The following is a 144,179-nucleotide window of genomic DNA, read 5'->3' as shown; positions in this document are numbered from 1 at the left end:
GGTGGTGTGGGGGTAAGTGTAGCACTTCCTGCGGTTGCAGGGGAAGGTGCCGGGTGTGGTGGGGTTGGAGGGGAGTATGGAGCGAACAAGGGAGTCGCGGAGACAGTGGTATCTCTGGAAGGCAGACAAGGGTGGGGAATGGAAAAATGTCTTGGGTGGTGGGGTCGGATTGTAGATGGCGGAAGTGTCGGAGGATGATGCGTTGTATCCGGAGGTCAGTGGGGTGGTATGTGAGAACGAGTAGGATCCTCTTGGGCGGTTGCGGCGGGGGCGGGGTGTGAGGGATGTGTTGCGGAAAATGGGGGAGACGCAGTCAAGGGCGTTCTCGACCACTGCGGGGGGAAAGTTGCGGTCCTTGAACAACGTGGACATCTGGGATGTGCGGGAGTGGGATGCCTCATCCTGGGAGCAGATGCGGTGGAGGCAGAGGAATTGGGAATAGGGGATGGAATTTTTGCAGGAGGGTGGGTGGGAGGTGGCGTATTCTAGGTAGCTGTGGGCATCAGTGGGCTTCAAATGGACATCAGTTTCTAGCTGGTTAGCTGAGATGGTGACTGAGGGGTCCAGGAAGGTGAGGGATGTGTTGGAGATGGCCCAGGTGAACTTGAGGTTGGGGTGGAAGGTGTGGGTGAAGTGGATGAGCTGTTGCATTTCAGTTGGCTTTGTGAGGGTTGTAGAACATGTTACAGTTAATCAGATGATATTAGATATTTCAGTAGGTATAAACATGCATAAATTCTGAGGGTCTGACAAGGGAGGAGACTGCCAGGCCCCTGGCAGAAATCCTTAATACTTCACTGCCACAGGTGAAATGCCAGATGCCTGGAGGAAAGCTATTGTGGTTCCTTTGTTCAAGGCAGCAGGGATAGGCCAGGTAAATATAAACCAGTTAGTCTGATGTCAGCGATAGGGAAATTACTAGGAAAAAAAATTATGAAAAGGACAGGATTAATCGACACTTGGAAAGGCAAGGATTTATCAGGAATAGCATGGATTTGTAAAAGGGAAACCCATCCAACAAATTTGAGTCTTTTCAAAGGGTGACAGCATATATTGATAAAGGTAGTGCAGTTAATGTGGTTTATCTGGTCTTCTGTAAGGCCATCAACAAGGTCCCACGTATGAGCTTGGTCCAAAAACTAAGAGTCCATGGGAACCAAGACAAGTTCGCAAATTGGGTTCAAAATTGGCTTGCAAACAGGAAGCAAAGGGTGATTTGGCTAACTAGATCCAGAACTGGCTCAGTGGCAGAAAAATGGTCAATAAATATTTTTGTGACTACAAACCGGTATCTAGCGGGGTCCCAGAAAGAACATGTTGGAGTCCTTGTTGCCTGTGATGAACTTTTATGATTTACACTTGAATATAGGAGGGTTGATCAGTAAGTTTGCAGATGATACCAAAATTGGTGGAATAGTAAATACTAAGGAGGATTGCCTTAAATTACAGGGAGATATAGATGTTGCTGACTGGTGGCAAATAGAATTCAACCTGGATAAATCTGTGGTGGTGCACTTCAGCAAGACAAACAAGGCAAGGTTATGCACGAGCGGTAGGACCTTAGAAAGCAAAGTTCAGACAGGCCTTAGTGTGCATGTCAACCAGTCCCTGAAGACAGAATAGTTTTGATAACTTAGTTAAGGAGGTTTACAGGATACTTGTCTTTATTAGCCAAGGCATAGAGTTTAAAAACAAGAAGGCTATGATGGAACTAAATAAAAAGTAGATTAAGCCACAAATAGAGTACCGTGTGCATACCAGAACCTACACTAGGCGAGCCATGTAATTGCTATGACTACAATAGCAGGTCAGGGTCTAGGAATCCTACAGTGAACAATTCCATTTCATATCCTCCCAAAAGCCTATCCTACAAGGCATAGTCAGGGGTCGAATGGAATATAACGGATGAGTGCAGTTCCAGCAACATTTCAGAAGCTCGACACCATCCACGACAAAGCAACTTCATCAACAGACACCTCACCCACAATCCTTTATTCACTCTATTGGCATTCAGTGACATCTATAAGATGCACTGCAGAAATTCACCATGGGTCCTTAGAGAATGCCTTTCAAAGTCACGACCACTACAGTCTAGAAGAGGAGCAGCAGATTCACGTAAACACCACCACTTGCAGGTTCCACTACAAACCACTCACCATCCTGACTTGAAAATACGCTACCATTCCTTCTGGGCTGCTGGGTTAACTTTCTAACGGCATTGTGCAACTACCGACATCAAATGAACTGCAGTAGTTCAAGAGGTAGCTCACCTTCACAAGAGCAACTAGGGATGGACAATAAACGCTGGGTGTATTGAGATGCAGGTAACCTTGCATTATATTATCCAACGCACAAATTGGATCACTAGTATAATCTGACCCATTCTGACCATCACCCCTTAAAAGAATATATGAGGTTCAGCTGGAGTACAGTGTAGAATTTCCAGAATGAACTGAATTCTGAGGAATACATTAAAAGAAGAGATTCCAGAAACTCAGAATATATTTCTTGTAATTGAAATGTCAAAGGAAGGTCTTGATCAAAGCTTTAGGGGAATAGATAGGTAGATAGAGACAGATTTCTTTGGTTAGATGTTCGGAACTAGCATCTACAAGTTTGAACTATCGTTTCCAGGAGCAAAATTATAAAGGGTGGTCAAGGTTTGGAACACTTCCTAGAAATGCAGTTGTTTAGGAGGTCAGTGCTAACTTGAAATGTGCGATGGATATTTTCGATTTTAAAAAAAAAATCAAGGGACAAAAGGTAGAGTTAGGTCAGAGAATAGTCAAGACGGCTTGGTAGAGCAGAATAGATATTTCCTAATCAACCTGTTCAAAGATTTTATTGCACACCTTTGCAGCAAGTTGGACTTGAATCTTCCTGGTCCAGAGGAAGGGAAACTACTACCGCACAAGATCCTGCAAGAAAGGAGAATAGGCTAAAGGGGCTATAATTGATTAATATCTGCTCCCACGTTAATTTTGGGGTAATGGGGAATATAATCTCTAACCAGGTACTATATAAAAATCACTTTTGGAATCAGCCAGTTTGAAAAGTCAATTTAAATCAGTTCTGGAAGTTGTCGGTAATGCGGACACCAGGAAAGTAAAGCTTATATTCAAAAGCCACAATCAACTTAAGATAACAGCAGCAGTTTTCAATATTTATGTGAAGGATATCACAAAGCCACTCCAGCTTTAAGTGCATTAATGGTTATTAAACAAATTCTGATCAGAGGGGGAGGTACTTAAACAAAAACTCAACCTAAGCAAAAAGGAGTTGTACGTCACAAGTACTGTGACTAATTGCTTTCAGATGGCTGCAATGAAGTGCTCAAACAAGATTTAAAGCAGTTTTCTCAATCTGCAAACTTTGCAAATTTCCCCCTGTACAAATCAATCTTCTGTCCTATTAAAAAGTAAGGACTCAATGTTAATACATTAGCACCATCGCCTAGGTTTTATTTTCTTTGTATTTATATAGTCCTTAGGGCACTTTTGCTTGGAAAAAAAACAGGATTGGAAAGTGCAACTGCTGCAGTTATAATTTCAGAAACATATAAATATCGGCTCACTAGAATATAAATCTTGTTGGCACAATGAAGTATTTGATACTTTCATCAGGCTGCCTCGAAATGCAACATTTAGTTGTAGTCACTGCTGTGTAAGGAAATTAGGACACTGGAGCAACCTTATGATGAAGTCACAGAGCTGAAGATCATTGGGTATAAATGTCAAAGCGTGGGCAGTTAGAACCTACTAGAAAGGTTGCAGGAAGATTCAGACCAGAATGAACTCTCGAGAAGAACACTAGACCAGACTACATCAGAACATTCAGCTCTCTGGAAGAAACGGAGAATAAATACATATGAACACACGAATAGATTACTCACTAATTATCATAACTAATTATCGTAATATGTCAGAGCCTGGCTTATCTAAGATTACCAGGTATTGCAGTATTTAGTATCAGTGTATAATAATGGAGTTATTTTTAAGTTATAGGCTGAAGAAAGTCCTTGACTTCGCCTTCTCCTCTGCCAGTAGTGAGATCACCCAAACCGGTTAAAGCACAACACAGACTCAGAAGCAGTGTAGAGAAGGGTTACGGGGTAGGTCCATTATGTCACAGGACTGATTTATGAGAAAGCATTTGAAAATTTTGATTCCTGTAGACTTGAAAGGCAATGAAAACAGTTTTTCCTGTAGCCACAGTATGTTGATGGTGGAGTAAGTGAATGTTGTAGGTTGCAAATGAGGCAACCTATTTTAGGTGACTACTTTATTCTGGATTATGTCAAGCTTCCAGAGTGTTAATGTCTTAAGTGTTAAAAGCTGCACCTTTTCAAGCAAGTAGAAAGTGTTCCATCCCGATGATCGTTGTAAATGCTGAAGAGACACTAGGTAGTCAGGTGGTGAGTTTCTTACCATACAATTTATGTACTTTGTCCTGTTCGTGTTCTGCTCGGTAATGATCCTGAAGATGTTGATGTCAGAGGATTAGGAACTGTAATACCACAAAGTCATGGGTGGGTGTTTAAATTCATTTGTTGGAAATTATCATAGAATCCCAACAGTGTGAAAACAGGCCATTTGGCCCAACAAGTCCACACCGTCACTCTGAACAGCATTCCACCCAGACCCATTCTCCTATCCCTACATTTCCCATGTCTGACCCACATAACCTAAACAGCCCTTGGCACTATGAAAAATTCAGCATGACCAATGCAGCTATTCTGCATATTTTCAGTCTGTGGGAGGAAACTGGACAACCAGAATGAAACCCACGCAAACACAGGGAGAACGTGCAAACTCCACACAGACAGTCATCTGAGGCTGGAATCGAACCCAGGTCCCTGGCATTGTGAGGCAGCAGCACTAACCACTGAGCAACCGTGCTGCCCCTAGATACAGTGACGAGTGGGATTCAAAACCACACATGCAAAGCACAATGGATTAGCAGTCCATCGCGTTAACCTCTCGGCCACCCCGTCCCACGCATTTATGGTCAAAGCCAGGCACTTGTGCAGTCAGTACGTTACTTATCACTTGTCTTGCTATTGTTGATCAAGGAGTGGCATTATTTTAGGAGTTGAAAATAGAACTTAACAGTGCAACTAACTGCAAATGACTCCACTTCTGCCCAGATGATGTAGAGTATTGCATTGATGAAGCAGCCAAAGATGGTTTGAGGGTCTCCGGCATTGGTGTGGAGACTGCAGCAATTTCCTGGGGCAGGCATGATTAAACAGCCACTCTTCTTTGTGCTAAGTATAACTTCAGTGGAAAAGCTTTTCACCAGGTTCCAACTGTGTTCCATTTTTATCAGTCTCCTTGATGCCATACTCTAGCAAATGTTACTTTGATGTAAGGAGCAGTTGACTTTAGCTCACTTCTCCAATTCAATATTTTTGTCCACATTTGGACTAACAATCGAATGAGGTCTGGACCAGAGTGATCCTTGTGTAACATAATGTGACAGGTAGGTATGGCTTGACAGCATTGTTGATAATATGTACAACCTCATCATTGATGATGGAGACAAGATAAATGGGCAGTTACATTGCACGTCTTTTCTCACACTTGGCATTTCTTCCAAATGTTCAAAAGGAGGACAGTTCTGTTTCTTTAACATAATAGGTCACAATCAGCAATAGATTTCCTTGTCGATTCTTGATCTGACACTATGAGATTGTATAATGTTTGGAATCAACATTCAGAAGTTCCAGTCATCTTTCTGGACAACATTTCATCCTTTCATCCAAGTTATTTATATAAATTATGCAGTGTCCACTCCACTCACTAAATACTGTCAACTAGAAAATGACCCATTAATACCTCCTGTTTCCTGTTAGCCAGCTAATTTTCTGTTCATTCAGTGCATCGCCATCCATGTCATGAGCTTCCATTTTCCACAATAAACTTTGATGGCACCTTCGAGAGTCTGTCATACCAATGAAAAGGGTCATAACCAGAGGTAGTGATATGGAAACGGGGATGTTACCTGAAAGTAATCATGAAGTACCTTTGTGTGGCTGCTCTACCCATGTTTGACACAAGTACCTAAATGTCAGAGAGGATGACTTCGCTGAATCAACTTGACTTGGTCTGCATTTTTCACGTTTGGTGCCTCAATCAATGCGAGATAACAGTTCTAGTTTTGCTTTCAGCACACTTTTGTTGTCACAAATCACTCAACTATAGCAAACTGTCAATTCATTTCAAAACACAATTTAGAACCAAACACTTTGGTATAGTTCTGAAGTCACAAATCTGAAATGGGCATGGGCAGAGGATTTCTGTACTTCAAGGAGACCAGTGAACTAGATGGATCCATACAACAAGTTGAAAGTTTTGTGGTCGTCATTAACAATACCAGCTTCTTTATTCCAGTTTTATTTAACTAATGGACTTTGAACTTGGTGGGATTTGAACTCAGATTTGCTAACCATCATCAATTCTTTTGAATTATTGCCTAGTAATATAATAATGCAACATACCCTTGAGGCACTTAAGGTAATTTGTTGAGCCAGAGAGATTGTGGGGCAATTCTAAGCATCAAGAGACAATTATGCAAAACGAAATGAAATGTGTAATAAATTCAGTCATAGTAAAATTCAATTATAATTGCTCTCTGTACTGCGTTTGCTGATATCAGCCAAGACAGCAATAGGCGTACATTTGCGTTTTCACTCTGTACCTAGCAACTCAGCTAGGAAATGCATATGACTAGATAAACAAAGACAAACTAATTCACTTCAACGCAACTACTTTACACAATGTAAAGGAACAAATACTTGGGTGAAGTATCAAACTGTCCCTTATGCCAATATAACTATACAAAGAACATTACAGCACAGTACAGGCCCTTCAGCCCTCAATGTTGTGCCAACCTGTCATACCAATGTGATGCCCATCTAACCTACACTATTCCATGTACGTCCATATGCTTGTCCAATGATGACTTAAGTGTACCTAAAGTTGGCGAATCTACTACCGTTGCAGGCAAAGCGATCCATTCCCTTACTACTCTGAGTAAAGAAACTACCTCTGACATCTGTCCTATATCTTTCACCCCTCAATTTAAAGCTACGTCCCCTCGTGCTCGCCGTCACCATCCTAGGAAAAAGGCTCTCCCTATCCACCCTATCTCAGCCTCTGATTATTTTATATGTCTCAATTAAGTCACCTCTGAACCGTCTTCTCTCTAATGAAAACGGCCTCAACTCCCTCAGCCTTTCCTCGTAAGACCTTCCCTCCATACCAGGCAACATCCTAGTAAATCTCCTCTGCACCCTTTCCAAAGCTTCCACATCCTTCTTATAATGCGGTGACCAGAACTGTACGCAATACTCCAAGTGCGGCCGCACCAGAGTTTTGTACAGCTGCAGCATAACCTCCTGGTTCTGGAACTCGATCCCTTTATTAATAAAAGCTAAAACACTGTATGCCTTCTTAACAGCCCTGTCAACCTGGGTGGCAACGTTCAAGGATCTGTGTACATGGACACCGAGATATCTCTGCTCATCCACACTACCAAGAATCTTACCATTAGCCCAGTACTTTGCATTCCAGCTACTCCTACCAAAGTGCATCACCTGACACTTGTCTGCATTAAACTCCATTTGCCACCTCTCAGCCCAGCTCTGCAGCTTATCGATTTCTTTCTGTAATCTACAACATCCTTCGTCACTATCCACAACTCCACCGACCTTAGTGTCGTCTGCAGATTTACTAACCCATCCTTCTACACCCTCATCCAGGTCATTTATAAAAATGACAAACAACAGTGGACCCAACACAGACCCTTGCGGTCCACCACTAGTAACTGGTCTCCAGGATAAACATTTCCCATCAACGACCACCCTCTGTCTTCTTTCAGCAAGCCAATTTCCAATCCAAACTGCTATATCTCCCACAATCCCATTCCTCCGCATTTTGTACAATAGCCTACTGTGGGGAACCTTATCGAACGCCTTGCTGAAATCCATATACACCACATCACCCGGTTTACTCTCATCTACCTGTTTTGTCCCCTTTTCAAAGAGCTCAATAAGGTTTGTGAGGCATGATCTACCCTTCACAAAACCGTGCTGACTATCCCTAATCAAATTATTCTTTTCTAGATGATTATAAATCCTATCCCTTATAACCTTTTCCAACACTTTACCAACAACTGAGGTAAGGCTCACTGGTCTATCATTACCAGGGTTGTCTCTACTCCCCTTCTTGAGCAGGGGAACCACATTTGCTGTCGTCCAGTCGTCTGGCACTATTCCTGTAGACAATGACGAGTTAAAGATCAATGTGCTAAGAGAAAATCATATTCACCAGCCCAAGGGAATTTTTAGCAGTTTTAGAATGGTTCAGTAAATACACATACTGGATGATGTTATAAGATCATACAAAAATAAGAATCAAATTGAGCCACTTGACTCCTCAAGCCTGCTCCTCCATTCAGTTGGATTGTGGCTTTTCTGACATGCCTCATGTCCATTTTCAAGACCTTTTCCCATAACTCTAGATCCCACACTGATTGAGAATCCATCCTTCTTGGCCCTAAATGTAAACAAGAACTGTGGCAAGTATGGCAGCATGCTCCATTTGCTGTTTTTGCCTGGCTTCCACTTCTTGAGAGCAAATCTCAAGGTGCTCAATGCATTCCCAGATGCTCCTCCTCCACTTTGGAGGGTGTCAGGCTAATGATTCACAGGTGTCTCTGGAATGCTGCACTTCACCAGTGAGACCGGGAGCACCTGCCGCTTACACCTTAGAATTCACCTGCCACTTCGAAGCTGGGAGTAGAGCACCAGCTTGGAGAGTCTCATATCAGTCATGCGGATGATGTGACCAGCCAATTGTAGCTAGTCAAGGGTGGGCAGGGCCTCGACGCTGGGAATATCGGCATATCATTCTTTCCAGTGGATTTGCAGGATTCGTTGCTGGTGCTTCAGGGCCCCCTTCCCTTCCCTCATTTCTGAAGAAGGGTCTAGGCCTGAAACGTCAGCTTCCTTCCTGCTCCTATGATGCTGTTTGGCCTGCTGTGTTCATCCAGCTCTACACTTTGTTATCTCAGCCTTCCATCCATACTTCCTGCTGCCTCAACAAAGCAACCAACATAAATCAAATCTCCTCCATGGTCTTCCATCAGGCAGGTGTAAAAGTTTGATTACACATACAAATAGATTCAAGAACAGCTTCTTCCCCGCTGTTATTGGACATTTGCATGGATCTCTCAAATGTTAATTCCAATCTCTCTCTGCACCTTTTGTGCAACTGTAACACTGTATTCTGCACTCTGTTCTGCTACCGTGATGCACTCTAAGGTATAACCTACCTGTATACCATGCAGAGCAACAATTTTCACTGTATCTCAGTACACGTGACAACAATAGATCAATCAATTTTGAAGTACCAGGTCGGCAAACTTACATCACTCCGTGAAGCAATGGCACGATGAAGTGGGGTTAACCACATGTTATCTTTAGCATTGACACGTGCTCCTGTAAAACAAAAATCACAAATAGAGTAATTGTACCCTGTGCATTGAAAATAAACCCAGGCAATACGGAGGCTTCTTCAATACCTTAGATTAAGGACACTACAATGTAGCTCTCATTTTAAAGTTACTAAATTACAGCAAGTAGTAACAACATAGGTTGATAAATGTGTAATGCAAATTGGTACAAATATGAATTACAAACAGCTATCTCTAAACCAGTTTCATTGTATAAGATCCTCAATCTATAATGATCAGAAGGACCTCTCCAAAGATTATTCCAAAGTGTTCTGGTATTGAGCTCATCTGTTTGAGCTGTTGCTTGTATCTTCACACAGGAAGTGCCATCCACTAATCACCCTATGCTCGCTAGCCTACAATGATCCCTAGACCAACAACACCCAAATTCTAGAAATTTCATCTTTTTTTCAAATCCCACCAAGATCTCAGAACCTCCTCTTCGGCTCGCATATCTCCAATTCTGGTCTTTAGCTCATTTCTGATTTTTGTTTTTTCTACGATTGCCAACTGTGCCTTCCCTCCCTGAAGCCCTGTCTCTTCTTCATCTCCTCCTTGCAAGTTATTACTTATAACTGATCACGAAAGTAGAGCTTCTGAGTGCATGTCCCTACATGTAAATACATGTTATTATTGAGTGTTAAGACAATGCTGTCTGACACTGTGACCATAAAGAACGGGAATAGGTGGTTTGGCACCTCGAACCTGCTCTGTCATTTAACAGGATCACAGCTGATCTGAAATTCCTCATGTATACTTTTCTGCCCTTGCCCTGTAAACCCTCCACTCCGCTACTGATCAAGAATCTGTCTGTCTATCTCAGACTCTGCACATAGGTCCCTGTGGTAAAAGAGTGCCAAAGACTGTCAACGCTCAGAACAAATTCATCCTCAACTCAGTCTTAAATTGACACCCTTCATTTTGAGACTATGGCCTCTGTTCCCAGAGTCCCCCATTAAGGGAAACATCCTCTCAGCATTTACCCTGTCAAACACCTTACGATCTCTTCAAGTTTCAATGAGATACCTCTCATTCTTCTGAACCCCAGTGAGTAGTCCACTCCTGCTTAGCCTTTACTCATAAGACAATTTCCTCATACCAGAGATCATCCTAAGGAACCTTCTCTGATCTCCTTCCAATGAAGTGATATTTTTCTTTAAATAAGGGTACCAAAGCTGTTCACAGTATTCCAGATAACGCAACTTTCCATTTGCGACAAGCTGTCCCTACTCTTATATTGCAACCCCTTTGAAATAAGGGCCAACATTCCATTCGCCTTCTCGATTACCTGCACGCTTATTTAGCTCGGGGGGATTTGTTTGAATGGACATGGAAATTTCTAATAGAATTCCAGTGATTATGAATTTATCACAATGAGCATAAAGTAATTATATAGAAACAAAGATGAATGGCCAAGTTGCCTAAACCAGCTACAATTACCTTTCAGAAAAGAGCAGACATTTGCAAAGCATTTTTCACCTCCTTTGGGATATCCAAAACTAGTTTACAGCCAATTTAATACTTAAGAAGTGTAGTCAATTGTAAAAATGTAAACAAAAACAACAGAGAGTTTCCACAAAAAAGAGAAATGACCAGATAGCTCTTATTTTCGCTGACGTTCGGAGACAGATAAATGCTGGCCAAGATAAAACGTCAACAGATCTTGCATATCCACCCAACCAGACAGATGGATCCTGGTTTAAAGGGCTCATCTGAAAGACAGCACAAGTACAATACAATACTCCTTCAATGCTATGGTAGAACATCAGCCTAGAGAACAAACTGAAGTGCAGTCACTCCCACTAGTCTGAGAAATAGTACATATTTCTCTCAAGTTTACATGATCTCACTTTCTTGGCTCCCAAGTTAGCTGCCATTGTTAACAGTCCTCTCTTCCAAACCTGCAGTTATCAACCCTTTTTAAAACAAAATGTTTGAACGCTGCCCTTTTTGCAAACTACCATACCAGCTCCAACTTCCTTTTCCTAGGGTCATACAGCGTGGAAACAGATCTTTTAATCCAATTAGTTCCTCCAAGTTAAACTAGTCCCACTTGCCTGCATTTGGCCCACATCCCTCCAAACCGTTCCTATTCATATACTTATCCAAATGTCTTGTAAATTTCATAACTGTATGTGCATCCAGAACTTCATTTGGCACTTCATTTCGCACACAAACACTCTAAAAAAAGTTGCTCCTTGTGTCCTTTTAAAAAGCTTTCTCTTCTCACCCTGAAAATACGCCTCCTAGTTCTTTTTAACTTCCCCATCTCAGGGTAAAGAAAACCCTTGCTATTCACCTTATCTATGCCTCCTTGTGACTTTATAAACCTCAATAAGGTGACTGCTCAACCTCTCACACTCCAGTGAAAAAAGTCCCAGCCTATTTTTAAACTCAAACCTTTCATTCCCAGCAACATCCCGGTGAATCCTTTCTGAACTTTCTCCAGTGCTCTTTCCATTTCAAGTTTTTCATTTTTGCCTCACACATCACAACCCATTTTTCCAGAAGTTCATATTTAAATACCCTTCTGTAATAACCCAAACAGCTCCAGGCCAAATCATAATTTGCTTCCATGACAATGAGAGAGGCAAAGTGTCTCCTTTCAACTTTATGACCTATCTACAGCCTTGGACATAGCTGATCACTCAATCTTCCTCCCACGCCTCTCCATTGTTGCCCAGGTGGGAGACACTGCAGTCACATGCTTCAATGATCATCTATCCAAACATCATCAATGGCCTCTCAACCCACTTAGATCATTGGTCTAGCACTGCCTCAAGATCTAACCTTGGATTCCTCCTATTTTTGATTTACCAACCACCCCTCAACATCACCATCAGAAAACACATGATGTGCAGTGACAGCATCCACTGTCAAAAAATCATCCTCATACTATCACTCAATCGTCAGACATCTTGCCTGACATCCAGCAGTGGATGAGCAACTATTTTCTCCAATTAAACAGGAAGACCGACGCTACTGTCACCATAAACTGTGCTCCTTTGCAACAGACTGTCCTTCTCCTTAAAAGTATCAGAGGCTCAATCAAACTGCAGATTTATCAGCAGATTTGGTCAGAAAATCAGCTTTGTGATCACATCGATGTGTATTTAAAGATTGCCTATTTCAACTTCTAATTTTCCTGGCCGATCCTCGTCTCAGCTCTTATGCTGCTCAAACTCTCATTCGTATGACCTAAAGGCTTTCTTGTTCTGGATGGTCACCTGGATATTCTGCACTCCGTAGACACGGGATCATCCAGAGCTCTGGCTGCCTGCATCTAAACTTAAGGAAATCCCTTTGGCCTAACAACTCTATCCTTATTGACCCGCACTGACTCCTGATTAAACAACACCTACATTTTCAATTTATCATTCTTGTTTTCAATTCCTTGTATGGTTTGGATCCTCCCTGCGTCTTATCGCCTCCGGCTCCACATCCTTCCAAGTTAATTGGCACTCTTTAATTCCAGTTTAAGTACTTCCATTTTTAATGGTTCCCCTATTAGTAGTTGCTCCTTCAGCCACCTATGTACCAAGCTCTGGTAAGCCCTTTATATCACATTATTTTAAAGCTTTTGGTAAATGAACTCTAATATTGCATGCACATGGTGTCACTTTGTTTTATAATGTCTCTGTTAAAAGAGGAGAAATAAAGTAAGGTAATGTGTGAACTACATGGCGTATCAAACAAGAATTTCTTGAAATTTTAATGAACACAGTGTTAAATTCCACATACCCACTTACGTATGCACTACCATTGTTCAAAAAACTGAGGCAAAAACTTGTTGCCAATCTCTGATGTTCAGAAATAGCTAACACAAATAGCAGTTTTCCTGGTAAACCTACCTGACAAGATAAGAAGCTCGATGATTTCGGCATCACCAAGAAAGGCAGCTGCATGTAATGGTGTCCGCTTTTCAGGATCCTTTTGGAAAAAAATTCATATTGAGCATGCTAAAACCACATATATAAACAATCTCTTCTTCTGAGAGTCATTAATAAATTAACTTGGACGGAGAGATGAATGATTTGGATTTAAAAGTGATCGCGCCAATCAGGGATGAAACATATGAGCCAACAGGGTTAAATGACTCATTCAGGCTGCTATAAATTGATAGTACCCTTGCAATAAGTGTGAATGCACTAAACCAATCAATTCTTAGCCACTATTTGTTCATGCACTAGGAACAACCATATTCCACAAAAAGCCAAAATAAATAAAACACAAGTACCTTGCATTTCATGCCTTCCAGCAAACTTTTATGTCCCACTTAATACAAACAAATTAGTTTCATGGTAAATTATCACAAAAATGTTTGAAAGTCTCCCAAGTAAATATGCACTGGTCAATTTGGAATTGCGTTTGGTGCTTTTGGTCTGTGTTAAGATTCCCACACAGACAACAAACACAAAGATAAGTCTGAACAACGAGCAATTAACTTTAAAAAATTCCTTCACAAGATTTCACATTTTTAGGAAACACAGTTGTTGCTGTACTTAAAAAAAAGGCAAGCATTACGCACCTAGAATTTTGCTCGTAATTAAGCTGTGAAACTTATTCTACTTTTCAGGTACCTGCAACAGTTCTCTTAGACCTTACAACAGCTTGAGAATTTACTCACTTTGCCTCAGTCTGTTCCCAAAACTAAATGGCCTGTTTCTGTAAAGCTCAAAATACTCAAAAAAAAAAGGAAACACCATAACTCCCAGAGGAATATCTCCACGATAATGTGGTACATTTTGGTTTTCTATTTAGAGCGCCCTATTAAGTTTACCTTCAAAACACACTTTTGATTCTCTGATCTCTCTCTCTCTCTCTCTCTCTCCCTGTAGTTAAATTAATACACATTTTTGCAGATTTGATGATGCCACTAAGCAGCTCCCTTGTTTACAAGTTGACTTTTATTTTCAATCTGGGAAATACATAGACTGAAATCTTTTATTCTGATATGGGGTACAGTGGCTGGCTCTAACACAAACTTAAGAGATATTTTGTGTATTAGGTAAAGTTGTTTCACTTCCAAGCCTGACTATTAATAATGCAAATTCCTCATTTAGGGTGTTTATAAGATTTTCAATCAGAAATCTCCTTTCATTTTGCATTTAACATTTTAATCTCCAACCTATAAGTTATACTCCCACATCTTATACCTCTAATACAAATTACAGACTCAATGTTGCCCATTCCTTTCTGCTCTTCAGAGATTATGGTTAACCGCGTTCTTGAACTGCTGCAGTTCATGTGGTTGGTGTATGTAAAAGATAAAGTCACCAGAGTCCTACCAGACTATAGGGCTGTTCTTTTCTCATTAGAGAGATGACGGGTAATGGTTAACTTAAGGGTCACCGCACTTCAGGCAAGGGGAGAAGTTGAGAAGGAGAGTCCTTCGTAGTAACCTCATCAGGGACAGGAAATGAACCCACACTGTTGGCGTTACTACAGCACAAACTAGCCATCCAGCCACCTGATTCTCTTGTATATAATGTATCAATGAGCCAGATTTTGATTTTGAGTGTGGTCTTGTCTGACTGGAGTTCGTGATGCTAGCATTAAAGTTCAGTATGACCTTAGAGGTTTATAAAATCATGATGGGTATAGATAAGGTGAATAGCAAAGATCTTATCTTCAGGGTGGGGTCAGTTCAAATCTAGGGGGCATATTGCCAAGATTAGAAGAGAAAGATTTAAAAGGAACCCGAGGGCCAACTTTTTCCACACAGAGGGTAGTTTGTATGTTGAATAAACTGCAGAGAAAGTGACAGATACAAATACAATTACAACACTTAAAAGACATTTGGACAGGTACAGGAATGGAAAAACTTTAATGCAATAGTGGGCCAAACACAGGCTAGTGGGACTAGTTTAGTTGGGGAAACTTGATCAGCATGGCCAAATTGGATCGAATGGTCTGTTTCCATACTGTATGACGCTAAGACGCTTTGCAAATCAATGAATGATTTCATTGTCACATGTATTTTACAGCTGTGAAATACTGTATAGTGAAACACAATAAAGTACGTAAAAAGCTTTCATTTGTACCATAATATGGTGACATTATGATAGTTTTAAGAAAAAGAAAAGATATAGAGAAGTCCATCAAAGTCTGAGTTGGCTTGGAACCATCACCTCACTGCTGCTTGTGCAGACCCACCAACTTCCAAGTGACGTCTCTTGTCAGGGTCTACCTCGTTGATGTCGCTGTGATGCCCTTCCACCACTGTTTCATTACCACCAGTGATGAAGTTGCCAATCCTTAGGCGCCTTCTTTTGCTACTGGGCCTACCTCAGTGATGTTGCCGCCAGCAATGAGGCAGCCACTGATTCTGCCCTAGAAAAGTAAGGGTTTGCTCTCCGCCATGCAAAGAAATGAATACTATAGGGAAATGCTGTTGGGCAAACCAAGGGAATTAAAAGCTGATACATTCCCAGGACCTGATTAATTTCATCTCGGAGTACCTAAGGAAAAAGCCCAAGAAATAGCAAATATGCTATTGGTCATTTTTCAAACTTCTACTCACTCTGAAACAATTCCTATGGAATGGACAGTTCCTAATGTACCCTGAGAAGGGTGGCAGACAGGAAACAGTAAATTATAGACTGAGGTCAGAGATAATGGGAACTGCAGATACTGGAGAATCCGAGATAACAAAGTGTGGAGCTGGATGAACACAGCAGGCTAAGCAGCATCTCGGGAGCACAAAAGCTGACGTTTTGGGCCTACACACTTCTTCAGAAAAGAGGGATGGGGAGAGGATTCTGAAATAAATTGGGACAGAGGGGAAAGGGGACCGAAGATGGATAGAGGAGGAGATAGGTGGAGAGGAGTGTACAGGTGGGGAGGGGATAGGTCAATCCGGGGAGGACAGACAGGTCAAGCGGGCAGAATGAGGCTAGTAAGTAGGAAATGGAGGTGCGGCTTGAGGTGGGAGGAGGGGATAGGGGAGAGGAAGAACAGGTTAGGGAAGCAGAGACAGGCTGGGCTGGTTTTGGGACGCAGTGTGTGGGGGGGGGGGGGGGGGGGGGAGGAGGATAGATTTTGGAGCTGGTGAAATCCACATTGACACCATTGGGCTGCAGGGTTGCTAAGCAGAATATGAGTTGCTGTTCCTGCAACCTTTGGGTGGCATCATTATGGCACCGCAGGAGGCCCAGGATGGATGTCGTCTAAGGAATGGGAGGGGAAGTTAAAATGGTTCGCGACTGGAAGGTGCAGTTGTTTATTGCAAACCGAGCGGAGGTGCTCTGCAAAGCAATCCCCAAGCAACCGCTTGGTTTTCCCAATGTAGAGGAAGCCACAACGGGTACAGCGGATGCAGTATACCACATTGGCAGATGTGCAGGTGAACATCTTTTTGATGTAGAAAGTCATCTTGGGGCCTGGGATGGGGGTGAGGGAGGAGTTGTGGGGGCAAATGTAGCACTTCCTGCGGTTGCAGGGAAAGGTGCCAGGTGTGGTGGGGCTGGAGGGGAGTGTGGCGTAGACAAGGGAGTCCCGGAGAGTGTGGTCTCTCCGGAAGGCAGACAAGGGTGGAGATGGAAAAACGTCTTTAGTGGTGGGGTCGGATTGTAGATGGCAAAAGCGTCGGTATCCTGAGGTTGGTGGAGTGGTATGTGAGGACTCAGGGGATTCTCTTTTGGCGGTTATTGCGGAGGTGGGGTGTGAGGGATGAGGTGCGCGAAATGTGGGAGACTCGGTCGAGGGTGTTCTCGACCACTGCGGGAGGAGCTGAAGAACGACAACATCTGGAATGTGCGGGAGTGGAATACCTCATCTTGTGAGCAGATGCGGCGGATGCGAAGGAATTGGGAACAGGGGATGGGATTTTTGCAGGAAGGTGGGTGGGAGGAGGTGTATTCCAGGTAGCTGTGGGAGTCGGTGGACTTGAAATGGACATCAGTTTCTAGGTGGCTGCCTGAGACAGAGATAGAGGGGTCCAGGAAGGTGAGGGATGTGTTGGAGATGGTCCAGGTGAACTTGAGGTTGGGGTGGAAGGTGTTGGTGAAGTGGATGAACTGTTCGAGCTCTTCTTGGGAGCATGAGGTGGCGCCGATACAGTCAATGTAAGAGGTGTGGTTTAGGGCCAGTGTAGGTGCGGAAGAGGGACTGTTCCACGTAACCTACAGAGAGGCAGGCATAGCTTGGGCCCAAGCGGGTACACATGGCCACCCGCTTTGTCTGTAGGAAGTGGGAGGAATCAAAAGGGAAGTTTTTGAGGGGGAGGACGAGTTTGGCAGGCTGATGAGGGTGTCGGTGCAGGGGGGCTGGTCAGGTCTGCAGGACAGGAAGAAGTGGAGGGCTTTTAGGCCATCTGCATGGGGAATGCAGGTGACTGGAGGTCCATGGTGAAAATCAGGTGTTGGGGACCGGGGAATTGGAAGTTGTGGAGGAGGTGGAAGGCGTGGGTAGTGTCATGGACGTAGACAGGGAATTCCTGGGCCAAGGGGGAGAAAATGGAGTCCAGATAGGTGGAGATGAGTTCAGTGGGGCAGGAGCAGGCGGAGACAATGGGTCAACCAGGGCAGGTGGGTTTGTGGATTTTGGGAAGGAGATAGAAGTGGGCAGTGCAGGGTTGGGGAACAATGAGGTTGGAGGCTGTGGGTGGGAGGTCACCCGAGGTGATGAGGTTGTGAATGGTTTGGGAGATGACGGTTTGGTGCTGGGGAGGTGGCGGGGGGGGGGGGGGGGGGGGGGTTGTCATGATACAGGAGGCAGTAGGAGCTGGTGTTGGAGAGTTGGCGTCTGGCCTCAGCAATGTAGAGGTCAGTGCGCCATACTACAACTGCGCCTTCCTTGTCTGCGGGTTTGATGGTGAGGTTGGGATTGGAGCGGAGGGCTGCACATTCTGCAGGGGAAGAGGTTGGAGTGAGAGAGAAGGGTGGAGAGTTTGAGTCGGTTGATATCTCAACGGCAGTTGGAGATGAAGAGGTCGAAGACCTAATCCCACCTGTACTGTCTTCTCCACCTATCTTCTCCTCTATCCATCTTCAGTCCACCACCCCCTTCTTCCTATTTATTTCAGAACCCTCTCTCCATCTCTCTTTTCTGATGAAGGGTCCAGGCCCAAAACGTCAGCTTTTGTGCTCCTAAGATGCTGCTTGGCCTGCCGTGTTCATCCAGCTCCACACTTTGTTAAATTATAGACTGATTAGAATGTTTTCCCACTGCTGACCTCAAGCTAGAGTCCATCATCTAAGAATGTAATAACTCTTGGAAATTAATAACAGAATCAAGCAATCAGCATGGATTTATGAAGAGAGAGGCTGTGCTTGACAAATCTTGAAGCTTTGGAAGATGTAGCTAATAGAGTGGATAAGGGGGATCCTGTGGCTCCTGTTTACTTGGACTTTCCGAAGGCTTTTGGTAAGATCCCAGTGAGAAACTAGCATTTAAAATTGAAGCACATGAGACGAGAGATTGTGTACTGAAAAGGATTGAGAACTGATTGACAGATGGGAAACAAAAATACAAATATTGAGTAGTGGCAGGCAGTGACTATTAGGGCACCACAGGGATCAATGCTTGGACCTCAGCTATTCATAATACTATTAATGATTTAAATGAGGAAACTACTTGCCAGGTCTCCAAGTTTGCAGATGACACCGATCTGTGGGGGAGGGAATGCACAGAAGCTTCAGCGTGATTTGGACAAATTAACAAAATAGGCAAATAAATGACAGATACAATATAATTTGGATAAATGTGAGCTTACCACTTGGATTGTAAAACTAGCAGACAGTTTATAATACAAACAATAGATTGGATAACTGAAAATTAACATGAAGGTGCAGCAGGCAGACAAGAAGGTAAACGGTCTTAGTGATAAGAGGATTCAAGTACAGAGCAGGGATGTATTGCAGGTACACAGGGCACTGTTAAGACCACAACTGAAGTTTTGCTTACAGTGTAGCCTGTTTATCTGAGGAAGGATGTACCAGCTATTAGGGGAGTACAAATAAGGCTTACTCGGCTGTTTCTTGGCATGGTACGATTGATGTACAAAGAGAGACTAGATTGGCTTAGACTCGATTCAGAAGTGTTCAACAATGAGAGGGGATCTCACAAACCTATCAAATTCAAACAGGATTAGATGCAGGAATGATATTCTCGATATTCATGGAGTCCAGGACCAAGGATTGCAGTCTAAAAGGAGAAGGCTCTTAGGACAGAGACGAGGAGAAATTTCTTCACCCAGAGAATGATGAGCCCATGGAATTCTCTGCCTCAAGAAACTGAGTCCAAAACACTGAAGATTTTCAACAAAGACGCAGGCTTAGTTCTTAGGACAAAAGGGTTCAAAGGATACGTGAAGATAGTGGGAATGGTGTACTGAGTTAGAAATTAGTCACGATCATATTGAATGGTGTAGTAGGCTCGAAGGTCAAATGCCCTATTCCTGCTCCTATATTCAATATTTTTGTGTTTCTATTAAATTTCAAACCAAAAGCATTTCACAGTGTAAACTTTCAATGGTATTTACTTGTGACTATGAATACAATCAGCTAAATCCAAGCATTGAAAAACATCCTGATCTTGACAACATGTTCTTGCACATACAAATTGAAATACCTGACTCTGACCTCTGGTCAATTGAAGTTGAGCATTATTAATCAAAACAATCCAGATCTAAGAGTTGAGTTTTGCAAACTAATCAATTAAACAAATGTTCTGGAAACAAATTTCTTGCAAAACATTTAACAGTGACTTACCAAAGCATTGACATCTTCGGTTTTATAGATCAACATCCGAACTTCATCAGGATCCCCGTTAAATATTGCCTGGACCAACGGAGGCTAGGAAAGAAAGAAAAACATTTCTGGTCATTTTCCAGAATTTAGAAAATATGTATACAGGTTCATATGAATCAAAAATTCATCATGAAGAGCTCAGAAAATGACAACTCACATTTCAACATTAAAGTAATACAACAAATTTCAAACTCCAGACAGCCTCTTGATAATAGACCTTTCTCCCCCAGTTACAGTATATTAAAAAGGTACCACAATGTGAAAAAAGAAATTCAATACGTTTCCAATAAATACTTCAACATTTGTTTATGAAAAAATCAAAACATTAATGACAGAAGGTGGACTACCAAAGCAGACTATTCACTTGTAATAAAATTGTTCTATGACTGCACAATTACTTTCTTCTTTTGGATACTCTACTTCAAAATTCAAGAAATAGCAGAAGTGGACCATCACTGAACCTGTGCCATCATTCAATATAATCATGGCAATCTTGGGCTTCAAATCTACCTGCCCACATGCTCCCCAGATAAAATTCCCTGAGAAAGCAAAAAACTGTCAATTCAAGCTTTAAAATGTATTCAATAATGGAGCATCTGCAGTTCTAGGGTCGAAAATTCCCAAGATTCATAACCTTTTTTGTGAAATAATTTCACATCTCAAGTCTTCCAACCTCCAGATTTACACACTCAAAGGACAACTTTGTCACCCAGAGGCCACAGAGATTTATAAAATTTTCACAGCATAGTAAGAGGCCCTTCAGCCTATCATGTCTGTGCCATTCATCAAACTTCCATTTATTCTTTTTTTCAGCAATTGGCCCTTAGCCTTGTAAGCTATGGTGTTTCAAGTTTTCATCTAACCCTATCGCAGCTTCTTAAATGCCTGGGGAGTCCCAATTCTACTAGTCTTTTAGGCAGAATGGTCCAGAAAACCATAACCCTGAATGTGAAAAACATTCCTGCAAACCCCCTCTCAACTTCCTGCTCCTTATCATAAAACTGAGTTCCCTGGTTATTGATTCCCTCTACTAATTGGAAATGTTCCACCCTAACTACCCTATCTGGGCCCTACAGAACTCAGATTCCTGCTCTATCTTCTCTGTCCTCGGAAAAACAATCCCAGCTTATGCATTCTGTCCTCTTTGCTGAATAATTTCAGTTCAGATAACATCCTGGTGAACCTCTTATGACCCCACACATCCTTCTTACAGCGTGGCAACAAAAGCTCTACACAGTTCTCCAGTTGTTGCCTAACCACGTCTTATACACCTCCATCATAACCTCCTTGTCCTTGTATTCAATGCCTTGACTAATGAAGGCAAGTATCTCACGTATCTTCTTAATCACCTGTGCTGCTTTCAAGGATCAACGGGCATAAACACCAAGGTACCTCTGATCTTCTGTGTTTACTGGAGTCCCACTGTTCAATGTGTATTCCCTTGCCTTGTTAGTCCTCCTGAAATGTATCAGGATTAAACTTCATTTATCACTGTTCAACTCATCTGATCAGCCCATCTACATTTTCCTGTTTAAAGGAAACAGCAAGATACTGTGGATGCTGGCAATCTGAAACAAACAGAATGCTGGAAAAACTCAGCAATATCTGTAAAGAGAGAAAAGCAGTTAATGTTTCCAGTCCTGTACGACTGAAGAGGAGTCATAATGATCTCGAGATGTTAATTCTGTTTCTCTATAGTCATATCTGTCAAAACCTATAGAGTTTATCCAACATTCTGTGTTTATATGGTCGTGTGGCTTAAGGCATTCCTCATGTTATCTGCAGACACATTCATCATATCTCTTACATCCATGTCTCAATCATTAAAGTTCACAACATACAGTGAGGAATACAGCATCAAACCTTGTGGAACATCACTGGACACAGGGCTTCCAGTCACAAAAACAGTATCTTTGGCCCATCATCATCTGTTGGTGTCACTCAATCAAATTTAGATGCAATTTATCAAACTATCCTGAATTCTGTGGGCTGAGTTTCTTCATGTGAGATCTTGTCAAAAGTGCAACTACACAAACTGTATTACCCTCATCTATATACCCAGCCACCTCTTCGAAAAATTTAATCAAATCTGTTCAACCTGACCTTCCCTTTGCAAAGCCTGCTGACTGTCCTTGAATAATCTTCATCTCTCCAAGTGGAGATGAATTCTGCTTCTCAGATTTTTTTTTCAATAATTTCCTAACCACAGATGTTAGATTCACTGGCCTACAATTTCTTGGTGTATCTCACCTTCTTGAATAATGGTACCACAAGGTGTCCTCCAGTCTTCTGACATCCTTCTTGTAGCCAGAGAAAGATTTGAAAATTCATGTCACAGCCCATGCAATCTCCTCCCTTGGGGCTTGGGATACAATTTATCTGAGCCCATGGGCACAGACAGGGCCAAAGGGGTAGCATGGTTGGCACAGTGATTATTATTGCTGTCTGTGGCAGAGAACTGGATTCAATTTCAGTCTTGGGTGATTGTCTGTGTGGAGTCCAGATTTAAACCGAATCCCATAAATTCTAACCTCCATTCTCACTGCCCTCTAAGGGGCAACTTTTTCACAAAAGCTGGTACATATATGGAATGAGCTGCCACAGGAAGTCATCGAGGCAGTACAGCTACAAAGTTTAAAAGACATTTGGACAAGTACATGGATGGGGAAGATTACAAGGATATGGGGCAAACATGGGGCTAGTGATGTTTGGAAAACCAGGCCTGTATGGATGAGTCTGGCCAAAGGGTTTATTTTCGTATGATATTATGCTTAAACAAGAAACAACTTACTATTATCTTTCAGACCTGACCTCACAAGCAAATATAAGTTTATTAGTACTTTTTTAAAATTAAATTCAAGCTGCTGCTCACAGCCCAAAGGTCATCTTCAGCTCACAGTTCAAAACTCCGAACCAAAAATGATAAAATGGATAAAATAAGAATGAAAAATCAGTGAGGGTTCCAACATTATCTAATCCTACGCATTCCTTGACATTCGAGGTTCTCTTGTTGGTCCCACTCTTCACCTTTATTGGAAGATGTCAGGCATGTGCTATTTCCCTTTAAAATTTGTCCCACTGGTCTAATGTCGATTTACTTAGAATTCGCTCCTCCCAGTCAACTTTGGCCAGATGCTGTCTTATCTTATTAAAAATCGACCTTCCTAATTCTTTAAATCATGTTCATTTGTGTCCTTATCGTAATTACTTTAAATCCTTCCAAATAATGGACACTAACGAGACGTTCCCCGACAACAAAATGCTCCCCCACTGCCAAATTTATCATTTGCTCAGTTTCATCTCTTAAAAAAAAAACTTAGGACCAGCACTACTGTCTCTCTTGTAGGACTTTCTGCACGATGGTTTCCAACATTCTTCTGGACACATTTTAAGAAAGCTTTCTCAACACCAACCCCCTCTCAAATAGTTTCACATTTAGCCTACCTCAGTTAATAGGAGAAAAGTTGAAATTCTCCCACAGTTATTACCTTATTATTTTTACACTTGTGAGTGGCATATTGCCTTACCCCAACTGTGTGAGAGTATACTGTAGACCCCAAAGCAATTGATCCTGTTTTATTCTTAAATTCTACATATGGCCTCATTTGAGAAACCAAAGATATCTTTGCTCCTTATTGCAGTTATTGACTCCTTAATCAATATTGCAACACCTCCTCTTTTATACTCATGCCATTTGGCCTAAAGACTTTATACCTAATATACTGAGCCTCAAATCCTGACACACACTCAACCATTTCTCCACGGCTGCAATTATATCACATCCCCATGCGTTAAATAATATCTTCAATTCCTCTACCTAACCTGCAAGACTTCTTATATCAAAATAGATGCAACCAAGCCTTGTCATGCACCCTTGTACATTGACTTGACTATGCTCCCAGTGCCTTCTTGACTGTTTTGGTGGTTCTCTATACTCGTCTGTGCATCATCACTTAACTATATTTCTACTCTGTATCTCATCCACTGCCAAATTAGTTTAAACTCCGACCAACCACACCAGCAAACCTGTTCACAGGGATGTTTGTCCTGTTCTAATTCTAGTGCAAGCTACTGGACTTGCACAGGTCCTACCTTTCCAAGAAATGAGCCGAATGATACAGGAATCTACAACCCTCCTTCTTGCTCCAGCTGTTCTACCACATATTCAGCAGTTCTATCCATCTATTCCCATACTAACTAGCACATGGCATCAGGAATAATTCAAATACTAAAATCTTTCAAGTCCTGCTTTTCAATCTGCTACCTTGCTCACTATATTGTTATTGCAGGACCTCATCTCTCTTTCTACCTGTTGTTGGTCCTAACGTAAATCATGATTTCTGACTTTGCCTTCCTCTGTCAAAGTTTAGTCAGCCAACTTAGTATACCCTCACTGTAGACCTTCAATACAAGTATAGAAAATCTTTTTATTAAACAGCACCTATGAGACCAGAAGCATGCCAGGCGACCAAATATTCTGGATAATCAAGAAATACACGTAACTGTTGTAAACCCTGAACAAGCAAAGCCTTGACACATCAACATCCCTCAAAACATTGATGTAAAAATATCAACACACCTTCTAAAATCACACAGCAAGTAATAGAAATGTAACAGAGTAGTATACACACCAACACTATATTTTATTTATGGCATAACTACTCGGACATCACAGTAGATCACAATTTCTGAGGTATTTAATTTTTATCAGCTTATCAAGGTTGATAAAGCTCCGATTAAAGCAAAGTTTGTTGTATATCATTTAAATGGGGAGACCACAAATGCACATAGAACGAGAGAGTCAGAGAATCATACTGCACAGAAATAGATCCTTCAGTCCAACTCATCCATGCCAACCAAGTTTCCCATACTAAACTAACCCCATTTGCCTGTGCTTGGCCAGAACCATGCAGTTACCAAAATCCTGTACAGTTGTTGGAAGGCTTTTTAGTCACTGTACTCTCACCACTGCAATAAAGATCACATGCCTTCCTAATTCCCACTTACTCACCTGCCAATTTGCTACATTCCTTGCGTGATCACACAAGTTTCCGCACATCCATTACTTACAACCTTCACCCTTACAAGCACAAAACATTCTGCTCCTCTATTCTTATAACCAAAGTGAATAACTTCACACTTTCCTTTTCCTTCAGTCATATCGTGGTTCACGCACTTAAACTGTCTCTACTTATCTATGATAAAGTGTGGAGCTGGATGAACACAGCAGGCCAAGCAGCATCTCAGGAGCACAAAAGCGACGTTTCAGGCCTAGACCCTTCATCAGAAAAGAGGGATGGGGAGAGGATTCTGAAATAAATAGGGAGAGAGGGGGAGAGGGACCGAAGATGGATAGAGGAGAAGATAGGTGAAGAGGAGAGTATAGGTGGGGAGGTAGGGAGGGGATAGGTCAGTCCGAGGATGGCGGACAGGTCAAGGGGGCGGGATGAGGTTAGTAGGTAGGAAATGGAGGTGCAGCTTCCTACCTGCTAACCACATCCCGCCCCCTTGATCTGTCCGTCCTCCCTGGACTGACCTATCCCCTCCCTACCTACGCTCACCTCTACTGGCTCCACCCCTGCCCCTTTAACTTGTCTGTCTCCTCTCCACCTATCTTCCCCTCTATCCATCTTTGGTCCCCCTCCCCCTCTCTCCCTATTTATTTCAGAATCCTCTCCCTCTCCCCCTTTTCTGATGAAGGGTCTCGGCCCGAAATGTCAGCTTTTGTGCTCCCGAGATGCTGGTTGGCCAGCTGTGTTCATCCAGCTCCACACTTTGTTATCTCGGATTCTCCAGCATCTGCAATTTCCATTATCTCTATTTATCTATTGGCAGCCTCTGAGTCCCCATGAACTACGTTCTCAGTTTGCCAAGTCGTAAGTGTTTAATATAGCCCAGGTTGTTATCAATCTCCATTGTTACATCAAAACAAAAATCAGAAATGTAATAAGTTAATTTACTCAGAAAACCATGCTGTACAAATTAATTTTTTCCATATATTAACAGAACATCATTTTGACAACAGTGAGCTTGGTATATTTTAGGGGTTTACCATGGTTATTTTTAACACAAGCTTTTCACATAAATCATAAACAATCAGGAAAACAATAAATTCATGTATACTTTTGATGCCTTCAATTTAGAAGAAAATGTTATGGATTATGGAGGCAAATATAGGCAATGCAAATTTTCACAATCCCTAAAAATTATGCCACATCTGAAATCATGAGCATATTTTGAATATCATCCCTCCACATTGATTTCTGCTTTCAAGATAAAAATTATCATTGTTTTATGGCCTCTAGTTAAGACATTAAGAATCAAACATGGAAGAAAGGAATACCCAAAAGAGAAAAATTGCAAACAATAAACATAATTAACTTGATCAGCTATTACTAATTCACTGCTAATGCAAAGACATCATCTCATTTCCCCTAATAAATTAATTGCTGTCACTTCACAATCACTAAAATGTTATTTTTCGAAAAAAGAAAATGGTTGTGTGGATCAGAGCTAATGGGAACTGCAGATGCTGGAGAATCCAAGATAACAAAGTGTGAAGCTGGATGAATACAGAAGGCCAAGCAGCATCTCAGGAGCACAAAAGCTGACGTTTCAGGCCTAGACTCTGATGAAGGGTCTAGGCCTGAAACGTTAGCTTTTGTGCTCCTGAGATGTTGCTTTGCCTGCTACGTTCACCCAGCTTCACACTTTGTTATCATGGTTGTGAGGATATTTGATCTTCCGTTTACAACCCTCGAAAACCACCTCAGGTATGAAATTAATGAAAATAATGCAGAAGTAGTGAAATCAACATGACAGCAAAAAGTACGGAAAACAATATAATGTGTTTGGAAAGAACTTCTGAAAATTAATATTTGGGAAAATTGGCATCTTCTATGGGTGAACGTTTGCATTCTGTTTTTGTAGAAATGATGTGGTACTATTCAATTCCTTCAAAGACAACTTATAACGGGGCAGATTTTTCAGTGCACAGTCATTATGTGGGTATAGTTTGAAGTAGTGAATGGGAGCACTGCAAAATTCCCATTGCAGCTCCCTCTGAAGGAATTGCCCATGAAACTGAATGCTCCTCTGGGTAATCCCTCAACATTTGAAAACCTATACAAGTCTCCACAAAAGTCAGGCAGTATGGATGGCCCTGATGAAATTCACTAAAATAGTTACCTAGGAAAGGTCAGACCATTGAATATATAAATCCTTTGCCCAAGTAACTGAGAAGTTGCCCCTATGCTTATTGCAGTCACAGCCCACAGACCTGTTAACCCCATTAGGACATGACAACCTCACATCATCTGCACCTGAAGCCCCCATACCCACTTAAATCCGAGATAACCGAACCCCTGTCACAAACAGACCTGATCCCGACCCTCCCCACTGTCGTCGGGCTCAACCACAGAACTCCAAACATTCTATGCCATTGCATCTGGACTGACATCCAGTCCTCTTCTCCCTCCACTACCACCCCCTTCCCCCGAGCTGAACCACTCACCTGTTGCTTTCTGCCCAGAGACTGGCCTCAACATGAATCCCTACAACCCACCAGTGCTGATCCAAATGTCCCCCTGCTGCTGGACTAGCCACCCATTCCTGACTACCACACCCAGACACAAAACCTACTTTTCTCCAACCCACCCTGACCAACGTAAATACTTTCCCCCTTGTACTACCTAGTTGGCATTCTTTCTCCTCCTCAGCCAACACCTTATCCAGTTTGCACCATACTTACTTACCCCTACACCTCCAGTTCTGGCATCCAAAGCCATCGCCAGCCTGCACCCACCACTGCAACCGAATCTGAGACTCAATCGTCAAGGCATCCAAACACTACTTAGTTTGTCCTTTGTCAACAGCTGTCAAAGTAGCTGGCAGGACCTATAAATTTCAGAACACGGCAGCTGACACCTGTGGAAGGGGGTGTGGCTTGCCATTGTCTGACAGTTCCATGCTATGAAAGAACTATCAGCCTTCGCATTTCTGAGGGAGGCTTGAGCAGAACCTCCCCCAAGAAATGCAGAGTTCCCTTCTTTTTTTAAAAAAAACAGGAGGGTTGGATTAGTAATCCACACAAGATTCCCACTCACTGGAAAATTTGATCACATGCTTTTAACATAGAAATGCATCCCAAGGCACTTCGTAACTGCATCAAACAAAATTTGACACCATGCCACAGAAAGATATTTGGGGCAGATGGTGTAAAAATCCTGCTCATAGTACTCCTGGGTAGGTCAAATACCAGAATATAGTCTGACCTAATAAATCATTTAATATGCTGGCCATCGCTGAAACATAGTTCAAAGAAGTTGCAGTTTCTTTAACAGCACAACAGAAATTTATTACACAAAAGACAAAAACAAAAAATATTAATGAAGTTACCTAGATGTACAGCACAGTTGGAAAACAATACTTTCACCATCCAGTAAAACAAATTTTTTTCATGTTCTCCAACACCACTACTTAGTGATTTGAATCTGGTGTTCAATGTGAGACCAAATGATACAAAGGCTTCACCTTTATTTATCAACACCAAAAGCAAACAGAAAGCAAACAAACAAACAATCAGAAGGTACAGTTGTTTCTCTGAACAGAAACAAACTGTTTGCATGTTGTCCTTGACAATTTTATAGTCCATGAACGATCACTGCACGCAGCTCTCATCTATAAACCAGGTATCAATTAAGTCCTGTCTAGTTGTGGTGTCAAATGTTGCTTCAATGTAGCTCTTCAATGTAGCTGTCCAATGTTGTGTCCAAGCTTGAAAGTCACATCTACTACATCATCTTGGTGACCTTTCTTTGTGGGAAAGAATCATTTCACAGAGTGTACATAATACAAAAATCAACACATAATAAAAAGATTGCAATGTACATCTCCTACGTTGCAATCTAGAATCAGTCCAGACTGGAAGCAAAGACACAAATTCAGCACATCTGCATGATGAGAAAGCTCCTTTACACCAACAATACCATGCTTGCCACTCACATGGAAACTCCAATAAAAGACTCATTAATTCTCCCTCCCACGCATGTAACTTGTGCTCTTTGTATAAAGACCATCCTAGACTAGGTATTCTGTTCTAGGAAAGGAATAATTGGTAATCTGGCTGAGTGAGACTCTTTGGGGAAGAGTGACCATAATATGATGGAACATTAATGGCATAGTTGATTCTAACCTTGGGTCCCTAATCTAAATAAAAGAAACAATGATGGAATGAAGTGTGAGTTGGTCATGATGCATTGCAAAATGTTACTTAAAGGGATGATGGTACAGACAGTGATAAACATTCAAACAGTGCATAGAGCAACTTCAACAATTATTCATTTATAGAGTCATAGAGCGCTGAAAAGGCTAAGAAGGGAAATTAGGGGTAGTATTAAATCCAAAGAAGGGACATGCAAATTGGACAAAAAAAAACAGACCCGAGGGCTGGGAGCAGTTTAGATTTCAGCAAAGGAGGACAAAGATTGATCAAGAGATTACGAGAGTTTACAGGAAACATACAAACTGACTGTCAAAGCTTCTATAGGTATGCAGGGAAAAAAAAAGTTAGAAGTCAAATGTAAGTCCCTTACAATCAGAAAGAGGGCAAGTTATAATGGGGAACAAGGAGCTGGAAGACCAATTACATACATATTTTCAAAAAGCAGTACAGAAATAACATCCTAAAAATGGTAGAGAACACAAGCTCTAGTAAAGAGGGAGAAATGGAAGAAAATCAGAATAAACATGGAAATTGTGCTAGGGAAATTAATGGGACTGAAGGCCTAAAAATTCCCAAAACTTGTTAATTTACATTCCAGAGTACTTAAGGAAGTGGCTATCAAACTGATGACAAAAAACAGGTGGAAAGGCAGATTGCAAAAGGGATATAGTTTATAGAGATATTGATACGTTAAGTAAATGTGTAAAAAGTTGACAAATGAAGTATAATGTAGGAAAATGTCAAGTTGTTCATTTTGGAAGGGAGAACAAAAGAATGAAGTATTTAAATGGAGAAAAACTGCAGAAAGCTGCGACACAAAGGCACTTGGGGGTACTTGTACTTGAAACACAGAAAGCTAGCATAGAGATGCAGCAGGTAATCAAGAAGGTTAATGAAATGCTAGCCCTTATTTCAAGGAGGTTGGAATACAAGAGCAGGGAAGCCATGTTGTAACTGCCCAACGATCTGGTAAGTCTACATCTGGATCACCATGGGCAGTTTTGGTCCCCTTATTTCAGGAAAGATATCATTTCATTGGTGGCGGATCAGAGCAAAGATTAAACAGGTAGGAACTCTACTTACTGGGAGTTAAGAAGAATAAGAGGTGATCTTACTAAAGCAAATAGATTTGTTAAGAGGCTTGGCAGAGTAAATGCTGAGTGTTTCCCCTCATAGGAGCGTCTAAGACCAGACAGCATTCTCTCAGAATAAAGGGATACCAATTTAAGACTGAAATGAGGAGGAATTTCTTCTATCAGAAGGTTGTCTCTCTTTGGAACTTCTTGCCACAGAAAGCTGTGGGGGCAGAGCCCTTGTGTGAAGACAAGGAGAATAGGATCATGATCATTTGGGGAATCAAGAGTTACAGGGAAAGGGCAGGAAAGTGGATTTGAGGAATGTCATATCAGCCATGATCCTGCTGAATGGTGGAGCGAGCTCAAGGGATTGAACAGCCCACCCCATTCCTATTTCTTAGGAGTCTTAAATCATGCATGGTTAGTGGCCATCTCTCACTGTTCAATAGACTCTGGGACAGTTCCTATGGATTAGACAGTAGGTAATGTAAACACATTCTTTTAAAAAGGAGGTACAGAGAAAAAAGGGAATTATTGATTGGTTAACATAGTGGGGACAATGTTAGCGTCCATTATGAAGATTCAATAGCAAAGCACTGGGGAAGGCAATGGCCTAGTGGTATTATCGCTGGACTGGTAATCCAGAGACCCAGGGTTCGAATCCCACCATGGCAGATGGTTGAATTTGAATTCACTAAATATCTGGAATTGACAGTCTAATGACGACCGTGAATCCATTGCCGATTGTCGGAAAAACCCATCTGATACACTAATGTCCTTTAGGGAATAAAACTGCCCACCCCTCTGGGCAATTAATGCTGCCTAGCCAGCAACACCCACATCCCGTGAATGAATAAAAAGAACAACATAAGAAACAGTGACAGGATCATGTAGAGTCAGCGTGGGTTTACAAAAGGGAAATTACACTTGACAAATCTTCCAGAATTGTTTGAATTTGATCAAGCTAGCACATGGTATTTTGTGAGTAATTAAAAGCTAGAACGAGTTGGGGTTCAATGAGACTTTGGAAGGGGAATACAAATGTCACAAACTGGTGCAAAAAGGTAATCAAAATGGTAAATGAAATTATGGCCTAAAAACCGACAGATCCAAAAGTCACATTTCAGCAATGCAAAGTCCCCTTAAAACCACACCAGCAGTACTCCCACTAGATCTGGAAACCATACTTTATGAAGGCTCATATTGACTTTGAAGGAGGTGCCTATGGATATACCAGAATGATACCTGTATTTTATAGAACAAGCCATTACAAGGAACAATTGTGCAAACTGGGCTGGAAATAAGTAGGCTAAAGAACGGTTTGCTCAAAAATTGTAACTTATTAATAGGTGCAGACGTGGTAGGTAGAAAAGAAGCTATTTCCACTTGTGGAATTTCGGACAAGGTGGTTCAGTATCAAAATTAAAATCAGACCTTTCAACAGTCAAGTTGGGAAACATGTCTGCATCAGAAAAATGGCAGAGTTTTGGGACATTATAAGACCATAAGACACAGGAGTGGAAGTAAGGCCAGTCAGTCCATCACGTCCACTCCGCCATTTAAATCATGGCTGATGGGCATTTCAACTCCACTTCCCTGCACTCTCCCCGTAGCCCTTGATTCCTTCTGAGATCAAGAATTTGTCGATCTCTGCCTTGAAGGCATTTAACATCCTGGCCTCCACTGCACTCCGTGGCAATGAATTCCACAAGCTCACCACTCTCTGGCTGAAGAAATGTCGTCTCATTTCAGTTTTAAATTTACCCCCTCTAATTTTAAGGCTGTGCCCACAGGTCCTAGTCTCTTCGCCTAATGGAAACAACTTCCCAGCGTCCACCCCTTCTAAGCCATACATTATCTTCTAAGTTTCTATTAGATCTCCCCTCAACCTTCTAAACTCTAATGAGTACAATCCCAGGATCCTCAGCTGTTCATCATACATTAAACCTACCATTCCAGGGATCATCCGTGTGAATCTCCGCTGGACACGCTCCAGAGCTAGTATGTCCTCCCTGAGGTGTGGGGCCCACATTCTTGCATAAATGGCAAGTAATGCAATATCAATTGTTAAATTTTAAATCTGAGATTGTTATATTTTGTTACTCAATAGAAAGGATGAATAAGATGTAATATAGAGTTAGGCTGGAGATGATCCATAACACAGCAATGAACAGTAATTTAGGTTGAGTGGTTAGCCTACTTACCATATTTTTGCACCCTGAAACTAGAGATCTTGCATTCTCATGCTGTTCATTTTTTATTAGAAGCAGCATTTCAGTGTTATGCCTCACTGAAGCCTGCTGAAAATAACGGTTTGATTTTCAGAGTCATCACAAATGTAAAAGAGTTTTAGAAGTATATAAAAGTCCCTAATTTACCTGACTTTCACAAAGCAAAGACCAGGTTTGTGTCCTAAATAAGAATAACTATTTATTACAAATAAAACAAGCTTTAGCTACAAGTAAACAACTAGGAATTCAGCACATAACTATTATTTAAAATTCTAATTCCTTTACAAATTACCCCTTGTTCACACTGAAACAGGTTTTCACTGGTTTGTAAGACACAACGATAATCATAAAAAAAAGTCTCTGACTTATTAATTAAAAATCAAAGCATCCAGCAACTGCTTGTGGCAAAATACTCTGGAGACACTGAAAACAAGATATGACCCTCCAGCTATCTAATGAATGCTGAGAAACAGATGTTGGTAATCAGGAGGGTCTCAATTGGTCTGGCCATTTAACAGGAATCTCCCAACGACCTAATAACAGAATTATTAAATGTCCAGAACACCCAGTCATATTGACAGATAAAATTATACTCCATATTAACTTTAAACATTACTGGGAAAATACTCATCCATAGGGGATCTTGTGTCATAGTGATAGCATCCCTGTCTGAGCCAGGAGACTAGTTTCAAGTCCAGAAGGGTGTAACATCACCTCTGAACTGGTTGATTGGAAAATAACTTTTTTCATCTTTACAGATTCATCTCCCAGGGAAATCAATGTGTGTATTGGTGATAATTCCAGGTGACTGTCACAGACATCACAACTGACTTATTAGAGGAGGTCAACCTCCGAGGATGCACCACCATATGGCTCATACTGCAGATAACACAATATGTCCATTACTGACATTTCAATGGGACCAGCAAGACAGAAAAGTTATATTGTTACAGATTGGTATCCTTTACTATGTCCAAAAACTAAAAAGGACCTAAAAACCAAAGGTCTTTGCAAAGTCAGACCCAAACAGATGTGTAGGCACAGTGAACTCGGGTTCTTCAAAAACAAAAATCTTCGTGTGGCCAAAACGGACCCTAACAAACACGAATGGACTTAACTGGTAACTGCAGCAACAAATAGAGAAGAATAATAAATACAGAGATAATATTTAAAAATTACAAACAACACCTGATTTATGATAACATGACCACATTCCTCAACAGATTTGGGTACAACAAGCTCAAGTTAAAACTTTTTTTTTTCCTTTCGACTGCGATAGGATTAGATCTAAGGCAGTAATGTAAGTATATCTGTAAACCAAAAATATCTTCTTCCTGAAAAACAGCTGGTGTTCACATAAAGGACTCCTGCCCTGTAATAACAAAGTCACCAAATACATGCAAGAGCAGCTGAAGGCATGAACAGCAGTGGAGGTGGTGTCAGAAAACACAAGGCTCCCAAGCACAACTCAGTTGGATGAAGAGAATGTATCTTATAGGCTATAGGCAAACATAGAAAATTTTTGATGAAGATTGTTGGTAATTCTTTTATTACAAAATATACTTAATTCATTAAAAAAATTCATCTGTAAGTTCTTACAAAGGTTCTAAATCAGTTCTGTACAGTCTTTAAGAAAAAAAACAGAGCATTGGAATTTTGCCATTTTTCACAGTTTCCCTGTGGTCGCAAAACCAAAGGCTATTGCTACTCATGCAGAAAATTATTTACATTCATCATAAGGCAACAAGAGGGTCTGATAACTGAACAGACCCTCATTATATTTTGGCAGAAAAACCTTAGACAGTAGTCTTTACCCACTGTGACTTGGTGGCAGCTGCCCGAAGTTTTAATGGTCCCTCACCACGTAATCCTGGACCTCGGAACATGCCAATCTGCAACACTCCAAGGTCAATTCTTTACACTGGAAGACCAAACAGTTTCACCAAATTGATGGTCTTCCAGGCACAATCGATGGTTGTCTCATTGTAGACTCAGGGGAACACCCCATAGACTACAGAGTGCTGCAACACAGAGCAAGAGTTATTTTTTCAAATATAAAGGAAAGAGAGGCAAGAACAGACATTGGACTGCTGGAAAATTAGGCTGGAGAAGTTGAAATGGGGAATAAACAAATGGAAGAGAACCTGAATAGGTACTTTGCATCAGTCTTTGTGATGCAAGGGAGTCAGGGCAGAGGTGAGTATAGTCACCATCACTAAGGAGAAGTTGCTGGGGAAGTTGCAAGGTCTGAAAATAGGTCAACCGACCAGACCGATGGACTACACTCGAATTCTGAAAGATAGAGGTGAGGACATTGGAGGAATTGGTGCTGATCTTTAGGAATCACTCGAGTCAGGGAGTGTCCCAGAGGGGGCAGAAGACAGGAAATAATAGGTCAGTCAGCCAGATATTAGTCTTGATAAGATTTTAAAAACCATTATGAAAGGTGAGATTGCAGAGTACTTGGAAGTGCTTAGTAAAATAGGGCAGACTCAGCACGGCTTTGTCATGGGGAGGTCACGGCTTATAAACCTGTTTAAAAGGAGATAAAAAGGTGCCTTCTTCAGAATTAGTGGAACCCCACAGTGGTCAGCATTGGGACCACAAAGATTCAGGGTGTACATTAACCATCTGGACAAATAAACTAAGGGCATTGTAGTCAAGTTTCCAGTTAACACAGGGGTAGGTGGAGGAACAGATAATGCTAAGGAAGTGGAAGGCTGCAGAAGGACTTGGTCAGGCTCAGGGAGTGGGAAAAGAAGTGGCAGCTGAAATAAAACGTGGCAAAGTGTGAGGTTATGTATTTTGGTAGGAAGGAGAGTTGCAGGCTATTTTCTAAATGGGACAAGGGCTGTGGAAATCTGAAGCACAGAGACTTGGGAGCCCAAGTTCAGGATTCTCTTAAGGTTGGCATGCAGGTTTGGTTGACAGATGGGAAGGCAAATGCAATGTAAGCATTCATTTCAGGATAATTCAATACAAGAGCAGGGATGAACTCATGCGGCTGTATAAAGCTTTGGTTAGACTGCATTTGGAATATTGTGAGCAGTTTTTAGACCCCTTATCTAAGGATGGGCATTCTGCCTTGGAGAAGGTCTAAAGGAAGTTTACAAGAATGATCCCCAGATGTAGGTCTTGCCACATAAAGGAGCAGTTGAGGCCTCGTGTGTCTGTACTCAATGGAGTTCAGAAGGCTGATGGGGGTATCTGATCAAGACATACAGAATGCTGAGAGGACCAGATAGCGTGGACGTGGAGAAGATGTTTCCACTAATAGGAGAGACTAGTTACTGAGGGCACAACTTGAAAGTGAAGGGAAGACCCTTTGGATCAGAGATGAGGAGGAAAATCTTCAGCCAGAGGGTGGCCATCTGTGGAACCCATTGCTGCAGAGGGCTCTGGAGGCCAAGTCATTGCGTGTATTTAAAGACAGAGATAGATCGGCTCTTGCTTATTTAGGGGATCACAGGTTACAGGGAGAAGGCAGGAGTTCAGGGCTGAGAAAAACATAGCAGCCATGATCAAATGGCACAGTTGACTCAATGGGCCAAACAGCCTAATTCTGCTTCTTCATCTTATAGTCTTATGCTCTAAACATGAGTGGAATCATATCTCAGGCTGTATTGATGTCTTTATTCAAAGAGGGCCCATAGCTACAGACTACTAGTCATAGGGTCATTGAGTTATGCAACACAGAAAAAGACCCTTCAGTCCAACTCGTCCACATCATCCATATATCCAAAACTCATCTAGTCCATTTGCCTGCATTTGACTCATGTCCCTTTAAATGCTTCATATCCATGTGCCTGTCCAGGAGCTTTTTAAATGCTCTAATTGCACCTGCCCCCACCGACTACTCTGGCTGCTCATTCCATACATGTGCCTCTGCATTAAACAGTTGTCCCTCCAGTCCCTTTTAGATTTTTCCCCTCTCGCCTGAAACCTGTGGCCTCTAGTTTTGGACTCCCCCACCCGAGGGAAGAGACATTGGCTATTCACTCTATCCATACCCTACATGGTTTTATAAACCTTGATAAAGTCACCTCTCAGTCTCCAACACCCCATGGAAAAAAAGCCCCAACTTATTCAGCCTCTCCCTATAGTTCAAATACTCAATTCTGGCAACATCCTTGTAAATGTTTTCTGAATCCTCAGGTTTAACAACATTCAAAGACCAAAACTGAATACAGTTTTCTGAGAGTGACCACGCCTCTCTCAACTCCAAAACTCCAAAAGCGCATTGGCCGAGGAAGGCAAACATGCCAAAACACTTCAGTCAATCAGGCTTAGATCAATAGTTCGCTTACTGAGATTGCTGATTTGAGATGAAAACCAAAGTTCAAAAAAAAGGGAAGAACAAATCCAGGGAACTTGAGACCAGATTCTTTGTTGCAAAGATATTAAAATTTTTGAAGGATATTATAGAAAAATATTTAGGAGGCAAACATGACATTAAACTGACAATAAATAGGTTATGCAGAAACAGAGAACCTAGGCATTTGGAGTAGGTCATTCTGCCTACTAAGTCTGCTCTATTCAACACATTCGTGGCTGATCATCCAACTCATTATGTTGTTCCCACTTTCTCTCAATACTTTTTGATCACTTTTGCCTGAAGAACAATATCTAACGCTTTCTTGAAAGTATGCAATGTTTTCACCTCAACTGCTTTCTGTGGCACTGAATTCCACAGGCTCACTACTGTCTGGGCAAAGAAATTTCTTGTCATCTCTGTCCTAAATAGTCACCCCCATATCTACAAACAGGGACTCAGGCTCTGGATCGCACAGTCATCAGGAACAATTTTCAAGCATTTGCTCTGTGTTGTTCTGTTAGAATCTGATTGATTTCAATGGTATAATAATAGCGAAATTGCATAAAATGCAAATTTAGGAAAAAGCAAACGCTAAATATGCAATTTGGGACCAAGGGAAGTAGTCGTGGAAATGGCACAGGCTTTGGCCACAACTTGTCTTGAATACTAGCTGATGCCAAAAGACTAGAGGATTGAAATTGTCCCAACTCTGTTTGGAAAAGGGGTAGACCCAACAATTACAGCCACTAAGAATCAGATTAACAGGTGATGAAATAACACAACAATGATTTGAATACAATAGACAAAAAAAGGAGTTCAATGCTGGAATGATTCTGGATGCAAATTAGTATTACAATTCAGTGTCTCAGAACCGTAATGGCCCAATGGCCCCACTACACGCTGCCACGTAGCAACAATACTCCTCTTTAGGACCAAAAGATTTCCATGCAGTCAAAGTGTTTCCACCTTAATACAGATCAGAGGATCATAGGTGCACACCACATGTAACTATAAATTTCAAATTTACACTGCAAGATGTACACTTATCTTTCAATCCCCAGACACAACAGGTCTCAAAAACCTTTTTGCTCACTCAGCCGAGTGTGGATGCACACTTCTTGCTCCATTTCATGCACTCTATTCTATTAATGCTTAAGAATTAAGCGTGTCTTGTCAAAATGGCAGCAAATGGGCTTTGTGCTTTATGGTGTACATTATTTTAACCATAGAATAAATTTGATATCACATTCAATATTCAATAAATTAATGCAACTAAAATAAGATGCATGTGCACCAGTTATGAATAAGCATTCTCAACTGTATCAATGACAAACAACACAAGTGCAGCTACCAATTGTAAATATTACAGATTTCTATTGTTCAGAATCGGCAATCTAATAACTTTTCACTAAACATTATAAATAAATACAGGATCAACTCAGAGGCTGATGACGTTGCAGAAGCATTTAAGAAGTTTGATCAAGGTGTAATTTGACATTCAGTAGTTTCCTCAAAGGCACTAATAAAAAGGGAAGAATCAGCTGTCATTTTTGTAGGCAAGGGAGAAAGGGTTATACTTAACTGCTGAGACATGGAAGAAACAAAATTTGTGGAAGACAGTAAAAATTCAGGAGACAAATAGAGAAATTCACCACACATTTCCAGTTAAAACTAAATAATTATTCCTGTCCAAACGAATTTGAAAGCCTGAAGCAAGAATCAAGTTATTTTTAAATATTAGTTCAATGACAAAGATCATAGAATAATTGAATCCCTACAGTGTGGAAACAGGCCCTTCGGACCAACAAGTGCACACCAAACCTCAGTGCATCCAACCCAGACCCATTCCCCTACAACCCACCTAAGCTGCACATCCCTGAACACTATGGGCAATTTAGCATGGCCAATCCACCTAACTTGCACATCTTAGGACTGTGGGAGGAAACCGGAGCACTCAGAGGGAACCTGCGCAGACTCGGGGAGAATGTACAAACTCCACACAGACACCCGAGGCTGGAATCGAACCTGGGTCCCTGGTGCTGTGAGGCAGCAGTGCTAATCACTGTGCCACCATATGTAAAATAAGATGCATGTGTACCACAGATATTTATTGACCATGCCTAACTGCCCAGGAGAGGTGAGCTTTTTGATGATTCCTTGACAAGATTAGAAAGTGTAGCCTGCAAAAGAGGTTCTGCAAACACTAAAGTACAAAAATAAATAACTGTGAAGGACAAGTTCAAGTGCACAGGCTGTGGACACTGGCCAGAACTCATTATACTCCAAGTGGATAGACAAAGACACTGACTACCCAAATCACTAGCCTTCAGTTAAGAGAAAGACAGCAGGGTTAATATAGTAGATCAGCAAGAAAAGAGTCCACACAAGAGAAAGAAAGATGAAGAGCTGGTGATGACAGGTTCATAGACAGAAGGCAAGGTTGTACAGATGGACCAAATAGAGGAGCTGTAGAAAGCTCAAATCACCAACAAGGAAATCTGCAGAACAAAGAAAGATGATGGAAAATGAGTTGCCAGAGGCAGAGCTACAGGGCAAACTAGAGAGAAATAAAACCAAAACATCCATTTCTGAAAGGTGACAATGAGTTTGATGACACAATAGACACTTCATACAACTGCATGAAATCTCCAGATTGCAGATACAAGATATTTGCTCAGATGAGAAAGATAATGAAAACTAAGTCCACAACCACAAATTTAAACATGTGTCTTGATTTCTGAACAGACAATAACATCCACCAGCTGAGATTATTGCAGAAACTTTACTGAAAATTTGAAAGAAAATGGTTGCTTAAGGTGAGGTGCTCCGAAACCAAGCATCAGACAAACCACAAACAAAAACAAAAAGTTGCTGGAAAAGCTCAGCAGGTCTGGCAGCATCTGAGAAAAGAAATTAGAGTTAACATTCCTGGTCCAGTGACTCTTCCTCAGAACCAGACCCATAACATTTACTCTGATTTCTCTTCGAAAGGTGCTGCCAGACCTGCTGAACTTTTCCTGCATCTGAAATTCTTTCAGTTTTTATCATGCAAACCACAGCTGGTGGAACAAAACTTCAACAGCTAGGAACAATTCAAATCAGAGTAACATAAATCAAGAAAAATAAGTTAAATACATGTTCTATGGCACTCAGATGGGTGCGCTATTCTATGGTTCACCAGTTGCAAAAGGTTGGAGATAATCTTGTTGAATCATACGGCAAAGGAAATCCCGAGGGTTAAAAGTAATATGCCCATTGCAAAACACCTTCCAATCAAAGCAAGGAGGATCTACTCCAAATATTACCAGTGTTTTGATTAGACAGTTGGATGTTTAAGACTTCACAGTATCACAATAGACAAGATTCATTCCCCATGTATAGAACTAAAAAAGCTTGAGAAACAAAGCTACAAGAAATGGAAAAGGTGATGAACGTGAAATTCAATGTGGAGAGTCAGTATACAGTCTAAAGTGTGTGCAGGATTAGAGAGACCTCGGTGTCCATGTACATAAGTCCTTACAAGTTTGAAGTAGAGAGAGACCGTATATAAAGTATACGATATTCTCGGCTTCAAAAATAATGTCATGTATGGCAGCAGGGAGCTGGTGTTGAACTGATCTAAGATTCGTTAAATTTCAGTTTCAATGTTGTGGCGCTCTGAGTACACACTACAGGAAGGATGTAGATGCACTGAAATGAAAGCAGGGGTTTACCAGAATGATTCCAGAGATGTGTCATTTTAGTTCTAAGAATAGATTGGAGAAATTGGGACTGTTTTCCTTGGACAGAAGTCTAAAAGAAGATGTAACAGACATTTTGAAGTTCATTTTTTTAAAAAATCATTCATGGGATGAGGGCATCGCCAGCCAGGCAGCATTTAATTGCCATCCCTAATTGCTCAGAGCACAGTTCAAAGTCAACCACATTGCTGTGGTTACATGGAGAGCCACATGAAGACCAGACTAGGTAAGGATGGCAGTTTCCTTCCCTAAAGGACATAAGTGAACCAGATAAGATTTTCCTGACAATCGGCAATGGGTTCATGGTCATCATTAGACTCTTAATTACAGATATTTACTGAATTCAATTTCCACCATCTGCCGTGGTGGGATTTGAGCCCGGGTCCCCAGATCATTATCTGGGTCTCTGGATTAACAGTCCAGTAATACTACCACTAGGCCATAGCCTCCCCAGCCTCCCCCTCCTCACGAGGGGACTGACTGGACTAGAAAGCAAAAAAGTATCATTAATCATAAAAGGACTGAGATCCAAAGGTACAGTTCTGAAATATGCTAGAGAAGTAGTGCAAAGCTAGAAAACGGTCAGCAAGTAGTTAGAGTCTAGAATGCACTACTGGATAGCATGGTGGAGGAAGGTTCAATTGAGGCATTTAAAAGGGCACTTAATGATTATGTAAATAGAAACAATGTGCAGTGTTACGGGCAAAAGGCAGGAGTTTGGCACCAAATTAAAATTCACAGGGACCCAGTTCAGATACAATGGGCTGAATGGCCTTTTGTTAACCTTAAATAGTGAGATTCTATAAAGGTGATCACCAGAGTAACTGAAAGTACATATTTTATACACTCAATGTGTAGTTCCATGATAAGAACACCACCACCTGAAAGTTCCCTTGAATTCTCATACACCATTCTAATTTGAAGCCACATCATTCCTGAAACTGCCTCACAGCACAATGGGTACCCTTGCGCTTCGCAGACTGCAGCAATAAAAAAAAAGCTTACCACCACTTTTCTGGGGCAATTAAGGAATGGACAATGACTGCTAAAATAGCCAGTGATGCCCACACTCCATGAACAAATTTTAAAACCACACCCTTCGGATGGTACAAATTCCTCTGTTTATTTTTCGGCCTTTAAGTGCACCACGACATACTCTAATAAAAAGCAGAGCAGAAAATAGAAAGCAGCAGCAAGCATTGCTTGTAATGTCAAGATCTATAACACAGACGACAAAGATCATAACCTCAATCCACATGAAGCCATGGAGTGAACCAAAAAAAACATAGGATCAAGTTAAATGCAGAAGTTGTGAAAATGACCGAATGCCAATTTTTTTGCATTGAAATATGCACCTGATGAAATTGAGCTAAGTAACTCCTGAAAAATTTTCAGGCATCTCCAATGTGGAATCTCCAAGAGAGAATATCCTGGAAAGTTTTCTCAGCTGATCCAGAAAACAAGGCTTTCAAACCTCATGATAGAGCACATGAAAAATCTGAGAGAATGTCTGGTCTCCATATACAAATCATTTATGCAGACTGTGAACAAACGGGGACATGTTACTGAACTTTGTGATACTCCACCTGTACCATTTTGCCATCCTGAGAATGATCCTTCTATTCTTACTCTCTACTTTGTGTCTAATCAACTTTCAAAATATACTAGAATATTTGCCTGATCCCACGCTCTCTAATTTTACTTATAACCTCCCGTGTGAAATCTTATCAAAGCTTCTGAGAATCCAAATATACCTCACCCACTGGTTCACTTTCAGCTTTGTTATCAGGAATATAAATTGTCCGTAGTGTTCCGGAGTGTGTGCGTTATAGGGGGATGGATCTGGGTGGATTCTTCAAGGGCGGTGTGGACTTGTTGAGCCGAAGGGCCTGTTTCCACACTGTAGGGAATCCAATCTAATCTAAACTGATGAGACAGAATGTTGCATGTAGACAGAGTTACCAAAGGAATTTCAGCAAACACAAAGTGGTAATATACATGTAGACATGTCTGTCAACTACAACAGAAAGAAACCTACAACTGCAAGCAGATGCTCTACAAAAACACCAGGACTGACCCTGGTACTAAATAAACAGCATTTTCACACAAGAGACAATTTCAGCTAGAAACAGCTATGCCAACATGGAAACAGACCTTTGAGTAATTATGTGCAGATGTGGGTAATTCCACATTCATTATAAAAAATGATCACTGTCCACCAGAGCATATTTACATACAGATCTGTACAGAGCATCGCAGTCAAGCAACATGGAAACAAGCCATTTGGCCAGACATGTGCTTTCCAACCAGATTTTTAAAAATGAATAATCCCATTTGCCTACGTTTGGCCCATATCCCTCTGAACCTTTCTTATCCATGTAACTGTCCAAACGTCTTTTAAATGGTGTAATTGTACCTGCCTCTACCACTTCTAGCAGCTCGTTCCATATACACACCACCTTCTGAGAAAAAAACTGCCCCTCAGGTTCCGTTTAAATCTTTCCCTCTCACCTTAAATTTATGCCTTCTAGTTTTGGACTCCCATACCCTGAGGAAAATACCTTGGTTTTTCACCTTATAATGCTTCTCATGATTTTACAACCCTCTATAAAGGTCACCCCGTCAGCCACCTACACGTCAGCCTATCCAGCTTCTTCTAACTCAAACCTTCCAGTCTCGATAACATCATAAATTTTTTTTGCACCCTTTTCAGTTTAATAACTTCCTTCCTGGAGCAGTGAAAATTTTTGAGACTTGAGTTAGAATTTTACTCAAAATACAGACAGGAAAAACAAGTGGGGCCAATTGGTGCCTTTTCTACATTGCCATCATACGAGATACAAGATAAAAGATACAAGTTTAAAAATAAATTGGTGACCTAGTGAGCATAACATCACTGTAATCAAGCCAAATTAGAGGAAAGACCAGCAAAGATGAAGAATTAGAGGATCCCTCAGCAAGTGATCCAGGAAGCAGAGTCAACAATACAGTGGTTTTGATCTAACAGAGATGATATCTGGTTAGAAATTAGTGTTGAGATAGTGAGAATCAGAATAATCATGCCCATAATGCCAGAAGACCTTCTCTGTAAAATGCTTGGAAGCCATGAGAGAATGAAGTGAAAGCTCACAGCCAATCATTTGTGTGAATAGGCATCTACATGGACATTGAAAGAATGGTGTCTACATGCAATGCATGTCTGAAGTAAAGAAGTACACAGCTGAAAGATGATAGCAACTAAAGTACCAGCAAAATCTACACAAATCTCACCTGTATGATTTGCATTCATTGCGCAAGGGATTGCTGAAACAACAATGGGACCTAATTCACATCCGGAGAATTTCAAAGGTTTGCTGAATATCACAGATTCAACATCACCCCATTACCACATTCCCATGGGGGTACTGGCTTACGAACACGCAAGATGGTCAGATAACTCTAACAAAGGAATGAATATAAAGGAAAATATGAACAACATTCTTAAGTGTCACTCCAACTTACAACTCTAAAGGCTGATGTGAAGTTGCATCAGTTGGTAACACATAGTGAGGTCTGTAAAATACAAAGACCTCCAGAGGTGTCTGCCTTAAAAGTGCAATTATTTTGAACTTCCAGGAACCAAAAGATGGAACAATTACCAGTTTATGGGATCCATAGGACCCCTGCATCACAGATGGATATTAATCATTACTAATAGGTAATAAATGCTGGCCTAGCCAGCGACTTCCACAAACTATGAACAAATAAATTCTCCCATCAAAAACAAAGATTACAGTATCAAGTCACCTGTGTTATTTATAGAAACTAGATAAAAGGAATTCAACTCTAAGCATGTGAACTGGATGCCAATTTGCAGCACGCAATTCAACACAATATTGACAAATCGTGTAGTGGAAATATCTCAATGTTGAAAAGGTACTCTTTGAATGCCGGCTACTTTCACAACTATGGCAATGTGGACGTTATTACTGATCCAGGAGCATGACATAGACACGGTGGGAAAACGATGCATTTCTGCTTGTTCCACTATTTAAGAACGGCTGCAAGGAAAACCCTGGGAACTACACACCAGTGAGCCTAATGTCAGTGATGGTTCAGTTGTTGGAAGAGATTCTGAAAGACAGAATCTACATGCATTTGGAAAGGCAAGGACTGATTAGAGATCGGGGTATTTCGCCTGGCTTTGTGTGTTAAAAATCATGTCTGACACACTTAATTGAGTTCTCTCAAGTGCTGACTAAGAAGATAGGTGAAGGCAGAGCAAAAAGGTATCGTCAACATGGACTTTACCAAGGCTTTCAAAAGTTTACGTGTGAGATTGGTTAGTAAGGTTAGATCACATGGGATCCAGGGAGAGCTAGACAGCTGGCTACAACAGTGGAGGATTGTTGTTCAGACAGGAGGCCTGTGACCAGTGGTGTGCCACAAGGATCAGTGCTGGGTCCATTGTTGCTCGTCATTTATCTGAACAATTTGGAAGAATCTACAGGATGCTTAGTTAGTAAGTTTGCAGATGACAAAAATTGGTGGTATAGTGGATGGTAAACCTTACCTAAGAGCACACAGAATCTTGATCAGCTGGGCCAGTAGGTTGAGGGATGGCAGATAGAGTTAAATGCAGACGATTGTGAGGCATTGCATTTTGGTAAGACAAACCAGGGCAGAACTTACACAGTGAATGGTAGGGCCCCAGGGTGTGTTATCAGAGACCTTGGGGACCTTAGGTAGCTGACTGAAAGTGGCACCACAGGTAGACAGGAGGTGAAGGCAACATTTGGCATGCTTGCCTTCATCAGTCAGAGCACTGAGCACAGAAGTGACGACATCACATTATGGTTGTACAAGACGTTGTCATGGCCATACTGGGAATACTGCATAAAAATCTTGGTCACCCAGCTTTAAGAAACTTTATTAAACTGGAAAGGTGCAAAAAAAATTTACAATGATGTCACTGAAACTGGAAGGTTTCAGTTATTGGACAAGCTGGGCCTTTTTTCCCTCAGGCTGCACAGTGGCTTTAGTGGTTAGCACTGCTGTCTCACAGCACCAGGGACCTGGATCAATTTTGTCCTTGGGCAAATGTCCATATGGCATTTGTACATTCTCCCCGTGTCTGTGTGGGTTTCCACCAGGTGCTGCGGTTTCCTCCCATAGTCCAAAGATGTGTCGGTTAGGTGGAATAGCCGTATTAAATTGCCTATAGTTTTCTCGGATTTGTAGGTTAGGTGCATTAGTCCTGGGAAATGCAGGGTTTCAGAGACAGAGTAAGGAGAGAGTCTGGGCAAGATGCCCTTCAGTTGCTGGGGGGGGGGGGGGGGGGGGTCCAGCAGTTTGCTATTCTCTCTACCTGTATGGTTTTTATTGGAGGGAGAGATATCTAAGAGGAGTCTTGAATCCTGTGTTTAGTAGAACAAATGAAGCTTTATTCAGAGCTCTTTACCAAGAAGTGTGATAAACGTCCCTCTCTAGGATAGTCTGGTTTTCTCAACCAAGTGAGCATTTTTATACAAGATAATAAAGTGTGAAGCTGGATGAGCACAGCAGGCCAAGCAGCATCTCAGGAGCACAAAAGCTGATGTTTCGGGCTGGACCCTTCATCAGAGAGGGGCATGGGGGCATGGAGAGAGGGTTCTGGAATAAATAGGGCTAATAAATGCACTGCAAAAATAAAATCGCCACATGGTTTCTGCTAGTTGGATGTTCTGATTTAAACATACTGATCAGACCAACCAGGAATCTAGACAGGTAACACAAAAATTAAAGGGAACATCTGAGACCATAAGGAAGGCCAACATTTGTTACCTGTTTCTTATTCTGCTCAAGAATGTAAAAATGAGTCACTACTTGAACTGCAGCAACGTATGCTGTGAAGACATTCCCACACAGAAGTTTGGAAGGGCATTCCAGGATTTTGACCCAATGGCAATGAACAAATGAACAAATGAAATATTTTTCAGAAGTTGGAAGTTGGAGAGATGAAAGTCAACGAAGAATTGAAAATCCAAAGATAGTTATCACAAAAAGTGTTTCAAAAGTCATGGCATATTCCAAGATGGCTAGTTTGGCCCAAGGCAGCATTCAGGTCTACCAGAGATAAAGGGAACTGCAGATGCTGGAGAATCCAAGATAACAAAGTGTGGAGCTGGACGAACACAGCAGGCCAAGCAGCATCTCAGGAGCACAAAAGCTGACGTTTCGGGCCTAGACCCTTCATCAGAGAGGGGCATGGGGGCATGGAGAGAGGGTTCTGGAATAAATAGGGCGAGAGGGGGAGGCGGACCGAAGATGGAGAGAAAAGATGATAGGTGGAGAGGAGAGTATAGGTGGGGAGGAAGGGAGGGGATCGGTCAGTCCAGGGAAGACGGACAGGTCAAGGAGGTGGGCCTCCTACCACCCCTCGACCTCATCTCCAACTGCCGTCGAGACATTAACCGCCTCAACCTCTTCCCTGCAGAATGGGCAGCCCTCCGCTCCAACCCCAACCTCACCATCAAACCCGCAGACAAGGGTGGCGCAGTGGTAGTATGGCGCACTAACCTCTACATCACCGAGGCCAAACGCCAACTCTCCGACACCACCTCCTACCGCACCCTTGATCATGACCCCACCCCCGAGCACCAAACCATCATCTCCAACACCATTCAAGACCTCATCACCTCAGGGGACCTCCCTCCCACAGCCTCCAACCTTATTATTGCCCAACCCCGCACGGCCCGTTTCTATCTCCTTCCCAAAATCCACAAACCTGCCTGCCCTGGTTGACCCATTGTCTCAGCCTGCTCCTGCCCCACCGAACTCATCGCCACCTATCTGGACTCCATTTTCTCCCCTTTGGTCCAGGAACTCCCTACCTACGTCCGTGACACCACCCATGCCCTCCACCTCCTCAAGAACTTCCAATTCCATGGTCCCCAACACCTCATTTTCACCATGGACGCCCAGTCCCTATACACCGGTATTCCGCATGCAGATGGCCTCAAGGCCCTCCACTTCTTCCTGTCCCGCAGGGCTGACCAGTCCCCCTCCGCTGACAACCTCATCCGCCTAGTCAAACTCGTCCTCACCCTCAACAACTTCTCTTTCGATTCCTCCCACTTCCTACAGACAAAGGGGGTGGCCATGGGCACCCGCATGGGCCCCAGTTATGCCTGCCTCTTCATAGGTTACGTGGAACAGTCCCTCTTCCGCACCCACACAGGCCCCAAACCCCACCTCTTCCTCCATTACATTGATGACTGTATCGGCGCCGCCTCTTGCTCCCCAGAGGAGCTCAAACAGTTCATCCACTTCACCAACACCTTCCAGCCCAACCTCAAGTTCACCTGGCCATCTCAAACACATCCCTTACCTTCCTGGACCCCTCAGTCTCCATCTCAGGCAACCAGATAGTTACTGACGTCCGATTCAAGCCCACTGACTACTACTGCTACCTAGAATACACCTCCTCCTGCAAAAATTCCATCCCCTATTCCCAATTCCTCCGCCGCATCTGCTCCCACGATGAGGCATTCCACTCCCGCACACCCCAGATGTCCACGTTCTTGAAGGACCACAACTTTCCCCCCCACAGTGGTCGAGAACACCCTTGACCACGTCTCCTGCATTTCCCGCAACACATCCCTCACACCCCGCCCCCGCCACAACCGCCCAAAGAGGATCCCTCTCGTTCTCACACACCACCCCACCAACCTCCGGATACAACGCATCATCCTCCAACACTTCCGCCATCTACAATCTGACCCCACCATCCAAGACATTTTTCCATCCCCACCCTTGTCTGCTTTCCGGAGAGACTACTCTCTCCGTGACTCCTTTGTTCGTTCTACACTGCCCTCCAACCCCACCACACCCGGCACCTTCCCCTGCAACCACAGGAAGTGCTACACTCGCCCCCACACCTCCTCCCTCACGCCCATCCCAGGCCCCAAGATGACTTTCCATATTAAGTAGAGGTTCACCTGCATATCTGCCAATGTGGTGCACTGTATCCATTGTACCTGGTGTGGCCTCCTCTACATTGGGGAAACCAAGCGGAGGCTTGGGGACCGCTTTGCAGAACACCTCCGCTCGGTCCGCAATAAACAACTGCGCCTCCCAGTCGCAAACCATTTTAACTCCCCCTTCCTTTCTTCAGATGACATGTCCATCATGGGCCTTCTGCAGTGCCACAATGATGCCACCCGAAGGTTGCAGGAACAGCAACTCATATTCCACTTGGGAACCCTGCAGCCCAATGGTATCAATGTGGACTTCACCAGCTTCAAAATCTCCCCTTCCCCCATCGCATCCCACAACCAGCCCAGCTCATCCCCTCCCCCCACTGCATCCCAAAACAAGCCCAGCCTGTCTCTGCCTCCCTAACCTGTTCTTCCTCTCACCCATCCCTTCCTCCCACCCCAAGCCGCACCTCCATCTCCTACCTACTAACCTCATCCCACCTCCTTGACCTGTCCGTCTTCCCTGGACTGACCTATCCCCTCCCTACCTCCCCACCTATACTCTCCTCTCCACCTATCTTCTTTTCTCTCCATCTTCGGTCCATCTCCCCTCTCTCCCTATTTATTGCAGAACCCTCTCCCCATCCCCCTCTCTGATGAAGGGTCTAGGCCCGAAACGTCAGCTTTTGTGCTCCTGAGATGCTGCTTGGCCTGCTGTGTTCATCCACACTTTGTTATTCAAGTCTACCATACCCTGAGGTTTACTAATAACAGTTGTACCTTTATGTCCTCCCATCATCTTTAAAAGGGACAAGACTCACTCTTCCAGACACTTACAATGATAATCACATTCCCTTGTGACTCAGACAAATATTCACGTCTTTGACATATTTCTTGATTCCCAATGCAACATTAGTTGATCAGTTAATGTTGGATAACAATTAAGATGCTTTGATTCACAATTACATCTAAAGCAAGTAAGATTGAAATTTGATTAATGCAATTTGGCATCTTGTATTCACAAAATCATGAATTACCATTTTAAACGAAAACTTCTGCTTCTACATAAAAGAAACCTCATTACTTTTTAATTACATTGTTATGGATGAAAATTCTAAAATGTTGAAAAGGCACACAATAATCATGAGGGAGTTCAATATGCAGACGGACTGGGAAAATCAGGTTGGCAGTGGATCCTAAAAAAAGGAATTTGTGGAAGTCTCTTTTTTTTTTCCAAGGAGGCAGTTTGTGGCACAGCCCAATAGGTAACAGACAGTTCTGCATTTGGTGACGTACAACAAGGCAGACTTGATTAGGGAGCTAAAGGTGAAGGAATCCCTCATGGGCAGTGACCGCAATATGGTAGAATTCACCCTGCACTTTGAGCAGGAGAAGTGGAATCAGATGTAACAGTTTTACAATTGAATAAAGTTAACTATACGAGGCAAGAACTGGCCAGAGTTGCACGAAAGGGCAGCCTAGCAGGAAAGACAGTGGAGCAGCATTAGCAGGAGTTTCTGGGGGTAACTCAGATGGCACAACAGAACCCCATTACAAGGAAGAAGAAACATTAGAGTAGACCTAGCAACCATGCCTGACATGGGCATGTCAAAGACAACATAAAAGCAAAAGAAAAACTGTAAAACGTGGTGAAGATTCGTGGGAAGTCAGACAATTTGAAAGCCTTTAAAAAGGCAAAGCAGGGGAGAAGATGGACTAGATGGCCAAGCTAACTCGTAAAAGAATATTGCAAGAATTTTCTTTAAATATATCAAAAAAAGGGAGGGGCAAATAAGAAATTAATGCTGGAGAGATAATATTGGGGAACAAAGAAATGGCAGAGTAACTCGAGGTACTTCGCATCCATCTTCCAAGGCAGAAGACACCAGTAGCGAATAGTTGAACACGCGAATAGTTGTGATTCCAACACTGACCCCTGCAGAACTCAACTAGTTCCAGAACTTCAAGAATCAGGGAGCAGAGGTTAGTGTAATAGTTGTCACTAATGAGGTGGTGCTACGGAAGCTGAAAGAGCATAGGTCACCTGCACCAGATGGATCACACCCGAGGTTTGAAGGAGATAGCCAAAGAGATTGTAACGGCATTGGTGGTGATCGTTCAGGAATCACTGGGCCCCAGAGGACTGCAAATGGCTCATGTGATATCCCTGTTACAGGAGGCTGGAAGGCAGACAACAGAAAATTATAGGCCAGTTAGCCTGGCCTTGGTAAATTCTCAACTATTAAGCATTCCTAAATTTAATTACTCCAAGTTTATCAGCTGTGCCTGCCTCGACTCCAAGGTTGTTTCTCACTCTTGCTCTCTCCTTTTCTTCCATTAGGGCACTCCTCAACCATCTCCCCTTTGACCAAGCTTTTAATCATCGAAAAGATGAGAATGTGGATGTGCTGAGTAAACAGAGCCAAATCAGCACAACTCCATTAAGGGCAGGTCATGCCTGATAAATCTGTTAGAATTCTTTGAGGTAATGAGCAAGTTAGACAAAGGAGAGCCAGTGAGCATGATCTATTTGGATTTTCAGAAGGCCTTCGACAAGGTGCTGCATGGCAGCCTACTAAATAACAGCCCATAGTGTTGGGGGCAAGGGACTAGCACGGATAAAAGATTAGCTGACTGACAGGTGTCTTTTTCAGAATGGCAGCTGTTGACTAGTTGAGTTCTGCAGGGGTCAGTGTTGGAATCACAACTATTCGCGTGTTCCAACAACAATCTGGACAAAGGAACTGAGAGCATTGTTGTTAAGCATGCAAATGACAAAGACAGGTGGAGAGACAATTAATGATGAGAAAGTGGCAGGTTGCAGAAACTTCTTTAGACAGTGAACAAAGATGTAGCAGACGGAATGTAATGTAACATGGGAAAGTGCGGTTATGCACTTTGGTAGTCACAAGATAGGCATAGACTATTTTCGAAATGGGAAAAGGCTGCCGAAACCTGAAGCACAAAGGAACTTGGGAATCCTGGTTCAGGATTCTCTTAAGGTTAACATGCAGGTTCAGCTGGCTGGTAGGAAGGCAAATACAACGTCAGCATTCATTTCAAGAGAATGTGAATACAAGAGCAGGGATGAACTGCTGAGGCTGACTCAGGCTCTGGTCAGACAGCATCTGGAATACTGTGGGGCCCAAAACTGCTTACATCTGAAGGATATGTCTGAATTGGAGGGGGTCCAGTGGAGGTATACAAGAATGATCCCAGGGATGAGTCTTGTCATATAATGTGCAGTTAAAAATAATCAATGGAGTTTAGAGGGATTGGGGGAGGGGGATGATTGCATCTTATAGATGCAGAGAAATTTCTTCAGCCAGAAGGTGCTCAATCTGCAGAACTCGTTGTAGAAGGCTGAGATGACCGAGTCATTCAGTGTCTTTAGGATAAAGATGGAGGGGTTCTTAATTAGTAAGGGGATCAAGGATTATGGGGAGAAGGCAGGAAAATTGGTTTCAGAAGCAGACCTGGTGGGCTGATTAGCCTAATTATATTTCTGTATCTTACGGTCTTATGATAATCTCTAATCGCCTTCTCTGTAATTCTCCTACAATGTTCATTCCCAATCTTCTCAGATCTCTGCACTCTGCAATTTTTGGCTCATTTCATTTAAAATCAACTTGTTTGATGTGTTGAGACATATCTGAAGCTATCACATCCTGAAGTAGGATTCAAACCCAAGCCTAATGGCCCAGTGGTAGGGACACAACCACAACTTAAGACCCTTTGGTAAATTCTCAACTATTGAGCATTCCTAATTTGAATTACTGTGCCTGCCTAGACTCTAAGGTGCTTTCTCTCTCTCTCTCTCTCTTTCTCCTTTTCTTCCATTCGGACACTCCTGAATCACTTTCCCCTTAACCAAGCTTTTGATCATCAAATCAAATATTCCTTCTGTGGCTCGGTGTCAGGTTTTGTTCACAATGCTCCTGCAAAACACTTCTCTATGTTTTGCTTCAAAATTACAAGTCAGTGGTGAATCAGTGTGACAAACAAATGGAAAGGCAAATAAACAGAGTTTGAGGCAAAAAGCTTTTGACAGGACAATTCAGTCTTGATACTGAACTCAAGAATTTTCTAGGCCATCCAAGACTTGAAACACGCAGTTGATTATCAAGTGTATGGCAAAAAGGTGAAGTTTAATTGAAGCATCAAGGCAGAGGAAAAAATTCAGGAGGAACAGATTGGGAACAAACTGATCATAGGCAAATTCACATAGTATGCAAAACCCCTCTTAGCAAAGCAAGTTTCCCGAAGACAAACCTCTGTACCTATTAGCGTTACTCTATTCTGTATACCAATAAACATTTTCTGCAACGATCGCACTACTTTTGGTGAGATACCAAAACTCAAGTGAACCTAGAGGATTCTAGAAAGAAAACTGTTAAATAGTGGAACACATTAAACAGATTTAAAATCTCATGCATAAAAATCGTACTTCATAAAATTAAAGAATATTTCTTTTTATATAAAAAGGAACAAAACAGATTCTTATCATGAGCCATTTTAAAAGGAAATGTTTTCTTCTGGTTTCTATAGGTTACGTGCATATTCAGTTTCGTTCAACATCAGCAATGAACCACAAGGCTCAACGACAGGAAGTTTCTGCATCTTTGCTGCTTGCAAGGCTTCTTTCAATGCAGGAACCAATTCTTACTTCTCTAGATCTTTTCATTAGGAAAACAAAATCCTTCAGCAAATCAAGTTTATTGCTCGCTAAATTGTGCAGTTAGAAACAGTGAGGTTTGCTAGACAGCATGTGTGCGCTTGCATGTGCTGGGGATGGGGGAGGAGCAGGGGGCATGGGGAGGGAATGGCCGGGTGGGGGAAGAGAGAGAGAGAGACCGCGCGCGAGAGAGAGCCAGAGAATTGTGCAACTTGCTAAGCTGATGATTGTTGCATACAGAAAAGCAGGTCACAGAGTCAACATTAGACAAAATGTGTGAGAGTGCACTGTAGCAGTGGGGCATTGTCAATTTGACAAAACAACCAGGTAAGTAGTATTAGATGTAATGTGCTCAAGGATGTAATTGTCTTTAAGGGCATTTTAATGTTATCAGTGGGTACAGAAATTTGTTTTTACCCCACATACTTGTAAAGCATGGCATCAAACTTGAACTTGAATCGAACTATCATTTTACGTAAGAACAAACAAGAAATAAAGAAACAACAGCAGAACTGGGACCTTATCATTCCCAAAACACACAACATCTTTGGACTTTTTTTAAAAAAAGAATATAGTTATAATGTATATCATGCACCATATCGCACCATGTGTAACAAATCACACTGCTCACTGACATCCAGTAATATAGAAGCAGAAATCTCAACTTAAATATTGGAAAAAGGGTTAATTTACATTCTCCAGTTCCCATTCCAAAATCTATTCCCCACCGACCTCTATCCTCTTCTGTATAGATGTTTCTACAACCTTTGTCATCTGTGACAGAAGAACTTCCAAGTTCAGGCCTACACCATTATCAAATCTCCTCTCCCCACCTCAGTTCACCCTATGCTCATCCACCGCTGACAGAGACTATCATGCCTTTGATACTTTCAGATTTCCATACACAGTGACTGTGTTACACATACCTGGCTAGCGTCACCTTCTAAGTAAGTTTGAGACCATCCAAACTTATCTGTCATGCCGTTACATTAATCAATTCTGGGCAACTCACATCTGTGCTTACTGACCATAATCTGCCCATTGTTCAGCAAAATGCTGAAAACCAAGACTGAGATCTTAAAACACAATCTCTCCGTGTGTGTTATAACATTCCTGTGAAGCACCTGTGAATCTTTTATTACATTAAAGATCCAATAAAAATCCAAATTGTTGTAATTGTGAAACGATTAAAGCAAAAATATTAATTCTGTATCACTGGGTAGCACATTGTTTTTCCTTGTTTGGGACTATAAACTGAAGAATGAAGTACTAAGAGAGCTTTGCTACTTGATACATCGAGCACATGTTTTCAGCTGTACAAGACAATGTAGCATTTACAGCAGTGATGAGAGACAGAACCACCAGGAAACTCTGAGTTAAGGGAAATTAGTTTGATAACAGCATTCAGATTGGTCCAATTAGGCAAAGGTCCAATCCCTACTTCTCAGCTACAAGATCCATGTTCAAGTCCCACCTGTTTTGGAGGTGTGTCACAACATCTCTCAACAATTACAAAAAAGTCAGACTATGGCTATAATCTTGCAGGGATCTAAATGACATTGTCTATGGCAAGAAACATGATAGAATTACGCAAGTCCAGAAAGGCCAGTCTTGACATAAGAAACAATGTGCTGCATATTTTAACCAAACTTCAGGCATTAAGATATGATTCACACTAGGCAATGACAAAGCACCAATTAAGGGGATTATTGCTTGTTAACTACTTCATGAACAACACATCTTACCTCATTAATATGCAGCTTCCTATCCTGACATCCGAGCCAGCCAAGCACTGAAAATTATTGAAATGCAATTCAGAGAGGTTACGTGACAACTTCACCTTGGCACTTGCACCAACCACCAATGTTTTGGTTACCAAATAATAAATATCTCAAGGCACAATTCATGGACATCAGGCACCTGTCCACATCCAACATTTTCTAGCCATTAAGAACCCTCATGACACATTTCACTTACTTCTTCAAAGTTGCAGCTAGGACGCAACGGCAACTACGATTGCAACACTGCAGAAAGGACACGTTATGAATAGGGGCACACACCAGTTCGGGACTGGACCAGATTGCTTCTTCAGCCTGTTCAGTCACTCTCTTAGAACTCACTCGAAGCCAACTTGAATGCTCACAGAATTACAGCCCTGGCCCACAGCTAAAGATACCAGGTTCACTGTACTGCAGTATGCCTTGCTGCCTGATGTAGACGCAAAGCTAGGAAGCTTGTCATACGCTGCCAGCAGTTCTCAGTCAAGTCAAGATAGATAGCCTTCAGTCAGGGGTGACAGCACAGTAAGTCAAAGGCAAACTCCAACACCAGTTCAGGAGCTTAGACATGGTCAGTTAGCCCCTCAAGGCACTAAGAGGCAGGATCTTCTCATCGGGGTGAGAAGTTGAATGTCACACAGCCCACCACTTGTTCACTCTTTCTGCCTTACTGTAGAACATTTTCATTCTAGAATGAAAACAGAAGACAAAAGTGGGTGACAGTTGTCATTTTGGTGGGGAGGTGCCCCAAGACTGAGGGCATGTGCAGTTAGAAATGTCAAAGGTTTGACTGGGTGGCAGTATAGGGAAGATTTTGCAGACGACAGACAGATTGATAGAGCAAGTGTGAGAGTAAGAGGTACAGAGAAAAGATGGTAATAGCTAGGCTTGCAAGGTGGAAATTCAAAACTGAATTAAATTTTTCCTAAATTTCCACCAGTAAATCTTGGCTGAGGAAATGAGACAAACCAACCTTATATTTTACAAGGGAAACATTATTGGGTAGCTATTATCAATTACCGTGCTATTAAAAAGGTTAATACTCCTCAATCTGTCACCTTAACTTTTTTTTTTGCACTTTTACTGGAAGAACCCACCTTCATACCAAAATTATTGATAAGGACTGCTATTCCATATCCTGTGGAAGAGCAGAGCATCTCTAACAATTACTACCAGATTTCTACTTGTTTGAATGCCAGATTTAATCCATTCCTGAAATAGGCAAGTCATAGCTATTACTTATATTAAAATCCAATACCTAGATTCCTTTTCGGATGCCAATGGAACTGTTGTATACCAAACTCCTGGGCCTTCTCCAAGGTCATAATAACACAATCCGCATACCGGAGGAGCAGCACCTTACATTCTGCCTCAGGAACCTCCAGCCCAATGGCATAAATGTGGATTTTACCAGTTTCAAAATCTCCCTACCCACTGGCCTCATCTCATGACCATCGCCCCCCCTCTCATCCCCACCTCCTTGACCTTACACAACCTGTCCATTTTCTCTCACACCTATCTGCCATTCCCACCTCACTGACCAATCCCAACCACTGCCTACATACACACACCTATCACCAACCCACCTACCTTCCCCAGCCCCACCCCTCCTCCCTCTATTTATTTCTGAGCTCCCCCTCACCCTCCCCATTTCCAAAGAAGGGTCCCGACCCTGAGACGTCAACTTTCCCATTCCTCTGATGCTGACTGGCCTGCTGTGTTCCTCCAGCTCTGCACTCATCAGCCTTTTAAAATCCAGATTTTCACAAATTTACACAAATTTAATCATGAATTATTATACATTACTAAGGGTAACTCAAAGCACACATTTTGCTTAACCGAAAAGAAAACTTACAAACCAAAACTGAATACCTAGTTTATTTTTTCTACTCTAGCCATATGGTTTGATCAGTGTCTGAATGTACAAGGCACACACTATAAAGAGTGCTGATAATTCTCTGCAGAGGAAGGCTTTATTGGAGAAGTTCAATGCAACTGGTATCTGACATTAAAAAATCAGAAGAGTTGAACTCCAAATAAAACTGTGGAAATTTACACCAGCCACCTTCAGTAGAATGAGGCAATCTAGTTATACCACACCAATTCTAACCATATTCGTAAATTGCCTATCCATAGATTGCACAGAGAAGCATATAAACATTTCAAGGCTACAGAAAAAATTTTAGCAGCCATTTTCTTTTCAACAGCCTTACCAACAAAATTCTTGGAGCAATTTGCAGCAATTTATACATTACTTTGAAACAATTCTGATAACTGAGACAAATTGCAGCACTCAGCTAATTATGTCCATACAGGAACATTGGGCTATAAATTCAGTTTTACCTTATAGTTTTTAAGGAATACTAATCTTTGCTTGTCTGTGAGAAAAAAATAGCAGGTAGCGCACCCTCGTCCAGCACCGATCCCCAAAGGGGTGAAGGATTTCCTTGGAGTAGGACAGGAAGTGGTGGTCCAAGTTTCTGCTTGTCTTTTAAATGAAACAGGAGTTTTTATTTGGGGGTGAGTGAGGAGCAAAGAGGGTGAAAAGCATTAGTATTTAAAATCACTTAGTTAGTACTTTAATAACCCCAAGTTTGAAATCTCAACCCCTGCACTGCAATTAGAAAAGGCATTGGTCAAATGCTTGGGTAGCCTATTCATGACACAACCAAGACTATCTGCTCTACAAACAGCACTCCAGGATTCATATATTGGCCATTTGGAAAACATTGCACTGCATCAATGTCTAACACAAGCAATTTATTTTCAAAAACAACAAACTAGAAAGACCTGAAAGATTGTCAAAATGGAGAGATGAGGAGAACAGAAAGTTGCAGAATTTGCCATAACGGGAGTAAGAACTAGGGCGTAATCCAAATTCTGGTCAGTGAATCTGGGGTTTGACAAAAGTGTAAGTGGAATACACAATTTCACACTTGCAATTCCATTGTTGGTGAGAGAATAGGGAGACATAGGGAATCCAATATTTTGTAGCATTGACTAGTGACTTTTTAAAATGAGTTGGTGTTTTGTTATTGATTGTTGTATTTATATGTAGGTATCTTTCACAGTCAAACAACCCTAAGTAAAAGTAAATCTAATTAATAATGATCAATCATAGGTCACAACAAGAACTTCTCTTATTTACTTTCACACCTTACCTCATGAGTATTTACTCCTCCTAAATAAAACAGAAGAAAGACACTCTCGAGTCAAATTTTAAAACACCCACCTTGCAAAATAAGACAGGTGGTCAGTTAAAATGAAGATGTTACTTAGCCACTTAACTTCCACAATGCTTCAGATTTTAACCTTGCTCGGTTCTCCTAGCAAATGATTTGCCTACCTAAAATTAGGGACAGGCCTCTTGAAATTATGCAATTTACATAGAATATTTTGTTAAAACAATGCTAGTTTCTGTTTAATTTAATGCATTCATTACCTTCATTAATAAGTTGCATTCAAGTAGTTACTTTTATAACTTCAAAACATCTTTCTTCTGCCAATGGAGTATTTTCAAACGTAGTCGCTGCTCCAATATAAAGAACTTTCTCAGCCAATTTGAATATGACAATTTCCACAAACAACCATGAACTGAGCAGATTCTCTAGTTTACTCATCCAGTCTAACCCCTAACCTACTGATGCTGGTTAGGGGTTACATTTTAACCAGTACATCAAAAGAAAGTCCCACTCTTGCACAAGTGCTAGAGCATCTTTTACTTGTACATTAGCAGGCTAAACAAAACTCGTCTAATTTCTCAGTCAAAATATGGCACTGCAGTGACTCAATGGTTAGCACCCCTGCCTCACAGCACCAGGGACCTGGGTTCAATTCCATCCTCGGGCAACTGTGTGGAGTTTACACATTGTCCTCATGTCTACATTGGTGCATCTATCTATAGATCTTGGAAGGGCATGTCAGTAAGGTGATGAAAAAGGCATATGGGACACATGCTTTTATCAATTGAGGCACAGTTTACGAAAGCAGGGAAGTCATGTTGGAGTTTTATAGCACTTTGGTGAGATCTACATATAGAGGACTGTCAACATGTCTGGTTGCCACATTACAGGATGGATGTGATTGCACCAGAGGAGATACAGAGGAGATTCACCATCTTTCTGCCGTGGTTGGAAAATTTAAGTCTGAGGGAAGACTGGATAGGCTTGGGATATTTTTATGGGAGTACAGGGTACTGAGGGGTGATCTGCTTGAAGTGTACAAGATTATAATGGGCAAGGACAGACTGGATAAGTAGCAGCTGTTCACCTCAGTTGAAGGGTCAGTCACGACGGGACACAAGTTTAAAGGCACAGCAGAAGGTTCGGGGGGGATGTGAGAAAAAACAAGTATGATAGTGGTCTGGAATACACTGCCTGGGAGAATGGTAGAAGGGAAATTACTAAACATGCTTCATAAAGTACCAGTATGAGCACTTGGCATGTCATAACGTTCAAGGCTATTAGCCAAGACCTTCTAAAATGGTAGTTGTTGAAGATTAGGTGTTCCTCATGTTGATGTGGACTCTATTGGCTGAAGTGTCTGACTCTATTATTCTAAGTCAGATGACCAAATGCTCAGTCAGAGACAGTGTCTTCAGAGAGGAAAATTAAGCACAGAAGTGAAGAATGTGTAGGCACACAGATTAAGATTTACACAACTGTAAGTATAATATCAACCACTGAATAATTATACAGGTCTAACAGCATCTGTGAAGGAAAAAAAAAGTGTGACCCTTTCTCAGTGGCCAGTGTGTTTTGAAAAGGGTCACTGGTCCCAAAACGTTAACTCTCTTTTTCCCTTCACAGATGTTGGCAGACCTGATGAGCTTTTCCAGCAACTTTGTTTTTGTTTCTGATTTACAGCATCTGCAGTTTTTTTAGTTTTTATTGATTAATTATAATTGAGTATGTTCAAGAAACTAGAATTAGATCTGCCTAGATACTAAAAGGGTGGTTGAGCTGAAGGAGATTAGAGAGATAGGGACGGGTAAGGTCATGGAGCAATTTGAAAACAGGAATAAGCATTTTAATATCAAAAATATTGTTCTTGTTACTGACTCTTGCTCAAAAAGTCTTGCCCGGCATCAGCTGCCAGTGAGTTGATGGATAGAAACAGTGCTTTGCACAGGGACCAAAAACAATGGTTTCAGTCTTCTAAGTACTCAACCAGATAAAAACCCTGTTCATCCTGTACTGGATGTCAGGGAAGCAGTCAGTGGAGAATTCAAGAGGAATGGTGGCTAGATTGAGCAAGTCTCACGTGAACTCAGGCGTACATGTGAAAAATAACATTGCAGTTTCAGATTATGTTGCCATACGGCATGTATGAGAAACAGGACAATGTCGAGGATAGACAGGAAGCACTCATGGTAACAATGCAGAAAAGAAGATGTTTAACTGATTTTCCTGGCTATGATTAGATAGGCAAGAATTAAACTGAGCAAGAGCAATCCCCATCAGCTTGATTGCAATGGAGAGGAAAATGGTGTTGCCAGCTCTGTCAAAGGTTGCAGACAGGTCAAGAAGGAATAGCTTACCTTTTATTTTATTACAAACCCATCATGTCAAAGTGACTTTGATAACATCTGAGACAGCAAGGTGTAGAGCTGGATGAACACAGCAGGCCAAACAGCATCACAGGGACAGCAGGGTGACGCTTCGGGCCTAGACCCTTCATCAGAAATGGGGGAGGGGATGGGGTTCAGAAATAAATAGGGAGAGAGGGAGAGGCGGACAGAAAAGATAGGGGGAGAGGAGACAGGCCGGTCAAAGAGTTGGGGAGGGAGGAGGAGATAGGTCAGTCCAGGGAGGACAGAAAGGTCAAGGGAGCAGGATGAGGTTAGTAGGTAGGAGATTGGGATGGGGCTTGAGGTGGGAGGAGGGGATAGGTGTGAGGATGGCCAGATTAGGGAGGCGGGGACGAGCTGAGCTGGTTTTGGGACGCGGTGGGAGATGGGAGATTTTGAAGCTTGTGAAGTCCACATTGAAACCATTGGGCTGCAGGGTTCCCAAGCGGAATACAAGTTGCTGTTGCTGTTCCTGTAACCTTCAGGTAGTGTCGTTATGGCATTGCAGGAGGCCCAGGATGGAAATGCCATCTGCAGAATGGGAGGTGGAGTTGAAATGGTTCGCGACTGGGAGGTGCAGTTGTTTAATGCTAACCGAGTGTAAGGTGTTCTGCAAAGTGGGCCCCAAGACGACTTTCCACATCAAGCAGATGTTCACCTGCACATCTGCTAATGTGGTATACTGCATCTGCTGTTCCCATTGTGGCCTCCTCTACATCGGGGGAAACCAAGTGGAGGCCTGGGGTGAGGGGGAAGTGCAGCACTTCCTGCGGTTGCAGGGCAAGTGCCGGGTGCGGTGGGGCTGGAGGGGAGTGTGGAGCAGACAAGGGAGTCACAGAGAATGTGTTCCCTCCGGAAAGCAGACAAGTGGGGAGACAGAAAAATGTTTTGTGGTGGGGTTGGATTGCAGATGGCGGAATTGTCGGAGGATGACGCGCTAGATCCAGAGGTTGGTGGAGTGGTACATGAGGACGAGGGGGATTCTGTTTTGGTTTTTATTGCAGGGAGGGGGTGTGAGGGATGATTCAGTACTGTGGTAGGGACAAAAAACCCGTTTGGAAGGGTTCAATCATGCTGCTTGAACTCAGCACTTCTGGTGCTACGGTGCCTTTTCAAAATTTTTAAAACTGTAAAATGCCAATTATGGATCAATTATAACAAAGTGTGGAGCTGGTTGAACACAGCAGGCTCCTAAGATGCTGCTTGGCCTGCTGTGTTCATCCAGCTCCACACTTTGTTATCTCGGATTCTCCAGCATCTGCAGTTCCCATTATCTCTGAAACAATCATGGATCACTTATACACGGGTTGATAAGCTTGGTGACTGGATGGTTGCTTTGCAATAAACAGTAATGCCAACAGCATGGGTTCAATTCCCACACTGGTTGAAGTTACCATGAAGGACTCTCCTCCCCAACCTAACCCCTCACCTGAGGTGTGGTCACCCTCAGGTTAAACCACCACCAGCCGTGTTTCGTTCTCTCTCTCTCTTGGTCTCTAATGAGAGAGTATCAGTATGGTCTGATAGGACTACGGCAACTTTATTTTTACACCAATGACAAAAGTAAATGGTTCTGCATTTTTAAAAGCATTGTTAGTTATTTAACAATTTGAAGAATTTGAAACTTTTATAAAAGTATTTTTGTGATAAACCCATTTTCAGCTGTGTCAATAAAACGATGCCAATTGCCACACCAACTTCTGACACACGAAGAAAACAACTTTCTATTTTGACATGTATTAAAAATATTCTAACAGTCCAATTACATTAGTTCAAAGTATTTTACGTTTGACAATACACAAAGTTTTAGCAGAAACTTGAGCAATCAAACATAGAACTGTACAGCACATGAACGCTCGGCCCACGATGTTGTGCTTAACATGATGCCATATTAAACTAATCCCTTCTGCCTGTCCTTGGTCCGTATCCTTCCATTCCTTGCATATTCACGTGCTTATCTAAAAGTCTCTTAAATAACCCTACCACGTCTGTATCCACCACCACCCCTGGCAGTGTATTCCACATGACTAACATTGTCTGCGTAAAAAAACTTGCTCCTCACATCCTCTTTGAACTGTCCCCCTCTCACCTTGAATTCAGGCCCTCTCGTATTAGATATTTCAACTGTGGGAAAAAGACTCTGACCATCAACCGTTAATCCAGGCAGTTTCATGATAAACCTCTTGTGCATCCTCTCCAAAGCCTCCACATCCTTCCTGTAATGTGGCACCCAGAATTGAATGCAGTACTCAAAGTGTGGTATAACCAAAGGTTTATACGGCTGTAACATGACATCCTAACTCTTGTACCAACTTTCCCAACTAATAAAGGCAAACATGTCATACACCACCTTTACTGTCTACCTGCTTGGCCACTTTCAGGGAGCTACGGACTTGAACCCCAAGATCCCTCTGCACATTAATGCTGTTCAGGGTCCTGCCATTAACTGTATATTTTTCCTTAACATTTCATCTTCCAAGGTGCAGCAGCTCACTCACCTGGATTAAACTCCACTTACCATTTCTCCACCCATATCTGCAATTGATCTACTTCCCAGTGAATCCTCTGACAACCTTCTACACTATCCACAACTCCAACGATCTTTCTATCATCTGCAAACTTACTAACCCACCCAAGTCATTTATATATAATCACAAACAGGTGTCTCAGTATAGATCCTGTGGACACCATTCATCACAGACCTCCAGCCTGAGAAACAACCCTCCACCACTAACCTCTGCCTTCCACAGGCAAGCCAATTCTGAATCCACGTAGCCAAGTCCATAGATCCCATGTATCTTAATGTTCTGGATGGGCCTACTATATGGACCTTGTTGAATGCCTTACTAAAATCCACGTAGACAACATCCACTGCTCTACTCTCATCGACCATCTTTGTCATCTCCTCAAAAAATTCAATCAAGTTATGATGATCTGACCTGCTCCGCACAGAGCCATGCTCTCTGTCCATAATTAGGCCTTGCATTTCCAAGTACATGTAAATCCTTTCCATAGGAATTCTCTAATTGCTTCCCAACCACTCAAGAGACTCTCAGTTTCCAGGATTATCCCTATTTCCCTTCTTAAATACAGGAACAACATTAGCTACTTGACAGTTCTCCAGGACCTCTCCAGCGGCTAACGAGTATACAAAATCTCGGTCAAGCCTGCAGCAATCTCCTCTCTTGCTTTTCCCAATAACCTGGAGCAGATTCCATTGGAGCCTGGGAGCTTATCCAACTTAATACTCATCAAGAGATCCAACACTTCTTGATCTTAAAATGCCCTAGCATAATAGCATGCTCTACACAAATCTCATTATCTTCCATATCATTCGCCTGGGTGAATACTGACACAAAGTATTCATTTAGAATCTCACCCACATCCTCTCCCTCCAAGCACAAGTTCTCTCTTATCCTTGAGTAGTCCTACCTTCTCCCTAGTCATCCTCTTGTTTTTAAATGTACAGAATGCCTAGAGATTCTCTTTAACCCTACTACCAAGTTCATTTCATGGCCTCTTTCTGCTCTCTAATTGCCTGCTCCGAGTTCTTTCCTGCTGTCTTTATATTCCTCACAGGCCCTGTAGGGTTTTAGCTTCCTAAACCTTACATATGCTTCTTTTTTCCTTTTGACTAAAATTCATAACCTCCCTCATTATCCACGAGTCCCTTACCTTGCCCATCCTTGCCTTTCCTCCTTCCGGAACACGTCGGTCCTGAACTCTCAGGTCTTCAAACAATTCTCATGTCTTCAAACAATTCTCATGTCAAATGCAGACTTGCCAGATAACATCTCCTCCCAATTTATATCCCTACCTCCTACCTAATACTGTCACAATTTGTTCTTCCTTAGTTTAGCACCTTCTCACAAGGTCCTGACTTATCCTGATTCATAACTATCTTAAAACTTAAGAAGTTGTAACCACTGTTTCCAAAATGTCGTCACACTGTCAGGTCAGTCACCTGGCCAGGCCCATTAGCCAGTACAAGATCCAGTATGGCCCCTCCTCTAGCTGGAGTATCCACATATTATTTCACAAAACCCTCTTGGATGCACTGAAATTCTGTCCCACCCAAGCTTCTTGCTCTAAGGGAGCTCCTGTCAATATTGAGGAAGTTACAATCACCCGATATGACAAATGTTTTTATTGCATGTTTCCATAACTTACCAACATATTTGTTCCTAATATCTCAGTGGTTTTTGGAAGCCCTATTGTATAAACCTATCAGAGTGACTGCACCCATCTCATTTTTGAGCTCTACCCATATTGCCTCAGTAGATAAGCCCTCCAGTATGTCCTCTCTAAGTGCTGATGTAACATTCTCCCCGATTAGTAGTGCAACTACTCCACCTCTATCTCATGTAAAAACAATAAACCCTGGAACACTGAGCAGCCAGTCCTGTCCCTCTGTCAACCAAGTCTCTGAAATGGCCACAACATCATTGTCCCATGTACTGATCCAGGCTCTCAGCTCATCCACTTTACCTGTAATACTCCTTGCATTGAAATAAACACATTTCAGCCCATTGCTACCATCATGTTCATTTACCTGAGCCTGCCTGTCCTCTCTTTCGGATTTACTGGTCTTAATATGTACCTTTATTCAATCCCTCCACTTGCTGACCCGCTGTTTTGGTTCCCAGACCCCCACCAATCTAAAGGAGTACTAGCAAACTTCCCTGTAAGGATATTGATTTTCCTCCAGTTTAGGTGCAGCCCATCCCTCTTGTACAGGTCAACCCTACCCCAGAAGAGGTCCCAAAAATCCAAGAACCTGAAGCCCTGCCCTCTGCACCAGGTCCCTTCACCAAGCATTCATCTGTCCTATCCTTATAATCCTTGCCTCACCAGCACATGGCCTTGGTAGTAACCTAGAGAGTACTAATCTCGAGGTCCTGCTATTCAACCACTTCCTAACCCCCTGTACTCAGTCTGCAGGACCTCATCCCTCTGGTACCAATGACATAGGTAGAAAATGTGCACAATGACCTCTGGCTGCTCACCCTCTCCCTTAAGAATTTTGTGCAACTGCTCAGAGACATCCTTGACACTTGCACCAGGGAGGAACCACTACCCTGGACACACAAATGCGGCCACAGAAAAACCTGCCTTTGCCCCTAACTAGCAAGTTTTCTACTACTATTGATCACTTGGATCTTGCCCAACCCTGCTCTACATCAGAGCTAGTTGTGGTGCCACAGGCCTGACTGCTGTTATATTCCTCTGAGGCTATCCCCCCTGTCAGTATGCAAGACGGTATATCTGTTAGTGAGGCGATTAGCTATAGCATACTCTTGCACTTCCTCCCTGCCTCTCCAGGCAGTCACCCATCTACCTGACTGAACCTGTGGTGTGGCCACCTCCCCCTGCAACTAGTGTCTATGACACTTTCTGCCCCTGTAGGATCCTCAATGTGTCCAAGTGCCACTCCAACCAAACCATATGATCTGAGAGGGGCTGCAGCCAGTCACACTTCCTGCAGACATGATCATCAGGGACACTTGACTGCTTCATGATCTCCCACATCTGGCAGGAGCACATCACTGCCCTAACTGCCATCTCTGCCCATTTACACTAACAAAAATAAAAGAACCCTACCTTGCTCAACGAAGGCCAGTATTCACCTAAGCCCACACTTATAACAACAAACAGTACTAACTGGTTTCCTAAATTTCAATGCTCAACTTAAACTTAATTAAGAAAGTTAGGGCAATTGAGTACAATTTGCACCGAGACTGCCAGTTGTACCAAAGTGGCAACTCTACTTCAACTTGTTTAAACTTCTAGATTTTTGGATTCCCATCCCAAAGTTGTGTCAGAACGATACCCATACTAATAAAAGCAGCTGTGGGGCAACAAAGCATTTTTATGGGGGAGGTTTAAATAAATATGCAATTCAATAAGTGTTATGAATAATCAAGGATTAAATCATCCTGCACCCAATTAGTTGGATTACAAGGGCCTAGAGAAGTGAATTCAGGAAATTTAAAATATTATATAACATCAAGTTTTGTAATGTGAAATTTGAATTTGTCGTACAAAATACTAAAAGCTACAAAAATCAATGCCATCATTTTCAGAAGACTGGCTTTAGAAGACAAACTATATACTATAACATTCAATGATATGAACAGACAGGCAGTAACTGGTAACAATTAAAACACGAGGGGTAAAACTAATAAATGCATTGTATCCCTGAAACAGTGACCTGGACACATCTCATTGTTTGCAGAACCTTGTTCTGCATAATCTACTGCCACAGTTCCATACAGTAAATTAATGGCTATGCTTCAAATGTACCTGATTGATTGTGCAGTTCTTCAGCACATGGGGGACTGTTAAAGTTGTTCTAGCAATGTATTTTTCTCCTTTAATGGCATTAAAGATAGCTTACAGACATCTACTTTATGTTCATACCGTAACTGAAATTAAAAAATTACTGGAAACACTTAGCTCGAACAATCGGCAGGGAAGTATAGATGAGGTTAATATCTCAGAAGGGGGCCCTACAAAACATTTTTCCATGGGTCCATATCCAAAAGTTTAATCCATGTGCTTCTCACCACAGGTGCTGCTTGAGCAGCTGAGTGTATCGTGAATATTCTGCTAAGGATTGTTTTTTAATCTACCTCAATGGTAGAAAAGCCCTTAAAGCATTGTACAAGAGCAAAACAAATACAAAAAGCTATTCAAATTTTACATCATAGTCATTGTGTAATTCAAATCATGAAACATTTAGGTTTAGAAATTTTACAAAAATGAACAGCATTTTTGTGGTGATGCATCTTACAACAATACAGTTCTTTTTCTGTAGTAGTTTCTTCAGCATTCTCTGCATCAACTGCATGAATGTAATACAGAAAATGGTTTACAGAGAACTACCTATTTTCATAGGAGGTTTCCTACAATCTGCAGTCAAAACAAAACAATCCAAACTATTCTAACAGCGAAAATATCAAAGTAGAAGTTCGTAAAAGTGTCTTTCCAACTTGACTCAAGTTTAAAATAAGTCTCAAAAAACTGAAATACATATAACTCGTTTTAAATTATATGTCTCAATTCTATAATCCCTTACTGCAGTTCCTTCCGCTTGCCTGGACTGAAACACTGAGAAGTATGCATCTCACTCTTCTCAACATTTCAAAAGAGGAAGTCAAGTCTAAGTAAATTACTAAACATGCTGACTCCAACACGTAACGGATATTTTGTTGTAGGACAAGTGGGCTTTAAATCCTCAAGATTTTCTAATTCTCTTCTCCCAAACTCTGAAAAGCATCTGATGTTGTCAAGTCTCAGGATACAATTATATCACGGAAAACATTTTTATTCAGAGACACTGTGATAAAAAAAATAATCAATTCATGTTGCCTATATCCTCTATCGGCCCCATCTTTCGGATTCAACATCTGATTTCTTACGAAGCTTTTAGACAGAACTAATCTAACTTAATTGCTACAAACAGCACAATCTTGCGATGTTGTTTCATTCTCGGTGATAAACATGAAAAGAAATACGTGAAAAGTGTTTTTATATTCCCAGCAGGTCCGTGCAGCAATTCTCAAAAAACAGCAACATACACGGACTCCTTTCCTCGCGAAAATAAAAAGCGCCGGGGCACAGCATTGCTCCACATTAAAATTATAAATATTTTTAAAATGCAAAAAAAGGGAAGGAAAACCATCACTGGCTAAGCTTGTTCCTCCGGCCAGCCCAGCTCTGCAGATCGTAGCTTTAAAACGCGACGGTCAACGCGGCTCCTTCTGACAGCACTGCTTCAGGGGCCAGCTCGAACCTCCCAAAATTCCCTCCAGGGTCAATGCCCTCCTCCATCTCTGTCCTCCTTCCAGCCCGCCCACCCCCTCCCTCCTCCTCCTCCTCCTCCTCCCCCCCTCTCTCTCTCTCTCTCTCTCCCCCCGCTGATTCCTCCTTCACTCCCTCCATCTTCCTCTGGTACCCCCTTCTCTTTTCCCCGGGTGTTTCTTACCTGCTCCGCGAGCTTAAGGACACCCATTCCTCTGCCGCTCACATATGCACAGGCTCGTCTCGCAGCTGCTCCGACGACGGTTGCGGGTTTAATTTTTTTTAAAATTGTTGATTTACTTCTCTCCCCCGCGCCTCACCTCGCACGGCGGGCAGTCAAAGCGGGGGGGGGGAGGGGGGCGTTGGGGGGAAATAGGGTTTTTAAAACAGAAACACCGAGAGCGAAGTAACGGCCGGCCCGTCGGGCGATCGGTCCGTCTGCCCGCCCCTCTCGCGCGCGCCGCCGCTGCCGCCGCCTCCTCCCTACCGCCCCGAGCGGAAGTCGCGCGAGCAGTCCGAGCCCGATAGGATTCCATCAGCTGATGTCATCCGAACGCGAGCGCCGCTACCCGCTTCGTCCCTGTGCTCTCGGGCGGACTGCGAAGACCTTCATTCTCACAAAATCCTCTGCCATCCAATTGTTTGTGGGCTCCACACTTCCCCCCCCCCCCCCCAATTCTGCTTTTGAAGGTTCACAGCCCACCCGAGCTGCATCTTTGAAAACGCACGGGTTGCAAACAAAAGCACTTGAAAAGGGGTGACAGTTCAACAAATCTTGGCCGCAGGGGCACCGTTTCTGGCCACCGACCTGGAAGGAGCGGGACAAGCGGCAATACGTTGTCGTAATGGCACTGATATATTTTTTAAGAAAACTTTTGCGGACAGACTGCACGTAATCGGAGACCATTCGGCCTGTCGTGTCCATGCGGGTTCTATGAAATTATTCCCACTTCCCTACTCTTCCCCCAAGTGCTGCAAGTTTCTTGTCCCAAGCCTCTCGCCCCCCTTTTGAAAGCTACTATTGAATGTTTCCAATACCTTCTCCAGGTCGTGTAGTCAGATCAACTTAGTGTGATTAAAATCATAAGTTTCCCTTTCGTTCTGTAGCCAAAAACCTTTGTTGTGAGTGTAGCTGTAGTTCCTTGTTTTCTTTATTGAAACGGTTATTTTGAAGACAAAAGTATCTCCTCAGCCTTCGTCACTCTCAGGACAGCAATCTTTAGTGTCGAGTTAAGTCCCTGCGCAAATGTGTTTGCAAACAGATTTGTTTTGTACTGGTTCACACTCATTTGAAATACCCTAAAAAGGCATACATCAAATTCTTACAGGAGAAGGGGCATAAATCAGTGATATGCCTTTAGATTCCGGGTAATTAATGTTAAACGGCTGTAGTTCCATAGTAGCGCTGCTGATTGGACCATTAAGATCGTGCAGGGAAAAAAACTGTGACTGAGTGTTTTGCCTATTCGTGTCAACAATCTTCCCTTTGTGAAAAGAAGTATCCATTTTTAGTATAACAAATAATATCTACTGAAATTGATAATGTGAACATGAAAAACAAGAGTTGAAATCTCAAATTCAAGATTTCATTTTGTTATGGGCAAGTTAACATTGTTATCAGTCAGATGGCTAGCTACAATTTGGCATAAATGTAAGAAAACTAAGATAATTCTTCAACCACAACAGCGGGAATTGCTGGAGAAACTCAGCAAGAAGCGCTGAGATATTTCAAGAAGGGGAATTGGACTCAAAATATTAACTGTTTCCTCTCTACAACTGCTACCAGACCTGCAGACTTTTGTTTCAGATTTCCAGCATCCACAGTTCTTCATTTTATTTTAATCAAGCTAATTGTTCAGTAATGTTAGGACACATTTCAAAACAACACATCCTTAAAAGCAAGTACTACAAATTTGGCATAGATACAACGCATTTGCACCTTTGTACTGTTCTAAACTGGCTGGAGGTCGAGGACCACAACCTCATCCACATCATTCAATGTTTGGTAGGCTGCCCAAGATATTGTATGTGGCTGAGAAAAACGTAATCATGATTACATACATAATAACATTGCACAATGCCTTTGAAGCAAAATCAATCGACCATAAAGCACTTTTGAATGTCCTGTAGTTACAAAAGGCACTAATCACCTACCTTCCCTGATTAAGGCTTCACTTTTGAATTTTTTAGTTTAATTACCTCTAAATGTTTGACTTTACAAACTGGAAGTAATAGTCCTGCACAGAATAATGTCCAGGCATGCAAAGAACTTTATCCTAACCAAACAGCTAACTTCTGCAACAGTCAAGCAATGCAAGCAAACATATTTCTGTGGTTCTCACAAAAGTATCTAACCATGGTTACGATTATTTATTTGTCAGTTATGTTCAGCACCGCATGATAACACCTATGCAAAAAATGGACACTAACATTATAGCTACAACCATTCTTCCACTGGTTCAAGCAAATGTGAGTCGTCTCATATCTGTAATGTTTCTTGTGTATTGGACACACTTGCAAGACAATTTTAAGACATAATTAATAGTTGTCACAGACCAATCACCATAGGAAGTGATCCTATGATTAACAATTACAGAAATACATAATGGATCACAATACATTATTGCTAGATTCTGTGTAAATACAGGACCAATACAGAAATAAATGCAGTAATGATAGAATTTGTAAATTTACATAAATAAAACTGAATATCTGGAAATACTCAACAGGTGAGACATCATGTGCTGACAGTGATACTGAGTTGATGTTTCAGATTGATGAGACTGGACGTGCTGAGTACTTTCACAGTTTTTAAAATTTTATTTTGGATTTCCAACATGTGGAGCATTTCCAGCATTTTGCTTTGGACTTAGAAACCATCAGTTAATTCATTATTTAGTGTCTCAGCAGATCAAAATTATCTATTGTTGGTACTCGAGTTTGCAAGTCCATTACAAACTTATCTCTGAGTTTGTTTCTGAAACACAATTCCTCCCAGGAGATCTCGAAGACTCATGTCAGCACAGTTCAGTACCATAAGAGCAACCCAGCTTTTCCACTACATCAAGGTGCAATCCCTAATGGCAGATTATAAAAGACCAGCAGAAATATGAACGTGCAAAGTTACTGGTTCAATGACAAACACATGCATCAACAGTGATACAATGCAGTCTTTGTTCAGCAGATCATTGCTCCCTCTGGTGCTCGCATCAGTTTCACTTTTCTGTATTGTAACAACCCTTCATCTCATTTTAAAAAGTTTTGAAATTATACCCAGCTCATAACTGGTATACTCTTCAAATATGTTGCATATTATTTGATAGAGATCACTCAATATTGACCATAGATTTTTGCCATGCATCCTTCACATTGCATTCCAGAATAACATTTTGCCATCTCACTTACAAGCACTTGATATTTTCATCCAGGGAAATCATCCACACAAATACTGTGTGTATTTGGGAAGGAGAGAGGAAGAGTATTAGTCCAGTTTGCAGACATCTTTGTAGCCATGATCAAAAATAAATGAAAAACAAAATCGATGTTTCAAGCATTACCCAAAATCAGAACTAGATGATGTTACAGATTACTGAGAAGAACGAAAGCAAGGCAGATCAGGAACAGAAGCAGAACAACAATTCATGCGAGTTATCAAAAAAAAATTAAGACATCAAACCAAATAGAGATTTACTGTTTAAACATTTGTTTAATGTAATTAAGATATTAGATAGTAATGTAATTAAGATATTAGACAGTAATGTAAGGAAGGTAAAGAAGAAGAAAGACTTAGGGAAAGAATTTCAGAGAATGGGACTGTACATTATCAATAGTTAGACATGAATGTGAAGGATGTGCAAGAAGCCATAATTGAAGGTGGACGGACACTATGGAGGTTCATATGTCTAGAGCAGATAACAATGATAGTGTAGGGTATGAACACAAGGATGAAACCCAAAGCTGATGTCAATTGAGTTGACAGGTGAACAGCACTACTGACAGTTAGGATTTGGATCTGAGAGTTGAGTTTTAAATCAAGTTCATTGTTACGAATGGTAGAATATGGGAGGCTGACCAGGCAGCACTGAAATAGTAGACTCTGAAGGCAACTAGGGATTGATAATGAAAATGCAAGAGCAGAAGAAAAGGAATGAGCAATTTTAAACTGATTTAGTGGAGATTAGGTTAACTGACAAGTAAAAATAGCAAATGGTAACAGGAGATATAACAAGATACGTTAGAGAAATAAAAGATTTATATGAGACACTGTATCTGTATGAACAATTAAAGCAAGTTTGCTAAGTTGGAGAGAGAGAACAGGCTCCACTAGGCCTGTTTGATGGAGGAAAATGACTGGTCAAGATCAGATACCAAGGTTCTTTGCTAGCATTGTACGAAATTGGAACCAACATCTTAATAACTAATCTGCTCACCATGTCTTCGCTCCATGTGGTAAAAATGATCGTCATTTGACTAGTAACTGATTTCAAATCGGAGTCTAAAGTGGTTGAAGTCACTATTCAATAGAATAGTTGATTGGAAAGATGAATTGATGAGCTTTGAGTAAAGCGTAGATAGATCTGAACCAGAGTCAAAGTGGAATGGAGAATTAAAAAGTGGCTAGTGACAGGATGTTTAAGTTGCTCTTGGCAAAGCAACTTTTTAAACTAAATGTTCAATTTCTCTGGATGTAGAGAAGACTGCATGGTGAAATACAAACATATTTCAGGAAAGCTGAAGAAAAAGAAGCAGTGTTGAATAAAATATTCCTGAGTTACCCAATGAACCATCACAAAGACATTTTAGACATAATTTTTCTCTAGTTTATACTTATACACATTGATGTCTGTCCTTCACCATTGATGTGAATGCCCAAAATTTCATTTACTGCAGTTTCTTCCTTTTATGAATGATGAATCCTAATTAAACCAGGAATGAGCATTCACAGATTAAGGAGTGGATTCTGGATACACCAGGTTAAGGATTCTATTTTTTGGATGAAACATACTCAACTGATGCTTACATTCAGCATCAGAAATTCAATGAACGTCTTCGTAGGAGTTTTTTTTTCAAAACCATAGTTTATAGTCGAGTAAATTATTCCCACTTAAGGACACCCATTTTTCAGTTTGCTTTTCAACAGTTCTTATATCTTTTTTGATGACTACCAGTAACCTCCTTCCCAGTTGTCAATGTGCCATAAAATATGTAAAGATTTGTTCAACACACATTCATGCCAGAGTACTTTGCTTTGATGTTTGCAATGAAATAGAGCCTTATGAACTCCTGAAGGAGCAAGTTAGGTAATTTTTATTTTTAATTCATGAGCTTTTATAGAGCTGACAAGTTCAGGTACAGTGGATAAAGGCGGAGAATTGGAGAGACCTGGGTAAGTGGGAATAAAGGGTGAGGGCTAGGTGGCCAGTTATCCACAGAACTAAGCTGGTCTCCCATTGAACATAGATGGACCTTTTAATCTGATTTTAGTGTCTGGCTGTCTCCATTCCCAATTCGAGTCTGCTTCAAGAGGCAATGGCCCCAACACAACCCTGCCTATCCTCACAGGAAAAAAATTACATTTGCAAACTTGGGAATACAACATCAGGAAGTGGCTCAACTCTCCATTCCCAAGCCAACGAAATCCCAGCCTTTGGCTCCCAAATGTCTAGTGAGTTTTGAGAAGATTTGTAGGTCAGGTTGAGGTTCTGGATGTGAGTTTGCTCACTGAACTGGAAGGTTCATTTTCAGACATTTCATCACCATACTAGGTAACATCATCAGTGAGCCTCCGACGAAGCGCTGGTGTTATGTCCCGCTTTCTATTTATCTGGTTAGGTTTCCATGGGTTGGTGATGTCATTTCCTGCGTTGGTGATGTCATTTCCTGTTCTTTTTCTCAGGGGATGGTAGATTGGCTCCAAATCAATGTGTTTGTTGATGGAGTTCCGGTTGGAATGCCATGCTTCTAGGAATTCTCGTGCATGTCTCTGTTTGGCTTGTCCTAGGATGGATGTGTTGTCCCAATCAAAATGGTGTCCTTCCTCGTCTGTATGTAAGGATACGAGTGATAGTGGGTCATGTCGTTTTGTGGATTTGGAGCCAATCTACCATCCCCTGAGAAAAAGAACAGGAAATGACATCACCAACCCAAGGAAACCTAACCAGATAAATAGAAAGCGGGACATAACACCAGCGCTTCGTCGGAGGCTCACTGATGATGTTACCTAGTATGGTGATGAAACGTCTGAAAACGAACCTTCTAGCTCAGCGAGCAAACTCACATCCAGAATCCCAAATGTCTATTAGGTTTCTGATTCAAACTTCTACAGACCTGGTCAAAATCTTTGTTTGGTCAAGAGATGGAAGGAAGAAATTCAGATAACAAATGACAGACATTAGGGACTAATCTCCATCAGACAGCTAAGTATTGAGATAGGGGTTTCCAGAGCCATCATGATTGATGACAGTGGAGGGTAAGACCAGGGCAAGGGAAGCCCCTAAGTTTAATTGTGGAGCTAGGTTAAGTGCAAGTTCAAGGGCAGCAGGAAACAGACAATTTTGTTTTAATTACTTTGCTGAACCTTTTCTGGCTTTTGATGCAGCTTACAGCAGGTTTGACAGGATAGGCAAACTATCACAGCTCAGCTGTCAGCCTGAAATTGTCGATTAGAACACAATGATAGCGACCTGCAAATTTAAGAGAAACTTGCCAGTTTGCCACTTTGCAACATTCTGCAATACTCCTTCAACTGTTCAAGACTTGCTAAAATCTCTTTCAAAAAAAAGTATTTGCTTCCATTGATTATCATATTTAAGAGTAGCTGAGCATATTAATAGTTACAAGACTGAATGTTTATACAGCTGTTTGTTCTCTGAATCTGCTGACCAAAGCTGAATTGATCATAACAAAATTAATTGTGGTTCAAGAAAGGACCAGTCCTCACAGCTGAACATGATTGTTGGAGGTAGCTAGAACTAGACGTAAGGTAGTTGTTTTAAAGTCTGCAGTTCTGTGTGGTCTGCCAACACAAATTGCAATATGTCACAGAACTCTGTTACAGCTGTTGAGAATTAAGTTTCTTCAGATCTCAATTAGCCTGCTGAACTGAAAATATTAGTCTTTTTTTAACTGCACCTGATCATTTGATTCCTTAACAATTCTCATTCAATAAATTCTTGTAACCTAGTGTTTCATGAGCTGTAACTTAAGCAACAATGTTTTAAAAAGTAAATAAAATACTGCAGAAATAAAACAGGAAAGCATTTTCTAACAGTGATAAACATACTACCAAGTATGGTTCTGAATGTGTCATGAAATTACTCTGAAATGCAAAAGAAAAAATCTGGGACTGTCTAAACCAGTAGATTCCTGTTCTTAATAAATTAGGGACAGTAATTTGGATATTTAGAGTAGATGACAGGAATTTCATTTCCAATATGCTTTGTACTTTTAATCAACTATTTTGACTTCTCTTAAAACTGGAAGAAAAATTATGCTGCTCATTCTGTGAAGACTTTCTCTTAAACAGTTACAGAATTCTTTGTTCAATAGTTTTATATGCTGTGGTTTCTAAATTTAAAATTGCCTTCAACTGCATTTTGTTATGCAGCGAGGGTCCATCATTTGCCACTGTAACATTTAACCATTAAAATTACATATCAGTCCAGACATTCCTATTAAAGTTTCTATATTTTTAAACAGGATTGTCATTTTACCTAGACATTCACATTTTAACATGTTGAAGTCATCAAACATTGAGAGTTTGCTGGTTTCCTAGCAATTTACGCATTCAATATCTAAGAATTACTATTAAATCTATTACACATTTCCTGTCTGCATTTACAAGATGGAGGAAGAGTAGATTTGAGAACAAATGGCAGATTCAGGTCATAAGTATATTCGGTAGGTCATAAACAAACATTAATATCCAGACTTGTTGGAATTTCCAGCAGTCCATGTTTCAACTGTTATTGTCTTTGCCAATGACTGTTTTAACTGCTAAAATAGTCTAAAATCTTTACGAAATACTGGTTTGGTTTATCAGGTTTTCTAACAGAAAAATAAAAAGTTCCATGACACCAGTTTCTGCAAAGACAGGAAGTCAAGCTTTTAGCTGAACACAAAACGTAACACTGCATTGAGTAAAGTAGGTAACCAACACCATAATTTAGATTGTTATAGATCTAAACTGAAATGTTATTTGATTAATGCAATCACAAAATATTTGAACATATAATTGAGAGTAAGAACCTGCAATAAAGATAAAATGGTGACGTGAACAAGGGGAAAAAAGTCCAAACATTTTTAAAACTGCTCTTTAATTTCCACCATGACTATGTGTTAGAGACTTTCCAAATGTTTATATTTATTATATTAAACATGTACTGTTTATTACCATATTCTATTTGTTCCAAGAAGAGTCTCTGATAGCAATGTAAATTATCCTAAACATTACAATTCTCACTCTTCTTGCCTTGTAATTTAATAGTTTTGTAACATGGTACAAAAAAGTACAAATAAACTTATGAATATTAATTTGACAAAGCACTCAGTTACTTCGAGCATCCTAGTGTAGTTTGCTAGTCAGGACTTTAGGGAGTTTGATCAATGCCTTAAACCAGCTTGTAACTTGTTCTGAGGAAGAAGTTAAGAAAACTCTGGCTGGATTTGGCCACACATTTTCTGTGCAGTCGAGAGAAGCACTCCTGATTTTCCTGGATCCACATAAACAGAAGTATTAGAGATAATGGGAACTGCAGATGCTGGAGAATTCCAAGATAACAAAATGTGAGGCTGGATGAACACAGCAGGCCAAGCAGCATCTCAGGAGCACAAAAGCTGACGTTTCGGGCCTAGACCCTTCATCAGAGAGGGTCTAGGCCCGAAACGTCAGCTTTTGTGCTCCTGAGATGCTGCTTGGCCTGCTGTGTTCATCCAGCTTCACACTTTGTTATCTTAAACAGAAGTATTGTTATGATTCCAGCTGATGTTACTACTGAACAGTCAAAGCCCCAAATGAAATCAAGCTTGAGAGATCACATTTTGTTTTTATGTAAAAACGTGGCAGTCTTTTATAGAAAGCAAAAACACAACTGACGTAACTGTGATATAGCCCGGCAAAGGCCTTCGGGTACAAGCGCTTGTTTCTTACGGTGCTTGAGTCATTTAGTACTTCTATCTGGCTAAAAGACATCCATGTGCCCAGCACCCCTTGTATTGTGTCAGGCCACCTTTGATGATAACTTTCCATAACGCTTTCTCTTGTGAAACTTTAGCTGTTTCTTCTGGAAGTTGTGCTGACCAAAATTCATTTCACTGAATTTAAGTGCATTGTCTGCCATGCTGTCCATACAGACTAATTGTATATCTAATAAAGCTTCTGCTTTCTAACTCTGATGAAAAGGTTGCCTAAACACAGGCATGTAACCACTGTCGATTGTCATTAAAACTCATCTGGTTCACCAATGCCCTTGAGGGAGGGTGGTCTATCATTCTCGCCTGGTCTCCTGTACATGTGACTCCGGCCCCGCGGCACTGTGGTTGACTTTTAAATCCCCTCTGAAATGGGCGGCAAGGGGGAGGCTGTGGTGTAGTGATAACGTCACCGGTCTACTAATCTGGCATGCATGGATAAGTAAAATATAGAACTCTGGATGCTGGAAATCTGAAACAAAAAGGCTACAGATTTGACTCTAACAATTTGCAGAAGTTGATTACACAAAAGGAAGTTTGAAAGTTTCAAAACATGGCAAAACAAAATCCCAACAGCATCTTTCTAACATTTCCTAACAGCATCACTTTACATTTACTCAAAAATTCAGAGAGTCCTTCCTATCAAATCTCTAGGTTTGATTTTAGTGCATCTTCTTAGTTTTGCCTGTGAGGCCTTTTGCCTTGACCATTCACACAATTGAGAGTTCAGACATCCTCAGTCTTTTGGTAATCTGCAGAGTTCTAACCAAACCAGTAACTTGCTTCTGACTCCCCAAAACTTGATCACCAGCTACAAGGTAGAAGTCAGTGTTTGCTGAAATTCATTTGCCTAGGTAGGTGGCGCGTCAATAACACTCATGAAGCTCAGCACCATCTACTTAACTAGCACCCTTTTTGCCACCTTCAATATTCAATTGCCCCGTTGTAATGCTCAGTAGTGACAAAGTGTACTGTGTGCAAGTAGACTGCAGTAACTCATCAAGGGTTCTTCAGTAGCACATTTCAAACCGGTATCCTCTACTGCCTAAAAGAACAAGGGCACATGGGGACAGTGCTATCTGCAGGTTACCTTCCAAACTACACACCATCATAATTTGGAGGGAAATAACACAGTGTGGAGCTGGAGGAGCACAGCAGGCCAAGCAGCATCAGAGGAGCAGAAAAGTTGATGTTTCGGTTTGGGACCCTTCTTCAGAAAGCTTCTTCATTTTCTGAAGAAGGGTCCTGACCCAAAACATCAACTGTCTTGCTCCTCTGGTGCTGCTTGGCCTGCTGTGCTCCTTCAGCTCCACACTGTGTTATCTCTGACTCCAGCATTGGCAGTTCTTATTACTTCATAATTTGGAGGGATATCATCATCCCTTCGCTGTTCTGGGTCAAAGTCTTGGAACTCCCTTCCTAACAGCAGACTGTATCTGCACCAACTGATTTACACTGGTTCAAGCAGACCACCCACACTACCTTCTCAAGGGCAATTTGGGATTACCTTTGCCAGCATAATCCATATACCATTAAATTATTTTTAAAAAATCTTGTTGGAGTTAAACTTGACAGTGGGAGGTACAGGATTCAGGTGTTGTAGTGGTCCACATGGGCAAATAATAGCATAAGTAGAAGTACGAATTAAATTCTATTGATCTGCTGAGCGTACAAGGGCATACAATCCAAATTAAAATGCAGAACCTCGGAGGTGATAATCTAATCTAGATTGCTATCTAAACTGCATGTCTACTGGCAAGAAATCAAACAGTTTAAATAATTAAGCACGATTCAGAGTGAGTGCAGGAAGTAGTTTGATACAAACCAAAACTCACACAAAGAAAAGTTATTTTATTAGGATGGGCTCTACCAAAATGCGGGTGTGACTAGTATTCTGGTGAGTGCAATACGGACCAGGAAAAAGGTTTTAAACTAACAGCAGATTGTGTATTCTGGCAACAGGAGAAATCTTCATTCTTGTGAGATGTGAGTGTCATTAGCTGGCCAGCATTTATAGTCCATTGCTAGTTGCCCTTCAGAAGATGATAATAAGCTGCTTTTTTAAACTACTACAATCCATGAGTTAGAAAGCCAATGAGGAAAAAAAATTGAGGCAACAATTGTGAAGTAGGTAGTCAGACACAGTGGGAAAGGAAGAGTGGAAAATCTAACGGTAATGATGTAGCAAGTAAAGACCACACAGTGAATAGCTGTGCAAAAAAAAAGTCTTTGAATGTGCAAAGCATCTGCAAAACATGGATGTATTGTCAGCACAAATAGAGTTAAATGCTTTTTGATTTAATTACCATTACAGGAATGTGGTAACACACAACCATGTTTGGGAAATTAGTATTCTCAGGTGCAGAAACATTTCAAAAATACAGTCAAAATAGAAAATGGTGGAAAGGTATCGCTGATGGTTAAGGATGAATCAAGGGCATCATTGAGAAATAATCTTGGCTCTGAGGATGAGGAGGTCTGTGGAGATTAGGATTAGAAAACACTGGTGAGAGTAGTTAATAGGTCCACTGAATAGTAATCATGGTTAGACAATTAAGCAAGCAAGCATTGGAGTTTGTAACAAAGGAAATGAAGTAATTCTGAGTAACCATAACATTCACAGAGACTGGACCAATCAAATCAACAATACAGGTCTACAAGTTTGGACCATGATTCTGTGACAATTTCCTTGAGAAACACGTTATGAAACCAACTCATGATTAAGTACTCATATCTAGCAGGGTGTAGTGCTGCAGGTTAACCAGCAATCTCAAACTAAAAGATCTTTGGGAAATAGTGATCAAGTGATCATAATACAACTCAATTTCATAGAATCCCTGCAGTGTGCAAACAGACCATTCGGCCAACCACACACTGGCCCTCCGAAGAGTATCCCACCCAGACCCATTCCCTACAACTTGGCATTTCCAATGTCTAACCACCCAACTTACATACCTTTGGCCACTATGGGCATTTTAGCATGATCAATCCACTTAGCCTGAACATCTTTGGACTGTGGGAGAAAACCAGAGCACCCAGCAGAAAATCCACACAGACACAGGGAGAATGTGCAAACTCCACACAGTCACTGGAGAGAGGAATTGAACCGAATTGAACCTAGGTCCCTGGCTTTGCGAGGCAGCAGTGCTAACCACTGAGCCACCGTGCCATTTGAAACTGTTATGCACCAATCACAAGAAGTCTTAAACTGAAACACAGCCAATTTCAGAGGTGTGGAGAGATCTGATTAAGGTTGATTCGGTGAAGAGATCAGTATAGCACAAAACATTGATCTGTGGTGCTTCCATTGGTGAGGATCACTACTTGCATGCTGTTGTGCAGCAGGCAGAGGACAGTTGTGAATATCTACATCCAACTGAACTTGGAGGATGCTCCACTGACCTTCCTATCAAAGGTCATCATGGATAAAGGGGTTTCTGAATTTTATCTGGATTTGTCATACCTTGGGGAAAAAAAATCACATCCACTTCCTCCTACTGGTTTGCATCAACAGCTCTTCAGCTACAGCAGTAGACAATTCAGGGGGATTTTTACAATCACCTCCATGTAGTGAGCTGCAGGGAAAGTTGTGTTGTTACCACAATTGGTCTAGTTATGACTGCCTTCCAGAAAAGAGACAAGAGTATTTTGGGAATCCCCTGCCATGCTTTCAGTGCTTCCGAGAAAGGATGAGATTGTCTGTGAGCTAACAGTACTTCTCTGCCATACTTCAGTGGATATCCTCTCTGTACTAGTGACCTTGTTGGATTCACAGCTGTTTCAATGTCATGCGAGGCTGGGGTTGTGCTGAGATGACAGCAAGTAGCATGCAGTGGGATATGGTCCATGACATGTACATTGAAGACTGGGTCACAATTAAGGAGATCCTCAAATTCCTGCTAGCGGCAAATGCTCACTTTTCTGATTAGTGCTCTCATTCTTCATTCTCAGTGGGGTACGTTCTTGTATTTTGGGCTGTAGATGATCTTGTCTGTGCTGACATGATAGCTTTCAGGTAGTTGCCAGATTTCCTGCACTCTTTCCATTCACGATATAGTATATAGATTAAATGCTTCATTAATCTGTAGTCTTTCACTCAAAGTTCGGTGGTGCTTCCAGTTCAAGAATGCCTTGCACTTACAATTCATTAATTCTTAGAACTCCTGATAGTTCCCATCAAACCTATCTTCACGCTTTCTCATAGAGAAGCCAAAAGTAAACCTGCACTTTATCTTTATGATGAATTTAAGGTCATCTGCAGTTCCTATTTATCAAGTACCATCAGATTGATCATAACGCATAAGCTGTGCTCCAGCAACTTTCTCAGAGACCTCAAGACCATCACCACTAAATTTCCTGTGCTAGGGCTCCTGCCATAGTGGATCCGTTTGGAGGTAGTAGACTGGATAAGATGATGAATGACCCTAGCAGTTGTCAGCTCCTCTCATGGCATACAAGAGGCAAACAACCTTGTAAACCCTCCAACAGACAATGACATATTCAAGCAATGAGTTTTGCAGCACAGAAATAGATCCTTCAGTTCAACTTGTCCATGCCAAAACAGATATCCTAAATTAATCTAGTCCCATTTGCCAGAATTTGGCCCATATTCCTCTAAACCCTTCCTATTCACATATCCATCCAGATGTCTTTTAAATGTTGTAATTGCACCAGCCTCCATCACTCCCTCTGGCAGTTCATTTCATACATGCACCACCCTCTGCGTGAAATGTTATTCTTTAAATCCTTTTTGTATCTTTCTCCTCTCACCTTAAACCTGTGCTTTCTAGTTTTAGACTCCTCTACCCAGGGAAAAGGACCTTGGCCATTCACCCTATCCATGCCCCTCAAGATTTTATAAACCTCTATAAAAGGTCACCTCTCAGCCTCTGATGCTCCAGAGGAAAACAGCAAGGCTCTGCCTATAGCCCAAACCCTCTAACCCTGGCAACATCCTTGTAAATCTTTTCTGCATCCTTTCAGGTTTAACTATAGCAGGGGGACCAAAATCAAATGCTACTTACTGCAAATGGCCTAACCAATGTCCAGTACATTCGCAACATGACATCCAAACTCCCATACTTAGTGCACTGACCAATAAAGACTAGCATACCAAATGCCTTCTTCACTACCTTGTCTACTGTGACTCCACCTTCAAGGAACTACAAACTTGCACTCCAGGGTCTCTGTTCAGCAACATTCCCCAGGAGCCTACCATTAACTAAGTCTAAGTCTTGCTCTGATTTACCTTACCAAAATGAAACACCTCACGACATTTATCCAAATTAACCTCCATCTGCCACTCCTCAGTCCATTGGATCAAAGTTCTGCTGTACTCAGATAACCCACTTCACCGTCCACTACACCTCCAATTTTGGTGTCATCTGCAAACTTACTAACAATTTCTCCCATATTCACATCCAAATCATTTACATAAATGACAAAAGGCAGTATCTAGCACCAATCCTCAGCACACTGCTAGTCATAGGCCTCCAGTCAGAAAAGCAACCCTCCGCCACCACCTTCTGTCTCATATCTTCAAACCAATTTTCTAACCAAGTGGCTAGCTCTCCATCAATTCCATGTGCTTTTTACCTTACTAACCAGTCTACGATGCAGAACCTTTTGAATGCTGTGCTGATGTCCATACATATGATATCCATCATCCTGCCTTCATCAATCTTCTTTGTCACTTCTTCAAACAGCTCAACCAAATTATTGAGACACGATTTCCCATGCACAAAGCTATGTTGACTATCCCTCGTCAGTCCTTGCCTTTCCAAATACACGTAAATCCTGTCCCTCAGAATCCCCTCCAATCAGTTACCCACCACTAACGTCAGGCTAATGAAATGTGAGGCTGGACGAACACAGCAGGCCCACAGCATCTCAGGAGCACAAAAGCTGACGTTTCGGGCATAGACCCTTCATCAGAGAGGCGGATGGGGAGAGGGTTCTGCAATAAATAGGGAAAGGGGGGGAGGTGGACCGAAGATGGAGAGAAAAGAAGATAGGTGGAGAGGAGAGTATAGGTGGGGAGGTAGGGAGGGGATAGGTCAGTCCAGGGAAGTCGGACAGGTCAAGGAGGTGGGATGAGGTTAGTAGGTAGGAGATGGAGGTGCGGCTTGGGGTGGGAGGAACTTCACCAGCTTCAAAATCTCCCCTTCCACCACCGCATCCCAAAACCAGCCCAGTTCGTCCCCTCCCCCCACTGCACCACACAACCAGCCCAGCTCTTCCCCTCCACCCACTGCATCCCAAAACCAGTCCAACCTGTCTCTGCCTCCCTAACCTGTTCTTCCTCTCACCCATCCCTTCCTCCCACCACAAGCCACACATCCATCTCCTACCAACTAACCTCATCCCACCTCCTTGACCCGTCCGTCTTCCCTGGACTGATCTATCCCCTCCCTACCTCCCCACCTATAATCTCCTCTCCACCTATCTTCTTTTCTCTCCATCTTCGGTCCCCCTCCCCCTCTCTCCCTACTTATTCCAGAACCCTCACCCCATCCCCCTCTCTGATGAAGGGTCGAGGCCCAAAACGTCAGCTTTTGTGCTCCTGAGATGCTGCTGGGCCTGCTGTGTTCATCCAGCCTCACATTTCATTATCTTGGATTCTCCAGCATCTGCAGTTCCCATTATCACTAACGTCAGGCTCACTGGTCAATAGGTCCCCAGCTTTTCCTTGCCACCTTTCTTAAACAATGGAAGCACATCAACCACCTTCCTGTCTTGTGGCACCTCACCCATGGCTACAAATATCTCAACAAGGAGACCAGCAATCACTTCCTAGCTTGCCTCAGAGGTTTAGGATACACGTGATTGGGTTCTGAATATTTCATGTCAGCATTTACTGTGGAGAAGGATATGGAAGCTGGAGAATTTGAAATAATTAGTGATATCTTAAAGTGTCCATATTATAGAGGTGGTAGTGCTGGACGTCTTAAAATGCATAAGTGATTGGCTTCTTAGGTCAACTGACAGGACAGTTAGGAATCCTTGCTGTGGGTTTAGAATCACACATAGGCCAGACCAACTAAGAATGGCAGATTTCCTCCCCTAAAACAGGACTGAGTGGACTATAGGTTTTTACAACAATTGATGATTGTTTCATGTTCCCCATTATTTTTACTAGCATCCAATTCCAACCCTGATCCTACAGCATTAGCTTGGGCCTTTAGATTTGTAGTCCAAAGACATTACTATTACATCCGCATCTCCCTTCATCCTTGATAATGCACCTGGTGTTTCACTCTTTTCTTGCTGAAAGTCACAAATGTCAAAAATTTGTTTTTACACCTATAACAAGGCTTACCTCAAATTCCAAAAAAAGTGTACTGAACCCACACAAGTTACAGCCACGCTGTAAACATAACAAGACCAATTAAGGGTTCATGAGACAAGCTCAGAGAATCAGGCATAAATTATTGCCGTTATAAAATATGAAGGATTTTACAGGGACCCCAAATTTGATCCTGAAGCAGACAGATTGTTGAACTGGTAGAGGTTGAGGAAAGGCATTTGAAAAATTCACCACTAGATAAAATTGTTTAAATCTTATCATGTGGAATTCTTGACAGAAGAATTGCTGGAACCAATAAAATAAAGTGAATGTAAGGCGGAGGAGAGCCTAAGGTGGCTCAATTTGTTCTCAGACAATGGCAGACCACACGAGATCAGTTAAAGAATTGAAAATACAGGCAGACTATGACAAAAGCATGTAACAAAAAAGGGGTCTTTGGCATAGTGGTTGGTAGTTATTGTTTCTTGTTAAAAACTTGGCCAAATTCAAAAGTGAAAAAAGGTGGAGCAGTAAAAACATCACTTTTACCTACTGCCATATCATTTATATCAGCCACTTCACCCACTCACTCCAACTTCAACTCCAAGTCAGAAAGGATTCAGCTGGGGAGTCCTATAACAGAAGTATTTTGACAAATTTTATCTTATGCTATGACTTTATACTTTGCCTTGGAGGACAACTTCATATTAAACATGAGATAACAAGGTGTAGAGCTGGATGAACACAACAGGCCAAGCAGTATCATAGGAGCAGGAAAGCTAATGTTTCGGGCCTAGACCCTTCTTCAGAAATTTCTATGAAGCTGCTTGGCCTGCTGTGTGCATCCAGCTCTACACGTTGTTATCTCAGATTCTCCAGCATCTGCAGTTCCTACTATCTCTTCAGATTAAACATTTTTACGGTTTATCTTTTACTGAACATATCAACATCTGGATGGTTTGAACCAATGCACTTGACTCCTTCTATACCTGTTTCCTGATTATGAGGTTTTCCAAGAACTGAACGCCGGTAAATAGAAACACTTTACTACATGGTTTCAACACAACCAATATTTACTGAAAGTAACAAATGAGTTACAAGTGGAAAATTGAAGTATGCTACTTTTCAATATTAGTGCATCACCTAATTATGCACAACCAGCAATTGCATATATTTTCTTCACTACAAAACAAATCATGAACTGTGTTAATGTATCTGCACATTCCGTTAGTGGGCAGAAGTAACAACCCTGATATTTTTGATGCAAATTGGAGCACCCAAGAAAGTTTCCAACAAAATTAATCCTACACATCTGAAAAATGAACCTACTCAGTTTTTCTCAACAACATTCTAATGGCTCTCAAAAGTTGGATTATTTTGAATTGAAGTTTTAATGTAGAAAACAGATTTTTAAAAAAATCATAAGAATGATTCACCTTCAAATATTACAAGTGACAGTAATGTCCCTCCCTCCAATAGCGTGTAGGGAATTACACCTGGTACTCAATCATCTTTACTAAGGTAGACTTCATTTGAGTGGTGGTGCCAAATTGATAAAATTGGCCTTAATATTCCAACCAATGAGTGAAGATAAATCAAACAGGATTCTTATTAAATGGTTCAAAGTATAATTTAGCTTGGCTGTACTGACTGCCATTGTCTTTTCAAGTAGCTTTTTATTTTTATGTAAATCTGAATTAGTGACAATCAACTCAATGATCAGAAATTTCACATAGGCTTGAAGGACTGAATGCTTACTCCTAGTGCTGAGTGCAAAGAAAAGGCAGAAATTAATTATGTACATCTAGAATCAGAGGTTGTGACAAGAAGGTAAAAATGCATAAAATCTGTACTGATAACTTTTTAAAAAATTTATTCCCACATGCTCAACAGAAAATCTCTACAATATTTATTCCAATTTAAAAAAAACAGGAGTCATCAATACAGAGATATATTTATTAAAACACCAAGTTTACCTACACTAAATTGTTCAAATAAAAGAAAAAGGTACAAGCCTGCTAGTTGTGGAATAAGATCATAAGTGAACCTGACCACATAATTAACGAGCAACGAGTTCATCATGTTGGCTGGATTCACAAGTTGTCAAATTTTAACATGCCAGAGTGGGATCATAACATTAATCCTGAAGTTCGTATTGTATCAGTTTTATGCAACTATAAGTAACCAAAAGATTCATAAATATTGCACAATAGAGAACATAAAGTATTTACACTAGCCGGAAAGACTTAATGATAGTGGAATAAAACTTCATGAATTTATCTCCATAAACCTGGCAGAATTAGCCAATGCAAATGTCACTGTTAAGAAGCTGAGAAATCCATGGAAAATAATACCTGGTCCAAAATAATAACAAACATGTTTTAGCTTTCTAGGAGCTTTTCAACTATTGGTAACCATGCATATTTTACCTTACTTCTGAGCTCCATGGGCCAGGAACCATAGTTCAAGTCTCCTTAATGTTCAATAGGAGTTTTCACCAAAGACCTAGCACATAAATAGGGGACAAAATATTCCAGTGGAATAAACAGCTATTTTAAAGCTTGCAAGGACACAGATTTCAAAAGATCACTTAGTTCACTTGGGATTTTCAGCCTGTCAATTTGATTGCAGATGATTTGTTGAGGGGTAGGAATCTCAGTTTTCTTTGATTAGGGCAGTTCTTGCACAACTAATTGTTTTACATATCTTGTCACAAGTTAGTTCTGAAGATCGTTATCACAAAATGTAGAAAAAGTTGTGCGAAGTGAACCACTGTTATAGTAAAAGTAGAAAAGATGCACTTGGTCATGCAAAGGAAGTAGGGAAATTAAACCAGCGTACAAAAATTAAATGAAGACAACATGATCCTTATTTGAAAACCTGTCAATTTAAAACTTACTAAAAAAAACAAAATAACTTCAGAAATATAAACTGGAATTAGACTTTTCGTTTATTTTTTTGTTAGAAACAACCCTTTAACACAAGGAATGAAACCTAAATCTCAATAAAGACAAATTTAAATGAATTGTAAATTGAGTATTCATCATCCTGTTGGTCACTATAAGATTTAGTTATTTAACATCAAGAACAAGTAATGATACAGAATTTATGGTCTACAAGTCCTATTTAAAATAAAGTTGTGCTACTCGCCCTATTCACTTACTACTTTACAATCTGCTCCAACAAGAGAATAATGCTTGTATTTCAAACGCTCATCACATCACATCCGAAGCACAGCATAAGATTGGGCAATATCAATGCAGGAAAATAGCAGACAACAAAGACAATGCACACATTATTTAGTCCATTTTATAAGATGTAATCAAGTTCATAGCGGACATGTGTATTCTTTTCATCATTGAAGATCCTTGGATAATGTGCAATTAGGGCATCCTGCGAACCAATGTAGATGGAGTTGTAGATTTTCCAGTATACATCACGTACTTTCCTAGCTGGATGGAACAAGCCCTATCAACAGAGGGAAACGTACAATTTTATAACTATACTATTGGACTAAAAGGGACATCAGTCCTGTGAAAGCATATTAAATACAAACTTTTATTACAGTCAACATAACTATGAGTCTAAGATTATAATATTTTGAGATTAAAGCTTTAAATTTTGCATAACTGAAGGAGGTCACATAACTGTCCTAAGTCTACCTGACATTAAGTTTGGGTGGCTTGATTGTTAGAGGTTGAAGGAAGGTTTAGATTGTACCTTCCTTCTCGTTTAAACAACAGAATTTAAGCTTGGAACGAATGGCAAAAGTATCTTGGTTTACCAAGAGTCTCCCAAAATCCCAGAAAGGTGTTGTTGGCACCAGGTGACTAGTAAGCTGTTTGTTTACTTACATGTAGCATTTCTACATGTATGCCAGCAAAGAGAAAGCCATGTCTGAGATCAGGTTGGAGGCTTCCCCACAAATCAATATCATAAACAGCAATATTTCTGCGTGGTCAGCAAAACACTGCTTAGCTTTATAAGCCATAACAAGTGGATGCTGAAGACTGTCACCAGTTGAAGAAACATATCCTACAACCTTCTATAGCTTCCGTGAGATTTATTTTGACATAAGTGGTGTGAAGAAGAATCATCTTTATTTTACTTCTGGTAGTGGTTTGAAGAAACTTTCTGGAAACTGGGAAAAGCACACAGAGATGGTCACTCACAATCACTACTCAGTAAAAGCTGGTTTACAGAAATCCATTGGGAGCATTGTATCCAGGATCAATTGTTAACCTTAGCATTGCGACTACTAGGAAGCTAGGTACTTTTCCAGAAAGCGAGGAAAAATTCTGTCGCCTTGGCCACTAAAGTGCACCTTTTCTTAATCACTCTAGGGACAACCATACAGTCTTTCAATGAGAGAAGATGCAGGTTACCACATCAAGATAATGAGAAAGTAGTAGCCTACCAGTGTTTTTATGCAGAAAATTAAAAGTTCAAGAATAAAATTAAAAGCTTTGTTGAACTTACCTGTAAACAGTACTGTAACATTCTACAAGGACCTAATGCAACCCTTAAACCCTCCAATGCTCCCATGACTGCCTGGATAACATGTGGTGATGTCTCAAAAACATTGGGCCATACATAATTTAACAGGTGATTCAGTGCATCTTCACAGCCAAATCCATATACTCCCAGAGACATATGTTGCACAACTGCACTTGCTGTCTGTCTATGAACCAGGTCTCTACAACAGGAAAAACAAATATTAATTCATAATTGCAAGGAACGCATGTGCTTTATGTTTCCTCGTTACGTATGTTATAACAAAACCATTTAAAGGTCATGCTTCATAATCTGACATACTGCACAAACACCTTCCACTGAAACGTTAATTTATGTTTGTAAGAAATCTCCGCTTCCCACAAACTTCATGGCGACTGGAAGGAAAGAGAATTAAAATTATTCAATTAGACAATCACATTAATTAAAAAGATCTCCTGTAAATGGTCTTCATTATCTGAAGGCAGTAATGCTAATTTAGTATTAGAGATTTGGGCAGGGAGGTCTGTTGAGGGGCAGAAACCAATGGAAGTCAATAAATCTGGCTAATCTATGAACACACTAGAGCATAGGTAGTGAAACTCTGCATGAGCTGGACTTTAGCAAGTTAGAACTTTTTGAGCCTGCCAAGGTTCAGCTACAGCAGAGCTGAGATTTGCGATGTTGAAGAGGTATAACAACAGTTTTTTAAAATGGACTCCAGATGGGGCTCAGGGTTGTGCAGGGCACTGATTTAATTTTACAAATCCAACACAAGTTTGAAAAAGGATGAATTGATAACTAAGGCAAGGAATTTCTGGCAAAGGCCAAAAAGTACGTCAACAATTTGCCTGAAGTCAAGCAGCAGTAGTTCATCCACAATGTTATGTCAGAAGTCAGTTTGACAAGTACAGTAACTGTCATATCAAAGGTGGTCGAGATAAAACGTGTAGAGGTAGAAGTGCCTTTTTAAAAATTTTCCCCTTGTTGGTTGACGTCACTAAGCAGCAACATATGGATTAAGAACAGAAGTGGAACATGTTGGCAGTCTGAAACACAATCAACATAGCATTGTAGCACTGACAAAAAACAAATGAGTCATGCTGGAGAATGTAAAATTGAGATTACATTGCCAATGGAGATGTTACCTACTTTTAGAAAGGAACTCTTAGAATGTGAACACTGCTGGCAAGACTAACATTTATTCCCCATCCTAAGTCAAAGCAAGAAACATGAATGTTCTTTAAGCAGTTTTCAATTCTGGTTCCTTAACAGTGCCTGATGTAGAACTGGTTATCTCAGCACAGAAAGGCAACTTTTTCCCCGCAGAAACTTTCCAGCAATGCCTTAATTTACTGGGGCCACTCCCAGCATTCAGTCCAAGCCACTTGAGGGTTGAAAGCATACTGACCAGTGTGCCAACGCATTGACTTTTGGTTCTAAAAGTCACACAAAGGATTTGAGGTCCAGGCAGCAGAAAGAAAATTACAGAACACTGGAAGCCCCATTCCTCTACCATTTTATTACCCCTCTCAGCTTTAAAGAAATGAGCAGTTGAGCTAATTTTCACACTTGTGAATGAAGATACAACAGTAATCCTCCCTATATTGCCTCTCCTTTAGGAGCTACTGTTGTAATTCAGATCAGAACCCTGTGGGAAACTGCAATGGGGAGAATTAGTAAACAATCCTTGGTGCAGCACTGTACCTAGGCTCAGTATACTTGCATATATTTTTAACTTTTAAGATGACAGTACAGTATAATGATCCAAACTCTACTGTAACCATCACTGATTAGCCCAATACACTCTATCCATCATGGCTGAGAAGGGACATTTGCCTAAAATATCACAAGCCTGCTACTCTCTTTGGGATTATAATTCACCTCAGGAGAAAGATAGTAAGGAGGAAAATTCCTTCAAAATATCCCAGAATGCTAGTTACTGCAGGAGTCTGATATCATGCTCATTAATACGGCATGGATACATCCCTAACATGGGGTGGGGTTTGGTTTCCTTGTCCCCAAATCAAAACAGAGATCTTCTAATCTGGGCTGCAGAGGAAATGTCAGATCGAGATGGTGATTCCTTTTGCTTTTACCATCTTACACAAGAGCCCTTCAACCATCTGAGGGAGCAAATGGCATACAGGGAAAATAGAACAATAACAGTAGAGCACAGTACAGGCCCTTCGGCCCATGATGTTGCGCTGAACTTTTACCCTAAAGTTCTATCTAACCTCCACCCCTATCTTATATTATCATCCACCTGCCTATCTGATAGCTGCTTAAATGCCCCTACAACTCTATGACTAAAGAACCTACCTCTGATGTCTCCCCTATATCTACCTCCACTCACTTTAAAACTATGCCACCTCGTAAGAGCTACCTCCACCTTAGGAAAAAGTCTGTGGCTGTCCACTCTATCTATACTTCTGATCATTTTGTATGCCTCTGTCAAGTCACCTCACATCCTTTGTTGTTCTAAAGAGAAAGGCCCCAGTTGTCTCAACCTTTCTGTGTAAGACCTTCCCTCCATTCCAGGCAACATCCTGGTAAATCTCCTTGGCACCTTTTCCAATGTTTCCACATCTTTCCTGTAATGAGATGACCAGAACTGGGCACAATATGGGTGTTCAGGTCCATTGTTCCCTGAAGGTGGCAATGTAGGTGCATAGAGTGGTCAAGGCGGCATACGGAATGCTTTCATTCATCGGACAGGGTACTGAATACGAGATTTGGCAGTCATGTTACACATGTATAGGACTTTTGTTCGACCACATTTGGAATACTGCATACAATTCTGGTCGCCACATTACCAAAAGGATGCGGATGCTTTGGAGAGGGCGTAGACAAGGTTCACCTGGATGTTGCCTGGTACGGAGGGCATGAGCTGCGAAGAGAGTTTGAGTAGATTAGGATTATTGACATTAGAAAGACGGAGGGTGAGGGGAGATCCGATTGAGGTCTACAAAAATCATGAGAGGTATAGACAGGGTGGATAGCAAGAAGCTCCCCCCACCCCCCAGAGTTGGGGACTCAATTACTACGGGTCACGATTTCAAGGCAAGAGGGGACATGTTTAAGGGAGATATGTACGGAAAGTTCTTTACGCAGGAGGGTGGTGGGTGCCTGGAACGTGTTGCCAGCGGAAGGGGTAGAGGTGGGCACAGTAGCATTTAAGATACATGAATATGCAGGGAGCAGAGGGATACAGATCCTTTGAAAATGGGCGACTCGTTTAGATAGAGGATCTGGATTGGTGCAGGCTTGGAGGGCTGAAGGGCCTGTTCCAGTGCTGTAATTTTCTTTGTTCTTTGTTCAATATCCAGACGTGGCCGAACCCAGGGTTTTGTATAGCTGGAGCATAACTTCACGGCTCTTGAACTCGATCCCTCTATTAATGAAAACTAACACACCATACATCTTCTTAACATGTCTATCCACCTGGGTGGCAGCCTTCAGGGAACTGCGGACATGAACCCCAAGATCCCCCTGCTCCTCCGCACTGCCAAGAATCTTTCCGTTAACCCTGTATTCTGCTTTCAAGTTTGTCCTTCCAAAACTAATCACCTCACATTTTTCAGGGTTGAACTTCATCTGCCACTTCTCAACCCAACTCTGCATCCTATCAGGGTCCCTTTGTAACCTAGAACAGCCCTCCGCACCATTCACAACTCAACCCACCTTTGTATCGTCCGCGAACTTAGTAATCCACCCTTCCACTCCTTCATCCAAATCATTTACAAAAATCACAAATAGAAGAGGACCCAGAACTAATCTTGTGGTACACCACTCGTAACTGAGCACCACGTTGAATATTTTCCGTCAACTACCACCCTTTAAGGGGCAGCCAATTCTGAATTCAACCTGCTCCCTGATTTTCTGCATGAGCCTACCATGGGGAACCGTATCAAAGGCCTTACATAAATCCATGTAGACCACATCCACTTCTCTTCCTGCATCCACACGTTTAGTCACCTCTTCAAAGAATTCAATAAGGTTTGTGAGGCATGATCTACCCCTCACAAAGTCATGCTGACTATCATGAATCAAGCTGTGCCTATCCAAGTGATCGTAAATCTTCTCTCGCAGAGCCCCCTTTCCAATAATTTGCCCACGACTGACGTAAGAATAACTGGGCTGTAATTTCTGGGCTTATCCTATTCTCTTTTTTGAACAAAAGGAATGACGTTTGCCTCTCTCCAATCTTCCAGCACTATACACAGTGAGGACGAAAAGAACATCACCAAAGGCCCTTTAATCTCTTCCCTCACTTCCCATAAAATCCTTGGATAAATCCCAACAGGCCTGGGGGACTCACCTATCTTCAAGTTCCTCAATATTCCTAGTACATCTTCCTTACTAATCCTGACCTCCTCTAGCCTACCAGCCTGTTTCAACTGTCCTCCCCTAGAACTAGGTCCCTCTCTGTTGTGAATATCGAAGAAAAGTATTCATTAAGGATGTCTCCTGTCTCTTAATTCCCTTTACAATTCTTGTTCGGTCCTACCCTTTCTCTGGTCATTCTCTTATTCCTCACGTACGTGTAAAAAACCTTGGGGTTTTCCTTGATCCTAACTGCCAAGATTTTCTCTTGCCCCCTTAGAGCTCTCCTAAGTCCTTTCTTCAGCTCTTTCCTGGCTAACTTGTATCCCTCTCCAGCCTTTTCCGATCCTTGTTTCCTAAGCTTATATAAGCATCTTTCTTAGTCTTAACTAGTCGTTCGACCTCTCGAGAACCAAGGCTCCCTCACTTGACGACATCTTCTCTTCATGCTAGGGACAAACACATTGAGCACACACAGTATGCATTCCTTAAACAATCGCCACATTTCTATAGTGAACTTCCCAGACAGCATCTGTTCCCATTAATTTTAGTTTAGTAAGGAATAGGGAGGCCACCGCTCTCATCAACACTCCCTTTTCAGTGACAGTGTTCAGCCTCTTTTCCTGAAATTCCCTGGTCGTGTTCAACCTACCTCTCACCATTTGCACGGTGCCTCTGAATTCCAAGTGTTCAGCATCTTCCTTCCACCAATCCTGCTCTCACTCCTGACAAGTTTGTCCTCACCCCCGATAGTGTTCAGCCTCCCTCCATCACCCATTCTCAAAATGTGTTCTCCTACCTTGCTTCACTTCACACCATCAAAGTGCTCAACCTTTCCAGCAGCAAAGTTTCCAGAGGCGTGGGTAACATGTGGGGTTCCCAGCTTTAGCAGTTCATTTGTAATGTGGTCTAGCTTTAACTGTTTTACTTCTTGAACCCCAATATCAGCATTACATTGACCATGTACTATATTTTTTACAAGAATAATTTGTAATAGCTAATTTTAATAACAAAACTTTTTAGACATTCTGGATTTCAAATGAATTTGCGATCCATATTACTCAATGGAAAGCAAACCAAAACTATGCCTTGCATGTGCAACCAGACAGTTTGTTCTACATGCATGTACTGTGGTCATTGAGAACTTCAATATCTGTAATTGCCAACAATAAAACTAAACTCACCTGTCCATTAAAGCATCTTCCAGCAATGGGGTAACCGCATAAATGTAATCCTTTCCCATTTCTCCAATGTACTCAAATAAAAACGAAAGAGATTTAAGCACTCCATTTTGGACATTCAGTTCAGGAACTCTGTATTCATTCATCAAAGCAGGTAACACAGTGAATGGTGAACACGTTTCTGCCACAATAGCAATAGCTACCGTGGTACAGACTCTGTTCTGACGCTCTTGAACCTTCAGATTATTTAACAGTGTCGCCAATACATCATGTGGACTGTAAGAAAATTAAACAGCCAGGTGAGCAATCCCACTTGAACCATGTCATTTATAAACAAAAGATTTTCAGCGCAGGAACAGGCCTTTCAGGCCATCAAAACTGCCGACATATGATGTCTTTCTAAACTAAAAGCCTTTTGTCTCTACGTGGTGTGCACCCCTTTATTCCTGCCTATTCATATCTGTCAGGATGCCTCTTAAACGTGGCTACTGTATCCATCTCCAGTGGTAGCACATTCCAGGCACTTACCACCTTCTCACATCTCCTTTAAACTTTCCACCTTTTATCTTAAACCCAGTCATCCATATCCTGTTCAGTTCTGAGGAAGGGTCCCCGGACCCAAAACGTTAACTGTTTTCTCCTCCACAGATGCTGCCACACCTGGTGACCTTTTCCAGCAACTAAATTTTTGCATCCACATTCCTACCTTGGGAAAACGACTCCAGCAATGCATGCCTCAATTTTGCAACCTTTTATCAGATCACTCCCTCATTCTTCGATGCTCAAGTGAAAACAAACCATGTTGGTCCAATCTTTCCCCAGGGCTTCCACCCTCCAAACCAGGTAACATCCTGGTAAAGCATTTCCGAAACCATTCCAAAGCCTCCACGTCCCTCTGGTAATGTGGCAGGCAGAATTGTACTCAATATTCCAAATGTGGCTGAACTGAAGATCTATGCAGCTGCATTACCTGCCAATGTTTATATTCTATGACTTGACTAACAAAGATAAGCATGCCATATGCTTTCTTGAATGTCTTATTCACGTGTCATCACTTTCAGGCATCTACAAACTTGTAAGCCTTGATCCCTCAGTACATTGATGTTACTAAGGGTTCTGCCATTTACTGTAAACTTCCCTCCTGCATTAGATCTTCTAAATTGCATCACCTCCCAATTGTCAGGATTAAACTTCCAGATAGCCATTTCTCTGCCCAAGTCTCCAACCTATCTAGGTCCTGTTCCATCCTCTGGCAATTGTTCTCACTGTCTGCACTTTCCTCAATCTTTGTACTGTCTGAAAACTTTGTAAGCAGGCTAAATCGCTTATTCATTACAAACAAGGGTCCCAGTCCTGATCCCTACGGAATACCACCGGTCACAGAAAAACATCCTTCCATCTTTACTCTGTCTTCTATGATTAAACCAGTTCTGTATCCCTCTTACCAGCTCAGTACTGATCCCAACTAACTTACCCTTTTGTATCAGCCTGCTATGACGGACCTTGTCAAAGTCCTTGGTGAAGTCTACATAGACAAAATCTATTCCCCTCCACTCCCCTCAATTACCTTTGTTGTTTCCTCAAAAAATTCAATTTGAAAGACATTATCTTCCCCATACAAACCCACACACACACACAGAGTCCCAAAATGTTTCATACAAGGCCCTTGTCATTTCCTCACATACTTTACTCAGCATTCTGCAACAAATCCTAACGACTTACAGTGATACAGCACAGAAACAGAGCCTTCTGTCAAACTCATCCACACAGCCCAAACATCCCAGATCAGACTAGTCCCATTTCCCAGCACTTGGCCCATATTCCTCTTAACCCTTCCTATTCATATACCCATCCAGATGCCTTTTAAATGTTGTAATAGTACTCTCCTCCATCACTTCCTCTGGCAGCTTGTTCAAACACGCACTGCCCTCTGCACGAAAAAGTTGCCCTTTGGGTTCCTTTTCTATCTTTTCATTCTCTCCTTAAACTTCTGCCGTCCAATCATGGACTTCTCCACTCTGGGAAAAAGACCTTGGTTATCCAACCTATCCATGTCACCAATGATTTTATCAACCTCTATCAGGTCATCTCAGCCTCTGATGCTCCAGGGAAAGTCCCAGCCTATTCAGCCTCTCCCGATAGCTCAAACCTTTCTGTCCCAGCAACATCTTTGTAAATCTTTTCTGCATCCTCTCAAGTTCAACATAATTCTTCATACAGAAGGACAACCAGAACTGTAAGCAGTATTCCAGAAGTGCCATCACCGATGTCCTATACAGCCCAAATAAGACATCCCAATTCCTCTACTTAATGTATTGACCAATAAAGGCAAGTAAACCAATCTGTTTATCTACAACTCTACTTTCAAGGAATTATGCACCTGCACCCTGAGTCTCTTTGTTTGGCAACACTCCTCAGGGTCATATTACTTATTAAATAAATCCATCCCTGGTGTGCCTTACCAAAATGCAACAACTCTCATTTATCTAAATTAAACTCCATCTGCCATGATCAAGGTCCTGTTGTACTCTTCGCCATTCACTATACCACCAACTTTGGCATCATCTGCAAATTTACTAACCATGCCTCCTTCATGCCCATCCAAATTACTTACATAAATGACAAAACGCAGTGTACCAGCACTGATCCTTGCAGCACACTGCTGGTCATAGGCCTCCAGTCTGAAAAACATCCCTCCACTACCACCCTGTCTCTAAACTTCAAGCCAATTTTGTATCCAACTGGCTAGTTCCCCCGGATCCTATGTGACCTCACCTTACTAAACAGTCTACCATGCACAACTCTGTCAACTGCCTTACTGAAGTCCACATAGACAAGATCTACCACTCTGCCTTCAAACACCTTTGTCACCTCTTCAAAAAACTCAACCAAGTTAGTGAGACACGATTTCCCAGGCACAAAGCCATGCTGACTATCCATAATCAGTTTCTGCCTTTCCAAATGCATGTAAATTCCATTCCCCAGAATCCCCTCCAGTAAATTATCGACCACTGACCTAAGACTCTGTGGTCTATAGTTCCCTGGTTTTTCTTCACAGTCTCTCAAATTGCAGCACAACATTCTTCAACCTCCAAATCTTCCAGCACCTCACTTGCTACTATCAGCGATACAAATAACTCAGCAAGGGCCCAGCAATCTCTTCTCTCACTTCCATCAAGGCTCTGGGAGACACATGATCAGGTCTTGGGGATTTATTTATCTTAATGCATTTTAAGACCTCCAGCACCACCTCTTCTGTAATATGGACACTTCTCAGGATATCACTATTTATTTTTTCAAGTTTCCATGCTTCTTAGCTTCCAGGCCCTCTCTACAGTAAACACTGATGCAAAATACACGTTTAGTATCTCATCCATCTCCTGTGGTTCTACACACAGATGGCCTTGTGGATCTCTCTTCTATCCCCAATTACTCTTTTGCCCTTAATGTATTTCAAAATCTCTTGGGATTCTCCTCAACCTTATTTGCCAAAGCTATCTCATGTATCCTTTTTAACCTCCAGAATTCCGTCTGAAATATACCCCTTCATTTGATCCCAGCTGTCTATACCCGATAAATGCCTCCTATTTCTTGACCAGAACCTCAATTTCTCTAGTCATCCAGCATTCGCTACATCTGCGAGCCATGCCCTTCATGATAATAGGAATGTACTGTCTCTGTATTCTCATTATCTCATAAAGGCCTCCCACTTCCCAACTGTCCCTTTAAACAACAAAAAGCCTCCCTCAATCAACTTTTGAAAGAAAGATCCTGTCTAATACTGTCAAAATCAGCCTTACTCCAATTTAGATCTTTAACTTTTTGATTCTTATCCGTAGCTATTTTAAAAATAATAGAATTACAATCATTGGCCCAAAATGCTCCCCCAATGACATTCCAGTCACTTGCCTTGCCTCATTTCCTAACAGAAGGAAAAGTTTGCTCCTTCCCTCGTAGGCATATCTACATACTGAATAAGAAAAAAAAGAGTTTTCTTGTACACACTTAAATTCCTTCCCATCCAAGCCCTTAACACAGTGACAGTCCAAGTGTATTTTTTTGAAAGCTAAAATCCCCAACTATAACAACGCTACATTTAAGTTTTAGCAAAGATCTGTAGCTTGGGTTGTGAATGAAGTTGTTGACTTGCTCGCGAAGCTGGCTTGTTAGTGCTCAGATGTTTTGTCATCTTGCTAGATAACATCAGTGTAGCTTCTGATGAAGCGACGTTATTTGAGTCCACTTAGAATTTACATTGTCCGGTCTGTTATGGTGAGTACGAGAAATGACAGTACTCACCATAACAGACCAGACAATATAAATTCCAAGTGGACTAGAATAACGTCGCTTCATCAGAGGCTACACTGAAGGTGTCATCAAGCATGGTGACAAAATGTCTGAACAAAAACAGGCCACCTCAGTAAGCAAGTCAACAACCTCATTACAATCCGATTTTTGTTACAGATATTGGCGATCTCCTTACCTATTTACTTAGCAATTCCCACTGACTATTTGGGGGCCGATAATACAATTCCAACATGGTGATCATCCTTTGCTACCTTTTAAGTTCCACCTGTATAACTTCACTGGACAATCTCCCAGGAATATCTTCCCCACTACAGCCATAACGTTCTCGCTAACCAAAAACACCATTCTCCTGCCTCCCTTGATTCTTTTCAAAACACTTACCATCACCCCTATTTTATATTGGCACACCCTAGAATTCCAACATTGCCTTCCCGAAGCTGACCGATCACCACGTCCTTTTCCTTTGAATACAACTGCAAAGTACTCATTGCGCACTTCACTCCGTTCCTCCAGCTCCATGCATAAATTCCATCCTTTGTCCTTGAATGGACATACCCTTTTCCCTAGCTACCCTCTGCTTTTTTATAAATGGTCAAACAAAATCAGAAGTGTCTTCAGCAATTTTTGCACATTGATTTCTATAACAAACATTTTCATTCAAATTTTAGCTATGAAAAGATTAACATAGGAGGAATGTTTGAGGACTGTGGGTCTATACGCAATGGAGTTTAGAAGGATCGGGGGGGGGGGTGATCTAATTGAAACTTACAGAGTACTGAATGGCCTGGACAGAGTGGATGTTGGGAAGATTTTCTATTGGTACCAGAGACTAGGACCCAACAGCATAGCCTTGTGCAAAGGAAAGACATTTTAGAATGGAGATAAGGAGAAACTTCTTCAGCCCGCGAGTAGTGAATCTATGGAATTCACTGCCACAGAAGGCTGTGGGGGCCAGCTCATTGAGTACGTTTAAGACGGAGAACGATAGGTTCTTGATTGTCAAGGGGATCAAGGGTTATGGGGATAAAGTGGGAGAATGGGCTGAGAAACTCATCAGCCATGATTGAATGGTAGGGCAGTCTTGATGGGCTGAACAGACAAATTTCTGCTCCTATGTCTTATGGTCAAGACTGTACAATACAGAATGATGTTACACAAGAAAAAAAATAAAGCTAAAGACTTCTATAGTAAGACAGAGATTGGCTGAATGAACGCAACAGTAGTCTTGTATCACCCATTTTACTCAGTTACATCCAGTAATATTCACTGAACTGAAGGAGATGCAATTGCAGTATTGCACAGAGAACACTAAAAGGCTGAGCACAGATACTGGTGCTTTGCTTCATTGTTCTAAAAAAACTCAAACATGACTTACCCAATAGCTTTTGCAATGTAGCCAAAAGTGTTTACTGTTGCCCTTCGGATGGCTTTTTTGTGTGCTTTCAAAAGTTCTAATAATTCAAAGCAGATCCTCATCCATTCACGAGCCGATACATACTCTGCACCTCTGAAATGGACCCACAGATGTTTAAGTTATCATACAATTTCTGACCAGAATATTAAAAAATAATTACAAATCTCAACCAGTTCGAAATCCAGAGCTATACATTTCAACATTTTAAAACAAAACCACGACTAATTTGTTGGATTTACCTCTAAATTACTTCCAAGACACCTGGATATAAATGTCACTCATGTTTCGGCATGCTCATACTTGAATTAAATTAGAATAGGGAAAATTAGAATAGGGAAAAAAAGATACAGTTTGGCTCTAGACATAACACAGCGTGGAGCTGAAGAACACAGCAGGCCAGGCAGTGGAGCAGGAAAGTTGACGTTTGGGTCGAGACACCCCACCCCCATTTCTGAAGAAGGGTCCCAAACCGAAACATCAGCCTTCCTGCTCCTCTGATGTGTTCCTGGCCTGCTGTGTTCCACCAGCTCCATACCATGTTAGCTCTGACTCCAGCACTGGCAGTTCGGTTCTTGAAATATTTGTTGACAAGACTAAATATCACAATGTGGTTTCCCATTATTTAGAAATGGAACCATAATGCAAATTACCGATCAGCAATTCGCCCAACCAGGTCAATACAATTCTCCTGAACCTTCTCATGCCTATTCTTCAGGATTGGGGTGAGGCGTGGAAGTAGATCCTTTATAGGTGGTGTCATCTTATGCATACCTGTATATTAACAACAAGGAAAAATTTTTAGTAATATAATTTTTAATTAATTTATCTTTAGGAAAAAGGTACAACATTCTTTACTAATCCAAAAAGTTTTACCCTTCCCTAACTATCTCTTATTACACATAATAATGTAATAGAAAAACAGACATACCTATAACATTTACAATAGCTTTGAGCGCTCCCAAGATGCTACCCAGGACCTCAGGGTACTCTTCACCAAGGTATTCATATAGCACAACACCCAAGTGGCCCATTAGTTTTTCCTACAAATAACAAGGTCAAATATCAATTCATATGATTTGCCTAGAACTGGAAAGAGTGAAAACATACCTGAAGCCAAAATCATTGGTATGACCAGGTTAGTCAAATATTGCATTGGTCAATGCACATACCTCTTGACATGTCTTCATGACAACTGCAATTCGAGAGATTAGATCTGCAGCTTGCTGTCGAACTTTGGCTGATTTGTTGTTTAGACGCCACAATACTGTACCACAAATCTGGGGTAAATAGGGCTTCACTCGCTTACCTAATGCATTTACCACCGTACCAAAACCATTTAACATTACAGAATCCTAGAAAAAGACACAAGAATTACGAGTATCAGGGTAATTGTAAGAAAGGAAATAAAACACAAGATGACATATCAATGTTCAAAGAAAGTTCAACCAAACTTAAAATGCTGGTACTACAATGTAAGAAATGCAGCTGCAAAATCATCCAAAAACTCAAAGGGAAAATAAATTAAACATATAGGCATCATAATTCAATATGTCTGGCTGTTTGAAACAGATACATTTTCCACTCAACTGCTCAAAATATGCAGCAAGTTGTAGTTTAATCTCATCACATATGTATACCTCAGTAGTCTGTTCTTGGAAAGCATACAGGATACCATCAATAAGCTGTTCCTCCAGTTTGTGGTCAATATCTGCAGCTCCCAAGTTACCCATAATCTTTTCAATGGTTTCCATCACCATTTTTCTGTATTGTTCAGCTTCATCTTTTAAGTCATCAACTATTCTGGAGATTATTTCAGCTGCTCCAACTTTGTTTGCAAGTTCCACTGTGGTGTCAACTAACTGCAAAGAATAGAAATCTCAATATTGTTATTCTGGTTACTTAAAGTAATTTGCTGTATATAAACTCTTATCTGTGCCAGTCAATAGATTAGCTTAAACAGCTGATCACCAACAGGTCCTTTCAAAAAATATAAAAGGAATGGACTACTAACTGAAAGGTTACATGGAAGTTACCAAAGATTTAGTTGCAACACAGCCCTCCCCACGGCCTTCTGAAGGAACTAATTCTTGCTTGGCTTCAATTGCATTGGCATCAGCATTACAAAGTTAGTCTTTACATGTCAACACAAACAATAATTGCTAGCATTCTATTCCAGCAGGGACAGCACCAAACCAAGCTCATCCACTTTTCACCTGCTGCCCAAATATACACAATACCAGAAAATCAGTGAAAAATCAATCCTGGCTGAGCTGTTTTCTCTTCACCAGGATATTAAAGCGACTAAAATAGTACTCATGCAACAATCAGTTAAGTTGGTCTTTCAGTTCTACAGCTGACCTTTGCAACAAAATGTTGTTGAATGCAGCTTATAAAAATACAGTTTTTTTAAAAGGTGCACATTTAATAATTTAATAGCATGTAAATGGACAAAATAATGCAATTTAAGATAGACCAATGTCTAGTAACTGGTCAGTTACATCCTGAGATATTTAAGAAAAACAAAATGAGTACATTGCAGATGTTTCACCTGTAAACGTTTAAATGGACTCAGTTTAGAGTGAAAAACTCTAAGTATCACTTATATAAAAAACAGCAGGGAGGTACCAGGTTACTTCGGGCCTATAGTACCTTAAGTATAAGCTAATCAAATACTTTGCATCAGTCTTTTCAACGGAAAAGGATGATGCTAGTACAGACATCAGAGTGGAGGATCATGAAATATTTGAAGAAATTAACATAGGAAAAGTAGAGGTACTAGTGGCTTTAGCAGCCTTAAAACTAGATAAATTCTCAGACCCAGATGAGATGTATCCCAGGCTGTGGAGGAAAACAGAGAGAAGATATCAGGGGGCCTAGCAGTAATATTCAGAGCCTTTCTGGTATAGGTGAGGTGCCAGAGGACTGCTAACATTGTCCCATTATTAAAAAGGAGAAGGGATAGACAAAGACCTTGATGGTGAGCAAGTCATTTGACATGATTTGGAGGGACAGAATACATTATAAAAAACACATTTTATTAATGTTACTTCATTTCTGGATTGTGCACCTAAGTGGGGAAAAAGGATACTGCTTTAAACAAAGGAAACTATTGAAGGAAAGATTGTAGTTTTTAAAAAAGTTACTGGAACTCAATGATGAGTTGTATTAATAGTGTCGGTTTGTTCAAGCAGTGGGGAAAAAGATACTGGAGACTCATCAGCATCTTGAGGGTGTTCAGGACATGTTTGCCCATAGACAGGGTGCTGGCTGAAAAGGTTTTGGTTAAGAGTGAGTGGTGTGCTGACAACTGTCTGGCCCCTGAGCAGGTGGCCAGCCTGTGTGAGCAGTAAGGGAAGAGACATCCTCCAAACTCTTAAAAAGACAGCATCTCTCTCTTCTGGCAGAGGTGTAACAAAGTATAAGAAAATAGTTAGCTATTCTCACTCACCATTTAAGTATAAGCTACTGCCTCTAACCAATGACTGAGAGGCTGAACAATTAGTGTACCAACTGCTCTGTGTCTGAAGTAAAGGTCTTGGAAGGAAGAAAACTGGATACTAGAAGGACCCAGAATAAGCAAAAAGGACACCATTTCAATCCTGTGGATTGGTGCTATTAAACTGAATTGTCCTTTTTTACCCATCCACCTATGGCATCTGTATATTTTTATTTTGTATATATGCACGTACATCGGGGTTTGAGAAAGGATAGAGGCTGAATCTATAGAGAACTAAATTTGGCTAAAATAGTAGTTTCTTGTTAAGTGCTGAAACCTGTTATAATGAGTTCATCAGGCAGGAAAATTTGAATAAAATCTAAATTTTAGTGATGAACCCAGGGGTAGCCGGTCTCATGTGTGCCAGAACATTCTTTCCCAGTAGATCTTGATATTGTGCTTGGAGAAACACAGATTAATCAGTCAGCATAGATTTGTTATGGAAACAGGAAAATTGCAGGGGTAGACAGGAGAGTTGATGAGGGTGATGCAGAGGCTGTGGCCTACATGGGCTTAAGCAAGTTTTTTGAAAAGATCCTCGTGATAGACTGCTTGAATAAAGTAAGACCCCATCGGAATATTTCCATGGCTGAAAGTCTGTTCCCAGCGGACTACCATAGGGCTCATTATATTAATTAATTATATGGGCGTAAATACAGGGATAGGAGCAAAACACTTGCAGTTGACATGAGAACAGGTGGGGCTGCAAGAAGTGAGGAGGATAGCCAAAAACTGCAGAAGGAGATCGGCAGGGGTCAGGTGGGCAGAGCAATAGAAAATGGAATTTAACCCAGAAGGAAGAAAGATAATGCACTTGAGGAGGGCTAATAAGGTACGGGAGTACACTTTGGATAGTAGGACCATGCAAATACTGAAGATCATCGCAGCCTCGGTGTTCATATCCACAGATCCCTGTAGGTAGCAGGGCAGGTAGAAAAAGGTAGTTAAGGCAGCAGATAGGATACTTGCCTTTAATAAGCAAGGCATAGAATGCAGGAACAGGGAGGTTATATTGCAACAGTATAAAAAGCTAGTTAGATCGCAACTGGACTACTGTGTGCAGTTCATCACCACATTACAGGAAGAAACTGCTTGCACTCGAGGGGGTCCAGACGAGATTTAACAAGAAGCAGCCTAGGCTGGAGGGCCTGAGCTATGAAAAGACATCGGATAGGCCGGAGTTGTTTTCCTTGGAGCAGCAAAGGTTGGGAGGGAAATTTAATACATATATAAAAGACTGAGAGCCACACATACAGCTGATAGGAAGGCACATTTTTCATCAGTAGAGAGGTCAGTAACTATGGTAATAGATTTAAAATAAGAGGTAGAAGACTAGGAGGAAAGTTGAGAATTTTTTCCACTCAGTTGGAAATCTTAAACTCAAACATGTAAGCAATATGTAGATGCGATAACGGAAACTGCAGATGCTGGAGAATCCAAGATAATGAAATGTGAGGCTGGATGAACACAGCAGGCCAAGCAGCATCTCAGGAGCACAAAAGCTGACGTTTCGGGCCTAGACCCTTCAGAGAGGGGGTTGGGGGTGAGGATTCTGGAATAAATAGGGAGAGGGGGGAGGCGGACCGAAGATGGAGAGAAAAGAAGACAGGTGGAGAGGAGAGTATAGGTGGGGAGGTAGGGAGGGGATAGGTCAGTCCAGGGAAGACGGACAAGTCAAGGAGGTGGGATGAGGTTAGTAGGTAGGAGATGGAGGTGCGGCTTGGGGTGGGAGGAAGGGATGGGTGAGAGGGTGACCTATCCCCTCCCTACCTCCCCACCTATACTCTCCTCACCACCTATCTTCTTTTCTCTCCATCTTCGGTCCACCTCCCCTCTCTCCCTATTTATTCCAGAACCCTCACCCCATCCCTTTCTCTGATGAAGGGTCTAGGCCCGAAACGTCAGCTTTTGTGCTCCTGAGATGCTGCTGGGCCTGCTGTGTTCATCCAGCCTCACATTTCATTATCTTAGCAATATTTAGATATCCAGTTATGCTGCTGCAGTCTCCAGAGCTGTGAGCTAAGAACTCAAAATGGGATTACTGTAGCCAGATCTTTGTCGTCGAGCATTTCATGATGGGCCAATAGGGCTCCTTCTGCGCCGTAAACATCCATAAGATAGTTTAGAGGTCAAATGTTATCCTTAAGGAATCAATATCAAGAGATCAAAATACAGAGAAAAAAAAATACTTTGGTTGTACATCGTCTTGGTCAGACCCCGAAGAAACACAGCACTTAAGTTTTGGGTACTGTACCAGATTTGGAAATCTGAAATTCCTTTGCTCAAATGGTTGTAAATCTTGAATCTTCGAATATTTAATAGAACTAAAACTTAAAATAAAACTGAAATAAATCTTAACAAAAACAAAATACCATGGAATGTGGAAAAATTCACTGCAGTTCACCCATATTCTAATTAATTGCACTAAATGGCCTGTTTTGTGTTGACTTCTACCAGGAGGCTTTAGGAACAGAATTTGGAGGATACAAATAACGATTTATTTTTAATTTCTCTTTTCCTTCCTTATATACATCACTATCCATTTACCTATAAACCAGGAAGACATCCTAGACTTCTGGCAACAAACTGTGACCCTGTTGCAATGCTTTTTCATAACATACAGAACACACGGCATGACAACATCACAATCATTGTTAATGCCTCCAAGTCCAAGAAATCAAACGTATTCAATCCAGCAGTCACTGAGAGCTGTTGCGACTTAAACCTGTGATTTTCAGATCACCAGTCTTTGGATTGTTACCAGGTCACCATTTTTCTTTTTCTCTCCTTTGTCAATACTCTCCATCCCATTGGTGTTGTTTCCTTGCTAAACTACTGTTTCACCATCCTAAAGTATTTCAAAGGCAGCCATGACATTTGGACATTTATATGGACTTCAAACCTTTTGATGAGGTTACACATGGTAGACTGGTTAGTAGGGTGAGATCATGAGGGATGTGGGTGAGCTAGCCAATTGGATACAAAACTGGCTTGAAGAAAGAAGATAGAGAGAGCAGCGGTACAGGTTTACTTTTCAGACTGGAGGCCTGTGACCAGCAGTGTGCTTCAGGGATTGGTGCTGGGTCCACTGCTTTTTGTCATTTTACATAAATGATTTGGATGTGAAAAAGGAGGCATGGTTAGTAAGTTTGCAATAGACACTATAAAACTGGTGGTGCAGTGGACAGTAAAGAAGATCACCTCAGAATACGATAAGGCCTTGATCAGATGGGCCAATCGGCTGAGGAGTGGCAGATGGAGTTTAGTCTAGATAAATGTGAAATGTTGCATTTTGGTGAGGCAAGCCAGGGCAGGACTTATACAGTTGACACTGGGGAGTACTGCCAAACAAAGAGACCTAGGGCTACAAGTGCATAGTTCCTTGAAAGTGGAGCTGCAGTTAGAGTGGTGAGATTTGGCACGTTTGCCTTCATTAGTCATAATATTGAGTACAGGAGTTAGAACATCTTGTTATGGCTATATTGGACATTGGTAAGACCACTTCTAGAATACCTTCTACAATTCTAGTCACCCTTCTGTACAGAGGATGTTGTTATACTGGAGAGGATGCTGAAAAGATTCACAAGGATGCTGGGACTGAAGGGTTTGAGCTATTGGGAGAGGCTGAATAGGCTAGGGCTTTTTAGCCCAGAGCATTGGAGGCAGACGGGTGACCTTTTAGAGGCTTATTAAATCATGAGGGGCATGGATAGGGTGAATAGCCAAAGATCTTTTTACGAGGATGGGTGAAGTCGAAAAATACAGGGAATGGGTTTAAGGTGACGGATGAAAAATTTAAGGAGGGCCTTAGGAGCAACTTTTCCAGAGGGTAACGCATGTATGGAATGAGCTGCCAGTGGAGCTGGTGGCAGCAGGTACAACTACAATATTTAAAAGTCAGCAGGATAACTAAATGAATAGGAAGGGTTTGGAGGCCAATTGCTGGCAAATAGGATTAGGTCAGATCGGGATGTCTGGTTGGCATTGACAAGTTGGACTGAAGGGTCTGTTTCCAAGCTGTATGAATCTACGGCTCGGCGTTATAAACCTGTGTGAACACTGACAGCCCCCCTGCCAGGCCAAACAATCACCACTAATTTGACTCATGCACAACTAGTACAAGGCATGAAGTGGAGCACTGTACATAGGATAATACTTGCCCCTTACCCACCTAAAACTCCCATCCATTTTAAATATGCCCACTGCTGATCAAGACTTGTCTGGAAACTCACTGCAGACTCCGTCATGAAATTGGGACCTCACTAATCCATGTGATTCAGCTACTCATACCTACGAAAATGACTCATTTTAAGGGATTTTCATCCAATTCATTTAGGACAAATGAGGCCGACTTTGATAGCTGGTAATTCTACTTACCTATCCCCACTGGAAACATCTTAAACTACACAGATTATACAGCACAGGGAAGGATATTCAAGCTAACAAGCAACTTCTGGCATTTATGCTTCACTTAAGCCTCCTCCCAGTTTTCTCATCCAACTCTAGGATAAATCTCTAATCTGTATGCCCCGATTTACCGACACAGCTTCCCTTTAAATGCAATGATACAGTTTAAATCAGTTCCACAATCATTCTACTTATTGAGTTAAGATTTTTCATGAATTCATTTGACTGTCATATTTCACTGATTTCTCTATTTGCTCTTCTCCAGGAGAAAAAGCTAGTTATAATTTTGAAGACCTCAGCTTTCAAGAGAAGAGATCCAGCCTATTTATTGTTTCTGTTCTGGGGTAATCCTTTTTAATACCCTCGCCAGTGCATCCAGTGAAGGGGATGGTACACAGATCTCTCCACTTCCAATTTACATCTAAAAATAAGGTATGGTTCTTGTTTCGTTTTTAATAAGACCCATTACTGACTTCTCTTTGCTTCTGTAGCACATTTAGATTTTTATTTTCCAAGTAGTGACTTTTTCTTTAAAACGCGGACACTTAATCAATGTTGAATTTCATTTGCCAACCATATACCCATTCTGTAAGTTTTATTAATACCTGCCTATAATTTATTGCAGCCCTCGTCTGTATCAACTAATCACAATCAATAATTGTTACAGGGAAAATAGCCCACGTCTGCACCAGCTCGCTTAGCCATTCGGCTGTCTTTTTCATACAATGTTGACTACTGTTTTAGTTTAAATAAATTTACATGTAAAATTAATGCAATCACCTCTGGCACTCCTCAACTGAACCTGCCTCCATCATATCTCCAGGCAGTGTGTTCCAGATACCAAGTATTTGCTGTGTGAAGTCTTTCTCAGCATTACATTTGCTTTTTTGCAAAATTAACCTTACATATGTCCCAACAATTCTCAATCCTCTCCTAAGCAGAAACAGTTTCTTCCCATCTACTCTGCTGACTCCCTTCCGATTTTCAAAGTTTCCATCAAATCTCTTCTTAGCCTTTGTTCCTCCAAGGAAAAGTCCTAACTTCTCCAGTCTGTCTTTATAACCAAGTTTCTCATTCCTGCAACTATTCTCACAATTCTCTTACACATTCTCTTCAATGTGTTCATGTCCTTTCAAAAGTGAAGATACAATGCTCAACTGAGTATAATTATGGTCTAACTAAGGTTCTATACAGTTGAAGTAGGGCTTTCCTATTGCTGTGCTCAAATCCTTTTGCAACAAAAGGCTAACAAACCACTAGATTTCTTAATTGCAAAAAAAAAGGCAGACAGCCAGAAGTTGTATGATGGTACCAACAACATGAGTAGAAAGAAGCATGAGGTCCTGAAAATAGGCTTTAGAGCATCAGGAAAGAAATTAAAAAGTAGGATCTCAACGGCAGCAATCTCAGGATTACTTACTATACCAATTGTTTGTAATCTAGGGGAGGCTGATCAATTAAACTCAATACTGGAGAACAAAAAGTAGGACAAAGAGCATGAGCTTTGGATCTGGTTCTCAGTAGTCCAACCAGCACTGAGGAGGCCTCATTTTATGATCTCTGAACAACAACTGAATTCAAGCTTCCAAAAACCAGTTTTAATCAATCTCCATGTTAACTGGCTGCCAATCTCAGACAGCTTTTAAACTTCTGCTTTAAGGCTTAAATTAAATTTAATTTGTTTGAACTTAAGTCAGTACAGCCATACATTCAGAGAGTAGAGACTGACCCTTCGATGCAACTCACCTGCACTGACCGGACATCCCAATCTGACTTAGTCCCATTTGCCAGCACTTAGCCCACATCCCTCCAAACCCGTCCTATTCATATACCCTTCCAGATGTCTTTTAAATGTTGTAATTGTACCTGCCTCCACCATTTCCATATTACATAGCAACACAATCTCAGTTTTTGTACCATTAGCAAATCCCCTCGCAAACATATCGTTCTCCTTCCAATTCTCCGTCCCTCTTACATCATTTCTACACTTGAAGAGATCCGAATGGTCCAAAAATGTGAATCTTTGCATGTCACACTGGTAGTGGTCCAAATATTACAACCCTCCAGGGGCTGCTTTTTAAATTTCTGCCTAGTTTCCCATATTCTCTCTGCAGAGCCTCAACCCTTTCCCTACCTATGTTTATGGCACCAACATGCACAACCTCCTCCTGCTGGTCACTCTCCCCTCTCAGATTATTTTGCATCCTCTCTGAAGCGTCCTTGACCCTAGCACCGAGGCAACACACCATCCTAATGTCTCACTGATGACCATAGAAAATGTTTGTCGGTACCCTAGAATATACAGTTCCCGACTACAATCTATCACTTGGAACCTGACATACCCCTCATTACAGATGAACCAGTCATGGTACCAGAAACTTGGCTGTCAATGCTATACTCCCTGAAAGGTCAAAACTTCTCTTCCACAGTACGACATACCTGCTCGAAATGGGGAGAGCCACAGAAGACACCTACACTACCTAGCTACCTCTCCTACCATTCCCAGTGGTCAACCATCTCCCTGACTGTAGATACAATGTCTCCACCTTCGTTTAACTTTAGCTAAATTGCAAAGTTAAGAAAAACCCACACACTTTAAATATATCTATCAACCCTTAAAATAGTTTTATTTGAATTTCTTTCCTTCACTGTGTTCAACATCTCCACCAAATTAAAAACTTTATCTTACCTGTCTGTAGTTCCTTCTGTCCAATGCCATTCGATGCTGCCAAAAATGCTTGAAGAAAGGGGGAAGGATTTCAGTTTTGATGTAGTTGGCTTCCACACCGTCTGTTCCACAACACTGTTTCACCACCTTCAAATAATATGTACCAATTATTATCCAAATTCATTTCAGTTCTTTATAGTTCTGATGCACTGCTAGAAATTATTTAAACCTGTATCATTGATATATTTTAAATTTAATACTCTATGGGTTAATATAAATAATCATAGGTTAGTTTATGCATGTGGTTGTTGAATTGCTCGCCGAGCCGCCTGGTTATAGTTCAGACATTTCATCACCATGTCAGGTAACACCATCGGTGCAGCCTCTGATGAAGCGATATTCTATTCCACTTAGTATTCATTTGATCCAGTCTGTTGAAGGGTTTTGTGTCATTTTCAGTTTTATTTTTGCAAGGGTTTATATGTGGGGTCTAATTCCACATGTTTTTTGATTGCACTATGAGTGGAGAACCAGGCCTCTAGGAATTTCTGAGTGAACAGAACAGACTTCATGGCCACTCTGGAAGCTACACTATAAAACAATGGACTCAGATGAAATTCAACAGGCCATCCAATAGATTATAATGCCTACATCGAATTGGAAGATTGATTACAACACCCTAAACATGTCAGAAAGGAAAGCACTCTAAGGATTCAAGAAAGACAGGAACATCATAATCCTACCAGCGGATAAAGGGCACATGACCGTTATCATGAACAAACTAGACTACATGGAAGCAGCACAGACACTGCTTGCAGATACAAACACCTACCAACAGGTGGAGACAGACCCAACACCACAGCTAGGAAATAGGATCACCCAAACACAAAGAGACTAAAGAATGACAGGCAAATAACCAAGACAGACTACATAAAAATGATACCAGAAGGCTCAAACATTCCCCCACCCCCACTCTTGTACAGACTGCCCAAAAAAGATACACTAACATATCCCCTCCAGACCCACTGTCTTCCTACCGGGCACACCTATGCAGAAGCTGGCAAAGGACCCACAAAGACTGAAACACTGAGTTGACGGATCATCCCTCTCCATCCATTCAACCTAGGAATTCCTTAATAACCTCAAGAATGTCAGAATTAACGACAACCAGATTATGGTATCCTTGGACGTTACACTGCTACTTGACATTCCACTAGCCGAAGAAACACTGGCCACATTACTAAAGGAAACAGGAACACCGACTGACAGTTCCATCAGCAAGGACTACATACTCATCGACTATCAGGGCCTATGCCTCACTAGACACTTAACCTATAACAATCAAGTATACAAACAAATTATGGCATACCTATGCGGTCACCCTTCTCAGGACTTATTGCAGAGGCAGTCATGCAAAGATTGGAACATACGACCCTCTCCTGCATACAACCAAAACTGTGGATATAATGGAACGGCATCGTCATCAAAATGCACTAAGTTAGAAGAGAAGATACTAAAATGTGAGGCTGGATGAATACAGCAGGCCCAGCAGCATCTCAGGAGCACAAAAGCTGACGTTTCGGGCCTAGACCCTTCATCAGAGATGAATCTGATGAAGGGTCTAGGCCCGAAACGTCAGCTTTTGTGCTCCTGAGATGCTGCTGGGCCTGCTGTGTTCATCCAGCCTCACATTTTATTATCTTGGATTCTCCAGCATCTGCAGTTCCCATTATCACTGATACAAGTTAGAAGAGATATCACTTCAGCAACAAGGTATTCACAGGAATCAAATTCACAAGAGGAGAGGAAAGCAACAATCAACTTCCAATCCTAGATGCCAGGGTAAAACAAATAACGAACGGGAAATTCCAAACCACAGTATACAGGAAGGCAGCCCACACAGACCAAATCCTCAATTTCCACAGCAATCACTCCAACGTCCGCAAACAAAGCTGTGTAAAGGGTACTATTTAAGCAGGGCTGCAACCCACTGCAACGCACCTGAACTTTGCAAAGGAGGAACAGCACCTATATAAAAGGCCATTGCTTTCAATGGATACCCCACCAACTTCATCCGCAGATGTCTACCAGATAGACAACACCAAGAGAATACAATATGACCTAATACACTGGCCACACTACCATATGTTAAGAACATAGTGGAACTGACAATAAGACCCCTAGAACCACTAGGAATCAGGATAGCACAAAACCACAGCCACACTACGACAAACACTCACAATGACCAAAGACCTCATACACATGACAAGCAGGACCAACTTAGTGTACAAAATACCATGCAAGGACAGCCAAAAACATTACATCAGCCAGACAGGAAGGAAATTAGCCATCAGGACACAAACGGACGGACAAACACACACACACACACACACACACACACACACACACACAAGCTAGCAGCGAGGCGTCACAACAAAATCTCCCTCAGTACATTTGGACATTGAAGGCCTTCAATTTAGCTGGGAGGACGTGACCATCCTAGCTCAAGCTAACCTTAGACACACAGGAATTCCTAGAGGCCTGGTTCTCCACCCATAATGCAAACAATAAGCATGTGGACTTCAACCCCATCTACAAATCCTTGCAATCCTTCTGGAATGATTGAAAACACCTCAACAGACCAGATCATGTTGACAAAACGTCTTAACTATAACGAGCCAGCTCGTTGAATAAGTCCACAACTCTTCACAAGAATCTTAGATTATGCATGACGTATAATTCTTGGCCATCTAACCTAGTTACAATGGTAACATTTGCTATCCAAAATGAAGAGGCACATATCAGGAGAGTCAGAAGAAAGGCAATATTGGCAGAGAAGAAAAATGCAATGTTTCAGAAGCATTATGTACACCTTGCTTCACTGTATAAATATAAATTACACCAAAAGGGGAGTCAATTTTTGCATCGATTTCTAATCAACTGAATTTATGCACCAGAAGTAATGTACATTAAAATACTAAGAAACTCAAAATTTGCCCAGAAGTAAAAACTCAATTCAGGACATCATGAAATATTTGCAGGAAAATAAACATTTGCAGAACCATATCCCCCAGAAGGGAGCTATTAAGCCCATCATAATGAATCTTTGAACGAGCTACCCAACTGGACACACTGCCCTATTCTTTCCCCAAAAGGTACAAAAAAAAGTTTCCTTTTTAGGCATGTATCCAATTTCCTTTGATATTTACTACTGAATCTGCTGCTTTCAGCAGTACACTTCAGATAACAACAAACTGAAAGACAACTTCTTTTTCACTCCTCCAACAATCCTTCAAGTGGAACACTTCAACAACAAGTGGAACACTTCTTCTCAGCTTACTCCAAAGGCTATCTACCATAACAGAAGCATGGATTTAGACAAATTGAAATTACTTCACATGACAAATGAACTGTGCACACTGGAGCAGGAAAACTACAAACTCTGATAACACCTTGACTACAGTGCTAAAAACATATGCTACAGAACCAACCACACGTCCTGCCAAGCTGTTCCAACACTGCAATCTGCCTGTTAAAGTGGAAAATTGCCCAGCTACGTCCTGCCACAAAATGGATGAAGCCAATTCTACTAGTTATCAATCTATTCTCAACTATTCTCTAATCATCAACAAAATGACAGGAGTTGTCACTGGTAAGAGTTACAGGAATCTGCCCACAGGTTCTCAGAATCACGAAGCTTTGGCCCAAATGTGGACAAAATAGCTGAATTCCAGAGTTGAAAGTATTATCCCTCGAGGAAACAGCAGTGTGGCATCAACAAGTCAAGATTAAGTCCAAGTTACTAGGAATCGGGGTAAAATTCTCCCCTGGCTGAAGCTATAACATGCACAAAGGAAAAAGTTTGAAGGCCAATCATCTCCATTCCAGTACAACACTGCACAAGTTGCTTAGGGTATGACCCAGGCTCTTTAATGGCTTTCCCTCCAAAGAGCTTGAAAGTGGACACGTTCCTTGCTGATTGCAGAGTTTCAGTTCCATTCACTATTCAACAAAGACTTGTTTCAAACAGCGTACTTGTTTATCACTGGAAATTTCAAACATTTTAAACAAATTGAGCACTTTTAAACCATAGCCACTGTTAGAATACACACGCAGGCTCCCAGAAACAGCCACATGATAATCACTAGATAATTAATTACTGTGACATTGACAGAGCTGAATATTGGCCAGGACACCAGCAATTTATCTCCACTCTATGTTCCCTGTAAACTGCAACCATTCTGATGTTCCATGCACCCCAACTGTATACCGACACACTATCTTCTGGTTTCAGAAGTTACTACTATGTTCAGACCTCGGAAGTCCACACACCGAGAAAGGAAGGAGTATTACGTCTAAGCTTCTTTGAAGTAATGCGACGAATTCTTGTACATCCAATAAGCTATCAAATGGGACCCTCAGTTTAATACCTCATCTAATAGATGGTAGTACTGCAGTGGAGTATCAGTCTTGATTTTTCTACTCAGGACCTAGATTACTACTTCAACCCAAAACATTGTGACTCAGAGGCTGGAATGCTATCAAGGGGTCTCAGTTGACAGTTAAGATAGCTAAGCAGGGCTCTTGTGGTGCAGTGCCCAGTACCTCTATTTATTTGTTCACTGTGACTTTTCGTTATTTTATTCTCTCTGCTGAGCTGCAAGAACTTCGTGTCAGTATTTGCACAAATAATGCATGACGTTCAACTTATGTAAAGGCGATGGGGCCACTTGAACACACACTGCAGAGTGGTTTTAAGAGTCCAAGAAAGAACAAAAATGGTAGAAGTCTGGAGGATCCCCATCTCGGTCCCAGTTGTCCACACCCCCGATATCAGTCACCTATAGAAGCTAAAGAAAGGCTACTCAACACTATCTTTCCTGATATTTGACAATACTGTCGGTCCAGGAATTGGTCTGGTGAGCCTTTACCATACCATCTCTATGAAAAGTATATCTTAGCAGATCCTGTCCATTCTCTAAATCTTGAGTGTGACATATAACACAGTGCCAGAGTTCAGTGCTTCAGACAGTTAAGCACAGGAACGAAAAGAGGCGCTTAGTTGCTTTTGCCTCTTAAATTTTTCAGCCTCAGGAATTCATTCATGCTTTGTTACAGGAGAAGCAGCTGGTAAATCGATGAGCATCTGGTAAGGATTCACTATTCCTAAGGTTCAAAGTATTATACTTGAGTGCAAGGTGAATGGAAAAAGATAGGAGATGTGAGTTGGAGTCTCATTTGAAATCAGACAAACAGCTAAGTGATGCCATGAAACACCAAATGCTGAAAGTGCAGGAAAGCAGTCAATTGATGATTATTCCTTGCTTTTAAAGTGAACGTAATGTAATTAGCTTGCATTTGTAATTTTTGTTTGCTAATTCTAAGATTGATACTGGTGTGAAAAAAGTTACAATAAAATCTAACGAACACAGAATGCTTGAAGTGTAAAGAGAACAGATACTAGAGTAATTAACTGTTGAAATAAAATAAAATACAACAGTGTTTACAGGATGGGGGGGTAATGTGCAGCTCCAGCAGCATTTAGGAGCTACTGGATAGCAAGGTGATATCGAGTGAACATATCCGAGGCATTCACAGTTCAACTCAGTTGATGAGCTGGAGTCTAAGCTGCAGATAGTGTGACAAATCAGGAAGCTGGAAAGTTACCTGTACATTTTGCTCCAAAAACAGTCACCCCCCTCAGATTAGATCATTCAAATCTGACCTCTAGGCATGTCAGTATTTACAGTGGAAAAGGATACATACGCGAGAGAACTTGGAGAAATAAAGAGTGATATCTTGAAAAGTATCCACATTACAGGTGCCAGACTTGTTAAAAACGCACAAAGGTGGTTAAATCCCCAGGACCTGATCAGGTGTATCCCCAGAACTTCGCGGGAAGCTAGGAAAGTGATTGCCAGGCCCCTTGCTGAGATATTTGAGGTGAGGTGTCAGAAGATTGAAGGGTAACATGGTGCCATTATTTAAGAAAGGTGGTAAGGAAAAGCCAGGGAACTTCTGACCAGTAACAGTGTTGTCACTGGTGGCTAAGCTGTTGGAGTGGATTCTGATGGACAGCATCTACATGAATTTGGAAAGGGAAGAACGGATTAGGGATAGTCAGCATGGCTTTGCGCATAGGAAACTGCATCTCACTAACTTAATCAGAGTTTTTTGAAGAAGTGACAAAGAAGATTGATAAAGGTAGTTGTCTATGTGGACTTCAGCAAGATATTCGACAAAGTTCTGCATGGTGGACTGGTGAGCAAGGTTAGATCACATGGTATCTAGGGAGAGCTAAGCTATTTGGGTACAAAACTGGCTTGAAGGCAGTGTGCCACAGGGATCGATGCAAAGTCTACTGCTTTTAGACAATTATATAAAAATGATTTGGATATGAATACAGGAGAAATCGTTGTGAAGTCTGTAGATGAGTGGACAACTTTACCTCAAGAGTACAATGTGACCCTTGATCAGATGGAACGGGTGTTGCATTTTGGCAAGGTAAATCAGGCAGGACTTATACACTTAATAGTAGGGTCCAAGTGACTGTTGCCAAACAAAGAGAGCTTGGGTGCAGGTTCGTTGTTCCTTGAATGTGGAGCCACAGGTAGACAGGGTAGTGAAGGTAGCATTTAGTACGCTTGCCTTTATTGGTCAGTGCATCGAGTTGGGATGTCATATTTCCGCTGCATAAGACATTGTTAGGTCACTTTTGGAATACTGCGTTCAGCCCAGGTCTCCCTAATATAGAAAAGATGTTGTGAAACTTGGAAGGGCGCAAAAGGGATTTACAAGAACGTTGCCAGGGTTGAGCTGTATGGAGAGGCTGAGGGGCTTTTTACCTGCTGCATCGGAGGCTGATTGGTGATCCTTTAGGAGGTTTATAAAATCATGAGAGGCATGGATAGGGTGAATAACCAAGGTCTTTTTCCCAAGGTAGGGGAGTTCAAAACTAGAAGGCATAGGTTTAGGCTGAGAGGAAAAAAGATGTAAGAGGGATCTGAGCGGCAACTTTTTCACAGAAATGGTACTGTGCATATAGAATGAGCTGCCAGAGGAAGTGATATAGGTGGGTACATTAACAACATTTTAAAAAGCATCTGGATATGACTATGAAGAGTTTGAGAGAAATATGGGTCAAATGCTGGCAAACGAGACAAGATTAATTTAGGATACATCTAGTCAGCATGGACAAGTTGGAACATAGGGTCTGTGCCCAATGCTGTACAACTCCATGACTCTAAGAGGACGAGACTTCAGGTGAGATAGTTATGGGCCCAGGTGGTAGTGCTTGCCAAGCTTCTGCCTGCGAGTCTATTTGACCATTACGAGTTCTTGTAAGCTTTGTAGCTGAGAAGAGACTGCAGAGAGAATGAAAGTAGTGCTAAGGGACAGTATTATTAGGGTGACAGACCCCATTCTCTGCAATTGTGAATGCCAGTCCTGAAGGCTGCATTGTCATACAATCATAGTTGGACCAACAACATTGACAGGTCTAGAAAAGGAGATTCTGTTGAAAGAATTCTAATGGTTAGGAGCAAAATTAAAAACCAATACTTCTGAGGGAGTGCCAACTGTGCCACAGGTAAACCTCCCATAGGTAACTAAAGTCAAGAAGTTTGATTCAAGGCTCAAAAGATTGGTGTGGGAGGCATGTGTTTCAGTTCATGGGGCACAGGCACCAGTACTTGAGTACAATAGAGATGTTCTCTCGGGTTGGGCATTACTTGAACTATGTTGGGACTTAGCAAAATTGAATAATCAGGGCCAAAGGCAGGGTTTTAAACTAAAAAGGCTTTGGAGGGGACATAGAGGTTTACAGGCAAAAAGACACAGCAGAGTTGCAGGGCAACTATTTAAATAATGATATCCAGAGTGGCATAGAAAGGATTGGTGTACTAACAGGAAACAAAGACAATTTTAATGGCTTTTTACTTAAACATATTGTATATCAAATATAAACAAATTAAGGCATAAACAGAGGCTTACAGATACAATTATATTGACATTACTATCTGGGAACTAAAGAATCACGATAGGTGACTTTTCAAAAAGACACACAGGAGGCAAAGGGTGGTGGGGTAGCTTTATTAGTACATGACGAAATGAGTACAATATCAAGAAATAATATGGGTGAAGCTAAGAAATAACAATAGGTAAAAGACTTTGGTTGGGAGGGGGAGTAATCTATCGGGCCCGACAGTTTGCAGTCTGACCTCTAAGTTAGAAGTCCTACTCCAGGATTTAAGCAAATAAATCAAGCCTGACACTCCCAATGGCATCCTGAGGGAGTTGGAGGTGCTGTCTTTTAGATTAAACATGACCCAATTTGATTAATGAGCTGAAAGTCAAGATTTCACTGCATTGTATCCAAGAGGGGTGGTGGAAATCTCTTATTTTCTATCTAATGTACATCCTTCAACGAACTAATTATTCGCTGTTTATGGAAGTTTCCTTATGCAAATTGACTGCCTAATTTCCCACATCTGAAGAGTCAATATAGTGCAAGATTACACATTGCAATGCATATGGTGAGTGCTTGCCAATCTGGTCAAGGCAGCAGCTGACCACCACCTTAAGGGCAATCATGGATGAGTAATAAAATGCTGACCTTGCCAGAGACACTGTCATCCAGGAAATGTGCTTTTATGAAATATACATTGCATGGAAGTTTCAAAGAACCACATTTAGGAGCTGAAAACTTAGAAAATGAACTATTCCAAGAAATTATCTTTGTTTAACGTATACAGTCATTCTACAAAGTAACCTCAATCATGTTACTATGAACTTGCCTTGAGTACAATCTTTTTCATTTCTTCATCAGGAGACTGAAACTCTCGAATAAGGATCAACATCACTTCACGAGTATAGTAATTAGCGTATTCAGCATCCATGAGAGGAATAAGATATCCAATAGCCTTTAAGAAGGCAGCCAAACCCTAAAAGGCAGCATTTATATTTGGCGATTAGAAACTGACATAGAAGTACTGATACAGATGTCTTCTGATTACAAAGTGGTGAATTTTTACATTTTACTTTTAAGTGGTCCGCTGTGGTTTCCTTATCAGGGAAAATGCGTTGCATTCACCAAGGGGTTCGCCATATGGATTAACAAATCACAATTGCTGAATCAATCTTACAATTTCTGTCCTATGCTGTTCATTGCAAAAAGTGGGAAAGATCTCAAAAGTCTTCAAACATGATGGGGCAGCACAGTGACCCAGTGGTTAGCACTGCTGCCTCACAGCACCAGCAACCAGGTTTGATTTCGCCCAAGGGCGACTGTCTGTGTGGAGTTTGAACATTCTCCCGGTTTCCTCCCACAGTGCAATGATGTGCAGGCTAGGTGGACTGGCCACGCTAAATTGCCCATAGTGTTCAGGGATGTGTAAATTAGGTGGGTTATAGGAGGGGCAGATCTGGGTGGGATGCACTGAGGATCAATGTGGACTTGTTGGGCCGAAGGGCCTGTTTCCACACTATGGGGATTCTATGATGCTTCAAACACAGGTGGTCAGAGACATAATGTAGAAATCAAAAAGACCTTAGTTTGAGATATTCTTGACCTGTGTACATTATTATTTCACTTAGTTAGCAAGATTTGATCACAGTCAATAGTTAAAACCACAGAACGATTTGTAAAATTATAGTTATGATAACAGTCTTACTTTGCCTCTGTGCTGACGAATACCCTTCCACAATGGTTTTAGAACAGAATCAAATGATTCAATACCATATGGAGTTGCAGCTTCTGCCAAGGCAGCAATAGCCAGAGCACTAATGGTTCGAACCTTCTGCTGTTCATCAACCAGACCTGTGAAAAAAGGTCCATTTTGTAAGTTTAATTTACACAAATAGTTTTGACACACGGAACTAAATTCTTAATTTGAAACCATTTTTAAAAATAGGCAGCGCGTTGCTTCATGTAACAACGTACAAAATTTCCAGTTTATTCACAAATTATTAAATGGTTTCTCAAAGTTATTCATGTCAGACTGGACAAACGTGCATAATACCCGTAACTACTACAAAACATACCATGTTCAATAATTTCAACCAAGCTCCTCAGATGAGGTAAGATGGCACAACCCATTAGAATGGCAATCTGCTGTACGATTTTAATTCCTGTATGCCGAGCCTGCCACGATTTCTTGCTCTTACACACAGCTTTAAGGAAAGGTAACAACGATGGAATACCCAGAGCCGAAGCAACAACAGCAAAGGCTCTAGCTGTTGTGTTACGCACGTACTCATCCATGTTATCGATATCAGGACGCATAGTGGAAATCATTGTGGCAAGACCAGCAGCCTAAATAAAAAACACAGGAAAAATAAACTGTGTTAGACTTAGAGAAGCAAATCTGTTCCTTTATTTTGAGAAAAATCACAGGATTCAATAGAATATGAAAGTGAATGCTTACATACCTTTGCTAAATTTGAGATAATTTCTCTGCCTTCTACTCTCGCATAATAGTCTTCATCAATCAGCAATGGCTCAATAACCACAAGTATCTGTAAAATATTTCAACAAATTTCTTTCATAAGAAAATGAAGATTCTTTAATTACATTAAAAGAAACTCTCAACTGTCTCTTTATAACCAGAAACAATTGAATAAACAGCTCAATCTGGCTCAGTCTTTGATTTTCTCACCTTGAAGGATACCAGGCAGCCCTTGTTCATCAGCTTCCAACAGCAAGATGATTGAAATTAGGCGATCATGACTTCATAACCCATTATTTGAGAAAACAACACATTAGAAGGATTTTATAATTACGCATGATTGTTATTCGTCTCTTTCCTTAACAGGTTCAGCAAAATTTAGCGACGGAGTTCAAGGAAAAATAATGTTGCACACCAGGTTGTACCTGTTTTCAAAGGTAACATTGATTCCTACTAAAATAGGTATACAAACAGCACCAGCCAACCTTTGGTATCTCATCATGTGTTAGGACTGCTCAACAGGAAGTTACAAAATCTTCCTCCTGTCTTCATCCAACATTCACACAAACGTATTCTCCAATGAACAGTTCAAAACCATTTTACACGATTGTTAACACAAGGGTATTGTAATCCTTTGTTTTCTCCCAAATACATTTCTACCCAATATCTTGCACCATATGGGGCCGCAGCTGCAATAATCAAGAATCTCTGCAGGCCTCCACTGGGTTCTTCGCTTTTTTGTGGTATACAGCAAGCTTTTGGAAACGAATATAGAGGGGGGTTGATATTTTTAAACATCCTGCATAAACATATCATGATATGACTGGGGCAGGTGGATTTGAACCTGGTCCTTCAAGCCCAGAGATAGGGCCACTACCATGATGCAACAGCAACAGCTGCATTTGAAATGCATTGACTAACATCACTCAGGGGAGGAAATTGGCCACCTTTATTCAATTTGATTTTCCTGCAATTGCAGGCCCACAACAATCCACTTGATTTTTTTTTTGAAAAAAATCAACAACCTCTTCAGACATGTTATGACACACCTCTGGAATGGTGAATCTTAAGCTCAGATCTTTTGGCGTAGAAGTAGGGACAGTACATTGCACCACAAGGGCATCAGTGCAGGGAGTATGCTCAAGGTGCAGACAATATAAGAACTGGCCATCCAACAGATGAAGAAGACGGTCAGAAAGCAAACAAAAGCAGGTTATAGTCCAAAAGGTTTATTTGGAATCACAAGCTTTTGGAGCATTGCTCCTTCATCAGGTGAAGTGAAGAAAAGCATGCAGACACAGAATTTTTTAGGCAGAGAGATCAAAAGATCATCCAAACGGGTGTGAGTGGAGTGTCGATACACTGAATAATAAATCCCTGCAAGTCAAAAGCATCAGACGGTGTGAGTATATCTGAGTAGCAAATGGAGAGATGACCTATAATCTGATTCATTAAGACAGAGATAAATTACAAATAATTAAAAATAAGGTGGTGTTGCAGACAAACCAAAGTGCTGGAACTAACGCAATACGTATGAGAATCTCATGCCAAGGATCTAATCAATGTAACAAATAATTCAAAACTGTACAAACTAATTAAGGTAAAGAGATCATAAGTCATCAAGGTGATAATGTCAAGACACAACAGTGTGGTGGGGTTATGGGTAGCAATATGAAGCCAAGATCACGGTCGAGGCAGTCTTCGTGGGTACGGAACTTGGCTATCAAAGACTATCGACACTCCACTCGCACTTTTTGTATGATCTTTTGATCTCTTTTGTCTATAAAATTCTGTGCCTGTGTGCTTTTTTCTCCTCCACTTCACCTAATGAAGGAGCAGCACTCCAAAAGCTTTCAAATATACCAGCTGGACTATAACATGGTGTCATGTGACTTCTGACCTTGGCCACCCCAGTCCAACACCAGCACCTCTACGACAATGAAGGTAGCTGAAGACTGCAGAAAGATATCAATGGATAATTCAGGTATGCAGAACAGTGGCAAATGTAATTGAATTTGGAGAAATGGGAGGTCACACTTATGGGAAAAGATTAACAAGAGAATACACAATAAATGGTTGGATATTCCAAAGTGTAGGAAAACAGAGGGATGCCAGAGTCGACAGATCCCTGAAGATAACTGGCTACATATACAAGATGATCAATAATGTTTATGGGATATGTACTCTTATTAGACAAAGCACATTATGTAACAACTGGCAATTGATACTGCAACTATATAAACACTGGCTAGGAATCATGCATGCAGTTCTGATCACTATACAACAGCAAAGTTGTAACAGCACTAGACAATGTGTTGAGAAAACGTACATGGACAGTGCAAGGATCGGAGAATTTCAGTTACTAGCTAAGACTGAATAGACGAATGTTTTTTCCTTGGAAGATAGCAGGCTAAGGAACTAAGTTAGGACTAACTGATGAATTAAATTGTGTGCAGTCTAGAAAGATAGCAAGGCCATACTCCCCTTAGCTGAGGGGCTCATAACCAGGTTACAGATTTATAGTAGGAGATGTAGACAGGATGAGTGGGCAATTCTTTACACCCAAAAGGATAGAAGTGGTCTGTAACTTGATGCCCAAAAAGGACAGCAGAGGCAAAAATCATCATGACCATTTGTCAAATGTTTGGATATGTAAGTGGTACAGTAACCTACAGAGCTACAGTCTCAGCTACTAAAATGGGAATTAGGCAAAATGGCTACTTATTGGCTGGCATGGACACAATGGCCCAAATGACTTCCTTCTGTAGAGTAAATTCCTGATTTTCACAATTCTATAATACTAAAGATACTGTCAGTCAGTGCACTGTTGCATAGGGTTCAATACTCAGCACTGGTGCAACTGTGACTCAACTGTGTTACCTATAAAATTAAAAAGAAAGCAACAACATCACTGGACATGAGCTCCTCAATGAAGATACTGAGTGTTATTTCTTCATCACCGGTTCAAATTCTACAATATCCTATCTAAAGTCATTGTGGAAGCACCAAAAGACCAGCGTTCATGGTAATGATTTCCCATGATGTTCTTGAGCATTTAGGAAGGACCAATTTATTACAAATAATACATTTCCCATGTTTCTAAATTGCTCATATAGAAAATTTAACTGAACAAATCCAAACATAAATAAAAACATAACAGGTTGAGGCCAGTAGGACTCTTCTCTGGAACTGAATGGAGCAGGAGAATGGTGATTTTCGTAGAGGGAAGGAACAGACTGTCCTTGTCTGACAGTAGCATCTCAAAAGGCAGACATTGTGGCGGTACAGATAGGTATATAAAATAGATGTAAATATTAGGTATGGAAGAAGGAGAAAACAGGTCCACTCCGCTGAAATAAAGTCAACAAGACATTCCCAGGGGAGAATGGAGAATTTAAGAGAAATGGAGTGCAGAATGGTCATGCTCTGAAGTTGTGCACCTCATTAAACAGTCCTACTGGCTGTAAAGTGTCTAAGCAAAAAATGAGGTGTTGTTCTTCCTGCCTGCATCGAGCTTTACAGGAACCCTGTAAAAGCCAAGGACAGAAATATAAACATACCTTGTGCACATACGGTCGAACTAAGTCATCTAACTTGTACAGAATTCGGTCAATAACTTTAACCAGCAAGTGACGCTCTTGGTCTTCAAGTGTTGGGGACATCAGCAGTGGAAGAATTTGATTGAACAGGGGTCCAGCTCCAAATTCTCTGGCTTTATCAGTTATCTGACGCAAAGCGGCCTGGAAAGAGGGAGAGAAAAAACATTATTTTGCTCTAACAGTACATAGCCAGTTACAACTTTCAAAGAAATATATATTTTTACCTTCCTCATTGGTGGAGTACCGTTCTTTATTTTCAGGAGCAACTTCATTATCTTTCTTTCCTTCTGCTCTTCTGGGCTTAATGTCGATTCATCAACTTCAACCTTATCAGGTAGATAACAAATATTGTCAAAAGCAGAATCTTTTAAATCTGATTTCTCAAAAAGGCTTTCAATTCTCAGTATTTATTTCAACATTTTTAAACAAGAAAATATTTAAGTACAGCACTCCTGGATAAAGATAAATGCGCCCATACAATATGTCAAATATTATACGAATAACCAGCATTTTGTTTGTATCTTTCATTGGACATAATTAGTCACATCAGAGATTGAGTCGAGTTATCAATGTGTGACAAACATAAGCTTTACAGCTTTTGATAGGTGTCTGAAAAGTGCACCATTCCCGCTATAATGTATAACCTACGCTGACACAATCTTCAGTTGTGTTTGAACCCACAACCATCTGACTCAAAGCCAAAAATGCCAATCACCATACCCTAATTTGTGTGTTATCTAAGGGCAGGGGTGGAATAGAACATAAACAATTACCATAACAACCTGGTTAACCACAGCATCTTTTGTAATGCCTCACTCTCTCCCTCCATACCCAACTGCCAAGACTGTAATCCATTTCACAATCACTTTAAAGACAAACTTGCATATTGTTTTTATAAACTAAACTCTCTCTATACATATATATTCTGGATATATATTTATACATCCCAAACAAATGTTTCACACCACAGCGCCATCCTTTCCAAGCTGCAAAGGATAAGATTCTACTCTTGAAATTCCTTCATGATCTTGCCAACTTACCTCTACAATACGTGCCTTAAACTGTATGACTGACTGACTTCAGATGTTCCTCTCCCTTACTATGTCCTAAGCATTCACATTATTTTTAAAATCTTTCCACTTCATTTCCTGCTCCCAGGTCCTTCCCCTTGGTTGTACTTTTTCAACTCCTCCTTCACTTTCTTTCACCTTTTTGTTCGGTGATTATCATTTTACAAATCACATAAACCGTAAGTTGTTCTCGAGATGACAACTACAAAAGGTGTGCAAACCCATCATGTTGATATATTTCTTCCATCTCATGATGATGCAACCCATATTACATCACATACTTAGTGCTCTGGAACATACCATTATCCCTCCTAACAATACAAAGCATTTTGATTGTCTATGGTTTCACACTTGTTCCTTCCAAGAGGAAACTACTTCTGTTTGCACGCCAGCATTTTTACACGCAAACCTTGAGCAACAAAAACAACTTCCAAAAGCTCATTCACAAAACTTTGTATGGTACCAATGATTCCAAGCTATAAATCCTGATCAGAAAAAAAATTCACATTCACATGCATATACCCAATTTTAATGGGGGTAAATCAGGAAACCAAATTACCAGTAATTTGTCAAAATATTGAATGTCATCAGGCTTCAGGAATGGAAGATTCCCAGAGGGCTGGTCATTCATGTTCTTTGCGCTGCGCTCTTCAGACTGCATGTGGAATCCAGTTAGACCTCCAAGTGGTGTTGGGGTTGCGGTCAGTTTACGAGCAGGTGTTCTGATTGGGACATAACCAGCTGGAGGTGGAAGGACCTATGTACATTTAAAAGAAAATTATTAATATTTGTTGAAGATATGATAGCAATAATTTAGATACAAACTTTCCTTTCAATTTCAAATCAGGGAAAGCAAACATTATAGGTCAAGTCCACTGAAAATTATTGAATTGGTACAAAAATACTGGATACCTTTTGCAATATGCTGCCAACATACCTCATGCAATTTGGTCATCTCACTTTTCTGTTATAAATGAAGACTACAATGACCGCATTTGGTCAAGCTCAAAATTTGAGCAATTCACCTGGCATTCATTCTGCACCATCTTCAAAGTGCAAACAACCATTTCCCCAGAGAAATGCCTTCTACTGAACAATGCCACTGTCCAGAAACAAACAAATCGTAGAGACCTCATGAGGAGATAATTACTTTTACAAGATAATGCCTCACCAACGATTTCTCAGGGCTGCCCAACAGTCGTTTTTCAAAAACTGACTGCGGAATTAATGGCATAACTTTGTTTTCCCACTTTTTGCACCCAATAAATTAACAGTCAGCTGCAGAAAAGTTGCAATTCATATGACAGCTACCTAGGACAAGGTGAACTGGGTAAAAAACAAAGCGTGAATTGAAGTTAGTGGCCTATAAGCCAGAATGTGATATTTTGATCGGACAGACATCCAGCACACAAAGAAAACCTTGTGATAACAAAGAAATTTTGATGAAAACTTAGCAAGCAGAATAACCAGCCATAACTTCAATCTGCATGGTTTTTCCTGATATCTGTACTTTTAGTCAATGCTGTTTCAACATGTACATTACCCAAAGTACAAAATAAACAACAGCATTCGTCCTTAATACGCAGATAGATATTAATGGCAGGTATGTTCTGGTCATCAGTTCACATAACTTCAGTAGGATACATTCTCCTCAAATGAATAATTGCCAAGAAAATCCAGTGCCTTCTATTTATTGCAAAAGTTTATTACATTACCTTGTAGCCTTCAGGGAACATTGCATCGAGTTCCTCATCTGTAAGTGGGCGATTTCTTTCATCAATTTCCCGCTCCCAACGCCATGCCTGTAGTTGCTCGGGTGTCATGCTCATCAAGTGACCTAAAAAGTTGAATTGTTTCGTTATTTCTCTCTTTTACCTCTAAATATTAACATCTGAATTCTTTTTAACATAAAACAATTCAGTAACATTTTATTCTTCCCACAACCTGTAACTGAGTTCACTTCCTACTCAGTCTGTTTACATTTGCCAGGAATGAAATAGTCTAAATTCCATTATTCTGGACATTAACACCTTATAAATCGATCATTTTCAATAATGGGATTGAAAGCACTGAGCTTGCATCACAACATTTGCTGGTTAAAATTAGAAATTAGTTCAACCAATTTGCTCTATAAAAGAGTTAACTGTTGTCGGTCCAATTTTTAAGAGTCATGATCAAACAGTAACTACTGTTTGTGTCTGCAGATAGACAAGAACGGGTCCAACTTCAACAGCATCACTGTCCCACGTACACCATTTGGACTCTGAGAAGGAAACTGGCCCTTTTGGTACTTGCCCAAATGGCCAATGCGATTACTGAGCTACAGCCTAAGTATCCGAATTTATAATACAGCATTTTATCATCAAAAATATAAGACAAATCTAAAATAAGTGAAAATATAGCTACTGTTTTAATCACCACATACCTGGTGTAGGAGTTGCCATAGCCATCGCAGGTGTGCCCTTTGGTGTAATTCCACTGGGAGTGAGCAACGGAGTGCTGCCACCCAACTGACTAACTGGTGTTTCATCCCAACGAGACTTTCTTTTACTTGCGCCAGGGGTTGGCGTTTCACCTATAGAATCACCTCCACGGTCTGTCCGCGGTGTCTCAGCCCAGCCACTGCCATGCCCAGGTGTCTCTAAACCAAGAAATTAGACACCAAACAAGAATTCAAGATCAACACTTGAAAAGCAGAAAAACCATTCACAATAACTGTTTTTACCATTATTCAATAGTAACATGTATGTCAACCAATTGTGCAAAACAAAAAAAAAACTTCAAAGTTTAAAACTAGACATTAAAACCAATTAAAAAACATGAAGTTTTTTTTGATTTAAATTTTAAAAAGTTGCTTAGAGCATCAGTAATTTCAAGGTACATTTGAATAGCTACTCTGAAGGAAATGACAAACTGTGCATAGCTGTACTTCTTTGATAGTGGGATTTGTATGAAGGACTGTAATGTTTGGTACAGCCTAATTTTAATTATGTAAAGCAGAGCTGCTTCACCCATCCATAGCAGAAATGACAAGCTGATCTGTCAGGGAGTGGCTTTGTTTCAGAATATCCAAGTTCTAACAAAGGAGTCTCATCTAAAACATTAGATGTCTGTTGAGATACTGGTGGATCTAAGCAGGTTCAGTATTTAAAACATTTTTCGTTAACTACTATACCTAATATGAATTTTTAAAAAATAAAATTATGGTCAGATCAGTTCCAACAAAAACTGAATTTTTCATTTATAAAAATGGAAGAGACGGTTCTAAAAAACTTCTAACATATAGTTCACATTATATTTAAATTTTTAGCAATTTCATCTGACCGAAGACACACTCTTGTCTCCATATTATTCAAATCCTGAAGGACTTCCATGCACTTCAAAAAATTCTCCCATTACCAAGATCATCTTTGTCTGCTCTCTTATCAGATCTTACCCTTTCCAACATCATTAAAGTTTCACTCTGGCCCTTTTACATCATTAATCCTTACCAAAATCTATAACAGTAAGTTATTGTTAGCAAAGTAATGGACAAATTAACAACGTATTTGGAAGAAATTAACTGAAGTTTTTCATGATGCTCTTTTCAAAAACTACAATTACGGAGATAAATCAGGTACTGTGGAAAGGCCATCTGGTCTGTGTAATAACACTAGAAAATGTTGGCAATACTCTCAACAAATCTTGCATCAATGGCGAAAGAAATGACCTTTCAGTGACCTGAAGCATTTAATGCTTCTCTCCACAGGTGACACCTGACTAGTTGAGCATTTCCAGTATTTTGTGTTATGCTGCATTTCTAGCATCTGTAATATTTTGAGATAACAAAATGAACACAGCAGGCCACACAGCATCTTAGGAGCACAAAAGCTGACGTTTCGGGCCTAGACCCTTCATCAGAAAAGGAACAAAATGTCAGTTTTTGTGCTCCTAAGATGCTGCTTGGCCTGCTGTGTTCATCTAGCTCCACACTTTATTATCTCAGATTCTCCAGCATCTACAGTTCCCATTATCTCTGCGATATTTTGCTTTTTTTTATGCACCTTTTTCTTTAAATGGAGAACATCAATATCTTAATCTTTACAATCTGAGATATACTTTTGAGTGGTCAAGTGTGTTGCCAAGAATACATTTTTTTTAAAAAAGTGCCACCAGCCTAGTTTTTGGGAGTAGCTGGCAGGTTTTTGGTGAAAAGCTTGAATTGATAAGATCACTTTCCAGTCAGATGCTTGGGTCCTCTGAAAAAACTTGCTCAACCAAATCAGTAGATCAACCGCTCAGAGTGGGCAAACTTATTCCCAAATTTTATCCCAGTTTACCATAAAATGGTCATTTGAATTGTAACAACAGTTGAGTAACATAACAAACATAATTTCTTTCATTAAACGCAAATTCCACTAGCAATTTCATACAATTGATTTCCGCATCCCCATTCAAAAGGCTTGTGTATTAAGGGCAAAATATGGTCGATTCAGGTTCAGTAGTGAAATCTCCACAAAGAATCAAGACAATCCAGAAACAAACAAGTTGTTAAAATTGAAATGGGAAAAAATTCACCCTGGTCATGGTTGGGCAAACTGTGGTATAAAATTCCATAATCTCACATTTTTCTGATTATGTATGAGTGTAACTTAGCAATTTTAAGTGAGTCTTTAAAAATCTCAAATGAACATACTCAAAAATATTCCACCGAAGTTGAAACAAAATCATATTTCTTAATCTTTGCATTAAGATGAATGACTTTGAAAGAAGAGAAATTTCCACCACAGAAAGAAAATTTAATCTCACCCCGATCTGTTTTTGGAGTTTCATCCCATCTATTTTTGCGCACACTGGAAGTTGCACCTCCATGACCTGGTGTAGCATGCCCAGGTGTATCTCGTCCAGGTGTAGCAGCCCCTGCTGGTGTGTGGCTAGGAGTGGGCTCCCACATTCTTGTGCTTGGAGTTGCACCAGGAGTCTCACTGCCTTTTGAACGACCAGGTGTTTCATCCCAACGGCTCTGAGAAGGAGTGTTTCCAGGTGTATGACCAGGGGTATGTCCTGGTGTGTGGCCAGGTGTGTGCCCAGGTGTGTGTCCTGGTGTGTGCCCTGGAGTCTACAGAGAGAAAATACACAAATAAGCTGGAATTTATCAATGACGACTCAGTAAGTATGATCAAATATATTTTCAAAAGATAATGTGTAATAATGAGACTATAACAATAGGAGCTCCACAAATTGTTCACCATACTGCTGCAGATTCAGATTCTTGAAAAAACAGCAGAGAGTGATTTAATAAATCAGTGTTATTACAGAATTACCAATTAACTACAGCCTTAATTTATACTGGAACTTAGTCTGGTTTTTCTCAGGGTATGAATTAACTGAAATGTTGCTGAGTGTGAATAAACAAAAGGTTAACCGAAGGAGGAGACTGCTGTATTGATTCTGGTCACCTGATAAAGCAGTGCAAGTCCTGCAGATAGAAACGAATGGCAAGCTTCAAAATTGTAAGAAACCAATGAAGCTTTGTTGATCTTAGAGCAGTCGGCTAAATGGTTGTTTAGCTTGGCTTTATTTGATTAATGAAAACTGAAAGGAAACGAACATCTGTTGGCATTTTGTTTGCTTTCTAGTAATTAATGCATTCAATTTAAGGAAGAATTTCTTTGCTCAGAGTGGTGAATCTTTTGAATTCTCTGCCAAAGAGGGTTGTTAAGGCTCAGTCACTGAGTATATTTAACACTGAAGTCAGACTTCTATGTATTAAAAACATCAAGGTACACAGAAATAGTGCAGGAAAAAAAGAAATGTTGAAGAAGGTCAATTATGATCTCATTGAATGGCCTAGACAGGATTCAAAGGGCTGAAAGGTTTGACTCTTGCTCCTATTTCTCACATTCTTTTACTAATTATTTACCTACTTGATAAGAAGCTCCATAACTCCAGATTCAAACTAGTGGGTTTCCACAGGTGAGAGGAAATTAACCTCTTAACCTTTAAAAAGCATTTTTAAAGAAGGTATTTCAAAACAAGCATAAATAGATGAAGTAGTTACATTCCTGTTTGTGTCATACTCCATCCTTCCTTCCCCCACTTATTTTAATCCTTTAGATACCGCAACTGTAACCAAAGGATGGATGCATTCAAACAAGATTCAAACTGTAAACTGATTTGGTGATGGAAGACTGGAGCACTGACTATAAAATGAGCCTTATTGGGCCTTGAAGATCATGTTAATGAAACAAAGATGTATATCATATAAGTATTTTCTACCAGTTGCCAATGCTTAGTGAATAAGTATGTTGCATGGTGTGATATTAGGCCACTGAAATAGAGGAAGCAAATCACTGATATGTTCCAAGTTAATAAACTTGCTCAGTGTGACATCAAGACAGAAAAAAAATGTTAGCTTAGTTTTATGGCTCTGATCATTCTTTAAAAATCTCCACGAAGGGGTCACAATCTGACTCCCCAACATTTAAATATGCGTACTCTGCCATGGATCACTTAAGAGGAGAAAAGGCATGCACAGGCGAGAACAAAAATACTAAAATAGGGAATACTGTAAATACTTGCAGATCCAGCAGCTTCTCTGCAGAGAGGAATAGTGTTAATGTTTTAGGCCAGAATTCTGATGATGGATCACTTGAAAAATTAACTCTTTGTTTCTCTTCATAGAATGCTGTCAGAATATTTTCATTATTTTCCGCTTTTATTTCAAATTTCTAGCATTTCCACCATTTTGATTTTCTTTTAATGAAAATGTCAGTCTTCCCTCTCACCTCTGCTTGGTCCCAGCTGGATACTTTCTTGGGTGTGGCACTGGGAGTTTGATCTGCTGTCTGATCCCAGCGACGTTTGCGTCTAGCAGGCTGTTGGGCTGATCCATTGACTGCCTTAAGATCTCCAGCTTTAGCTTTCTCAGCAAGCTGTTGCCTTATTTCCCTCTAAAACAAGCAAATTAATAGATAAACCAAACTTTAACTTAAAGAAGCCTATTTTACTTGGATACACAAAATGTTGTACATATGTAACGCTAGCATTTCAAAAGCAAGAACGTGCATTACCTCTTCCTTTGTTAAATGCTGTTCTCGCATAACATCCATGTAGGTTCTGGCATGGACCTTAGGATCTGGTGTCTTTCCACCTGAGGGACAAAAATAGTGAGAACAGACCAGAAAGCAATTAGTGCAAGTGTAAGAGAAAAGTCAATGTTATTTTATCTAGTTATGATACTTTTGCATTAGCATTCTAGTTTATTTTCATTCAACTTTTAAGTTTAAAATTGCTGACTTCTCAATTTTTTTTAATATTTGCTCAAATCACAGCAACTTACAGAGAAGCGACCTGATGGTCAATTTAACCTGCTTGAATACAAACAGTAATAATTACAACAATCTAAAATAAATGCCTAAGTGCAGTTATAAGCAAATCATACGCAAGACATCAAAACACATTAAGTGTCCATTATTGTCGGTTTTCCTTTGATGATGTTCCGGAATACGTACACTGGCGGGCCTGTGTGTCCATCAGCAGTTCTGACTTCAAGCAGCAGAACAGAAGCCTAGAAAATTATCTCTTTACCATTAGTAACACTTTGGAAAGGGTTTTAAAATTCAAAACATCACACCTTGTGTTAGTTTTTAAAATCTCACTCAATATGTGTACTAATAAACTTCTTAGGAGAAAACAAAATTTTACCTGTTTAATATTAACCATATTAAAAATAATTGTAAATGCAACTATTTAAGCACAAAAAGTTACTTCAACAGGATACTTTTATTTGGGATTATGCTGTTTGGGTTTGTCTAAAAACATGCTACACTGGCAGTTGACATACTGCCATTTTCATTGGACTTCCTTTTGGTTTACTTTTTCAGCATAACCTACACACGATCTGTTGCACTGCACCCTTAAGAATGCAGACAGGACTGTCATAGCAGTACTGCTGTAGGAAAGAAATTAAGGACAGTTAGTATGGGCCCGTGGAATTCCGGCAAACATATTTAGAGCAATTACAGTTACAAAAATGTCAGATTCTATCCCTGATAAAACATACACATTGTTGGTTTGATACCTCTTTCAATTAGACCTGTATCACTAGTTAAACTGAAAATGTACTAAATAGAGCAAAACTTCCTAGATTACTCTTAAATATAAACTCACTCACCTGAAAGAAAAACAAAACTTCCATCTGGCCCACTATGCTTCCCAGCAGCGACCAATGACTAGCATCTAACTAACTACCATTAAAATAGCTTACAAAAAGGCCACTCCAAATTATTTCAGAGGATGACAAGCTCCATCCTAGCTTTGAGATGTGGGAGACACCATACAAGTAAATCTGTCTTTATCACAACTGAAACAGCCAGACTCTCTTTTGTCAACTCATTTTTGCGTCTCCATTTCTTATGGAAACACAGATATTTGGAGAAGAATTATTCCACGGGTATAAGTTGTTGCATCACATACTCAAGTTGCCATTCGGTATGTGTAGATCTACACAGTGGGTGTTGGCATGTTATCCATCTAGAGGGAGAACAGGTGGGAGTTTGCAACAGTGCCAATCTTGTTATGATTCAATGTTCACGAATGTGGATTTTTCACTAAGGTCAGTGAAAAATTTTGAGGAGCAGGAGTAATGATCAGCTTCTCCATCCTCCATAACCTTGAAGTACTGAGGCCAATGTCACAGTTCAACTCTGGCCCCAATTACTATGGTAAAGATTTGACAGCATCTCTTGATCCAGATGCCTTACCTAGTGAAGGTGCTAGACCACTGGAGAGGCTCAGGTGTCATTTTCATCAATATAGTATAGCTTCATAGCAATGGATTCAAATGCTTCAAAACGTTCTGCAACTATCTATGCTTTGCCAAAATTTCAAGTGAAAACAGTGCTACTTAAAACAAACAAAGTCTTTTTTTTAAATTTAACTGTAACGGTGGCAAAATTTTCAGGTTTGAATTATTTATCCAAAAGAAACAGTTCGTATGTGAAACATCACTGACTTAATAGAGAATTACTCAACCAATGACTGCAATGGGTGAAAATGCAAGCCAATTTATAAAAAGATTCAATTTGTACAACAGTGCACTAATTTAAAACTGTGAAAAATCCAACCTAGTCAGTTAAAATATTTTCTCCCCCAGATAATTTTCAAATAAATCTATATACAGTTATTATTTTATGTATGGATTACACTGCACACTAGTAGCAATTTGTGCTGCATTACTTAGTGTGTACAGGATAATGTTTTTGATAGCAAGGCATCTAAATCAATTTCAGAACTGCAGACCAGCCTCAAATTTATACGCGTGGTTTGTTTTTAAGTCAACCATTCAGAGTAATGGTTGGATCATTGTTCACAAATACTTTAGCTTAAAAAAGCTGTTCTGGCAGGCTACATGAACAAGAAATTGACACTTTCAACTTGCAAAATATTCTGTGGGAGCTGGCTTGTTTGATGGGCCATCAAACCTCTGCATACATTTGGAAAGGCCTTTTCAAAGAAAAAAAAACAATCCTACAGCTAATTATTTCTGTACATGTGCCTTCCACACAAGACCAGTGCTGAAAATATTGTTCCATAAAGGTTGCAAAATGTTACACTCCTCCGAAGAGGAAATAAGCTATTTTTATTTCAAGCAAGAACAAAAATTCAGCCAGCAGGTCTGCTTGAAAACACAAGAACATCTCACTAATTTAATGTGGAAGGCAAAGGACATTTCTGAATTTACTTAAATATTTAAGCTTTCAGTTATATTGTTTCAACAGCCTGTTGTGTAGACAATAAAACAGAGGTAATGGTAACCCTTCACATGTTGCATACCCATATATATTTATGACACAGGTATGCAAGATTTGAAGTGCCTTTCAGTGTTTAATCTAATTTTAACAAGTTCTCAAATAAGATGCTTTAAATAGTTCAAACCGTAAAATAAGCAAAGTAATTAAGTTCAAGGGCTGAACCACTGTACACCCTCATACAAAGGTCAGCACAATCTGAAAAAATTACCATCTGCAAAAGGGTCATGGCGTTCAGGGGAAATAATCATCTGTCTCCTACGTGCTTTGTACTCATCTTCTCGTTCTGCAATGCGCTGCGATCGATGTTCAGCAAATGGATCATACTGTACATATGAAATAAATAAAGGACAAAATAGTAAGGTTAAGCAGTAAATATGCAAAACTTTAAATTTTATTTGCTATGCTGGTTTAAACTATCATTGCACAGCTTGTTTATTTACCAAATATATCAAGTTTTACAGAAATATTTTACTTATGATGAAAACAAGTACACAAATGCAAATGCTCCAAAAGCTCTTGCAAAGGAGCTTGCTGAAATTGTTTACAAATACAATCTCATTTCAAATAAAATGTATTCAGATAGGAGAGGATAAACTTCCAAAAAAAAACTGATTGTTCACAGGACCAACAATAATTCAACTGCTTCATTCTATGACACACAGTTCTACCTGCTCAGTTGATTGTGGTATATCATTTAATAGTGCCACTGGTGCATGGTATCCAGGTTTCTTCTGACCAAGTAAGCTTGGAGATGAATAGTCATCATCATCCTAGGAAAACAAACATAATAGAAAATGGTAAAGTGAAACACTCCTTTTTTTGCTGGTAAATCAATTTATCTTATTTCAACTTTTTAAACAGGGGAAAAAAAGAAGTCTTTAGTTTTTTGGTCATTATTTCCTCCTTAAAAACACATCTTTAATACAATTAGGGGCAGGAACAGTTGGTTATCGTATCTCCACAATGCCAATGTAATTCAAGAGATATTACTAATATTCAGGATCCTGCCAAGAAATCAAAATTTTTGCGGAGAAAGTTGGCAAAGAAAGTTCAAAGAGAAAGTTTAAATACTGCCAAAAATGATTCTACAAGGGCACAGTAAAATCAACTTAATTTTGGATCGCTCTACAGAATAGCTTTGGTAACTTAATATTTAGTTTAAAACAAGGCTGACAATAACATTAGATTAGTCTTCTGTCTTTCCTAGATCAGAATAGAATTACACCTAGTCATTTGACACAATTTAACATTCAGCAAAGCAAATGAGCCTTAATGTCAAATTCCATTAAATATTAACCTATATGGTGTGTCCAAATTCAGTAGTAAAAAAGGGTTAACAAAAAAGGTAAAAATATTAGTGGTACATCAGACACCACACAATTAGAAGGTAATGATGTGTTTTAGCTTAAAAAAAATTAAAATTTCAACGTAACAAAGCGTGGAACTGGAGGAATACAGCAGGCCAGCAGCATCAGAGGAACAGGAAAGTGGACTTTTCGGATCGGGGCCCTTCTTCCCAACCCAGAAAGTCCACTTTCCTTGTTCCTCTGATGCTGCCTGGCCTGCTGTGTTCCTCCAGCTCCAAGCTTTGTTTTCGCTGACTCCATGATTGGCAGTTCTTGCTATCACTAAAATTTCAGATGACATTTAAGATGACATTAAGATAATGAAATGTGAGACTGGATGAACACAGCAGGCCCAGCAGCATCTCAGGAGCACAAAAGCTGACGTTTCGGGCCTAGACCCTTCATCAGAGAGGGGGATGGGGTGAGCGTTCTGGAATAAATAGGGAGAGCACTAGACTGAAATTAAAATATGGTCTGGAAACAAACATGATTGAATTATAATATTTATACAATAGGTTATATTTATACAATAGGTTCTAATTGACAGTTTAAGCAAAATTTTTGTTTTTACCTCTTCCTGTTCATGCGCAGGAATTGATGTCATGTATCCTGCAAATCTGCTGTCACTTCCGCCATATATCTCCTGATCATAGTAACCAGTTGAATCAAGACCAACTCCATCAGCATCTCCTTCTATGACAAGAGCTGCTTTCTTGTTCTGGATTTCTCTAATCTGTGCTTCAATATCTTTGGAACAGGAAAAGTAAAGAATGGGCAAGTAGTTACAATTTAAACATGTTTTTCTTTGTTAGTCTGTTGACACTTTTGCATTTGTCCACAGAAAATACACTGGCAGAATTTATTTGGGGGCATCAAAATCTGTGTTCCAAACCGAAAGGTTTTAGACGTCCACCTGATGACCTTATTTTAAAGGAGGTGGCAATTAACAGTATTCCTCTGATGTTTGTCAGAGATTAGAGCACATTTTAAAAATATATATAAAACATAAGAGTATCTTGTGCAGGCTTGTAGATCTGAGGAATGGATTAACGGACTGACAGAGTGGTATTGTAGCCAACATAATGTCTATGGAGCCCAGTTACAAAGTATCATGTATATAATGAGACATCTATCTCCACTATTTAAGAATTCAATAGAAAGGCTCCAATATCTCAAGACAACAGCATTTCCATTTGCTGCCACTAAAGCTTTGACTGCCCTTCATGAAATCTCCATTTCTGCTTCCAAACTCTGCATGATTTTGGCGACCATTACTGTATGCAATATTCCAAATGTGACCCATCTAAAATTTTATACGGCTGCAACATAACTTACCAATTGTTACTCTATGCCATGACTGACGAAGGCAAGCATGTCACATGGCTATCCACTAGTGCTGACACTTTCAGGGAAACTTGGACCTGTACACCTATATTAATACTTCTAAGAGTTCTGCCATGTACTGTATGCTTCTCTCCAGCATTAGACCAGCCAAAATGCATCACCTCACGTTTGTTCAAATCAAAGTCCACCTGCCATTGCTCTGCCCAAGTCTCCAGCATGTTTATATCCTGCTGTATCTTCTGGCAATTCTCCTCACTGTCTGCAGCTCCCCAGTCCATGTCATCTGTAAACTTACTAATCAGGCCACCTACATCTCCTCCAAGTAATTTATACATGTCATAAGCAATAGTGGTCTCAGCACCGATCACTGCTGAACACGACTGGTCACAGATCTCCATTCAGAAAAACATCCCTCCACTGTTGCTCTCTATCTTCCGTGGCTAAGACAGTTCTGTATCCAACTTATCAATCCAATGTGACTTTATCTTTTGTATTAGCTTAACAAGGGACCTTGTTATAGGCCTTGCTAAAATCCATGTAAACAACACATATAAAATCTATAACAATGGCACAATGAAATTAGCAGACTATCATTAAAAACGCACAAACAAGGAACCAGACCAAGCTACTTGGCCCTATTCTGCCATTCAATATGATTATGGTCGATCAGATTTTAACCTCAACACCAAATTCCTGCAAACCCCAAAGATGTTTCAGCTCAAAATCAGGTATTCATCGAATGCTAAATTCCTCATTTCTCAACTTCTCCCCTTTACTGAGGTGTGGTGACTCTCAGCTTAAACCATCACTAGTCATGTCTCTCTCTCAAGAAGAAAGCAACCCTATGGTCTGGTAAGACTATGATGACGTGAACTGTACTTTACATTCCTAGTTGAATCCGAGCTGCTCCACTGCCTTGATTGTAATGCCAGAACAAGGAATCTGTTTCATCAAGAGGCTACAGATTCTGTTGTTGCCAATTATAATCTAGGCACATTTGCAATTCTAGTTCAGTGAGGAATGTAGAAAAGTAGAACCAAACACACCTAACAAAATCTAATTTAGTGAAGCCAGAGGATTACATGCATGCTAAACAGCAGATGCAACAGTTTATAAATTTTAGAAGCAATCCCACAATTTACAAAACTGATTAAAACTGCAGCTCAATTACAACAATTCATGAATGGTTTGACAATTAAACCAAAAGGTAGAGGATGTCCCAAGAAAGTTCCTGTCCTCAAACATGTTAAAAAAAACTCAGCAAAGCCATGCCAAGTATTAGTGTTTGCAACCACTTTCGGCCAGAAATGACACATGAATGATCTATCTCAGCATTCTGCTCAGATTTGCACCACAGATTCAAGTCTTCACCTAATTTGATTCACTACATGTGATGTGATGTGATGTGATATCAAGAAAAGCTAGAGCACCAGATTTTTAAAAAATGGAAATTGGCCTTCACAAAACTAGGTTCCCCATGTAGCATAGTGGTAGCATCCCTATCCCAGGACTGGGAGATCCAGGTTCAAATCTCACATACTCCAGAAATGTAAAATAGCAACCCTGAAACAGGTTGACAAAAAAAAAAGCTGGTCACAAACACCAAAAGCACTATACAGCCAATTAAGTACTTTTGAAGTGAATCGCAATTACAAGTTGGAAATGCAACTGCCAATGTACACAATTCCCATAACTACACATGTAAGAATGCAATAACCTGTTAACCTGTTTCTGTGACGTTAATTAACAAATATTGGCCAAGACTAGGGCTAACTCCCCTGTTCTTATTTTGAAATATTCCTATGGGTGCATTTGTGTTGAAAAACCACACAGCCAACATCACGATACTCTCATTATGGTTAGCCTTCACTGTTGTGCTAGACTCCTGGAGTGACACTTGAACTTGCAATTTTCTCATTCAAAAAGGTGAGTTTGCTCGCAGATTAAGTCACGGTTTCACCCAAAAACTAACAAAGTCCAAACAAAATCCTAAACGTAGTCCCCAAAAACACGTACCCCAGTTGAGTTCCTAGCCAGTTGCTGCAGTACAGCTAAAATAGTGCCATTGACCAAACATGGAAAATTGCCTAATATATCCGGTTTATTAAAAGCAGGACATGACAATCTCACGACTACACTTTCAGTAACAGGAGACTGATGAAGGTACCATCAGCAGCTTGTATGATTTGACAGCAATGAGTCCTGTGAAGCACAAGATTCCAGGTTCAAAGTCCACTCCAAGATTTGAGCACAAAAATCATGGCTTGACACTCCAATCCAAGCCTGAAGAAGTCACAGTCAGAGGTGGCATTCTTCAGGTGAGAAATTACACTGTGGCCCCAGTTGTTTAATTGGATGAGTGTTAAAAATCCCACGGTACTATTTTGAAAAGCAGTAAGGAGGCATTCCCAACAATATTTAAGCCTCATTCAACAACACAAATTTCAAAATTATCCACCCACTATTAGTTCTTGCAAATTAATCACAAAAAAAGATAGCATCCAAGTTCAGCAAGTAATAGGGAAGGCAAATTGGAACGTTGGCTTTTATTTCAAAGAGAATGAATAAAAGTAGGGAATTTTTGGCAAAACTATGCAAGGCACTAGTTAAGACCACAACTATGAACAATGAATCAATGCACCTGACTCAGATTTGACCAAAAAAAGGGCCAGAATGGGAAGCATTATTTACAAATTAATAGAGAATGAGAAGAATTGATTACATTTTAATTAAAATTATTTATTTTGGTAAAATATATTTGTGACATTACTGCTTGCTCGTCAAGACTTGCAAACTGAAATGTTTCAGTCATGAATCCACAGAGACTGTCAATGCCCAGTGTCAAGAAAGTAATTCAGTTGTAAAATAAAAGGTTGTATTATGGCATACTTGAAAATAAAACTCCAGAAGTCAGTATGAATTATGCTACAATTAATAGCACAATATTGGTATCTCAACAGATAGGATTTTGATAATGCAGATTTTGAAAGTATTGAGAATTACTGACACCACAGACTATAGGTTTAAATATCATCCAAAGGCAGTTCACAAAATCCAGAAAACTTACGAATTCCAAAGTTTATCTGTGATCATTTAAATGTTTATAATAAACATCAAGATACTGTGACACTTCAAATTAGACTTTGCAAGTAACTAATATGCCTAATGGTTGCATAAAAATAAAAGAAAACCATTTCTGTCTCAATCTTGTACTAAAGCAAACTTTTCTGGATTATGAGAATCAGAAAACTGAACTATCTGGATGATTTTGAGTTGATTAATGAGAGATTTATCACGTGATTTCTTGGAAAAAGTCAAGGAACACCGAGCTTTTCCACGCTTACTGAAAAAGCAAACAAATTTGGAAAACGCAAACTTCATTGAGGAGTTCAAGGTTAGGGGGCAAAAGTTTAGGGTGAAAGGTTGAATGATTTAAAAGGGATCTGAGATGCAACTTTTTCCACAAGAGTGTAGTGCATTTATAGAATGAACTGTCATGGAAAATGGTAATGTAAATACAGTTATAGCAGGCATATGAATAGGTAAGGTTGAGGGTTATGGGCCAAATCCAGACAAGTGGAACTTGTTTGGGAAGCCTGGTCAGCAATTTCCCATACTTAAAAAAGGTCAATGGATCTGAAACGTTAATTCTGATTTCTGTCCACAGATACTGCCAGACGTGTTGAGTTTCTCTGGCAATTTCTGTTTTTGAATAAACTGGAATCTCATTTGCATTTCATGAAGAAAATTCATACTGTACTTGACTTGAAACGTTAATTCAACCTTTCGGCTGGCGAAAGAAACTGTATTCCAAACACATTCTGCTGTTAGATTTAGTATTTTTCCTTCACGGTAAAATAAAGCAACGATGCCCAACACTATTCATAAGTCATGGTGGCTTTACGAAATGTTGATCAAACGGTTATTCGTTTACTTTATAAACATTTTGTTTTAATGTTTGGATGCGTTAGCACCGTCGCTTAAGGTCTAAAAACGTTGGCGATTTGACAAATCGCCACAGAGCTACGGGAACTTGTGTTAAGCATCCTCAATGCAGCAAGAATTAGGATGCATTTTAAAAATCCAGGACACAGCAACCCAGGCATTGTAAACCACGCACGAAACAGAACAGCGATATGAATGCCAAAATAAGTTGGCTAGTTAGGTGCTTAATTCAAAGACATTGACACCATGACTCTTCCTCACTATCGACAATGCCACTCTTCAGACCATCCACTAGGAAAACACGTGAGCACCGCTATCAACACTTCGTTCCCCATGTAGAGAAACAGATTGGGTTGGAACCAGATCTACCTTCTCAGCAAACTCCACATTAAATCCGGCCACTCTGCAATGATGCAGGCAGTCGCTTTCTTTTTCGATGCTGGCGGCGGATCGTCGTTATTGACAAGGCCGCAGGCAGACTGCGTCAATCAGCCTGCCCGACTCCAACCGCCACAAAACTCAAGCCAACGAAAACCCAACTAAGATCGCGCGTCGTGAAGGCACCCGAACTAAGACAGTACCCCCACCGCCGCCCATTTCGAGAACTGGTCGGTGGAACGGGAGTGTCGGGGTCGCTCGGTCGCTTCTGGCGCCTCTTCCCTCGGCCCTCATTTACGCTCTCAGGAGCGACGCCATTTCCTGACCCAGCCAAGCGCTCGTTCATCAGAACTGCAGCCACATTTCCTACAGCTCACAACCGGAGGAACTACGGACACAGCCTACGGAAACATTCTTGTGACCTCCATTCCGCCCATGTTTTAATTTTAGAAAAAAACTGATAAAAACACCGTCCGACATAATCCCCCCTCAATTACCTTCGTGAGTCTTGGCGATCTTCGCCATTTTGTACAACGGTTGCGAGCGGAACCCGCGATGCTGTGGGTGGGCCCGGGATTTGATTGACAGCAGCTCCTCTGCCCCGGTAGCACCAATGCTCAAAAGTCTGAGCTCACTCTAGGCAGCGCTGTTATTCTCCAAGGGATGTCTATGCCACAAATCAAGGGATGACAGACAAATCACTCCTGTTAACAAAATAAATTGCCAATGTCATGTTGAAAATTGTTTTCTTCTCTTTGTGGATGCCTCACTTCAAACTGCTTTGCAATATTCTTTGGTTTGTTTGAGAATTTCATAGGATATAAAGGAGACAGTCAGTTTTTTGCTGTCACATAGGTGGAATTATTTTTCAACTGTGTA

At 40.9% G+C, this 144,179-nt stretch overlaps 2 protein-coding genes across 11 annotated transcripts in view; both read right to left on the bottom strand.

Moving 5' to 3' along the window:
* Positions 1-69,005, bottom strand: part of ankrd44 (ankyrin repeat domain 44) — a 161,321-nt gene extending 92,316 nt beyond the window's left edge. For 2 of the 9 annotated variants that reach the window (XM_048533852.2, XM_048533851.2), the window contains exons 1-5: positions 68,799-69,005; positions 20,229-20,312; positions 19,097-19,126; positions 13,368-13,446; positions 9,432-9,502 (exon numbers count right to left, since the gene is read on the bottom strand). In XM_048533852.2, the coding sequence (XP_048389809.1) occupies positions 9,432-9,502; positions 13,368-13,446; positions 19,097-19,126; positions 20,229-20,312; positions 68,799-68,825 (291 nt within the window). In that variant the 5' untranslated portion in view covers positions 68,826-69,005. The remainder of the gene's footprint in view (positions 1-9,431; positions 9,503-13,367; positions 13,447-19,096; positions 19,127-20,228; positions 20,313-68,798) is intronic. The other 7 variants (XM_048533847.2, XM_048533850.2, XM_048533843.2 and 4 more) reach the window with 6 other exon arrangements.
* Positions 69,006-87,030: 18,025 nt separating this feature from the next.
* Positions 87,031-143,895, bottom strand: sf3b1 (splicing factor 3b, subunit 1). 2 transcript variants are annotated; one of them, XM_048533803.2, is made up of 25 exons: positions 143,798-143,895; positions 138,205-138,380; positions 136,956-137,057; positions 136,496-136,610; positions 133,546-133,625; positions 133,261-133,425; positions 131,282-131,591; positions 128,919-129,134; positions 128,209-128,330; positions 127,053-127,250; positions 125,648-125,749; positions 125,385-125,564; positions 121,808-121,894; positions 121,421-121,691; positions 121,051-121,196; positions 120,175-120,321; positions 111,401-111,526; positions 102,446-102,667; positions 101,978-102,160; positions 101,737-101,848; positions 101,459-101,579; positions 100,770-100,901; positions 95,090-95,362; positions 89,568-89,784; positions 87,031-88,556 (listed from the first exon to the last, which is right to left on the bottom strand). In XM_048533803.2, exons 1-25 carry the CDS (start codon positions 143,823-143,825, stop codon positions 88,398-88,400), a joined length of 3,990 nt encoding a protein of 1,329 aa, XP_048389760.1. In that variant the 5' UTR covers positions 143,826-143,895; the 3' UTR covers positions 87,031-88,397. The 2 variants fall into 2 exon arrangements, with proteins under 2 accessions (XP_048389760.1, XP_048389761.1); XM_048533804.2 differs by lacking the exons at positions 136,496-136,610; positions 136,956-137,057; positions 138,205-138,380; positions 143,798-143,895 and adding an exon at positions 133,987-136,468.
* Between the last annotated feature and the right edge of the window lie 284 nt (positions 143,896-144,179).

Source organism: Stegostoma tigrinum, chromosome 7 (genome assembly GCF_030684315.1).
Source record: "Stegostoma tigrinum isolate sSteTig4 chromosome 7, sSteTig4.hap1, whole genome shotgun sequence".
In the NCBI taxonomy this organism is placed as follows: Eukaryota; Metazoa; Chordata; class Chondrichthyes; order Orectolobiformes; family Stegostomatidae; genus Stegostoma; species Stegostoma tigrinum.
This window is presented reverse-complemented; position numbering and strand designations above follow the sequence as displayed.

Coding starts and splice junctions, on each gene's coding strand:
- sf3b1 (XM_048533803.2), bottom strand. CDS start 143,825: ATGGCGAAGATCGCCAAGACTCACGAAG. Junction 138,381..143,797: donor GATCGCCAAGACTCACGAAG/GTAATTGAGGGG, acceptor CCTGTTCCAAAG/ATATTGAAGCACAGATTAGA. Junction 133,426..133,545: donor AGCATTTAACAAAGGAAGAG/GTAATGCACGTT, acceptor TGCTTGTTTTAG/AGGGAAATAAGGCAACAGCT.